Raw genomic sequence first — 128,278 nt, 5'->3', positions numbered from 1 at the left:
CAGCGGGTTTCCCAGAGTCCAGAGTCTCTCACGGTTTGTCTCCCTCTCTGATTTAGTCCCATACACTTTTCCTTCCCTTCTCCTGTGGTCTTCCACACTATTTCTTATGTTCCACACATGTGTGAAACCATATGATAATTGTGTTTCTCTGATTGACTTATTTCACTTAGCATAATCCCCTCCGGTTCCAACCATGTCCATGCAAATGGTGGGTATTCATCCTTTCTGATGGCTGAGTCATATTCCATTGTATATATGAACCACATCTTCTTTATCCATTCATCTGTTGAAGGACATCTGAGCTCCTTCCACAGTTTGGTTACTGTGGACATTGCTGCTATGAACATTGGGGAGCATTTCCCTCTTCTTTTCACCACATCTGTATCTTTGGGGTAAATACCCAGTAGTGCAATTTCTGAGTCATAGGGAAGCTCTATTTTTGATGTCTTGAGGAACCTCAATACTGTTTTCCAGAGTGGCTGCACTAGCTTGCATTCCCACCAACCATGTAAGAAGGTTCTTTCTCCACATCTTCAACAACATTTGCTGTTTCCTGCCTTGTTAATTTTTGCCATTCTAACTGAGATAAGATGGTATCTCTTTGTGGTTTTGATTTGTATTTCCCAGATGGCTAGTGATATTGAACATTTTTTCATGTGTCTGTTAGCCATTTCTATGTCTTCTTTAGAGAAGTGTCTGTTCATATCTTCTGCCTATTTCTTGACTGGATTATTTGTGTTTAGGGTGTTGAGTTTGAGAAGTTCTTTGTAGATCTTGGATACCAGCCCTTTATCTGTAATGTCATTCGCAAATATCTTCTCCCATTCCATGGGCTGCCTCTTAGTTTTGTTGACTGTTTCCTTTGCTGCACAGAAGCTTTTTATCTTGATGAAGTCCCAAAAGTTCATTTTTTCTTTTGTTTCTCTTGCCATTGGAGACGTGTCTTGAAAGAATTCTCTGTGGCCGATGTCAAAGAGGTTACTGCCTGTGTTCTCCTCTAGGATTTTGGTGGATTCCTGTCTCACATTGAGGTCTTTTCATGCACTTTGAGTTTACCTTTGTGTGTGGTGTAAGAGAATGGTCCAGTTTCATTCTTCTGTATGTAGCTGTCCAATTTTCCCAGCACCATCATTGAAGAGACTGTCTTTTTTCCATTGGATATTCTTTCCTGATTTGTTGAAGATTATTTGACCATAGAGTTGAGGCTTTCTGGGATCTCTATTCTGTTCCATTAATCTATGTCTGTTTTTGTGCCAATACCATACTGTCCTGATGATCACAGCTTTGTAATATTGTGAGGCCTCCAGCTTCGGTTTTCTTTTTCAACATTCCCCTGGTGAATCTGGGTCTTTTCTGGATTGTTTGTTCCAGGTCTGTGAAAAATGCTGATTTTAGGATTGTTTGTTCCAGGTCTGTGAAAAATGTTGATGGTATTTTGATATGGATTGCATTGAAAGTGTAGATTTCTCTGGGCAAGATAGACATTTAAACAATATTTATTCTCAGATAGATTGGATTTTAAACTAGAGACTATAGTTAGAGACGCAGAAGGGCACTATATTATTCTTAAAGGAAGTATTCAACAAGTGGATATGACAATTATAAATATATATGCCCCCAACAGGGGAGCAGCAAGATACACAAGCGAACTCTTAACCAGAATAAAGAGACATACAGATAAAAATGTATTAATAGTAGGGGACCTCAACACTCCACTATCAGAAATAGACAGAACACCCTGGCAAAAACTAAGCAAAGAATCAAAGGCTTTGAATGCCATACTCGACGAGTTGGACCTCATAGATATATATAGAACACTACACCCCAGAACCAAAGAATACTCATTCTATTCTAATGCCCATGAAACATTCTCAAGAATAGACCACGTTCTGGGACACAAAACAGGTCTCAACCGATACCAAAAGATTGAAATTATCCCCTGCATATTCTCAGACCACAATGCTGTGAAATTGGAAATCAACCACAAGGAAAAATTTGGAAGAAACTCAAACACTTGGAGACTAAGAACCATCCTGCTCAGGAATGACTCGATAAACTAGGAAATCAAAAATCAATTTAAACAATTTATGGAGGCCAACGAGAATGAAAACACAATGGTCCAAAACCTATGGGATACTGCAAAGGCAGTCCTAAGGGGGAAATACATAGCCATCCAAGCCTCACTCAAAAGAATAGAAAAATCTAAAATGCAGTTTTTATATTCTCACCTCAAGAAGCTGGAACAGCAACAGAGGGACAGGCCTAATCCACTCACGAGGAAGCAGTTGACCAAGATGAGAGCAGAAATCAATGAATTAGAAACCAGAAGTACAGTAGAGCAAATCAACAGGACTAGAAGCTGGTTCTTTGAGAGAATCAATAAAATTGACAGACCACTGGCAAGACTTATCCAAGAGAAAAGAGAAAGAACCCAAATTATTAAAATTATGAATGAAAAAGGAGAGGTCACCAATGAAATTGGAAGGATTATTAGAAACTATTATCAACAGCTATATGCCAAAAAAACTAAGCAATCTGGAAGAGGTGGAGGCCTTCCTGGAAACCTATAAACTACCAAGACTGAAACAGGAAGAAATTGATTTCTTAAACAGGCCAATTAATTATGAGGAGATTGAGTCAGTGATAACCTTCCAAATAACAAAACTCCAGGCCCGGATGGTTTTCCTGGGGAATTCTACCAAACATTCAAAGAAGAAATAATACCTATTCTCCTAAACCTATTTCAAAAAATAAAAACAGAAGGAAAGCTACCAAACTCATTCTATGAGGCCTATATTACCTTGATCCCCTAACCAGGCAAAGACCCCATCAAAAAGGAAAATTACAGACCGATTTCCCGATGAATATGGATGCCAAAATCCTCAACAAGATCCTTGCTAATAGAATCCAACAGTACATTAAAAGGATTATCCATCATGACCAAGTGGGATTCATACCTGGAATGCAAGCATGGTTCAACATTCGCAAATCAATCAGTGCGATACATCATATTAACAAGAAAAGACTCAGGAACCATATGATCCTCTCAATTGATGCAGAAAAAGCATTTGACAAAATACAGCACCCTTTCCTGATTAAAACCCTTCAGAGTGTAGGGATAGAGGGTACATTTCTCAGTCTCATAAAAGCCATCTATGAAAAGCCTACAGCAAATATTATTTTCAATGGGGAAAAGCTGGAAGCCTTTCCCTTAAGATCAGGAACACGACAAGGATGCCCACTCTCGCCATTATTATTCAACATAGTACTAGAAGTCCTTGCAGCAGCAATCGGACAACAAAAAGGGATAAAAGATATCGAAATTGGCAGAGAAGTCAAACTGTCTCTCTTCACAGATGACATGATACTCTATATGGAAAACCCAAAAGAATCCACTCCCAAACTATTAGAAGTTATAGAGCAATTCAGTAATGTGGCGGGATACAAAATCAATGCTCAGAAATCAGTTGCATTTCTATACACGAATAATGAGACTGAAGAAAGAGAAATTAGGGAATCCATCCCATTTACAATAGCACCAAAAACCATACGTTACCTTGGAATTAACTTAACCTGAGACGTAAAGGGCCTATATTCTAGAAACTATAAATCACTCTTGAAAGACATTGAGGAAGACATAAAAAGATGGAAAAATATTCCATGCTCATGGATCGGAAGAATTAACATAGTTAAAATATCCATGCTACCCAGAGCAATCTACACTTTCAATGCTATCCCGATCAAAATACCAAGGACATTTTTCAAAGAACTGGAACAAATAGTCCTTAAATTTGTATGGAAACAGAAAAGGCCCCGAATATCCAAGGAACTGTTGAAAAAGAAAAACAAAGCTGGGGGCATCATGTTGCCAGATTTTGAGCTGTACTACAAAGCTGTGATCACAAAGACAGCATGGTACTGGCACAAAAACAGACACAGAGACCAATGGAACAGAATAGAGAACCCAGGTTTTGGACTGATGTGTTTCCATTTTCATTGGTTTGCATGAATGGTTTAAGCTCTTCTTTAATTTCCTGGTTGACACATTCATTCTCTAACAGGATGCTCTTTAACGTCTAAATGTTTGGGTTCCTTCCAAATTTTTTCTTGTGGTTGAGTTCCAATTTCAAAGCACTGTGGTCTGAAAATATGCAGGGAATAATCTCAGTCTTTTGGTATCGGTTGTGACCTGATTAGTGATCCAGTATGTGATCTATTCTGCAGAAAATTCTATGTGCAGTCGAGAAGAATAAGTATTCTGTTGTTTTAGGATGGAATGTTCTGTATATATCTATGAAGTCCATCTGGTCCAATGTGTCATTTGAAGTTCTTGTTTCTTTGTTGATCTTCTCCTTAGATGACCTATCTATTGCTGTGAGTGGAGTGTTGAAGTCTCCTACTATTAATGTATTATTATCAATATGTTTCTTTATTTTGGTTATTAATTGGTTTATACAATTGGCTGCTCCCATGTTGGGAGCATAGATATTTACAATTGTTAGCTCTTCTTGTTGTATAGACCCTTTAAGTATAATATAGTGTCCCTCTACATCTCTTATTATGGTCTTTGTTTTAAAATCTAATTGGTCTGATATGACGATCACTACCCCAGCTTTCTCTTGAGGTCCATTAGTGTGGTAGATGGTTCTCCATCCCCTCACTTTCTATCTTGAGATGTCTTTAGGTTAAAAATGAGTCTCTTGTAGTCAGCATATGGATGGGTCCTGCTTTTTTATCTGATCTTCAACCCTGTTTCTTTTGATGGGAGCATTCAGCCCATTTACAATTAGAATAACTATTGAAAGATATGAATTTAGTGCCAATGTATTGCCTACAATGTCCTTGTTTCTATAGATTGTCTCTGTTAATTTCTGATCTATATTACTCTTAGGGTCTTTATTTGTTTATAGAAGCCACCTTAAAATTTCTTGTAGGCTGGCTTGGTGGTCACATAGTCTTTCAGTTTCTGCTTGTCCCGGAAGCTCTTTATCTCTACATCCATTCTGAATGACAGCCTTGCTGGATAACATATTCTTGGCTGCATGTTCTTCTCATTTAGTTCCCTGAATATGTGTTGCCAGCTTTTCTGGGTTGTCAGGTCTCTGTGGATAGGTCTGATGTTATTCTGATGTTCCTCCTTGCATAGGTAAGAAATCTCTTACCCCTAGCTGCTCTACGGATAGCTTCCTTGTCTCTGAAATTTGCAAGCTTCACTATTATATGTTGCTATGAACATTGGGGTGCATATGGCCCTTCACTTCACTACGTCTGTATCCTTGGGGTAAATACCCAGTAGTGGAATGGCTGGGTCATAGGGCAGCTCAATTTTTAACTTTTTAAGGGAACTCCACACTGTTTTCCAGAGTGGCTGTACCAACTTGCATTCCCACCAACAATGTAGGAGGGGTCCCCTTTCTCCACATCCTCTCCAGCAATTGTTGTTTCTTGCCTTGTCAATTTTTGCCATTCTAACTGGCATAAGGTGGTATCTCAGTGTGGTTTTGATTTGAATTTCTCCAATGGCTAATGATTTTGAACATTTTTTCATGTGTCTGTCATTGGAAAAGTGTATGTTCATATCTTCTGCCCATTTTATGATTTATTTATTTATTTATTTATTTATTTATTTATTTATTGTGTATTGAGTTTGAGAAATTCTTTGTGGATCCTGGATATCAGTCCTTTAACTGTAGCGTCATTTACAAATATATTCTTCCATTCTGTGGGCTGCCTCTTAGTTTTTTTGACTATTTCCTTGGCTGTGCAGAAGATTTTTATCTTCACGAAGTCCCACAAGTTCATTTTTTTCTTTTGTTTCTCTTGCCTTTGGAGATGTGTCATGAAAAAGTTACTGTGGCCTATGTCGTAGAGGTTGCTGCCTATGTTCTCCTCTAGGATTTTGATGGATTCCTGTCTCACATCGAGGTCTTTCATCCATTTGGAGTTCATCTTTGTGTATGGTGTGAGAGAGTGAGAGTCAAGTTTCATTCTTTTGCATGTGGCTGTCCAATTTTCCCAGCACCATTTATTGAAGAGACTGTCTTTTTTCCACTGGATGTTTTTTCCTGCTTTATGAAAGCTGAGTTGCCCAAAGAGCCGAGGGTCCATTTCTGGGTTCTCTATTCTGTTCCATTGGTCTATGTGTCTGTTTTTGTGCCAGTACCATGCTGTCTTTGTGATCACAGCTTTGTAGTACAGCTCGAAATCTGGAATTGTAATACCCCCAGCTTTGTTTTTCCTTTTCAACAATTTCTGGGCGATTTGGGGCCTTTTCTGGTTCCACACAAATTTAAGGGCTATTTGTTCTAGTTCTTTGAAAAATGTCATTGGTATTTTGATCGGGATAGCATTGAAAGTGTAGATTGCTCTGGGTAGCATGGACATTTTAACTATGTTAATTCTTCTGATCCCTGAGCATGGAATATTTTTCCATCTTTTTGTGTCTTGTTCAATGTCTTTCAAGAGCAATTTGTAGTTTGTAGAATATAGATCCTTTACGTCATGGTTAAGTTAATTCCGAGATAACGTATGATTTTTGGTGCTATTGTAAAAGGAATGGATTCCCTAATTTCTCTTTCTTCAGTCTCATTATTCATGTATAGAAATGCAACTGATTTCTGAGCATTGATTTTGTATCCCGCCACATTACTGAATTGCTCTATAACTTCTAATAGTTTGGGAGTGGATTCTTTTGGGTTTTCCATATAGAGTATCATGTCATCTGTGAAGAGAGACAGTTTGACTTCTCTGCCAATTTCGATACCTTTTATCCCTTTTTGTTGTCCGATTGCTGCTGCAAGGACTTCTAGTACTATGTTGAATAATAATGGCAAGAGTGGGCATCCTTGTCGTGTTCCTGATCTTAAGGGAAAGGCTTCCAGCTTTTCCCCATTGAGAATGATATTTGCTGTAGGCTTTTCATAGATGGCTTTTATGAAATTGAGGAATGTACCCTCTATCCCTACACTCTGAAAGGTTTTAATCAGGAAAGGATGCTGTATTTTGACAAATGCTTTTTCTGCATCTATTAAGAGGATCATGTGGTTCTTGACTCTTTTCTTGTTGATAGAATCTATCACATTGATAGATTTGAGAATGTTGAACCAACCTTGCGTCCCAGGCATGAATCCCACTTGGTCATGATGGATAATCCTTTTAATGTACTGTTGGATCCTATTAGCTAGGATCTTCTTGAGAATTTTAGCATCCATATTCATCAGGGATATCGGTCTGTAATTCTCCTTTTTGATGGGGTCTTTGCCTGGTTTGGGGATCAAGGTAATATTGGCCTGATAGAATGAGTTTGGTAGCTTTCCTTCTGTTTCTATTTTTTGAAACAGCTTTAGAAGAATATGTAGTATTTCGTCTTTGAATGTTTGGTTGAATTCCCCAGGGAATTCATCAGGCCCTAGCGTTTTGTTTTTTGGAAGGTTTTTAATCACTGTTTCAATCTCTTCATAATTAATTGTCCTGTTTAAAAAATCAATTTCTTCCTGAATCAGTCTTGGTAGTTTATAGGTTTCCAGGAAGGCCTCCTTCTCTTCCAGATTGCTTAATTTATTGGCATAAAGCTGTTGATAAAAGTTTCTAATGATCCTTCCTATTTCATTGGTGTTGGTTGTGACCTCTCCCTTTTCATTCATGATTTTATTAATTTGGGTCCTTTCTCTATTCTTTTGGATAAGTCTTGCCAGTGGTTTGTCGATTTCATTTACTTTTTGAAAGAACCAACTTCTAGTTCTGTTGATCTGCTCTACTGTGCTCCTGGTTTCTAATTCATTGATCTCTGCTCTAATCTTGATCAACTGCTTTCTCATGCATGGATTAGGCCTGTTCTTCTGTTGCTGTTCCAGCTTCTTGAGGTGAGAATATAAAAACTGCATTTTAGATTTTTGTATTCTTTTGAGTGAGGTTTGGATGGCTATGTATTTCCCCCTTAGGACTGCCTTTGCAGTATCCCATAGGTTTTGGACCATTGTGTTTTCATTCTCGTTGGTCTCCATAAATTGTTTAACTTGATTTTTGATTTCCTGGTTTATCGAGTCATTCCTGAGCAGGATGGTTCTTAGTTTCCAAGTGTTTGAGTTTCATCCAAATTTTTCCTTGTGATTGAATTCCAATTTCAAAGCATTGTGGTCTGAGCATACGCAGGGAATAATTTCATTCTTTTGGTATTGGTTGAGACCTGTTTTGTGATCCAGAACATGATCTATTCTGGAGAATGTTTCATGTGCATTGGAATAGAATGAGTATTCTGTTGTTCTGGGGCTTAGTGTTCTATAAATATCTATGAGGTCCATCTCATCTAGTATGGCATTCAAAGATTTTGTTTCTTTGTTGAATTTCTGCTTAGGTGATCTATCTATTGCTAATAGTGGAGTGTTGAGGTCCCCTACTATTAATGTATTTTTATCTACATGCCTCTTTATTCTGGTTAAGAGTTGGCTTATGTATCTTGCTGCTCCCCTGTTGGGGGCATAGATATTAATTGTCATATCCACTTGTTGGATATATCCTTTAAGAATAATATAGTGCCCTTCTGTACCTCTAACTATAGCCTTTAGTTTAAAATCTAATCTGTCTGATATGAGAATTGCTACCCCAGCTTTCTTTTGAGGTTCATTGGCATGAAAGATGGTATTCCATCCCTTTACTTTCAGTTTGAATGTATCTTTAGGTTCAAAATGAGTCTCTTGTAGACAGGAAATGGATGGGACATGTCTTTTTATCCAATCTGCAACCCTGTGGTATTTTATGGGAGCATTTAGGCCATTCACATTGAGAGTGATTATTGAGAGATATGATTTTAATGATGTCATTTTGCCTGTAACGTCTTTGTTTCTATAGATTGTGACTTTCTGTTCTGTATCACTCTTGGGGCCTTTTTACTTTTATATAACCCCCCTTAATATCTCCCATAGGGCTGGTTTCATGGTTACGAATTTGGTCAGTGACTGGCAATTCTGGATTGCCAATTTCTTATCTCTCCATCAATTCTGAATGACAGCCTTACTGGATAAAGGATCCTTGGGTGCATGTTTTTCTCTGAAAGAGCTTTACAATGCCCCCCCCCCAACCCTTTCTCTCATTCCAGGTCTGTGTAGACAGGTCTGACGTAATTCTGATACCTTTGCCTTGGTACGTGAGAAATTTCTTTGCCCTGGCCTCTTTCAATACTGTATCCTTGGATCTATATTTGCAAATTGCACTATGACGTGATGTGGCATAGGTTTTTCATAGTTGAGCTTGGGAGGGGTCCTCTCTGCCTCTTGGACACGAATGCTTGTTTCCTTTGCTAGATTAGGGAAGTTTTCAGCTACAATTTGTTCAATTATCTCTTCTAGACCTCTGTTTTTCTCCACCCCCTCGGGGATGCCGATGATTCTGACATCGGAGCGTGTCATTGAGCCAGTAATCTCCCATAACCTACATTCTTGAGATTGGATTTTTTTGAGCCATATTTCTGTTTTAGCTTTCTCTTCTACCATCCCATCCTCCAATTCGCTGATTTTTTTCTTCTGCCTCATTTACCCTGCCGTCAGAGCATCTAGTTTTGACTGTATTTGATTCATAGCATTTTAAATTTATGCCAGATTCACTCTCATTTCCGCCCTTAGAGATTTCAAGTCTACACATCATCTTGACCATTGTTACTCTGAACTCCATTTCTAATAGTTTGGTTATATCCATATACCTCTGTTCTGTGGCAGAGGCCACAGACTCATTGCCTTTTCTTTGCTGGGGGGGATTTCTCTTTCTCGTCATTCTGATGAGGAGAGGTTGTGGGGTTGTCCAGAGCCCAAATTATTGACCAGGACCCAGGCAGTGTGCACTTGTTTTATAGGGACCTTAGGGATGTGGGTTTCTTGATTTTTCAGCCTGCCTTCTGTGGGAGGGGCCTGATGTGGTGATACTCAGGCAACCCTGTTTGGGTAGAGTCTCCGTGTCCTCTGCGAGGGGGGATGGGGATGGGCACACTGTGAGCCGGTATTTCCAGGTTTTTTTTCTTTGGTGGCTTTCCCTGGCGGTTTCTGTGCCTCTTCTGAGAGTCAGAGCAGCAGTGGCAAATCCCAGCCTCTGTCTCAGAACAGAGAGATCGCAGTCCGCTCTCCACTGAGCTCTTCTGGCCACTTTAACTCTGTTTCTGTTGGTGCTGCTAGACCTTACAGCGTCCCGGGATGTGCGCTCCACAGCCGGCATCCCAGCCCTCACTTCCTGGGCCGGCATGTCTGTCTTGTGTTTCTAACACCACCAGCTGCCAGCTGCCCCTGTGCGCTCCGGAGCTCTGTTTCAGTTTGGTTCGCGTGCACTCCGGAGCTCTGGTTTTCAAACTGGTCGCGCGCATTCCCAGGTTCACGGTCTCAGTCTGCTCTCTCGCGGGTGCCGGTCCGTGAGTCAGCCCGTTCCCCAGTGCAGGTGACTACCGCTTCCCAGCGCCCGAACGCGGAGGCTCCCTCCTCCTTCCATTTATCTTCCGATATCTGCGCGGATTCACAGCTCCCTGCTTCTTACCTCAATACTCACTGCTGGAGATGTTCATTTGTAGAGATCCAGTTGTATCTTCCTGCATCTCAGGCTGATTCCGTGGGTGTTCAGGATGGTCTGGTACCTATCCAGCTTGACCCAGGGGACCAGCTGAAAAAGGGGACCCCTACTTCTCCTCCATCTTAACTCCTCCCCCCTCTTCCCCTACTTTCTGATATTTTGGCTGCTCTAAAATATATATATATATATATATATATATTATATATATATAATATATATATATTATATATATATAATATATATATTATAATATAATATATATGTAATATAATATAATATAAACATATTGTGTATAATATATGTAATATAATATAAATATATTATATATAATATGTATAATAGAATATATATAGTATATATAATATAATAGAGTTTTATTAACTTTTACATTAAGTTTTATCAAGTATTATGGCCAGAAGAACATTCATCTATCACTGCAGCAGTCAGAATAAACTGTGTCAACAAACAACCCTGCAGTTTGTGATGACAAAGGTCACTTTCTTGCACCTGCCACAGATCCACTGAAGTCACTTGGTGCTCCGAGCAAGCAGAGCAGCACCCTCTCATACGCTGCTGGTCACCACCTCAAACTGGAGAAAGGGTCTCCGTCCAGACACTAATTGATCTGGCCCAGAAGTGACACATTCATGTCCCCTCACACCTCATTGGCCAGAATTAGTCACATGGCTTCATCCCCTCAAAAGAAGGCCAGGAAGTGCAGTTTTCCATGTGTCTGAAAGGCAAGGAGATCTGGATATGGGCAAAGAGTGCTGATGCTTCCCCCTAGTCTCTCTTAATTAGTTCCTTATGATACATTTTCAGAAATAGGATTACTGATTCAAACAAAAGGCCCCTTGCCTTTGCGTTAGTTGTACTTATTACCTGCCAGAGTGCATTGCCCAAAACTTGTTATGCAATTAAGAGACAGTGGTGATATCAAGCAATGATGTTCCTCATCTGAATGAGAATATATCTAGTGATTCAGCATTAACAATGAGTAGGGGATGGCCTTCTCTTACACGCTGAGCTTCATCCTAACTTAGTCAGGCATCACCGTGATCTCTCCCCTGCAAAATAAAATATTTCTCTCTCCAGTGATGCATTCCCATGGTTGCACTGCATTTTGCACCCCACTTTTCCCAGCCCTTCCCTTTTTTCATTTTATTTAAATTCAATTACCCAACATATAGTACATCATTAGTTTCAGACGTACTGTTAGTGATTCATCAGTTGCTTATAACACCCAGTGCTCATCACGTCATGTGCTCTCCTTAATGCTCATCACCCAGTTACCCCATGCCTCCACATACCGCCCTTTCCACAACCCTCAGTTTGTTTCCCAGAGTCAAGAGTCTCTTCTGGTTTTTCTCCCTCTCTGATTTCTTCCCATTCAGTTTCCCTCCCTTCCCCTATGATTCTCTGCACTATTTCTTATATTCTACATGTGAGTGGAACCATATAATTGTCTTTCTCTGATTGACTTATTTCACTCAGCATACTGCCCTGCAGTTTCATCCATGTCGATGTAAATGGTAAGTATTCATACTTTCTGATGGCTGAGTAATATTCCATTGTATATACGAACCACATCTTCTTTATCCATTCATCTGTTGAAGGACATCTCAGTTCTTTCTATAATTTGGGTAATGTGGACATTGGTGCTATGAACACTGGGGTGCAGGTACCCCTCGGAACAATATGTTTCTATCCTTTGGATAAATACCAAGTAGTGCAATTGCTGGGTCATGGGGTAGCTCTATTTTTAACTTCTTGAGGAACCTCCATACTGTTTTCCAGAGTCAGACCTTTCCTATGAACACTCTGAAAGGGCTGTAGATACCTGCTTTCCCAGAACCTCCTCTCATTTTCCCTGGGCTTTTGCCCTGAGTCTTCCTCCAAAACAGTGCACCCCAAGGTTACCAATAACCTTCTTGTTGACAAATCCAGGGGTCAGTCTTCAGTTCTCATTCTACACAGCATTTGAAACCATTGATTAGTGGCTCCCTCCACCTTAAAGGCCCTTTCTGAGCTTGGTGTCCAGGACATCACTCACTCAGTTCTCCTCTTACCTCATTGGTCACTCCTTCTCATTCACCTTTGCTGGCTCCTCCCTGACTCCCCATTCTCAAAAGACTGGTAATGCCCAAGGGCATGTCCTTAGTCTGCACCCCTCTTCTATCTATACATAACCCTAGCTGAGCTAATCCAGGGTCATGTCCTATTTAAGGATCTTCGATGGCAATGACACCCCAATCTACCTCTTCAGCCAGGACCTCTCCCCTTAATTCCACCTGTGTAATCTGTCTCCTTGGCATCTCTATGTGGATGCTTAATAGGCATGTCAAATTTCACACATCCAAAACCAACGCACTCAACCTTTCTTCCCAACTTGCTCCTATGTCCTTTCCATCTCACTAAATGGCACTTACAGACTTCAGTTGTGCAAGCCAAACATCTGGAGATTATTCTCAAGTCTTTTCTTTCTCTCACACCCCTATACCCAATTCATCAGCAAATCTTATTAGTTCTACTTTCAAACAATGTCCAGAAAAATCAATCCCCATCACTTCCACCAATACTACCTCCTCCTCTCACCTAAATTAGAGGAACAGCCTTCTAATGCATGCTTCTATGCATGTCCCTTATAGTCTAATTTCCACACTTAAACATTGATTCAGATACTACATTTCTTTAAAACGATCTCTATGAGTTAGCTTTGGCTGCATAAAAAACCACCCCAAAACTGCATGGCTGGAAACAACACTTATTTATCTCATGATTCTCTGGGCCAGTAATTCAGATTGAATCCAGTCAAGTGGCCCATATGTTGGTCTTCTCTGGGACTTATGAGTATATCTGCAGTCACCTGCTGACCATCTAGGTGGCTGTGCCTCTTGTCACCAGCAGTGTTGAGCCACATGTTTCTTAACCTCCACCAGACTGGCTCAAGCTTGTTCACATGTGGTTCCAAGCACAGAGGGAGTGAAAGCTTCATGTCTTCTTGAGGCCAAGGCTTGGACCTGGCACAACATCATATCTGTCACATCTTACTGGTCAAAGAAAGTCACAAGGCCGAGCAAATTCAAGAGATGGAGAAATAAATTTCATTTCTTGATAGAAACAGTGTCACACATTGAATGGTGTCCTACCTCATTCCTATTCCCTTCAGATCTCTGCTCAAATCTCCTTATCAGAAGGCTCTTTCCTGAGCACCCTATAAAAATAGTACCTCTCTCATTCTACTCTTGCCCAATTCCCTCAATGCTGTATTTTTCTCCAAATATTATCACTACATGGTATATACTAGACTTATTTACTTGTTGGTTTCCTGTTTTTTGCCTACTAGAATTTACGAAGGCAGAAACTTCCTCTTGGCAAATGTCCAGCACGTTGTAGGTGCTCGAAATATATTTGCAGAATAAAGAAATGGATAAGTGTCTGAATCAGCTATCGATTCAATGTAATGATAATAATAATGGTAAGAGAATCAGCTGGCATTGAGCACTCATATCGTACACAAACACATGCTGAACACTTCAGGTTCATCGTCTTCTAACTCTCTGTTATCCTGGGAAGTAAAAACTGTGAAGATTCCACTCTACAGATGTGAAAAACTAAGGATCAGAGAGGTTATACACTTATCCAAAGTCACAGAGTTATTAAGTGACAGACTGAATATTTGAATACAGGTTCATGAAAATGACCTTTCATTGTCAATGAAGGTGATTCTATTTTCCTTTAAACCATCCTTGTATTCCTAGGATACACATTTGGTCATAATGAATTATTTTCATATATATGAAATATATATATATATATATATAAATTTCATTTATGAGCGTATCATTGCAGATTTTTACTATCTTGCCATTTGTGTGTTTGTTCCATTCATTTGGTTTTATGCTGTCTTTGTCAAGTTTGGATACTAGCAGCATGATAGTTCTGTAGATTGAATTAGAAAAAGTTCATCTTTTACTATGCACTGGAACATATGTATGAAAATTATCTATTTTTTTAGCAGTTAAAGAAAAAAAAATTTCCTGGTCTGAGCTGAGAGCCTTTGTTGGGGTTAGTGATTAATGCTGCCCCCTGGCACCACTTCTGGGCACATCAAGACTGAACTTCCTGCTCCTTTGGTTGGGTGGGTCTCTGTGGCTAGCCTGGGCCAGTTGGTTAGAAGCAGAAGTGATATGTCATTTCCAGTGAAGAGCACCTAGGTGCTGATACAGACTCTCCAGGGTGCCTTTCCCTCTGCCATGCAGATGTTATTATCTTCGAAGAAGGAGCCCCTGACAATGTGTGATGGACACGTAGGATAAGTAAGAAACAAGCTCATTAAGTTGTTAAGCTAGCCAATCCTGAATGATACAGAGGTAACTCCTTCGTGACTCTTCCATGTTTTTCCAAAAGTAAACAAATCTGGCCATGTTCTTTACTACTTCTTGAAAGAATTGTAGTGATGTATTTTTTTCCTACAAGATAACCCATTGCAGTGAGAATTTAGATAGATCAGCATACAGCTTTATTCATTTGGTCAATAAATATTTATCAAGCACATTTTATACATGAAGCCTGTCCTAAGCACTGGGAATAGTGAAGTAAACAGCTGTGCATTCTTCCCTCATTTTTTATAGTAGGCACTCAACATTTGTTCAATGAACAAAAAAAGCCTTAATACAAACTTAACCTTGAAATTGATCTAATCTACTCCATGAATCATATGGAAACTAATATTTATCTTCTCCTCACTGAGTGTTAGGCAATTTTCAAAACACTGTGACATTTTATGGACGAGGGGATTAAAGCATGGAGGAAGTTTAGTAACTCATCCAAGGCCAAGATGAGACACCTTTATCAAGTCATTCATTTCTAGGTACTTACCAAATGCCTACTATGTACCGAGACTGTGTTTCTAAGTGAATTAGTCTCATGAATGTATTCTGGGCAAGACTGCTTACTGTATGGAAGGAAGGATTTCAATTTGATGGTCTTTGTAGAGTAATGTGTATCCTCATGTCTTTAATATATTGTTAAACTCCTTTACCCATTTGAAATGCAATTTATAAGGGCACTTCACTCCTTGGCCCAGCTCAGAGGACTCCATGACAACGGGGTTGTGGTTACAGTGCCCTCCAGGGATTCGATACCCAATGTGCCTTACATATTCCCTTGGGAGAAGCAGTGTTTTCGAAGGATTACTGATGGATGTGCAACCCAACCATGTACCTAAGTGTGTACTCACATACCCAGTGGTTCTCTGGAATATTCTTTGCTCCTACACTCTCCTCTGCCTGTGTCTCCTTGAGTACACAAACCATCTCTTCTTTGGGGTTTGCCCAAGATGAGCAGTTCACAGGAAAACACAGGGAATAGTGAGGAATTGTTGAGCTTGGAGGGAGAAGGGAAAGGAGTTTCCACCACACACTCCCACATGTCCCCCAAAGACCATTTGCCTCAGCCCCAAGGAGTCACCTTCCCCACCTTCTGTGGGGCCTATGTCCTCCCTACACATATTTCAAAGTACTCTTCCATGTATTACATAGAGCAAGCCTGTGGTCGTCTTCTGATACTGAACATCCCCACCAGCCCCTTTTTATATCAGAACATTTCTTCTGAAGAAATGCAAGGCTCTGCCTGAAATCACTTCTGTTGAATTCTATTTCCTCTGGCTCATCATGTTTAGATCAAGTCAGATCAACAGAGAGTTATAACTGGGCTTCAGAGTCCATCCTCCTCCCCACCACACTCCACTGGAGTTGGAGGAGTATGTAGTGTTCCAACCATGCCACCATGTTGGTCGCTTGGGCTGCCAGTGAGTTGACATGTGCTCAGCCTACCTTGGGGAAGGTCATAAGATACAGCAGTCTGCAGCTTAACACCCTACTATAAAATAGTATAAGGCAGTGGTCAGCACATGATAAAATGTTTTTTGGTTTTTGTTTTGTTTTGTTTTGTTTTTAGGAGGACTCACAAAATGGGTTTCTTTCTGTACTCCAGAAAAACTAGTTGGTTTCTTCTTCTGTGAGTTAGATCACAAGTCTGCTTCCCTCACACTCTTGTCAGCTAGAAAGCTCTGAGCTAAATTGTGGTCCAACTTTAAAATGGCATAAAATTTCACAGCATGCAGTTTTGATACCAACCGCACTCCAGATTTTATCCTTCTGCTGCGTTCCTTTTTGCCCCGATTCACTCACGCATTTTTTATTTTATTTCTAAAATGCCTTTAACTCTTCTGTTAACACAAAGAAAGATAAATGCATTAAAAATCACAAAAAAGACAACAAGTTTATTTCCCCATGTACCAGTCACCTTGGTTGATACGCACCTCCATGATGTTGGGGATTCAGGTGTCTGCCACTATGTGCCGCTCATCCCTCTCCACAGGTGTTGCCATACCTGCACGGTTGGAAAATGCCCACCATCCTGTCTTCTGGGTCTGCTTCCAGCCAGCCCAAGGGGAGGAAAAGAGGGAGAGCAACATCATGACCCCCCCCCCTTTAAAGGGCATGTCTCTGGAGTGACAGGTATCACTTCCATCCACATTCTGTCTGCAAGCTTAGTTCCATGGCCATCACCTAACTGCAAAGGAGGTTGGGAATTCTGTCTTTCTTCAGGTCGGCCATGTGCCCATGTAAAATTTGGGGTTCTATAATTCAAGAAAGAAGGGGATAAAGGAAATGGGTAAACTAATAATCTCACCCTTGTTACTGTGAGATAATAGAAAATGCATGTTGCTTGATGTGAGAAACAGCCCCCACATGTGGTCAGAAGTGAAGTGTTCTATGTAAAAGTAAAGGAGTCACAACAGGAAAGAAATAGATAGAAGGGGAAAGCAGGGTGGTTTTTCTTACTTACCTTACAGTTTCAGGAGAATTCTTGAAGAGAGGGGAAGCTAGAAAGGTGGGAGCCCAGCCCTGCACATCTAAACCAGAGGTCTCAAGTGGAGCTGTAGGGAGGCACCCTGGCTGAAACCAAGCTCTGTGTGTGTGTCCGAAGAGGGAAGAAAAAGGTTTCTTGGGTCTGTGCTCCATGTGTTGCCTGCTCTTCTTCTGGGAAGGCTGTTTGCAGGGAAGCCAGATGAGCAAAGGCTGGGCCAGGATGCTCCTAGCACAGCCAGGGAAACTGCAGGGGGACGAGGCGAACTTCAGATGCTGTGGAGCCCAGAGGGGCAATGACAGGTGGGCTGGGAGGGTTGAAATGCCAAGCAGAGAATGCCATGCGGGGTAAACTGAGGCAATAGCAGGTAAGTGGAGGTGTAATGTTTGGGATCTAGGGGGTGGGAGCGCAGAAGGGAGGGCCCCAGAGTCCTGCAGGGTGAGAGGAGAAAGAGCAAAGTGGAGGGATGGGATGCTGGGGCCAAGGGGAATCCAGAGAGAGGCACAGAAGACATGATCGAGGGAAAGATGGGACCCCTGTCCCCCAGCTCTGAAAAGCCAGCCTGGAGCAACACAATGCTAGGAAGACAGAGCTGGGTCGCAGTGGGAGGCTTCTGCTGCCCATCTTGCTTCCTCTGCTCTGCATTTCCCAGGAGTCACCCCACAAATGTCTCACCTGCCTTGCTTCATTCTAGCTCATGCACACCCATGTTTCAGAGCTGCACCTCCCCCAAGGGCACCTTTCTTGGGCAATGCACGCGAGTGCCTGGACCTGCAAAGCCACCCAGGAGCACTCAAAGATGGAACAGAGAGACCCGGGGTTGCTGCTGGCCAGAACCTTTATTCACTCTGGGGCCATTTCCTTACCCGGCCAAAGGCCACTATGATTGGACAGGGGCAGGATGTTCTGGTGGGGTCAGGGGTGTGGGCAGGAGGCTTCCACCAGCGCCTCCTGTGGAAGTGCTGTGTGCTCAGGAGCAGGTGAAAGGGCGGGGCCTCTGGGGGAACAGCCTTGGCCTCCCCCTGAGAAGGTGGGCCCAGTTCAGGCCCAGTGGTGAAGGGCGAGGACACATCATGGAGAGGGGGCTTTCTCGCAGGAGACCTGTCTTCAGTACTCGAGCACTTCAGTACTCGAAAGTAACGGTTTTCACCCGCAGGTACTCGTTCAGGGCTGCCTCTCCTGTAAGACAGTAAGTGCCATGGGGAAAAGTCACCCCCAGTGGCTCCTAGAGTGGGCCCCACACTGTTGTGAGCGCTGCAGCCCTTTTATCTCACAGATCCCTGCAGCAACTATGTGGGGTCAGCCCAGGCTCAGCCCCAGGTACAGAAGAGAAACCAAGGCCATGGCAGGTCTGGCATCAGCTGTGTGGGGGAGGGGGTGAGGATTCCACTGCAGGCATCAGAATACAGATTACAGACTAACGGGGAGAAACTTCCCTGCTCTGACGACCTCCTCTGGAGGGACGGCAGCCCCATCACCCTGAGGGCAGCCAACAGGCTCTCTGGTGCCCTCCTACTACCCAGAAGTGCCAGCCTATCGCCTGTCCCCTTGCTGCCCCCCAGGTCATGCTGCTACTGGGAAAGGGAGTCACAGGCACCCAGAATTTGGCTGTGTTCTGCAGCTGGTGTATGTGGGGCCTGCGGTTGCCTGACATCTCCCCCACCCACTAAAGTTGCCTCCAGGAGCCAGGCTTCACCAGCCAGGGCCTGCTGAGGTCTCTGGGCCAAACCGTAATGGGTTACTGGGGATGCCTGGTTTATGTGCACGGGACACAGGATGAGGTGGCAGTAGGGAGGGTGAGCTGGAAGAGCTCAGGGGCAGGGCCATGAGTGACAGAGATCCATCAGAGCCTGGGGACTTAGCACCCACAGCCTCCTGGATAACAGTGGCCCTTGTAGGGGCGCCTGGGTGGCTCAGTCATTAAGGGCGTGATCCCCCCCCTGGGATCGAGTCCCGCATCGGGCTCCCTGCTCAGCAAGAAGCCTGCTTCTCCCTCTCCCACTCCCCCACTTGTGTTCCCTCTCTGTCAAATAAATAAATAAAATCTTAAAAAAAAAAACCTGAACAGTGGCCCTTGTAGATTCCTGTGGAGGAACCAAGAAGGGGAGGCAGGAAAATGTGGCAGACAGGGACAAAGGGAGCAGGACTGTCCAACATTGTGTACGTGCATGTATGTGTGAGTGTGAGTCCCACCTCTGTGTACGCAGTGTACAGTGTTAGGCTTTGGGGGGTGTTGTTGGGGCTCCTTTCACAAGCAGCCTTGGGGTTTTCTGCAGGGTATGAAGGATGGAGCCCGGGGGAGAAAATGAAATAGCAACCTCCCTGTGGTCAAGCCTCAGCTCAAACCTCCCTGAGGATCCTGAGCTGGGTTCAGGATGGAGGCTCTAAGAGACAGCTGCTCTCCGAGGCCCTGCCCTCTCCCCACACCCACACTGCTGGGCATCAGAGCTGGGATCCCCAAATGGAGCCAGTCTTCAACTGCTGGGTTCCATAGTGGCAGGATGGGGAGAGCAGTGTTCATACTAAATCATGCAACAGCCCAGGGAAAGAGGAGTGCCGGACCAGACCTCCACTACCCCTGGCAGGCCAGGGGGGCTTGTGCTTGGCTACCTGCCTGGGTGACATTGTCTCTGCACTGGGGTCTCACACTGACTCACTGGCCTCCACACTCGGCCTCCAAAGTTTCCCCTCTTTGTGTGGATGAAGCTCTGACTGTGGCCCCCAGGGCCCAGCCCTCTGGCCCCCTGCCTGCCTCCCCAGCCTCCTCCCTTCCAGACTTCCCCATCCCTGCACTCAGGCCTCTCTCTGCAGCTCCAAGACCAAAGCTGGTTCTCTCAGGGCCTGCTGTCCTCTGTGCCAGGAACACGTAGCCTCAGGTCTTTATACCGCCTCTTCCAGCCACCCGCACCTCAGCGGAGGCACCACCTCCTTGGAAAGGCCCACCCTGATGCCCACTAAAACTACCCTCCCGGTCTTCCTGGCCAGATCACTCTGTCTTGTCTGCTTCCTGCACTCCTTACTTCCTAGCAGGATCTTGCTTACTGCCTTAATTAGCCCCTGTCCCCTCCCGGTAAGAAGTGAGCACTGGTAGCCATCTTGTCAATGCTATACCCCAAGCCCCCAGAACAGGGCCTGGTACCAGGGGGCCTTAACAGACATTCGGGATTAGGTTACCAAGATCTTTGCCAAAGCCGGACTGCTTGAACCCTCCAAAGGGAGCGGCCACGTCAGTCTTGTTGTACGTGTTGACAAACACGGTGCCCGCCTCCAGCTTGTCGCTGACATACAGGGCCTTGTTGATGTCCCTGGTGAAGATGCCAGAGGCCAGGCCAAACTCCGTGGCATTGGCCCGAGACAGCACAGTGTCTACGTCGCTGCAGGGAAAACCCAGGAAGAACTATGTGAGGAGGGTCATGTGGCCACCCTGGGCATGAGACACAGAAAGACCAGTACCCCTTCCTCCAAGGGGCGTGCCCAGCCCAATCCAAGCGCCCCACCACATAGGACCCTCTGAGCAAACGTGCCAGGCCTGCAGCAAGTGCAGAGGAGATAGAGCAGCCAAGCAAAGAGGAAAGAATGACAGGAGGCAGAGCAGAGTTGGATCCTTCCCATTATCGTGGGTGAGCCCCTCACTGTGTAGACAGGGGGATGGGGATCCAGGGAGGGGGGCAGGCTGGGGACCCACCACACATGGAAAGGCACTCCTTGGGCAGCTACACTGGGGGCATCCACAGACATCGTAGGCTTGAAGACTGAGCATAATGTTTGGTAGATGGGAGAAAAGTATCTCACTCTAATACAATCAGCATGTAAAGAAAATTTTGATAATTTTTTGACAGTTGGAAGTATAGTGTATCGAGGATGAGATGCCATTCTGTAATCTGCTCAAAGGTGCTACTCTGAAAAATAATAGTCAGGAAAAGAGCCTGTGGTAGAGCAATTACGGCCAGTCCAGTTCCTCTCCCTTTAAGCCAGGTCTGGCCTCAATGACTCACTGGATCAATAGGACAGGTGGAAGTGAGGTTCTGGGCTTTCTGAGGCCCCCTGCTGGTTCTCGAGGAGGCTTGCATCTTCCACCTGGCCTCCCTGAGGGACCTGGGTGCCGGGAAGCAGCTGCCCCAGCATGGCACAAAGCAGAGGCAGCCAGCCCCATGGAACGCTGACCAAATTGAAGACTCACAAGTGAATTCAGTAACTTGCTATTCTAAGCCGCTGAGGTTTGGGGTGGTTTATTATGCAGCATTGGATAAGAACAGAACCCAGCATGCTGTGAGAGGCATCAGAGAGACAAGGAAGACACTCTCAGTGGGACCCAGCCTTGCCAGTCCCCAGGGGCTCTCCTAACTTCAGTAGTTGAGAAGGACTCAGCAGGAAGCTAGGCGGCATCCACAGCCCCCACCCCATCTGCATTCCCCTTCTGCACTCCCCTCCACAAAGTTCAAGAGAAGACCCCAGTAAGGCATGGAAGAGGGTCAGGCTCTCAAGAGACATAAGCAGAACTCCCTACCCATCAGCAAACCGAGAGATGATCATGACGGGCCCAAAGGACTCCTCCTTGGCTATGGACATGTGGTCCTCCACGTCCGTGAAAATGGTCGGCTCGAAGAAGAAACCTACGGGGGAGACGGAGGTCCACGGTCTGTAGGTGGGCGGTCCTGTCCCCTGCCAGGCCTGGGCCCCACCGGCCACCATGCACACACCCTGCAGTCTGTGACACCTCTGTGGTGGATGCAGCAGGCAGAGGGTGGCTCTCCTGCCCCAGGCATTGGAGTTCACAGGATCCTCACAACCCTTTCAACTAAATGCTGCTGAGGGAGATGGGCATCTCAGTGTTGGTGTGTGAGAGAGTAGAGATTCTTTACCTCGTGCAGCCCCGCAGATGGCTCTTCATCAGTTCCTATGGAGTAGGTTGAGCGGGGGAGGGGGGGAGCCCTGGACACGGGTTCTGATGGACAGGACCTCCCGGGACTGCCTCCCTGCTTCCCGGCCCCTCGGTGCAGGGGTTGATGCCCCAGGCACGGGGGTGAGTGCCCTCAGCCAGGCTGTGGCCTCCTCTTCTCCTGTCACCACATGCCCACCACCTCCTCCCATCCAGACTGCTGCCCGTACAGGCCCTGGTTGTAGGTGGAACCACCTCTGACAGCAGAAATATTTCTTCTATTTCTCCTCTAGACACAGAACCTGGGGACCTGAGACCCTACTGGCCTGAGATGTAATTTAGCCTGACTAAGGGAAAATTGAGAGACTTGAAATTTTCTCTTTCCAGTTTTTAGGGAAAAAAAATTAACTTTAGAAAGAACTTAATAAAATGTTCCATACTTTTCATACATTTATAAACTATATTTTAACATTAATCACAGTTTTTAAAAGCTACGTTAGGTATGAACACATGTTGACTCATTTGGTACGGCCTGTGTTCTCTCAGTGTGCAAACAAGCGGCTGCCCACCAGGTGCTGGACGCTCTGCGCTGGCCGGGCGCTGGCCCTTTCCTGTCCTTTCTGTATTCTTCTCTGTCCTTCTGGGCCCCGCAAGGGGGACCGCATGCCCAAGTCCCCCATCCTCTGACGTCCAGTTGGGTTTGGACCTCACAGATCTGCCCCTCGCTGGCGTTCAGGAATTTTGCCCCCTCCTCTTGGTCCTCAGGCCGGGGTGATAGTGGTGATGGCAGCCCCCTGGTGTCCTGGTTTCTGGGTGCTGCACCCCCTAACTGTTCTGCAAACCGTGCCTTCACTTCAATCTCTCCCCTCAGACCCTGGACGCTGGCCCCATGGAGCCCCTAGTCTACTGAGGGCAAGGAAGGGGGTGCCTGTCACTGGCTATAAAGCTGTCACTGTATGAGGTGCCAGGGGGCATCTTTGACACAGGAGCACCTGTGGTCTGGGCCTGGATGTTATTTGAGCTGGTTGATGAATTTGCCAGATGAGGAAATGGGGAGGTGTTTGCTAATCAAACGAGCAGCAGAAGCCCAAAGAGCGGGAAAACGTGAGACGTACTCAGAGAGAGTAAAATGTGGCTGGAGCATGGGTCATGGGCAAGCAGTTAGTAACCGACCACAGAAGACCCTGGGTATGAAGTGAGGAGCTTGAGTTGGCTGCTGCAGGAGGATGGGTCACCGCAGAAGCTGCTTCCACGTTGGGGGAGACATAATCAGACTTCTAGCAGCTACCATGAGTAAAGGGTTAGCATGGAACAAGAGGTTCCTCGGAAAGCAGACACGATGGTGCAGGCAACACAGGCTGCAGAGTCGGCAGTATGGCAGCAGGGATGCAGGGGAGGAAGAAAGATTTTTAATTTAAGGGAATGTGGCAATTAATTTAAAGTAGGGGGTCAAGAAAAGAGGAGTCGAGAATTCACTGTTTCCTTCCCTCCTTCCTTCCATCAAATTAACTCAGGTTTGGGGTGAGTCTCAGTGCTGGCGTGAAGGACCTAATGGTGTAGAAGACAGACATGGTGCCTGTCCGCATGTGGTAGGCAGTCTGACAAGGAAGCAGCTCAAACAGTCCACGCCGCACCCCTGCCCTCTGGCTCCAGTGACTTGACCAGATGGAAGATTCTAGAGAGGCAAGTGTATGTCTGGGTCAGGGTACTGTGATGATTGATGGGTTTGGTACCCGTTCAGTCTGAAGGGCCTGGCGACATGCAGGTGGAGGTGTCTAGGTGGCCAGGATTTCTGGAGGAGGAGGAGCCTGGAGACAGATACTGGGGAGGGTGTGAGCCACTGCAGGGGTGAGATCCTCCAGGGAAAGGGTCTGCCACGAGAAGTGCCCCAAGCTCAGGAGAGACTTGGGGATATACCTCCATTTAAGGCACAGGTGGAGAGGGAGGTTCAGTGAAAAGTGACCACTGAGAAGTAATGCCAAAGACAGAAAACCATGAAAGCCAGTGCCACGGAATCCACGGGAGGAAAGAAATTCAAGGATGCGGGATGTTTATGGCAAATCAAAGCCCTCTGTGATATGCATTAAGCCAGCACGGACCGGATTTCAGCTCTGCTGTCTTCACCTTGCCAGCACCACACCTGGTCCGGCAGGGGTCCAAAGAGCCAAGGCCACCGCAGTCAACGTCCCAGCTGAGCCCTGAGGCCTGGGAGCCTAACCGTGGCCTTCACCTTCCTCCAGTTAGAGTGGGGCAGGAGATCAGAGGCTGTGCTGCCTGCCCTCCAGTTCCCCCCAGGGGGCCGGGAGTGCTCTGACTGACCTGGCCGAGGGACTTGTCTCCCACCACAGACCAGCGTGGCCCCTTCGTCCACGCCACGCTGGCAGTATTCCACCAGCTTCCGCAGGTGGGCTTCGTGGTTTTGCGGCCCGTGGTTGGTGTCCCGGTCTAGCGGGTTGCCGATCTTCATCTTTCTCACCTCTTCTACCTGTGGAGAGGTCCTCCCAGTCAGGTCCTGCTAGGTACCGTGGTTTCAGAGACGATACTCCCAACTTGACCTGCCTAACATGTTGGCATGTTTGGTGACCAGCCACTGGGCCCTGAAGAAAGTCCACACGCCCTCAGGACATTCTCTATTCTGGTTCCAAACTTGCCTTCCAGGCTGAAACTCCAAATGTATCCTAATTGCAAGGAGACCCAAGCCTAACATCAGACAGGCTGAGAAAACAGAGGTGTCCAGGGCGGGGTGAGGGCCAGACATGGGCCAGCAAGGAATGTGTCCCTACAGTGGTCCTGTACCCAACTTCATAGGCTGAGAAGCTAAGAGAATGCTTGTCTGGGGCCTCCAGAATATGGAAAGGGGGTGGGGCAGGGAAACATGTCCTGCTGCAATGCCCTGCTGACAAGAGGAACAGACTCTAAGTGGAGTGGAGGAGCCTTGGCTTTGAGTCCGCCCACTCCTGCTCCCACTTTTTCCCGCTTCAGACCCCAGCTTCAAGGCCCCCTCCTCTGGGAAGCCTTCCCTGTTGCCTCAGCCAACCTAAAAGTAGGTCTAGGCTTTGCTCCCTGGAGACATGGGTTTGGGTCTCCACGAAAGATGTGCTACATGGTACCTGATGGATTCTGGGGTTGGATGGAGAGAGTCCCTGAATATGGGATGTTGTGCTATGGAAAAGAACTCAGGCGGCATAACCAGTGGGAAGTAGACATCAGACTTTCTGGCTGCAGTTCACCCTTTGCATTTTTGTCACCTCTCTCCAGGCTTCTTCTTCGGTTTCTTAAGACCAAACAAGGTCATCTCAACCCTCACTGTAGCTGCATCAAGGTCAGGCCTGACTGGCTGCCTCTTCCTCTGAGGCCAGGGCTACTTCACCCCTCCATTCAGGCTCTACACGCCCCACCCAGGCCTAATCAGAAGACACTCAAGCCCCCAAGGACCACCCCCTGCCCTCTCACCAAGGACGCCTTAGTTCTTCTGTGCTGAAGGGAGTCCCCATCCCCTGCTTTGCTCCCTTTCCCTGCTCCCACCTGGCCACCAACTACCCCACCCCCAACTCCATCCCTAGGATGCCAAGAGCAATACTACTGAGTACCCTGGATGTGCCTCTCATTTCCCGTATTTGGGAGCTGAAACTATCCCAACAGCTTTGCTGAGATTCTAACCCCTGCCCTCACTCTGTGGGTGTTTGACGACTCCCTTGCAGACTCCTGGAGGCGATGGGGGCTTGCCCAGCTATGTTCCCCGCAACTACATCAGTCAGTGAGCTGCCTCCTCATGGGCCCTCCATCATGACTCCCCATCCGTGCCCCAGGTTCAGCTAGTCCTGTGCTGGGCCTGTTGCAGTGAAGGACTCACTCAGCCAGGCTGCCCAGCTCCCAAACTATAGTGGGTTATGTATTGTATTCATTTCTCACCGGGATAGGGTTGGTTTCCCACCCCTTGAATCCGGGCTGGCCTGTGACTTACTTTGGCAGGGAGAATGTGGCAGAAGCAAACTTTAGGGGTCCCAAGAGGCCTCTACAGTCCTATTCTCATTCTTAGACATCCTGCCATTGGCCCTGCATGTGTCCAAGCACACGCTGCAGGATGAGGGACCACGAGCCATCCCAATTCAGCCACTGAGTGCTCCCACTGACAGCAGATGCACGAGCAAGCTCTGGTGAACCTGGGCTGGTGCCCACAGTGCCAACCCACAGGACTGTGACTGCATGAATGGCTGTTATCCCAAGCCACTAAGTTTTGGGAGCAGCTTGTTACATGGCAAAAGCTGTTACACTCCCTTCTAGAAATCCTGTTTCTTTCCTCACTGCCTTTCATATTTTTACCCATTATCCAAGACTCTCTCCAGAACTCCTTCCTAACAGCTGCCTCGCCTTGTCCCAGTCCTGCTCTCTCTTTTTTCCTGGCTTCCTGAATACAGATTTTTTAAATAAAGATTTTATTTATTTATTTGACAGAGAGAGACAGCCAGCGAGAGAGGGAACACAAGCAGGGGGAGTGGGAGAGGAAGAAGCAGGCTCATAGCGGAGGAGCCTGATGTGGGGCTCGATCCCGGAACACCAGGATCATGCCCTGAGCTGAAGGCAGACGCTTAACGACTGACCCACCCAGGTGCCCCCTAAATACAGTTTTTTAACCCTGCACGTAGGGGCTGTGTACCAGCATCCTGTCTCATATCCGCTGGGATCAGACTCTGCTCTCCAGGATGTGGGGAAAGGCTCTGGGCTGAAGCTGAGCCAACCAGAACTCCATAGGCCCTGCAATCACTGAATGGACCAGGGATGGACCTGGGACCCACTCACACCAACCAGCATCCTCCCCCCACAGCCTTTTCCAACAAAGTCAGCAGGGACAGAGTGATTTCCCCTCTGGTTCTATGTTGTAAGAATGTAGGAGATGCTGTGAGTGCCACACCCCATCCTCTTTACCTCTGAGTACCCACCTTGCAGTGGCTGGTGGCTGCTGGTCCCAGGGAGACCTCCTCTAGCCCACGGACACTCACAGCCAACAACGGATGACAGGGGACAAAAGCCTGGCCCCTTGACCCCAGGGGTACACCTAGGAGGTATCATTCGTGCTCCAGAGCTCCTATCTGTGGGTCAGACTAGGGCTGGATGTCACTTGAGACCATGTCCTGTCTCTGTTCTCTCCTGATCCCTTCCACCTCCCTGGCTTCACCTGACAGCTTGCCCATAATGAGCCACGTGCACCTGAATTCCTGGCTTAGGCTTCACTGCTGGGGAGCTGTCCTAGGACACGCCCTTTTTGGTTATGTCAGTTTGAGCTGCAGGGTCACTATTTCTTGCTGAAATAATAAAAACACGTGAAAAAGGATACAGCTTTGTCTGAGGGTTTCCTGACTCAGATGGACAGTGCCCGACTCCACCTGGCCCAGCCCTGCCTCCCTGCCCTCTACCCCCTGCAGCACAGGTGGCTGTCCTAGTGAAGACTCTGCAGCAAAACTTACCACCTTCTGTACAAACTGGTCATGGATTGAGTCCTCTACAAAAAGCCGTCCCGCTGCAATGCAGTTTTCCCCTTTGTTGAAGAAGACGGAGCTCATCCCCTTTGGAGAATGGAAAAGGATGCTGGCTTTTACAACCACTCCCAGGTTGCCAGCCCCCCACATCCCATCAGGCCCAGGTTCCCCCTCTTATAGGGAAGGGGAGGAATATGTGTGTCCTGACCTCCAATGGTGGGCCAGGCCCAGCCAGCAATGGACATGCAGGCTCTACTAATTCTTCAGTCACCTCAAGAGGAGAGATGAGTCCCATTCCCTGTGGGACACCTGTGTCCACATTACAGAGGGTGGAGGACAAGAGGGAGTGGAATGGAGTGAAGTGAAGTGAACCTGAAGACCCTGTATGCAGGTGTGCTCCCTGGGGTGACGCAGGAGGGGTCAGAGTCCACACTGGCGCTGAGCCTGGAGAGTCTGTTAGGTTGAAGCAGGCAGCAGATGGCAGGCAAAGGCAGGCAGGCGGCCTCCTGTCTTGGGAGGGACAGGGTGCCAGCCCAGGCCTGAGAGAACTCCTGGCAGGAGTCCAGAATAATTGTCCTCGGAGGCTCAAGGGAGCCTGCATTTTGGACCTGGAAGCCCTCTGTGGGGGGCCAGGGGAGGAGGGAGAGCTTGGCTCCCCTGGAAGCTGGGATTGCACTGCCCAGTGACATGGCCTGGGCCTCTGGCCCTGCAGCAATGACCTTGGCACTGGGGCCAAGACCCTTGGGCTGATGGACTTGCCACCCTCAGTTTCCCTATCTGAGGCTGCACTCCCTTTCACGTCCATGTGGTGCGTCACATCGTCCTCCAGGGCACAGAGAGATAGATGGAATGGGGCATATTTGGACACCTGGTTGAACTGGCTTGCTCCCACAGGTGTGGAGAGGGGGACCGAAGCATAACAATGACAATGATAATACGAACATAAGAACCACTGACACAAAGCACCTGCCACATCTTCTTAGCCCTTCAGACTTAATAGTTTGTAGAATCCCTGTAACAACCACAGGAATATTCTCTTTATGACACAGGTGAGAACACGAGGCCCGGAAATGCTGAGAAACTTGCCTGAGGCTGCCCAGTGAGTCAGTGGTGGACCTGGGCCAGTGGACATGGCAGAAAGGAAGAGTCGTCATGCTGGTTTCAGAACAGATGGAACCGTGGCTTACATTGCCCATTCTGTGGAGCTGATCTCAGCAATTCTGACAGTTATGAAACCTCTTGGGAAGTTTGTTTTCGGGAAGGCATATGTCATTCCTTGTCCCCCAGGCCCCCTCCTGCCAGTCTAGGCCAAATGTGTGAGTTTGTAGAATCAGAGATGGGTGCCCCACCTCCACCCCCCAAGGCAGGCCCTCACCATCTGCACAGCCTTGCTGAGGTCACAGTCAGCAAAGATGATGAGGGGCGACTTCCCTCCCAACTCCAGGGACACCTTCTTCAGGTTACTCAGGGCGCAGCTGAAAGGGACAGAGGTTGGTAGGGCTGGGTCCCTGGGAGACTGAGACGCAGGGGCTCCAGGTGGAGGGGCTAAGGGAAGCTCCAAAGCATGCTTTACTCAAAGGGCAAGCAGGGGGTCAGAAGGAGCTTCTCCCCACTCCCATACTCGTCAGCTCTTCCCACCTCCCTCCCCTTGCCACATTGCTGCCCTCCTCCTCTTCCACACCCGGGCCCACACCCACCCACCACAGGGCCCTTGCTCTTACAGCCCCCTCTGGATCACTCCGCCCTCAGATATCCTCAAAGCTTGTCCCTCACTTCCTTCTGGCCTCTGCTCCGTCCATTTGTTGGGGTACCTGCCCCAACCGTTCCCTACAAAACGAACGCTCCTGTGCTCCATGCCTGCGGTGCTTTGCTGCACGTTGTATTTGTGTCCAACCCTGACCATCAACATAAGCCCCACCAGGGCAGGCAGGCATTTGTCTGGTCATGCAGCTGCGTTTGGTAAATATCCAATGAATAAACCAAACACGAACCATTCCCCAGCTGGGACAGCTCAGTGCCACAGGGACTCTGGCACCTCAGATTTTTAGTGACAGGTGCAAACAGAGAGAAGCTAGGGATCCTGCATGCTGCATCGACGGGCACAAAATGGACTTACTGATACCGTCCTCTCAGGGGACACTAAAGGACTGGGCCAGTGACAACCACCAGACATGGCACAGGATGGGAGTGGGGGGGCCTCCTCCCTCAGGACTGACTCAGGAAGAGGACTTCCATCTCAGGCACCAGCCACAGGGGTCTTGGAGAGCCCCCAGAAGATGGCAGTCCCAGAGCCACAGGATGCCTATCCAAGCCTTCCTGCCCTGGAGACCTCAGACCTGACAATTACTGAGCCCTCTCTCTGGCCTTAGCACACATGTGCTCACATATGACTATTGCCTATACAGCAAAGGGGAGACTAGCTAGCTTTTGAATAAGGACAGGTAAATAAACTGCTATGACTATTTGCAGCTACCCCTCCCACTCCCTCATCTGTCCATCTGCTCTCTGTCCATCAGTTTTGTACCACCGCCAGGCTCCCTCTCTTCAATGTTGAGGCATGCTCTCCTGCATTCAAAATGTATCAGAACAGCTCCACCTGCCCTCTCACAGGCTGTGACATCAGCCTCTACTGGCCCTAAAGACACACTCCACCAGCCACATTGGCTGTGGCTCCTGACCCAGAAGAGGATCTCATGTAAAGCTGCTGTGATTAAGCATGGTGCCACTCAAGGGACGGGACAGAGTCCAGGATGCACCCTGGCTTACAGAGTGGGTGTGGGGCCAAGGGGTGAGAATCCCATCTTGTGGGGCACACAGGGGCCCGTGGAGAGCAGGGTCAGAGGCTGCAGAAGAGTCCAGGGAGAAAGAACACTGCTCTGCACTGGGGGCTACAATGAGATGTTGTTTTAACACAAGAGAAGCCTTTCTCCCTGTGGAATTGTCATGTCATAGCTGGGTGGCCCCAGGAGGTCTCACACATGAGTCTTACAACAGAGACAGAGGAGGGTGGTCACATGACTTCAGAGAAAGGCGTCAGTATGCCCAACAGAAGCCCCAGCCCCTCTCTATTTGTACCTTTCACCCAAGTACAGATGCCTGAAACCCACCCCCAGAATTCAGCCACAGTGGGGTGGGGCTCAGGCATCCCATGGTTGTCTTGCGGAAGCCAGGGGTACAATGTGCTGTGTTGTGTTCCAGCCCTCTCCAAGCTCATCAGCTACATAGACCAGAACCACGGAGCACGCAAACTCCCCTCGCTGAACTGATGGGGAAACTGAGGCTTGGGAGGGTCAGGGCTTGGGCCCAGTCCTATCATGAATTACTGACAGAGCCAGGAACACAACCCCAGCTGCTTGAGGCAGGTCCAAGGAATAAGAGATGAGAGGATGTTCTAGAACAGGGCTGTCCAGTAGACTAGAACAAACACCTCAAATACCAGCCATATATGTAATGGCAATTCTTTAGTAGCCACTAAAAAACTAAATTAAATTTTAGTTTTAAGGGAAAACCAAAAAGAAACCAATGAAATTAATTCTAATATATTTTATTTAACCCAATTAATAAAAAATATCATTTCAACTTGCAATCAATGTAAGAAGTTATTAACGAGCCAACTTCTGTACTAAGTTTTCAAAATCCAGGGGACCTTTTACACTTGAAGCACATCTCAATTCAGAGCAGCTTTGTCCCACTTGTGCTCGTGGCCCCAAATTGCACTGAGTCTTCAGCAGCCCCCTGGTCTGAGTGTGCTCTGCAGAGCAGCCGCACCAGCCTCACCAAGGGCTTGTCAGAAACCCAGACACAGAGTCAGAACCTGCATCAAGCTCACACACAGCACTGTCCACATCCCAACACTGTGACCAGGGGTGCCCTCACCCACCTACCTCTTCATGATGTGTTTTCCCACCTCTGTAGAACCCGTGAACCCAATTTTTCGCACATCAGGATGGTCTGAGAGTCTCTGGCCAACCAGCGAGCCTGTAGGTGAGAGTGGGCAAGGGGGTCAGGGTGGCTGCCAGGTGCTGAGGGGGAGGTATAAGCTCTCTGACCCTCCACACACACATCTCAAGGCCAGAGCTCTGTGCACCCCAAGTGCTTAGTGCCCACAGTGCCTGGGGCTCACTGGGCCTTGTTGCCTGCCACCGGCAGAATTGTGTCCCCTCAAAATTCATTATGTTGAAGTCCTAACCCCCAGTACCTCAGATCTGACTGTATTTGGAGACAGGGTCTTTAAAGGGGGAATGGGATAGGCTGGTGATGGGTAGTAAGGAGGGCACGTATTGCATGGTGCACTGGGTGTTATACGCAAGTAATGAATCATAGAACTTTACATCAAAAACTAGCAATGTACTGTATGGTGACTAACATAATATAATAAAAATACTATTAAAAAATAATAAATAAAATAAAATCTAAAAAAAATAAAAAAATAAAGAGGTGATTAAGTTAAAATGAGGCAAACTTCTCCTTCCTTCAACACACACTGTCGCCTCAGCTGATCTCACCCTGGCTCACCTCTTCAAATGCCATCTTCATACACATCATCCTCTAAATCTGTCTGTGATCTGGATCCATTTGTGATTCCTCTGACGGCTCAGCACCTCCACTTGGATGTCAAACAGCCTCTCAAATTCAACAAATTTGAAACCAAACTCTTAATCTTTCCCCAGACGTGCTCCTCCTCCAGGTTCTCCATTTCAGTAAACAACCTCTCCTTGCAACCAGTTGTTGAAGCTAAGAACCTGGGAGTCGGTCCTGACATTTCCCTTCCCCACCTTGTCAACTGCCCAGTCCTGGGCTCCTCCACCCACCCAGTCCCTCCATTTCTGCTTCTCCCCTGCCTCCAAGCTCATAAAACTTCATGTGCCCAGGTGCACCTGTGAAGATTCTGGTTTAGTAGGTTTGGAGTGAGATACTTGCATCCTCTCTATATAGTTAAAGTTCTATACATGGTTAAAGCTCTAAATATAGTTAAAGCTCTCTAAGTGATTTTTTAAAGATTTACTCACTCATTTAGAGAGAGAGAAAGAGAAAGCATGGGTGTGATAAGGGGCAGAGGGAGAGAATCTTCAAGCTGACTCCCCACTGAGCACAGAGCCCAACACAGGGCTCCATCTCACAACACATGAGATCATGACCTGAGCCAAAACTAAGAGGCAGACACTTAACCAACTGAGCCACCCAGACACCACAGCTCTCTTAAGTGATTTTGATACTAATTCCATTCCACCATTCTTGTTAAAAAGAAAATAACTGTTTGGGAAAGAAATATTTGCAAAAGATATACCTGATAAAGGACTGTTATCCAAAATATACAAAGAGATCAACGATAAGAAAATAAGCAATACAATTTAAAATGGGCAAAATATCTGTACACACACCTCATCAAAGAAGATATACGGATGGCAAATGAATATACGTGAAGATGCTCTACATATATCATTAGAGATCGCAAATCAAAACAACCATGACACACTTACTAAAATGTCCCAAATCCAAAACTCTGACAACACCAAATGCTGGAGAGGATATGGAGCAACAGGAATTCTCATTCATGGTTGGAGGGAATGCAAAATGGTACAACCGCTTTGGAAGACAGTTTGGCCATTTCTTACAAAAGTAAACATAACCTTACCATAAGATCCATCCATCACACTCCTTGGTATTTACCAAATGAGTCAAAAACTTGTCTACATAAAACACATAGATGTTATTAGCAGCTTTATTCATAGCAGCCAAAACATGGAATCAACTGAGATGTCCTTCAGTAGGTGAACAGATAAATAAATTGTGGTACATCCAGACAATGGAATATTATTCAGCATTAAAAAGAAATGAGCTATCAAGCCATAAAAAGATGTGGAAGAACCTTAAATGCATATTACTAAGTGAAAGAAGCCAATCTGAAAAGACTATATACCATAAGAGCCCAACTATATGACATTCTGGAAAAGGCAAAACTATGGAGACAGTAAAAGATTGGTGGCTGCCAGGGATTGGAGGGAGGGAGGGAGGGATGAGTAGGTGGAGTACAGGGAAATTTTAGGGCAGTGACACTATTCTATAATACCACAATGGTGGAGGCATGTCATTATACATTTGTCATAGAATGTACAACACCAAGAGTGAATCTTAATGAAAACTATGGACTTGGAGTGATAATGATGTGTCAGTGTAAGTTTGTCAATTGTAACAAACCTACCACTCTGGCATAGGATGTTGATAGCAAGGGAGGCTGTGTGCATATGGGGACATGGGGTATATGGGAACTCTCTACACTTTCTGCTCAATCTTTCTGTGAACCTTAAACTGCTCTGAAAAATAAAGTGTATTTAATAATAATAATAATAATAATAATAATATCACTGTTTTAGGCTATCAAAGAAATATATATAAGAAGGTATCATATATCGGATTACAAAGAAATTCTCCATTTTAAAGGTTTTGTTTTTAAGTAATCTCTACACCCAATATGGGGCTAGAACTCACAATCCTGAGACCAAGAGTTGCATGGTTCACTGAATGACCTGGCCAGGTGCCCCCAAAATTCTCCATTTAAGAAAGCAGAATGTTTACAAGCTATTATGGGTTAGATTCAGTCCTCCCCCCATTCATATGTTGATACCCTAACCCCCAGTACCTCAGAATGTGACTTTATCTGCTACCTGGTTTGTGGTATTTTGTCATGGCAGCACTAGCAAACTAATACACACCCATATTCTCTAATCATGACATAATAAAACTAAAAATTTAAGAACAGAATTTTAGAAAAAAAAACTTGGAAAATTTTTTAGCCTTTTTACTTACTGGGTCAGAGAAGATATCAAAACTACAGTTTCATGTTATTTAAGAATAATAAAAATAAAGGAGACAAGATGGCAGAGGAGTAGGGGACCCCATTTCAACCAGTCTCCTGAATTTAGCTGGATAGCTACCAAACCATTCTGAACACCCATAAAACCAGTCTGAGATGAAAGAATATATATCTGGATCTCTACAAGCAGAAAAGCACTGCTTTTTGCAAGGTAGGAAGTGTAAAGTTGTGAATCTGCAGGGAGATATCAGAAGATAAACAGAAGGGGGAAGGGAGCCTCCATAAGTTGGCACCAGGAAAGTGATATAACACCAGAGCGCAAGATTAGAACCCTTAGAAATTTGCTCTAGAGAGCGACATCCCTCTCTGAAAGGGGGTCTGGAAATGAAAAGGCAGAATTCTAGGTAGAGCATCATGGGTCAGGATATGAGAAGACTCAGAGCCAAAGGGGCTTCCTGGACAAACAGAGTACCTGAGCGGTGGAGCCAGGAAGCATCTTATGGTCAGCGAGACCAGGAAGGGTCCCTCAGCTCGGATCACCATAAACTGCAAGCTGGGTCAATTGAGAATCGCTCTTCTCTTGGGCAGCCTGAAAACATCAGGAGCCTGTGCCCACAAACAGGCAAAAACTCGCAGAGTGATAGAAGCCAGAAAAGGGCTTTAGAGTAGCGCTCAAACAGGATCCAGGAGCTGTGGGGGGGGGGCACACACATGAGCCTGCAGTGCTTGAGGTTTTGGAAGCATAAAGGGCAGGGATGCCCCTGGCCCCAGGATGACCTATGAGAGAATCACTGTAGGTGTGCACCACAGGAGGCTGCGGTTTTCAGCAGCATACAGACACAGAAACTTTGTCCTAGGTTTAGTGAAGAGAGCAGACTGTGATTTCTCTGCTCTGGGCCAGAGATTTGGCTGTGGCCATTTTTGCTCTGACACTTGGAAGGGACACAGAAAGCTGCCGGGGGAACAAAAGCACAGAAGACCGGTTTCCACGGAGCCCATCCCCCCAGCAAGGGGCAAGGCAACTCTGCCCAAGCAGGGTTGCCTAAGAAACAGCACAGCAGGACCCTCCCCCAGAAGAAAGGCTAGAGGAACAAGAAGACGACAACCCTATGGACCCCATAAGACTGTAAAATCCCAACACCAGGAGAAAATAGTATGGTGAGCTCCAGGTGTTGTCTCATGGCTTGTTTATTTTTCATACTAAACTCTCTTTTTCTTCTTTTTTTCTTTCTCTTATGCTTCTCTGTTTTTTCTTGTTTCCTTTTTCTCATTTCAACTAGATGTTTATTATATCAACTTATAATTCATAGTAGCTTTCTAACTTGTATTTTTTCACACCTACTTTGTTTTATAGACATATGCTTGTCATTTTTTCACTATTCAATTCTACCCTTTTATATATACTAGTTTTACTTTCATTGTAATTTTAAGAAGACACACAGACCAAAATACACCCAGGAACAACTGAAACACCCTGCTTTGTCCACACGCAGAGATTATAGCACCCCTTCCTCTCACCACCCCTTTAAAAAAATTTTTTTTTTAATCTTATAAATTTTATTCTTGTGTTGCTGCAACATGGACGGCACTGCAGGAGATAATGCTAAGTGAAATAAGTCAAGCAGAGAAAGACAATTATCTAATGGTTTCTCTCATCTATGGAACATAAGAACTAGGAAGATCTGTAGGAAAGGAAAGGGATAAAGAAAGGGGGGGGGTAATCAGAAGGGGGAATGAAGCATGAGAGACTATGGACTCTGGGAAACAAACTGAGGGCTTCAGAGGTTGGGCGGTGGGGGAATGGGATAGGCTGGTGATGGGTAGTAAGGAGGGCACGTATTGCATGGTGTACTGGGTGTTATACGCAACTAATAAATCATTGAACTTTACATCAAAAACCAGGGATGTACTGTATGGTGACTACATAATATAATAAAAAATATTATAAAAAACAAAAAGCAATTCATGTAATAGCTCACCAGATGCTCTAAGCCTAGACAAATTCTCTCAAACTTTCAAGGGCAGATAATTCCCAAGTTACTTAATTTATTCCAGAGCACATATATACATACAAAGATGGAAAACATTTGGAGAAGCATTTGAAAGCTAGAACACTTCCAGGTGTGTGTCTCTCCCACCATGGAAGAGGGTCATCTCCCCACCAGGCTGGCCACCCCCACTGGATCATTGTGCCCCCGGTTGCTCTGCCCGACTAACTTAAATCATGCAGCAAGCCCTATTCTGACCAAGTATATCTCCAGCTGCCTGGAGCCCTGGCTCCCCCAGATGCCCATGTCCACATCCCTTACCAGATCCCAGGAGGATGTTGACCACACCCTTGGGAATGCCAGCCTTCAAAGTCAACTCTGCAAACTTCAAGGCTGTGAGTGGGGTCACCTGAAGAGGCAGGAAAGAAGACTGGGTCAAGAGGGATTGGGAAGTGGGGTTCTGCCTTCCTCTTCCAGCATCCTAGGCAGCAAGCAGGGAGAAGCAGTCATGGCAGGAAGACCTTCCAGAGGAAGCCCCATCATAGCGGGTACTGCCAACCCAGCCAGCTTCCCCACAGCTCCAGTGGAAAGCTGGGAGTGAGGCCAGCTACCTCACATACTTTCTAGTGCCTTCTCCTGGCAGGCTCCAGCCATGTGGCCCGGCCTGGCCCCCTCCTGAATGTTCATACCTCCTTCATTCAGGGAGTGGGGAGTCCCGGGACTGCCTGGAAGTACCTCAGTGGCGGGCAGTGGTCTGTGCAAGATTCTCACTGCTCGAGGCCGTTCCTTTCCCCTTGACTTGCCAGCAGCCATTCCTCTTCGGGCCCAGGTAATTTTCCTTGTAAAGGTTGGATTGTGCCCCACCCACCATCAGGCCTCAGAGCCGCCACACCTGTGGGGTGCCGGCCCTGGGAGGGCACAGGCCTGTGAGCGGCTCTTCCAGGGAGAAGGGCCTGGATGTGTACACAGCACCCCAGTGTTAACGGGGTCACCTCAGAGGGTTGTTGTGGTGCTCCATAAGCAAATATATGCGATTTTTTAGTCTAATTTGTTACGTATTAAATTTAGTCTAATTTGTTACGTATTAAATTTAGTCTAATTTGTTACGTATTAAAATGCCTTAGGAGTGCCTGACTCAGGGCGAGTACTGTAAATGTCAACTATTGTTATTGTTGGTTTTAATTTACAATACTTTTGGAGCCAAACTGCCCCAAAGCACCAGGGGAGCAAGAGACCTCCTGGGCACTGTCCGGAGCCACATGACTGAGCACCTTGCCTGCAGTTCCTAACAGCCCTGGGGGCACGCAGGGGAGGGGCTGCTCCTGCCACGATTCAGAGGAAGAAGCTGAGGCTCATGTGGGCCGTGTCCTCATCCCAGGGGGACCCTGCTCAGGCCCTTCCAGCCTGTTTGAGTGACCCTGAGGTCCTGCCTCTGTAGCTTCTCTATGAGGGACTGGGCTTCAGCCTCAGAACATGAGGCCTGCAATTAATTATGAAGAAATTGAGTCAGTGATAAACAACCTTCCAAATAACAAAACTCCAGGCCCGGACGGTTTTCCTGGGGAATTCTACCAAACATTCAAAGAAGAAATAATACCTATTCTCCTAAAGCTTTTTCAAAAAATAGAAACAGAAGGAAAGCTACCAAACTCATTCTATGAGGCCAATATTACATTGATCCCCAAACCAGGCAAAGACCCCCTCAAAAAGGAGAATTACAGACCGATTTCCCTAATGAATATGGACGCCAAAATCCTCAACAAGATACTTGCTAATAGAATCCAACAGTTCATTAAAAGGATTATCCACCACGATCAAGTGGGATTCATACCTGGGATGCAAGCGTGGTTCAATATTCGCAAATCAATCAGCGTGATACATCATATCAACAAGAAAAGACTCAAGAACCATATGATCCTCTCAATCGATGCCGAAAAAGCATTTGACAAAATACAGCATCCTTTCCTGATTAAAACCCTTCAGAGTGTAGGAATAGAAGGTACATTTCTCAATCTCATAAAAGCCATCTATGAAAAGCCTACTGCAAATATTATTCTCAATGGGGAAAAGCTGGAAGCCTTTCCCTTAAGATCAGGAACACGACAAGGATGCCCACTCTCGCCACTATTATTCAACATAGTACTAGAAGTCCTTGCAACAGCAATCAGACAACAAAAAGGGATCAAAGGTATTCAAATCGGCAAAGAAGAAGTCAAAATGTCTCTCTTCGCAGACGACATGATACTCTATATGGAAAACCCAAAAGAAGCCACTCCCAAACTATTAGAAGTTATAGAGCAATTCAGTAACGTGGCGGGATACAAAATCAATGCTCAGAAATCAGTTGCATTTCTGTACACGAATAACGAGAACGAAGAAAGAGAAATCAGGGAATCCATCCCATTTACAATAGCACCAAAAACCATACGTTACCTTGGAATTAACTTAACCAGAGATGTAAAGGACCTTTATTCTAGAAACTATAAATCACTCTTAAAAGACATTGAGGAAGACATAAAAAGATGGAAAGATATTCCATGCTCATGGATCGGAAGAATTAACATAGTTAAAATGTCCATGCTACCCAGAGCAATCTACACTTTCAATGCTATCCCGATCAAAATACCGAGAACGTTTTTCAAAGAACTGGAACAAATAGTCCTTAAATTTGTATGGAACCAGAAAAGACCCCGAATCTCCAAGGAACTGTTGAAAAGGAAAAACAAAGCTGGGGGCATCACAATGCCGGATTTCGAGCTGTACTACAAAGCTGTGATCACAAAGACAGCATGGTACTGGCACAAAAACAGACACATAGACCAATGGAACAGAATAGAGAGCCCAGAAATGGACCCTCAGCTCTTTGGGCAACTAATATTTGATAAAGCAGGAAAAAACATCCGGTGGGAAAAAGACAGTCTCTTCAATAAATGGTGCTGGGAAAATTGGACAGCTACGTGCAAAAGAATGAAACTTGACCACTATCTCACACCATACACAAAAATAAACTCCAAATGGATGAAAGACCTCGATGTGAGACAGGAATCCATCAAAATTCTAGAGGAGAACATAGGCAGCAACCTCTACGACATCAGCCTAAGCAACCTTTTTCATGACACATCCCCAAAGGCAAAAGAAACAAAAGATAAAATGAATTTATGGGACTTCATCAAGATTAAAAGTTTCTGCACATCCAAGGAAACAGTCAGAAAAACTAAGAGGCAGCCCACGGAATGGGAGAATATATTTGCAAATGACACTACAGATAAAGGACTGGTATCCAAGATCTACAAAGAACTTCTCAAACTCAATACACGAGAAACAAATAAACAAATCAAAAAATGGGCAGAAGATATGAACAGACACTTTTCCAATGAAGACATACAAATGGCTAACAGACACATGAAAAAATGTTCAAAATCATTAGCCATCAAGGAAATTCAAATCAAAACCACACTGAGATACCACCTTACGCCAGTTAGAATGGCAAAAATAGACAAGGCAAGAAACAACAATTGTTGGAGAGGATGTGGAGAAAGGGGATCCCTCCTACATTGTTGGTGGGAATGCAAGTTGGTACAGCCACTCTGGAAAACCGTGTGGAGGTCCCTTAAAAAGTTAAAAATTGAGCTACCCTATGATCCAGCCATTGCACTACTGGGTGTTTACCCCAAAGATACAGACGTAGTGAAGAGAAGGGCCATATGCACCCCAATGTTCATAGCAGCAATGTCCACAATAGCTAAATCGTGGAAGGAGCCGAGATGCCCTTCAACAGATGACTGGATTAAGAAGTTGTGGTCCATATATACAATGGAATATTACTCAGCAATCAGAAAGAATGAGTTCTCAACATTTGCTACAACATGGACGGCACTGGAGGAGATAATGCTTAGTGAAATAAGTCAAGCAGAGAAAGACAACTATCATATGATTTCTCTCATCTATGGAACATAAGAACTAGAATGATCAGTAGGGGAAGAAAGGGATAAAGAAAGGGGGGGTAATCAGAAGGGGGAATGAAACATGAGAGACTATGGACTATGAGAAACAAACTGAGGGCTACAGAGGGGAGGGGGGTGGGGGAATGGGATAGACCGGTGATGGGTAGTAAGGAGGGCACATATTGCATGGTGCACTGGGTATTATACACAACTAATGAATCATCGAGCCTTACATCGAAAACCGGGGATGTACTGTATGGTGACTAACATAATATAATAAAAAATCATTATTAATAAAAAAAAAAAAAAAAAAAAAAAAAAAAAAAAAAAAAAAAAAGAACATGAGGCCTGGACGAGGGTTACCAAACAGGGTTTCTGCTCCCCCAAACCCTGAGTGCTGGCGTCTGTGGAGAAATCCCTGACTGCTCACCAAGCAGCTGCAGGGACAGGGTTGGCTAACCTGACTCAGCCACCCTACGCCGAAAGAACAGACTCTGCCTACAGCCCACACTGGCCTCTGCCACTGTGAACAGGGCCCACAGAAGGCCAGGCCGCATTAGCAGTACCCCTCCTCCCTTGAGGAGAAACCAGTCCCGGGTGGGCAAAGGGGCCAAGAGGCCACCTGTCTCCTTTATAGGGTGCTTGCCAATACCCTTTATAGCCCACAGGCCCTGCCCAGAACACACCCACACCCACCTGGGCAGGCTTGATCACCACTGTGTTCCCAGCAGCCAGGCAGGCAGCCGTCTTCCAGGACAGCATCATCAGGGGGTAGTTCCAGGGGATGATGATGCCACAGACCCTGCCAGACCAAAGAATGGGACCCTGTCTCTCCACATAGCCTGGGGCCCAGACACCTGCCAACGGGGTCCTCTCTGCCCAGCCTGACACCCACTCCACTCCACTCCACTCCACTCCACTCCACTCCGGGCTTCCTGATACGGAGCCAAATGTCCCTTCAGAGTTAGCTTATGCCTGCCTTTCCAGTCCCTCATGGGGCAGTATGTTCAATCTGGGAGTAGCTCCTCTTCCCAGCAGGGCATGATGGCAGGGAAGTTTCTGATGGGAACTGTGAGACCTGCCTAGGGACAGTTGAGTAGGGTGTGACACCAGGCAATGGGGAAGGTGACAGCAGGCAGGGCCTGGGAGAAGGCCAAAGACTACATGGGCAGTCTGAGAGGGTACGGGAGAGGGCTGGGATCACATAATGGGCTGGGAGGAAGTGGGTGAGGGTCTTCCTAGGCATGAGGCCAGGGGTCAGTCCCATGGAGAGAAGGAAACAATCAGCCTGGGAGGCCCAATAAGGCTGGCCAGCTTTGCATTAAGAGATGGTACCGTACCCAGTGTCCGTGCACCCCTCAGCCCCAGAGAAAGCCTGTGCTGAGCAGTGTCTCCATCAAGGGGAGGCCGCCACAGTCCTGGGGCCTAATGATGACACGTGTTGTCCAGCAGGCACGCGGCCCTGCTTTTCCCTGACTCCTGTGAAATGCAGCGCACTGTCTTCCTCAGTGTCAGACAGTCACTGAGCACGTCCGCACAGCGCTCTGCACGGGCTACATGACTTGTTTCCTCCATCTCATATTCTTGATCACAATCACCATCGGAGTGTTTCCCAAGCAGATGACATCTTAGCTAAACCCAGGCAGGGGGAAGAGTGTGGATAGGCTGAGGGCAGGACAAACTGGGGGCCGGCACACCTCCCGGGAGCAACGGGGCGCACTGTGGGGTTAGGAGAGCCGCTCCCACCCTCCGTGCACCCAGCAGGATGAGGCAGTGGAGGCGGCACAGCGAGTGTTCCCAGGGAAGGGGGTGAGGTCATAGCGCTGTGAGCGCTTCCAAGAAAAAAAGATGTCAGGGAAGTCCCACTGTCATGGCTGATCTGTACTCCCCAAAATTCACATGTTAAAACCCTAAGTCCAGAACATCCTTATCTGGAATTAGGGTTGCTCCAGATGTAATTAGTTAAGATGAGGTCTTACTGGAATAGGGTGGGTGCCTAACTCAAAACGACTGATGCCTTTATAAAAACAGGGCCATGTGAAGAGACAGACACGCAGAAGGAAGACACCATGTGAACCTGAGGGCAGAGGTCGAGAAACACCAAAGATTGCCGGTAAACCCCCTGAAGCTAGGCAGATTCTCCCTCACACCCTCAGAAGAAACCAACCCTCTGACACCTGAATCTGGAACTTCCAGCCCCAGAATGCCGAAACAGTAAACGCGTGCTGTTTGAGCCTCCTGGTTTCGGTACTTTGCTACGACGGCCCTAGCAGACTCCCACACCTGCCAATATAGGGAAAACCTCCCCGCTCCCCCAACTCCCTGGGAGGTTCAGCATCAGTGTCGTCCTCAGTCTGACGGGACGGACTGCCTGAGAGGCGTCTGGAAGATCACTGACCTTACAGACCCGTGTGACTGGCAGCCAGTGTTCATCTGGGCCCTGGGCCCCCCACCCAGCCCTCTCATAGCCTGACGCGGGAGGAAGGGGCTCCAAGCTCTCTGGCCCTGCAGGGCTCGGCTCCACACTCTGACACCTTGGCTGGGTAGTTCTTTGTTGTAGGGGGCTGTCCTGGAGCACTCCTTCCATCTCGTGTCCTCTGGGGGAAAGGCTGGGTGGGCATCCCTGCCCTGGAGTCCGTGCCGTCCCCCCCAGCCTCGCCCCTCTCTGTGGGCTACAGGAGCCCTGGAGTCCGTGCCGTCCCCCCCAGCCTCGCCCCTCTCTGTGGGCTACAGGAGCCCTGGAGTCCGTGCCGTCCCCCCCCAGCCTCGCCCCTCTCTGTGGGCTACAGGACGGGGTTTACCTGCACCCACAGCCCGCTCTCCAGACAGGGGCCTCTCTCACCAGCAGGCCGTCCTTCAGGACCTGGTGTGTTCATCTGTGCTCATTTCTGTTGATCCAAATGACATTTGAACCCATTCTCCTTCTGAAACCCTCCCACACTCTGCTCTGCGGGAAGCCGAGTGCCTCTGACCACCATCCATGGGGCTGTCAGGTCCCTGCTGGTGGGTCACAGCGTCCCCACACCGTAAGGGGCACAGAGCAGGTGGGGGTGCCTGCTGGGTGCTGATCACATTGGGCCTCTGACCCATTTTAGGTGATTTTAGAGGACATTCCTCAGTGTGCTTTCCTCATGCACGTTTCTCTTGGAGCTGTTCCCTGGGGTCCCCCTAGCTCTGCCCCATGCCTTCACACAGCTGCACACCAGGCCCTGGTAAGGATGCCACAGAGCTCAGCAGGGGCTGTGCCCGGTTCTGCTGTCAGGGCTCCAGCATAGCTGCTCTGAGCACTCTCGGGCCAGTCTCCTGGTGCACCTGTGTCAGTGAGCCGCCACAGCTGTGCCTTGTGGCGGGGGTGCATTTGGGGACTGAACAGTCACTGCCAAGCTGCCTTTCACAGGGTGGACCCCCGCCACCACCCCAAGGCAGTGTGAGGGGGCATCTCTCTCCCTAGGCCGTTGGGCCATCTGATGGTGAGGTGAGGCCCCTCACTGCTGGGTGTAAATCATTTCCCCAGTCCCTAGTCTGTTCTGTGTGCAGTGGACACTTGTCTTTCTCCTGTGCAGCACCGGTCCCTATCCTTGCCGATTTCTCTATTACTTTTTCCTGTTCCTTGATGCCGTGTAGTTCTTTGTTTTTATGCACATCAGCATTATACTCTTTTCAGATAAAATTTTCAGGTGTATCCTCTACGAGCCTGACTGCTACAGGGTTATCGAGGGGGATTAAGTAAAATTATACTTATAAAGTCATTAAAACGGTGCGTGGCACAGAGCAGGCACCTTGGAAGTGAAAGCTGTTTTATTTGCTAGAATGTAGGTCCCCTGAGGATAGGCATTCTCATCAGTTCTGATCACTACCGTATCTCCAGCACTTGAACTGTCTGGCATGTAGTAATTGGTGAATAAATAGACGTTGGATAGATATGTAGAAAGGGGATGAGCGCCCACACAACGTACCATATGAAAAGCATGTCTGGTGAATCTTAGCTCTGTGCTGTGACTCACCCAATAGGCTCCTTCCTGGTCAAGGTCAGGTTGCGGTTCGGTCTGGCGTGGTTGATAGGGATGGTGGAGCCCTAGAAGAAGCACAGAGTGGGGGGTCACTGGGAGGGGCTCCATTGTTTCCTCACCTATTTCCGCTGGGCAGCCAGACTGTGCCTGGAGCTCAGAATAGAACAGCCTTGTCTGTGTCCTGAAGCTTCCATGAACCAGACAGGTAACAGACCAAAAGCTTCCAGATTATGCCCCTTCCAGGGGCATCTGAGGACTCCATATACAGATGGAGTGGGCAGCCAACAGGTGCAAGGTGCCTGCTACACTGAGCCTGGCAGAGTCCTCAGATGGGAAGCTAGTCCTGGTACAGGTAAGACCTCTGGCTTTGACACTGGGGCAGAGAAGGGGGGAGTGGGGGGCCAAGTTGCCTATGGAGGCCGTGCTAGCCCAGGAGGCCCCAGGTGGGGGCCAGCTCCAGCCAGCAGTAACACAGCAGCCGGAGGAGCAGAAGGTGGGCCTTCTATCACACCTACATCCCTCAGCCCCATGGAGAGGACAGAAGGCGTGAAGCCCAGATCTGGTAGAGATCCCATAAACCCCTCGGTGATGGGTGTCCCATCACTGCCTATGGTGGACAAATCTCTGAAAATGGCTCCCATGGTCACACTCTGATCCCTGGGATCTGGGAGATGGTGAGCTACTCCTTCTGCAAAGATGCGGAATGGCACAGTTGACCTTAGGAAAGGGACATGATGCAGGTGTTCTCAGCATCACCTCAGAAACCCCCACAAACGCAAAGTTTTCTCCAGTTCATGGCAGAGGGATGCCAAGCCTGAGGACAGCAAGGGGATGGAGGGCTGGGGCAAGGGCCATACCAAGGCCTGCAGTAGCTGAGAGCAGCCCTGGCTAGCAGCCAGCAAGGACCTGGGCTTCAGTCCTGCATCAATAGGAACTGAACTCTGCCAACACCTGAATGGGCCTGCACACAGGGTGTCTCCAGAGCCTCCAGATAAAGCCCAGCCTGGCCACACGCTGACACTGTCCTTGTGAAACTCTGGCATGGAACCCAGCCCAGCCTGCCTGTACTTCCCATCTGCAGAAATGTGAGCTGATAAATGGGGTTGTTTTAAGCCAATAAGCTGTGGTTGCTTGTTATGCAGTGTGCAGGCTGAAATACTGCCCTGAGTTTCCTGCTGGGCCCAGCCTGCCTGTATGAACTCACTTGGTGGTAGGAGCCTCAGCCTCACCTGAATTTTGTCACACCAGCCAGCAAAGTAGCGGAAGGTCTGGATGGACATGCCCACATGGGTCTTCAGTGCCAGCGTGTAGACAGCACCTGCATCCAGAGCCTCGATGGTGGCCAGCTCCTCCTGATGCTGTTCCATGAGGTCTGCCAACCTGGCCAGGGGTGGGGGGGGCGGTGGGGAGAGGAGAGAGATGGGCTCAGGCCTGGAACAGCCTTGCCTGTTCTTTCAAGGCCCTTCTTCAATGACTCACGGCCTCTGCCACACTCCAATGTGCTGACTTCCATTTCCCCATCTGTGAGATGGGGCAGTAAGGTTTCCTTTGCTGGATGAGTGTGAGAATGGTGCCCTTCTGTCCCTCTCTCCTCTCTTTTCCTTTCTTCCTTCCTAAAATATTGATGGATTAACTACTTGATAATGATGCTTACAAATGATCCCGCAAAACAGTCCCTCTGCCTCTGTAATAAGGAGGTCACCATTCCAAAAGGCTACCCTCTCTGTCGCTGGACAGCCTTGACCAGGGGAGAGCATGTCTGGCTTCAGGCACCAGCTGATCCGGTGGAGTGCACCCCCAAGGATGGCATCTGCAGAGGGTGGGGGCGGTGAGGGGAGAGATTCAAGGGGAGGTGCATGTACACAGCCCTCCTTAAGCGTGAGCGCTCTGAGAGCCAGTTGCCCTCCCATGCTTCTGGTGGGTATGCTGCTATGGGCAGCCTGGGAATTAGGACTCTGCCTCCTTCCCTGAATAAGGGAGCTCAGGGAACAGGGTGTCCCCGAGGCAGGATGGACAGGGGAAGATGGGGACCACAGACCTAGAGCAGCTCTCAGTCTTGCACACACGGGAGCTCTGGCCCAGAAACAGCTCTGGGACCAAAGCCTGCAGAGCTGCTCCTCTCTGCACACAGCCATGGCAGTCTTAACCCCCAAGTACATATTCACACTCTCTGGGAAGCCAACCCTCATCCCACATCAATCACATCTCCCTGCAGTGTCCTCCTGGCACCCTCCATCTTTCTTCAAACCTTGCCTGGCTATTATAGATACCCACTTAGACAAGTATTCCAGTACTGTCTGCCTCTCCCTGAGGGCTGGGACAGTATTTGGTCTCCCACCCCCTCCTACACCCACGGGCACACAGTCAGCATGCAGCACAAGGTTGGTGAGTGAAACTGGACCAAACAGACCCAAGCAAGGAAGTGGCAGAGCCACACCATTACCAGAGGCAGTGACATACCTAGGTGATTCTCTAGTTAAGGATAACAAAGGTGTACATCACTTTTTGAGAACTATTTTAGACCAAATAAGGAAAACACCATGTTGCAGCATTTCAAGGACTAGGGTTTCATCAACTAGAAAAACAGATGTGCCAAAGGTATAAATCCATATGATGAATAAGCCAAAGATGGCCTCTGTGTGTTGGCCCTCAGGTTGTTCACAACTTCGTCATAGAGTGAGACCTGTCAGCTCAGAAGCTTGCTGGAGACACGTTTATGTATCCGATTATTTTAAAAATAGTCCAAACAAGCAGACTTTCAGCCATTTAGAGCCTTGTTGCTTTGCATCCTCCAGGAACCTCACTCGACGGCCGTCACCATTGGTGAGATGGGCCGTGCAGTTGTAACTGCTGTCCTTCCCATCCCTCTGACCCCAAGACTCCTGTTCTGCTACTGAGCAACACTGCCAGGACACTGGAGCCCCCTCCCTGATCCCCTGACCCCAAGAGTTCCCTTGCACCCCTCCCATTCTGAGTAGGGACCCTCCACTACAACCTCTGGAGGGTCTCCCACTGTGGGGGCACCACCCCATGAAGCCTGTTGCGTGTTACTACTTCTCATGGTCTCATCAGCCCCAAATCCCTCCAACTCTGCCAGACAATGTCACATGCACGTGATGTGGCCGTGTCCTAAATCCCTAAAGTAACTATCACCCGAGCACACCATTTGAGAGGCTCTTCAAGGAGAGCTGAGTGGGACTGTGCTACTGTCAACTTTGTTAAGCTGCAGTTCTGCCTCCTCCGAAGGTCCTGTCCCCAGAAAGTGCAAATGGGGAAAGCAGGGGAAGCAAACTCCATCGACCCACAGGTCTGCAGGATGGACATGAGGAAGGGGAAGTGTGGGGTGCCAGGCAGGTTTGGCCTGGCTCCCCCTGATTCCCTAACAGCAGCATGGGCCACTATCACATTCTTGGCTGTGGACTTAAGGAAGTGTCTGAAGGTGACAGCTTCTCACAGACTCCCACCAGCTCTTGGTGGTCCCGCTCTGGCAGCTGGGGACATTGGCTCTCCAGGTTCCTCAGAGGCTCCTTCTTGTCCCTCAGTGGTTCTTGGGGCCTGTCTAGTGACCTTCTCTAACACTCCTTTCTGGATCTTTCTTCCCAACTTATCCCTACAATGCATTCTGTATTCCATAATATCTATCCATGGTGGTCCTATTTTCCTCATTGAACGAGGGGCTACTCCCTCCTGGACCAGCAATGGGCACACCTACACCATGGGGACTGGAAGACTTCATGAGGCAGGGACTGGGTTATTAGGAACTCTGAGGCCTGGCCTTGAGATGTGTGTCCAAGCAGTCCAGGTCTCTACTTAGAGCTGAGAAGGGACCAACCCTTCACTGTGGCGTCCCCAGCAGTGTTATTATGGAACATGCCACTAGATGGCAGCAGAGCAAAGAAAAAAACTCTCCTGGGCCAGCACACTCTACCGCAGGAGTCCCTGCTTCAGGGCCAGAAGGCTCTGCATCATAAGCCTGGGCTTGCACGTTTCAGTTTTGCCTCATCTGGGGGCTCTAGGAAGCCAATGGCTTCCCAAATTGATGGGCTCTTCAAGGGGTCTTGAAGCTAATTTGAGTTACGGCAGGCTGGGTGCACCCCGGCCTGCCCCCAAACCTCCCATCTCTATTCCATTTTGAAGCCATACAGGCCCCCCTCTCTGGTTCGCTGTGCTGGGGGCTGTCCTGGTGTGTTTGGCCTCTGGAATAGAAAAACATGGCATTCTGACTGCAAGGCCAAGACGGGCCTCTCTCCCACCAGATGACAAGCACATTTGGACCACATCGTGACCAGGCTGTATGCCTGACAGCTTCCCCAGCCTTTTCAGCACTGCTGAGGTCCTCCACCCAGCAGCCCCCTTTTGGAAACATCACCCCACTTCCTTGGGGGTGGTTGCTCCCCCCTCGCTGGGACCACTTGGTTCTAGGGGAGCAGTATCTCTCCTTCAGGTCTCATTCCCACCCCCTTCTCCTAGGATGGAGCAACCCCAAGTCCTTCCCCAAGATTTCTGATGGAACTAAGGGGAGGAAGTCCCTTCTGCCCTGGTTTACAAAAGGGGGGGGTGTGAGATTCCCGCAGTCAGGGTCAAGCTGAGCAAAGACCAGCAGACAGAACAGGCCCCATCCTTCCTTTGCTGGCTTCTGCATAAAATAGCCCTGATTCCCCCTCTGGTCCAGGCCACTCCAGGTAAATGCTGTACCTGTCTGCGTCTGCCCAGGACCATCTGTTAGTTTTGCCAGCTTGCTGCTCTGATCTGATTAGCACCTTCACGTTTGTACCTTCTCATCTTCTATCACACTGTCCCCTCCACCGAGGACACCTTTCCCTTCAAGGCTACTTGTGTCTGGCAAAATCCCTCCTGCCTCTCAAGCCACTTCCTCTGAGAAGCCTTTTCTGAGCCTCAGGCCTTGCCTGCACAAACGTGTCCAGGACCCCACCTCCTCCTGGCAGGACCAAGCTGAGGGGTGTGTGTGGGACTCTCACCTGTACAGGAGCCGGCCCCGGTCCCGTGCACTGATCTTCCCCCACAATCCGTTCTCAAAGGCATCCTTAGCGGCAGCCACTGCCTTGTCAACATCGCTGACTTGGGCCAGGGACACCTGGCAGATGACCTGTGGTGGAGCAGAGCTGTAAGGCCCTCCCTGGACTCCGTGTACACAGAAGCCCCACAGCACCCACTCCCCTGGCCACCTGGGAGGGCTCAGAGGGGATGGCTGGCTAACAGGAGGGCCTGGAAGGGTGTGCACAATGAGGAAAGGCAAAGGCCTTCAGAGAGACCTACTGTGTTTCTATATATCAGGATCCTTCTTTTCACGTGCTGCTGAGCCCAAACGGGGCAACAGACTCAGGCTGCATCTACAAGGCTGAGGATCAGCTTAGTGTTTTCAAGCCGAGAATAGAAGCCCATTAATTTAGTGAGTCCCAGGTGGAAGGTTTATTTAAGTGAAATACTCTAGACAGACAGGGGCGGAACCATTCCTGTCCCCCGTCCTTGCTCTGTGTCCTGACAGTACCCACATGCACCACAGGGCAGGCCCCCACACTTCCTGCCACCTAGGCTCGGCCAAAGGGAAAGCCAGGAGGAGACAGAAGTAGGAGGGGCAAGACCAGCACCTTGCTGGTTACCACAGATAGGGTGAACCCTCCCTGCCCAAGGGCCCAGCACCCAGGCAGCCTTGTTCACACAACCTCCCTTCTGGGATTCTTAAAACACACCTCGAGGTGGTGACAGTTTCCAATTTCTGCCTGAGGGCACTGCATCCCCTTGTGTGTGTCCTCACACCCTGTCTACCCTTTTGTCCACCACTTTCTTTAAACTCCCTTCCAAAGACCCATTTTGGGTGTGCAATCTGTTCTGTAGGCCCTAAGGGATGCTATAGGGTGGGGCAGAATGGAAAAGTGTCAGTATGCACCTGTAGGAGTTAAGTGTTGTTTCAGGTAGGTGTGTGCACAAGAGAATACAATATGTGTACTGGGTCATGACATAAGAGGGTCACAGTCAAGACAGTCTGATAAACATAGGATTCAAGGAAGAATTCCCCAAGGGTGGGGTGTACGCATATTCAAGAAGGTAGGGGCCAGGCTAGGGTTATTGTTGAAGTGTGGAGGAGGGAATGGCTTCATTTCCTCTTTGGGGCATGGGGGGCTGGTTTAACTCTGTCCCATTCTCTGAAGCATGCTCCAGACTTTTAGAGTCCTCCTGACTCCCTGCCATTTCTCCCTTCTGGGCCATTCCTGTAGGGAGGACTGGAAAATGACTGCAACCCTTTTGCATCCAAGCTCTGGCCCCTGTGGGCCAGAATCCCCAGATGCCGGGGTGGGGGGAGTAGATGGGAGAAAAGGCCATGGGGTAAGTAGGGAGGAGAGAGGGTAGGAGGCGGTGATAGGCTTGCACTCACACTTCCATCCGTCGGGTTGATGGTCTCATAGGTCTTCGCACCCTCGGCATCCACAAACATGCCCCCAATGAAGAGCTGGTAGGGCATTCGGAGGGTCAGCTTGTTCACTGTCTTTTCCACCTGGGAAGGGAGTTTTTGCAGGTGTTAGTTGCAGTGTAGATTCTTCACAAGGTGCATCAGAGACAGATACAAACCCACAGAGAGACACAGGAAACACTCACAGACAGATGGTAACCACTTGTGCACACCACACACACACACACGCACAGTGCCACCGGGGCCAGGGCTCGACGCCCCTCAGCCTTCTCAGGTCTCTTGCAGAATCTGGTCCCACTGCCTTCCTTGGCCCAGAGAGCTATTATGTGCACAGTGGTGGCAGCTGAGTGATGAGAAGAGATGGCACAGAATCTGAGGCCAGACTTCTTGGGCTACACACCAGTCCTGCCATTCATTCGCTGTGTGCCCTCGGACTGGCTGCCTGGCCTCCACACACAGGAAGCGCCAGCTGGTAGACAGGCACTTGAGAGTCACCAGACATGACACCAGCTCCACTGCTCACTTCCCCAGAGACCTGAAGTTTCACACTGAATGGCATCTTCTGGAATGTCATTCCTCTCCTGAAATTTGTTCATCAGTCATCTGTCCACAGTCCCAAGGCCAACCTGGTGTTCATCCTGGCTACCTGGCCACTTTCTTCATCTTTTGTTCCAAACAAACTATCCCAATGCTAAGTCCTATGGGAGCTGGTAGCCTACCAAGACACCTCAGGACAATTTTTCAAGAGTTTGTTTTAAAAATAAATCTGAGGGGTGCCTGGGTGGCTCAGTCAGTTAAGTGTCTGCCTTCAGCTCAGGTCATGATCCTGGGGTCCTGGGACTGAGCCCTGCATCAGGCTCCCTGCTCAGTGGAGAGTTTGCTTCTCCCTCTCCCTCTGCTATTCTCCCTGCTCATTCTCTCTCAAACAAATAAATAAAATTATATATATATATATATATATATATATATATATATATATATATATATATATGGGCAATTACATCATTACACTTCCATATATACAAATTGAATGTACAGGATCACTTGTTTTGCTTTTTAGGAAAATATTCCCAATTCCCCATTCTCTTTCTCTCTCTCTCTCTTTCTCACCTCTACTTCCCTCTCTCCCTCTCTTTCTCTCCCTTTTTTGTCAGTTCGACAAAAGGAATTTAATGCAGGCAATTGGTTGCACAGGTGATGAAAGAGCTGAGAGGCCATGAGTCAACCCAGAGATTGACCCAGAGATTGTCAACAGCAGGAAGTCCCAGCCATTACTAAACTAGGACAGGGAAGTGGTGGTACCAGAACTAGGGTCTGGAGTCTCCTAGGGGAACTAGATTCCTGGCAGGGTGATCTGGCAGGGGCTGGAGCCATGGCAGAGATGAGGCCACTACTGGGAAGAACCACCAAAGGAGGAGGGTGAGAAACACACTGTACACTGTAAAAGTCTCTTCTTTCTCTCCCTTTAATTATGATATCGTGTCTTTCTTTCTTTCTTTTTTTTTTAAGATTTTATTCATTTATTTGACAGAGAGAGAGACAGCCAGTGAGAGAGGGAACACAAGCAGGGGAGTGGGAGAGGAAGAAGCAGGCTCCCAGCAGGGGAGCCTGATGTGGGGCTCGATCCCAGGACCCCGAGATCACGCCCTGAGCCGAAGGCAGACGCTTAATGACTGAGCCACCCAGGCGCCCCGATGTAGTGTCTTTCTTCATCTCTTATTACAGTCTTTGGTTTAAAATCAACCAAGTTGTTTGTTTGATATGACAGTTAGAGTTTGTCTCGTATAAGGACTGCTACTCCCGCTTTCTTTTAATTTCCATTAGCATGATCAGTGGTTCTCCAACCCTCACTTTCAATCTGGTGGTTTCTTTGGGTTTTAAATGAGTCTCTTGTAAGCAGCATATTGATGGGTCTTATTTTTTTTATGCATTTCTTTTCCATTCCTTTTAGATTTTTATTTATTTATTTGTCAGAGAGACACAGAGAGAGAGAGCATGAGCAAGCACGAGCAGGGGGAGAAGAAGGCAGAGGGAGAAGCAGGCTCCCCGCTAAGCAAGGAGCCCATCGTGAGACTTGATCCCAGAACCCTGGGATCATGACCTGAGCCAAAGGTAGATGCTTAACCAACAGGCATCCCAGTCTCTTCTTAATACCCTAGTCTCAGGACCCCTGGGTTGTTTAAGCATCCAACTCTTGATTTTGGCTCAGGTCATGATCTCACAGTTGTGAGACTGAGCCCTGTGTCTGGCTCCATGCTGGGTGTGGACCGTGCTTAAGATTCTCTCTCTCCCTCTCCTTCTGCCCCTCCCCACCCCGCTCATGTTCAATCTCTCTCTCAAAAAAATTTTTTTTAAATAAAAAAATACATCCTAGTTTCATGTCTTCGGGGTGAGAATTTGTTCTGTAGATAACAATTTCCTCTGTTGTATTTGCCTAACTGCGCTGGCATCCTCAGGGTATCCAGGGTTACCAGGGAGAGCTTGGGACACTGAAAATGGGCTCTTAGATGCCCTGGCTTCCTCATGTCCAGGTTTCCCCCATGTGTCATCGTGGGCGCACAGATGTCAGTGTCTGAGGGATCTACAGGGCCAAGCCCATGTGGGGGCCTGAACTCACATAGTCAATGATGCACTCGCTGTCTTTGTCGTCCCCTCGTAGCTTTCTCACTAATAGTTGGACGAAGTCCCCGAAGGTGGTCGCCATGTAGACATCCTCATTTTCTAATTCTAGTCCATCACACAGCTCCTTCACTTCCTCAACCAGTCTGTAGAAAAGAAGATGGGACAGTGGGATCATGCGAAGAGGTTTGGCAGAACTGCATCATTGTAGTGGCAGAGGTTATGGGGCCAGTTTCCCAGAACGGACCTTCATCTCAACATCCAAAGTGTGAGTGTTAGTTTAAAACTAGGGTTCAGAAGGCCCCGGTTACAAGTTCTGGCTCCAGCACTTACTAATTTGTGACCTTGGGCAAGTGAAAAACTCCTCTACACCTTAGTTTCTTTGCTGCAAAACTGAAATAGTAATAGCTCCCCCACCAGTTTCTGATGAGTAAATGACACAATCCACATGTTGGTAACAATAATCAATATGCGGTTAATAACGTTCTTTGAAAGACATTGTTAAAAGAATGAAAACACAAACCACGCATTGGGGGAAATATTTCCAAATAACATACCTGATAAAGGACTTGTATTCAGAATATATAAAGAACTCTCAAATGTCAATACTAAAAAAAAAATCCAAATAAAAATGGGCAAAAGATTGAACAGATGTTTCACCAAAGAAGAAATAAAGATGGCAAAAACATATGAAAATATGTTCAACATTGGGAAAATGAAAATTAAAATGACAATGGAATATGTCTACACACGTACCAGAATATCTAAAATTAAAGTCTGACCTCAGGGGGAGGAGTTAAGATGGCAGAGGAGTAGGGGACCCTAAGTTTGTCTTGTCCCATCGATATAGCTAGATAGTTATCAAATCATTCTGAACATCTGTGAAAGCAATCAGAGATCTGAGAAAAGAAATGCTGCAACTTTACAAGTAGAAAAGTAACCACTTTTTGGAAGGTAGGAGGTGCGGAGACTTGAACTGGGGTGATATATCTGAGGGTACAGTGGAGGGGAGGGAGCCTGCTTAAGGAGGCTACCGCAAAGTGGTGTAACTAGCAGAGAGCAAAGTCAGAGCTAGAATTCTGCTACCATGGGGTATGTCCCTGACTTAAAGATGCTCAGGTGGTGAAACAGGCAGAATCCCAGGTGGGACAGGACGTTCTCAGGATCCCCAGGGTCAGAAGAAGAATGGGGGTGCCTGTGTGTGGCAGAGTTCCCAGGCACAAGAGTGGGGAAGCCAGCTGAAAACCGTGACTCAAGGCGCTGGCTTTCTGCTCTGTGTTGCCATGAACTGTGAAACGCTGCATGGTCATGTGACCATTTTCCTGTCAGGGGTCCAGCAAAGGCAGAAGCATGGTGAGACCCCTGTCCATCCCTTGGGAGGAACAGCATGGGTCTGTGCTGCAGGGGTCCATAAAACTTGGAGTTTTGAAATTTAGTCGTGTGCCCAAGATAAAATGCTCAGTCACAGGCCTGGTAAACACAGAGTTTGGGCTGAAACCAGGGAGAGGAGTGATTGACTGCTTTTCTGTAAGGGCTCACTGAAGGGTGGGGGGTGTGAACTTTCAGCTTCTTTCTTACTTTGGGATCTAGCTTCTTTTAACAAGCACACCAAAACACACCCAGGATCCAGTTTGTTGTTTCGTTTTTTGTTTGTTTTTGTTTAGTTCTGTTTTTTTGTTTTGTTTTTTCTTTTGTCGTTATTTCTCTTTTTCTTCTTTTCTTTTCTAAACCAGATATCAACACAGAGAAATTAACCCCAACGGAGGTAGTACTTATTGCCAGGGATTTAATCAATATGAATATAAGTAAGATGTCTGAACTACAATTTAAAACAATGATTGTAAAGATACTAGCTGTGCTTGAAAAAAATCAAAGAAGACACTGGAGAATCCCTTACTGTAGTGATAAAGGAATTAAAATCTACTCAGGCCAAAATTAAAAATGCTATTACTGAGATGCAGTCCTAAATGGAGGCTATAAAAAGGAGGATGAATGAATCAAAAGAGAGAATCAGTGATATAGAAGGTAAAATGATGGAAAATAAGGAAGCTGAAAAGAAGAAAGAAAACTATTAGATCATGAAGGGAGACTTAGAGAACTCAGTGATTCCATAAAGCAAAATAATATCCAAATAATAAGGGTCCCAGAAGAGGAGAGGCGGGAGAAAGGGGCAGAAGGTTTATTTGAGCAAATTGTACCAGAGAACTTCCCTAATCTGGGGAAGAAAACAGGCATTCAAGTCCAGGAGGCACAGAGAACCCCCCCCTCAAAAGTCAATAAAAATAGGTCAACATCCCAACATATAATAGTGAAACTTCCAAATTCCAGAGATAAAGAGAAAATCCTGAAAGCAGCTCAGGGCAAGAAGTCCTTAACCTACAAGGATAGACACACAGGCCAGTAGCAGACCTGTCCACCGAAACCTGGCAGGCCAGAAAGGACTGGCATGATGTATTCAATGTGCTAAATGGGAAAAATATGCAGCCAAGAATACTTTATCCATCAAGGCTGTCATTCAGGATAGAAAGAGAGATAAGGAGTTTCCAAGACAAACAAAACCTAAAGGCATCTGTGAACACAAAACCAGTCCTGCAAGAAGCATTAAAGGGGATCCTTTGAATGAAGACAGAGCCCAAAAGCAATTAAGACCAGAAAGGAAAAGAGACAATCTATGGAACAGCAGCTTTACAGGTAATACAACGGCACTAATTTAATATCTTTCAACAATTACTCTGAACGTAAATGGACTCAATACTCCAGTGAAAAGACATAGCATATCAGAATGGATAAAAAAAAATAAGACCCATCAATATGCTGCTTACAAGAGACTCATTTAAAACCCAAAGAAGCCACCAGATTGAAAGTGAGGGGGTGGAGAACCACTGATCATGCTAATGGAAATTAAAAGAAAGCTGGAGTAGCAGTCCTTATACCAGACAAACTCTAACTGTCATATCAAACAAACAACTTGGTTGATTTTATTTTTATTTTATTTTTTTAAAGATTTTATTTTATTTATTTATGTGACACACAGCCAGTGAGAGAGGGAACACAAGCAGGGGGAGTGGGAGGGGAAGAAGCAGGCTCCCAGCGGAGGAGCCTGATGTGGGACTCGATCCCGGAACGCCGGGATCACGCCCTGAGCCAAAGGCAGACGCTTAACGACTGCACTACCCAGGTGCCCCAAGGTTGATTTTAAACCAAAGACTGTAATAAGAGATGAAGAAAGACACTATATCATAATTGAAGGGTCTATGCAATGAGAAGATCTAACAACTGTAAATATTTATGCCCCTAATGTATGAGCAACCAAATATATAAACCAATTAATAACAGAATTAAGAAGCTCATTGATAATAATACAATAATAGTAGGAGACTTCAATACCCCACTCACAGCAATGGACAGATCATCTAAGCAGAAGTACAACAAGGAAAGCAAGGGCTTTGATTGACACAACGGACCAGATGGACCTAACAGATATAGGTAGAGCATGTCATCCTAAAGCAGCAGAATACACATTCTGGAACATTCTCCAGAAGAGATCACATACTGGGTCACAAATCAGGCCTCAACTGGTGAAAAAAGACTGAGATCATACCATGCATATTTTCAAACCACATATAATGCTATAATGTGAAGTCAACCATAAGAAAAAGTTGGGAAGGACCACAATACATGGAGGTTACAGAACATCCTACTGAAAAATGAATGGGTCAACCAGGAAATTAAAGAAGAATTTTTTTAAAATTCATGGAAACAAATGAAAATGAAAACAAGGAACACTTGAGATGCAGCAAAGGTGGTCCTAAAAAAGAAGTATATACCAATACAGACCTTCCTCAAGAAGCAAGAAAAGCCTCAAATATAAAACCTAACCTTAGACCTATGGAGCTGGAGAAAGAACAGCCAAAAAAGCCTAAATCCAGCAGGAGAAGAGAAATAGTAAAGATTAGAGCAGAAATCAAGAGAACAGTAGAACAGATCAATGAAACTAAGAGGCGGTCCTTTGAAATAATTAATAAGATTGGTAAACCTATAGCCAGACTTATCAAAAAGAAAAGAGAAAGGACCCAAATAAAATCATGAACAAGAGGACAGATCACAACCAAAACTAAAGAAATACAAACAAACATAAGATAATATTATGAGCAATTATATGTCAACAAATTAGGCAATCTGGAAGAAACGGATAAATTCAAAGAAACTAACAACACTGAAAAAGGAAGAAATAGCAAACCTGAACAGACCCATAAATGGCACAGAAAGTGAATCAGTAATCAAAAATCTCCCAACAAAAAAGAGTTCCAGGGCCAGATGGCTTCCCAGGGGAATTCTTTTTTTTTTTTTTTTTTTAGTAATTTTTAATTATGTTATGTTAGTCACCATACAGTACATCCTTAGTTTTTGACATAGTGTTCCATGATTCATTGTTTGCATATAACACCCAGTGCTCCATGCAATATGTGCTCTCCTTAATACCCATCACCAGCCTATCCCAATCCCCCACCCCCTCCCCTCTAAAGCCCTCAGTTTGTTTCCCAGAATCCATAGTCTATCGTAGTTCATTCCCCCTTCTGTTTACCCCCCCTTCATTCTTCCTTTCCTTCTCCTACTGATCTCCCTGCTATTTCTTATGTTCCATAAATGAGTGAAACCATATGATAATTGTCTTTCTCTGTTTGACTTATTTCACTTAGCATAATCTCCGGTCCCGTCCATGTTGCTGCAAATATTGGGTAATCATTCTTTCTGATGGCTGAGTAATATTCCATTGTATGTATGGACCACATCTTCTTAATCCATTCGTCTGTTGAAGGGAATCTCGGCTCCTTCAACAATTTAGCTATTGCGGACAATGCTGCTATGAAAATTGGGGTTCATATGGCCCTTCTCTTCACCACATCTGTAAATACCCACTGGTGCAATGGTAAATACCCACTGGTAAATACCCAGTAGTGCAATGGCTGGATCATAGGGTAGCTCTATTTTTAACTTTTTAAGGGACCTCCACGCTGTTTTCCAAAGTGGCTGTACCAACTTGCATTTCCACCAACAATGTAGGAGGGATTCCCTTTCTCCACATCCTCTCCAACATTTGTTGTTTCCTGTCTTGTCAATTTTTGCCATTCTAACTGGCATAAGGTGGTATCTCAAGGAGGTTTTGATTTGAATTTCCCTGATGGCTAATAATTTGAACATTTTTTCATGTGTCTGTTAGCCATTTTCTATGTCTTCATTGGAAAAGTGTCTGTTCATATCTTCTGCCCATTTTTTGATTTATTTGTTTCTCATGTATTGAGTTTGAGAAGTTCTTTGTAGATCTTGGATACCAGTCTTTTAACTGTAGTGTCATTTGCAAATATCTTTTCCCATTCCGTGGGCTGCCTCTTAGGTTTTTGACTGTTTCCTTGGCTGTGCAGAAGCTTTTTATCTTGGTGAAGACCCACAAGATCATTTTATCTTTTGTTTCTCTTGCCTTTGGAGATGTGTCATGAAAACGGTTGCTTTGGCCGATGTTGTAGAGGTTGCTGCCTATGCTCTCCTCTAGGATTTTGATGGATTCCTGTCTCACATCAAGGTCTTTCATCCATTTGGAGTTTATCTTTGTGTATGGTGTGAGAGAGTGGTCAAGTTTCATTCTTTTGTATGTAGCTGTCCAATTTTCCCAGCACCATTTACTGAAGAGACTGTCTTTTTTCCACTGGATGTTTTTTTCCTGTTTTATCAAAGATTAGTTGCCCAAAGAGCCAGGGGTCCATTTCTGGGTTCTTTATCCTGTTCCATTGGTCTATGTGTCTGTTTTTGTGCCAGTACCATGCTGTCTTTGTGATCACAGCTTTGTAGTATAGCCTGAAATCCGGCAACGTGATGCCCCCAGCTTTGTTTTTCCTTTTCAACAATTCCTTGGCGATTCGGGGCCTTTTCTGGTTCCACACAAATTTAAGGGCTGTTTGTTCCAGTTCTTTGAAAAATGTCATTGGTATTTTGATCGGGATAGCATTGAAAGTGTAGATAGCTCTGGGTAGCATGGACATTTTAACTATATTTATTGTTCTGATCCATGAGCATGGAATATTTTTCCATCTTTTTGTGTCTTCTTCAATGTCTTTCAAGAGTGATTTGTAGTGTCTAGAATACAGACCCTTTACGTCTCTGGTTAAGTAAATTCCGAGATATCATATGATTTTTGGTGCTACTGTAAATGGAATGGATTCCCTAATTTCTGTTTCTTCAGTCTCCCTGTTCGTGTATAGCAATGCAACTGATTTCTGAGCATTGATTTTGTATCCCGCCACATTACTGAATTGCTCTATAACTTCTAGTAGTTTGGGAGTGGATTCTTTTGGGTTTTCCATATAGAGTCTCATGTCATCTGCAAAGAGAGACAATTTGACTTCTTCTTTGCCGATTTGGATACCTTTTATCCCTTTTTGTTGTCTGATTGCTGTTGCAAGGACTTCTAGTACTATGTTGAATAATAATTACATGAGTGGGCATCCTTGTCGTGTTCCTGATCTTAAGGGAAAGGCTTCCAGCTTTTCCTCATTGAGAATGATATTTGCTGTAAGCTTTTCATAGATGGTTTTTATGATTTGAGGAATGTACCCTTTATCCCTAAACTCTGAAGGATTTTAATCAGGAAAGGATGCTGTATTTTGTCAAGTGCTTTATCTGCATCAATGGAGAGGACCATGTGGTTCTTGACTCTTTTCTTGTTGATGTGATCTATCACACCGATCGATTTGCAAATGTTGAACCACACTTGCATCCCAGGGATGAATCCCACTTGGTCATGATGGATAATCCTTTTAATGTACTGTTGTGTCCTATTGGATAGGCTCTTGTTGAGAATTTGGCGTCCATATTCATCAGGGATATCAGTCTGTAATTCTCCTTTTTGATGGGGGTCTTTGCCTGGTTTGGGGATCAAGGTGATACTGGCCTCATACAATGAGTTTGGTAGTTTTCCTTCTGTTTCTATTTTTTGAAACAGCTTCAGCAGGATAGGTATTATTTCTTCCTTGAGTGTTTGGTAGAATTCCCCGGGAATCCGTCAGGCCCTGGACTCTTGTTTTTGGGAGGTTTTTGATCACTGCCTCAATCTCTTTGTAATTATTTGGTCTGTTTAAATAATCAATTTCTTCCTGTTTCAGTCTTGGTAGTTTATAGGTTTCCAGGAAGGCATCCATTTCTTCCAGGTTGTTTAATTTATTGGCATAAAGCTGTTGATAAAAGTTTCTAATGATCCCTCCTATTTCATTGGTGTTGGTCGTGATCTCTCCCCTTTCATTCATAATTTTATTAATTTGGGACCTTTCTCTATTCTTTCGAATAAGTCTGGCCAGTGGCTTATCGATCTTATTTATTTTTTCAAAGAACTAGCTTCTACTTCAGTTGATCTGCTCTGCTGTGCTTCTGGCTTCTAATTCATTGATCTCTGCTCTAATCTTGATCAACTGCCTTCTCGTGCATGGTTTAGGCCTGTTCTTCTGTTCCAGCTCCAGCTTCTTGAGGTGAGAATATAAAAACTGCATTTTAGATTGTTCTATTCTTTTGAGTGAGGCTTGGATGGCTATGTATTTTCCCCTTAGGACTGCCTTTGCAGTGTCCCATAGGTTTTGGACTGAGGTGTTTTCATCCTCATTGGCCTCCAAAAGTTGCTTAATCTCATTTTTAATTTCCTGGTTTACCCAATCATTCTTGAGCAGGATGGTTCTTAGTTTCCAAGTGTTTGAGTTTCTTCCAAATTTTTCCTTGTGATTGAGTTCCAGTTTCAAAGCATTGTGGTCTGAGAATATGCAGGGAACAATCTCAGACTTTTGGTAACAGTTGAGACCTGTTTTGTGAACCATTATATGGTCTATTCTGGAGAAAGTTCCATGTGCATTTGAAAAGAATGAGTATTCTGTTGTTATGGGGTGTAGTGTTCTGTATATATCTATGAGGTCCATCTGGTCCAGTATATCATTCAAAGCTCTTGTTTCTTTGTTGATTTTCTGCTTAGGTGATCTGTCTATTGCTGATAGTGGAGTGTTGAGGTCCCGTACTATTAACATATTATTATCTATATGTCTTTTTATTTTGGTTAAGAGTTGGATTGTGTATCTAGCTGCTCCCCTGTGGGGGGCATAGATATTTATAATTGTCATATCCACTTGTGAGATACATCCTTTCAGAATAATATAGTGTTGCAGATTGGATAAAAAGACGTGACCCATCCATTTACTGTCTACAAGAGACTCATTTTGAACCTAAAGATACATCCAGACTGAAAGTGAAGGGATGGAGAACCATTTTTCATGCCAATGGACCTCAAAAGAAAGCTGGGGAGGCAATTCTCATATCAGACAGATTAGATTTTAAACTAAAAACTGTAGTTAGAGATCCCAGGGGAATTCTATCAAGCTTTAAATAAGAGTTAGTACCTATTCTTGTGAAACTGTTTCAAAAAAATAGAAATGGAAGGAAAACTTCCAAACTCATTCTATGAGTCCGGCATTATTTTGATCCCAAAATCAGAAAAAGACCCCATCAAAAAGGAGAATTATAGACTAATATCCCTGATGAACATGGATGCAAAATTCTCACCAACATCCTAGCCAATTGGATCCAACAGTGCATTAAAAGGATTATTCACCATGACCAAGTGGGATTTATCCTGGGCTACAAGGGTGGTTTGACATTCACAAATCAATCAGTGTGATACATCACATTAATAAAAGAAAGGACAAGGATCATATGATCCTCTCCATCGATTCAGAAAAAGCATCTGACATAAAATGCAGCATGTTTTCTTAATTAAAACTCTGCACAGTGCAGGGATAGCGGGAACATACCTCAGTATCATAAAAGCCATCTATGAAAAGCCCACAGCGACTACCATTCTCAATGGGGAAAACCTGAGAGCTTTTCTACTAAGGTCAGGAACATGACAGGGATGCCCACTCTCACCACTACTGTTCAACATAGTACCAGAAGTCTTACCCTCAGCAATCAGACAACAAAAAGAAATAAAAGTCATTCAAATTGGCAAAGAAGAAGTCAAATTCCCTCTCCTCACAGATGACATGACACTTTATGTGGAAAACCCAAAAGACTCCACCCCAAAATTAGAACTCATACAGCAATTCAGCAACATGGCAGGATATAAAATCAATACACAGAAATCAGTTGCATTTCTTTACACTAACAATGAGACAGAAGAAAGAGAAATTAAGGAATGGATCCCATTTACAATAGCACCAAAAACCATAAGATACCTAGGAATAAACCTAACCAGAGGTAAAGGGTCTGTACTCTGAAAACTGTAGAACACTTATGAAAGAAATTGAGGAAGACACAAAGAGATGGAAAAATATTCCATGCTCATAGACTGGAAGAATAAATATTGTTAAAAGGTTTATGCTACCCAGAGCAATCTACACATTCAATGCAATCCCTACCAAAACGCCATCATCATTTTTCACAGACCTGGACCAAATAATCCTAAAATTCGTATGGAACTGGAAAAGACCCTAAAAAGCTGGAGGAATGTTGAAAAAGAAAGCCAAAGCTGGTGGCATCACAATGCTAGACTTCAAGCTGTATTACAAAGCTGTAATCATCAAGAGAGTATGGTACTGGCACAAAAAACAGTCACATAGATCAATGGAACAGAATAGAGAACCCAGAAAGGGACCCTCAACTCTATGGTCAACTAATCTTTGACAAGGCAGGAAAGAATATCCAATGAAAAAAAGACAGTCTCTTCAATAAATGGTGCTGGGAAAATTGGACAGCCATATGCAGAAGAATGAAACTAGACTACTTTCTTTCACCATAAACAAAAATAAACTCAAAATGGATGAAATATTTAAATTTGAGACAGGAATCCATCAAAATGCTAAAGGAGGGGCATCTGGGTGGTTCACTCAGTTGAGGGTCTGCCTTCAGCTCAGGTCATGATCCCAGGATCCTGTGACTGAGCCCCGCATTGGGCTCCCTACTCCTGCAGAGCCTGCTTCTCCCTCTCCTCCCCACTCGTTCTCTCTCTTTCTCTCTCTCTCTCACACACACACACACATTCTCTCAAATAAATAAATAAACAAACAAATAAATAAATAAATAAATAAAATCTTTTAAAAAAATCCTAGAGAAGAACACAGGCAGCAATCTTTTGACCTCAGCCACAGCAACTTCTTGCTAGACATGTCTCTAAATGCAAGCAAAACAAAAGCAAAAATGAACTATTGGGAGTTCAGAATAAAAAGCTTTTGCACAGCAAAGGAAACAGTCAACAAAACTAAAAGGCAACCTACAGAATGAAGAAGATATTTGCAAATGACATATCAGATAAAGAGCTAGTATCCAGGGCACCTGGGTGGATCAGTCTGTTGATTAAGTGTCTGCCTTTGGCTCAGGTCATGATCCCAGGGTCCTGGGATCAAGCCCCGTCAGGCTCTCTGCTCAGCAGTGAGTCTGCTTCCTGTTCTCCCTCTGCCCCTTCCCCTGCTTGGGTTCTCGAGTGCTCACTCTCTCTCTCATGAGTAAATAAAATATTCATTTTTTAAAAGGGCTAGTATCCAGAATATATAAAGAACTTTTCAAACTCAGCACCCAAAAAAACCAAAAAATCCAGTCTAGAAATGGGCAGAAGACACGACAGACATTTCTCCAAAGAAGACATACAAATGGTCAACAGACACATGAAAAAATGCTCAACATCATTCAGCATCAGGGAAATACAGTCAAAAACCACAATGAGATACCACCTCACGCAGGTCAGAACAGCTAAAATTAAAAGTCAGGAAACAACAGATGTTGGTGAAGATGCAGAGAAAGGGAAACGCAAACTGTTGGTGTGAATGCAAACTGGTGCAGCCATCATGGAAAACAGTATGGATGTTCCTCAGAAAGTTAAAAATAGAACTACTCTATGACCCAGTAATTGCACTACTAGGTATTTTTCCAAAGGATACAAGCATAGTGATTTGAAGCAGCATATGCACCCTAATGTTTTTAGCAGCAATGTCCACACTTGCCAAAATATGGAAACAGCCCAGATGTCTACTGATAGATGAGTGGATAATGAAGATACAGTGTGTGTGTGGGTAACACACACACACACACACACACACACACACACACTGTAATATTACTCAGCCATCAAAAAGAATGAAATCTTGCCATTAGCAAGGTTGTGGATGGAACTAGAGGGTATTATGCTAAGCGAAATAAGTCAGTCAGAGAAAGACAAATACCATGTGATTTCACTCATATGTGGATTTTTAAAATTTAAATTCCATCAATTAACATATAGTGTATTATTAGTTTCAGAGGTAGAGTTCAGTGATTCGTCAGTCTTATATAATACCCAGTGCTCACTGTATCACTTGTCCTCCTTAATGTCTATCACCCAATTACCCCATCCCCCATCCCCTTCCTTCCCTTATGATCCTGTTTTGTTTCTTAAATCATATGTGGAATTTAAGAAACAAAACAAATGAACATATGGGAAGGACAGAAAATAGTAAAATAAGATAAAAACAGAGGGAGACAAACCATAAGAGACTCTTAACTCTAGGAAACAAACTGAGGATTGGTGGAGGGGAGATGGGTGAGGAGATGCAATAACTGGTGATGGGCATTAAGGAGGGCACTTGATGTAATGAGCACTGGGTCTTATATGCAACTGATGAATCACCAAATTCTATCCCTGAAACTAATAATACAATATATGTTAACTAAACTGAATTGAAATATAAATGTAAAAAAAATTAAATTAAACTAAATTAAATTAAACTAAAGTCTGACCATACCAATTATTAGTAGAGATGTAGAGCAACTGAACTCTCAAACAGTGCTGGTAGGATTGTTTAAAATGGTACTTTGGAAACCATTTTGGATAGCAGTTGGCAGTTTCTTAAAAATTAAACATATACTTCCCATTTCACTCTTAGGTATTTACTCAAGATAAATAAAAACCTACAAATAGGTAGAAATGGTAGAGCTGAAGCTCCAAAGATCCATCCCTCCACCTAGACAACTATTGAACTGGCAGAATTGTCCGAATCAAATATTCTGGAACTCTACAGTCTAGTCAAACACTTGCAACATCCAGGAAAGAACATGATGAAGAGGCTGTAGACATCAATAACGTCAACCTTTCATGACGTATTGCTCCCCATCCTTGTGGGAGGAGGCAGTGGGGAAGCTGGCCTTTTTCCTGGGGCAGGTTTCTGGAGCCAGGTTGGGCAATAAGGACCTTGTCTTCTGTGTATCTATATTGCGCGCTCTGAGTGTTGATGCTCGTTTTGATCACTGAGGGGCCAGCACAAAGGCTGACAGGTCAGTTTTTAACCCCCACAGACTGAGGCAGCTTCCAGGGGATTTAAAGAGACAGTACTTTTCCCCTCTTTTGGGACTCAGACAGTTAAAAAAATCCTTGTCTGGCCACTGGCTGACCACAGAGATAACAGAACAGAAACTTTAATTTCTATATACAACAATGAATATACACTTTGCAAAAAAAGAAAAAAAAAAGTTTGGAAAAGTCACAAATGGATGGCTCCAACCCTCCACAAGCAAGATTTAGCAATCACTGAGGAGTAAGACAATTGCATTTGCAGAATTACCAAAACATAACACTCAAAATGTCCAGTTTTGAATAAAAAATGTAAAACATACAAAGAAACAGGCAAAAATCCTTATTTTACAGGAAAAATAAAAGAATTTTGAAGAAATCATTCTCTAGGAAGACTAGATATTAGAATTATCCATCAAAGATGTTAAGTCAACTGTCTTAAATATGTACAATGATTTAAAGGAAACCATGGACAACGAACTAAAGGAAATCAGGAAAATGATGTATGAAAAAATGAGAATATCAATAAAGACAGAAATTTTAAAAAGAAACCAAAGAAATTCTCAAATTGACAAGTACAATAACTAAAATAAAAAGCTCCCAAGAGAGGTTCAACATCAGACTTGAGCAAGCAGAAGAAAGGTTTGGTGAACTTGAAATTATCCACTATGAAGAAAAGAGGAAAAAAAAGAATGAATAAAAATGAACAGAGTCTGAGGGACATCATCAAACTTATCAACATTCTCATTTTAGGAGTTCCAAAGAGGAAGAGACATAGAAAGGGGCAGAAAAAATATTTGAAGAAATAATATCCCAAAAGTAGCACAACCAAGAAGCTCAATGAATTCCAAAGAGGATAAACTCAAAGAGATTTACACAAGACACATTACAGTCAACTTGTTGAAACCAAAAGACAAAGAAGGGATTTGGAAAGCAGTAAGAGAGAACTAACCATCACATACAAAGGATCCTCCATAAAATTAAAAGCTGGTTTCCCTTCAAAAGCCATGAAGGCCAGAAAGCAGTGAGATGGCATATTTAAAGTCTTGAAAGAAAAAGTGTTACCTATGAATTCTATATCTGCCAAAACTATCAAGAATGAAGGAGAAATTAAGACATTTCAGGATACACAAAAGCTGAGGGAGTTAGTTCCTAGTAGACTTGCCATACAAGAGACACTAAAGAGAATTTTTCTGGTTGGATCAGTAGGTTAAGCATCTGTCATCGGCTCAGGTCATGATCCCAGGGTCCTGGGATCTAGTCCCAGATGGGGCTCCCTGCTCAAAGGAGAGTCTGCTTCTCCCTCTCCCTCTGCTGCTCTCTCTCTCTTTCTGTCAAATAAATAAATAAAATCTTTAAAAAAAAAGGAAGAACACTAAAGAATAACACAAAGCCATAAGGAAAAAAAAAACACACTGGTAAAGGTAACCACATGGCTAAATATGAAAAACAGTGTTACTGTCCTTTGGTAGGGCTTGCAACTTCTCTATTCTTCCTACATAATACCCAATTGCAGAAAACAATAATTTTAAACCAATATTAATGGCTATACAATGTATAAAGATGGAATCTGTGACAATAATAGTTGGGAGAAGAACAGCGATGTATAGGATTAGAGTATATGCTATTGAAAACTAAGTTAGTAGTATTCAAACTACATTGTTAGAAGTTAAATATGTTGGGGCATCGGGGTGGCTCAGTCGGTTAAGCATCTACCTTCAGCTCAGGTCGTGATCCCAGGGTGGGTCTCCCTGCTCAGAGGGGAGCCTGCTTCTCCCTCTTCTTCTGCCCCTCCACCCTACTTGTGCTGTCTCTTGCTCTGCTCTCTCTCTCTCTTAAATAAATAAATAAAATCTTTTAAAATACAAGTTAAATATGTTAACTGCAATCGCTAAGTTAATTAAGAAATAATTAAAAGGGTGGGAAACAAAGTGGTACACTACCCCCCCCCCATGAAGGGGCAATAATAGAGAAACTGAGGAACAAAAAGCATAAAAGACCTACTGAAAACAAATAGATAAATAGTAGAAGTAAATCCTTTTCTTTATCAATAACCTGATTAAATGATAATGGATTAAACTCCCCTATTAAAAACATAGATTGGAAGATTGGATAAAAAAAGTCCATCCACATGCTACAAGAGATTCACTTAGATATAAGAATGCACACCAAAAAATTGAAAACAAAAGGATGGAAAAGGTATCCCATGCAAAGGGTAACCAAAAGAGAGCTGGGTTGCTATATTGTCAGGAAAAAAAAAAGATCTTAAATCAAACAAGTTTATGAGAAACAAAGACCATTAATAAAAGGCTTAACACAGCAAGAGGATATAATAATTATAGAGAGGGAGGGAAAAGATGGCGGAGGAGTGGGGGTCCCCTTTCCAGCTGGTCCCCTGTGTCGAGCTGGATATGTACCAGACCATCCTGAACACCCATGGAATCAGCCTGAGACTCAGGAAGATACATCTGGATATCTACAAATGAACATCTCCAGCTCTGAGTATTGAGGTACCAAGCGGGGAACCGTGAATCTGCGCACAGATATCAGAAGATAAACGGGAGGGGGGTAGCCGCTGCACTGGAGCGCCGGGAAGCAGTAGCCACCTGCACTGGGGAGCGGACTGGACTCACAGACCGGCACCCGTGAGAGAGCAGACTGAGACCATGAGCCTGGAACACGCATGACCAGACCAAAAACCGGAGCTCTGGAGTGCTCACTGGAACTAGACTGAAACCGGGAGCTCGGGAGCACTCGCGCAAACAGACCGAGAACTGGAGCACGGGAGTGCTCACTGGAACCGGACTAAATCTGGGAGCTCAGGAGCAGGTGCGCGTCCAGACTGACAACCGGAGCTCCTGAGCACACACTCGAACTAGACTGAAACCGAGAATGGGGAGTTAAGATGGCGGAGGAGTAGGAGACACCGTTTTCAGCCGGTCCCCCGAGTCGAGCTGGATAGGTACCAGACCAGCCTAAACAACCACGGAACCAGCCTGAGACGCAGGAAGACGCATCTGGATCTCTACAAATGAACATCTCCAGCGCTGAGTATTGAGGTACGAAGCGGGGAGCCATGAAACTGTGCACAGATATCGGAAGATAAACGGAAGGGGGAGGGAGCCGCCGCGTTTGGGCACCGGGAAGCGGTAGCCACTTGCACAGGAGAGCGGGCGGGGCTCGCGGACGGCACCCGCAAAACAGCAGACTGAGACCGTGAGCCGGGTGCGCGCCACCAGGCATCTCCTGGAACACCGGAATCCCGGTGCGCTCACTGGATCCAGACTGAGACCGGGAGATCCGGGAGCGGGCGCGGGGCGGCTGGCGGCTGGCGGCATTAGAAACACAAAGGACAGAGACGCGCCGGCCCTGGAAGTGAGGGCTGGGACGCCGGGTGTGGGGCGCACATCCCGGGACGCTGCAGGGTTGAGCAGCACCAACAGAAACAGAGTTAAAGTGGCCAGAACATTAGTAGAGAACGGGCCGCAATCCTTCTGTTCCGTGACAGAGGCTGAAATTCGGCCACTGCTGCTCTGACTCTCAGAAGAGGCACAGCAAACCGCCAGGGAAAGCCGCCAGAGAACAAAAGCCTGGAAATACCGGCTCAGGGAGTGCCCATCCCCATCCCCCCTCGCAGGGGACACGGAGACTCTACCCAAACAGGGTTGCCTCAGTATCGGCGCGGCAGGCCCCTCCCCCAGAACACAGAAGGCAGGCTGAAAAATCAAGAAGCCCACAACCCGAGGCGCCTGGGTGGTGCAGTCATTGAGCGCCTGCCTTCAGCTTAGGGCGTGATCCCGGCGTTCCGGAAAGGAGTCCCTCATCGGGCTCCTCCGCTGGGAGCCTGCTTCTTCCTCTCCCACTCCCCTGCTTCTGTTCCCTCTCTCGCTGGTTGGCTGCCACATAAATAAATAAATAAAATCTTTAAAGAAGAAGCCCACATCCCTAAGATCCCTATAAAACAAGGGGCACGGCCTGGGACCCAGTCAATAATTTGGGCTCTGGAAACCCCGCAACCTCTCCTCATCAGAATGACAAGAAGGAGAAGTCCCCCAGCAAAGAAAAGACAGTGAGTCTGTGGCCTCTGCCACAGAAATAATGGATATGGATGTAACCAAAATATCAGAAATGGAATTCAGAGTAACGATGGTCAAAATGATGAGTAGAATTGAAAAAACTATTAACGAAAAGGTTACTGAGAATATAGAATCCCTAAGGACAGAAATGAGAGCGAATCTGACAGAAATTAAAAATTCTATGAGCCAAATGCAGGCAAAACTAGAGGCTCTGACGGCCAGGGTCACCGAAGCAGAGGAACGGGTTAGTGAATTGGAGGATGGGTTAATAGAGGAAAAAATGAAAATAGAAGATGGTCTTAAAAAAATCCACGCCCACAAATGTAGGTTACGGGAGATTACTGACTCAATGAAACGATCCAATGTTAGAATCATCGGCATCCCCGAGGAGGTGGAGAAAAACAGAGGTCTAGAAGAGATATTTGAACAAATTGTAGCTGAAAACTTCCCTAATCTAGCAAGGGAAACAAACATTCGTGTCCAAGAGGCAGAGAGGACCCCTCCCAAGCTCAACCATGACAAACCTACGCCACGTCACGTCATAGTGCAATTCGCAAATATTAGATGCAAGGATACAGTATTGAAAGCGGCCAGGGCAAAGAAATTTCTCACGTACCAAGGCAAAAGCATCAGAATTACGTCAGACCTATCTACACAGACCTGGAATGAGAGAAAGGGTTGGGGGAGCATATTTAAAGCTCTTTCAGAGAAAAACATGCAGCCAAGGATCCTTTATCCAGCAAGGCTGTCATTCAGAATTGATGGAGAAATAAAGACATTTCAGAATCGCCAGTCACTAACCAATTTTGTAACCACGAAACCAGCCTTACAGGAGATATTACGGGGGGTTCTATAGACTGAAACCGAGAGCTTGGAAGCACGTGCACGACCTCACTAAAAACTGGAGCTCCGGATTGCTCATTGGAACTGGACTGATACCGGGAGCTTGAAAGTGCACACACGACCGGACTGAAGACCAGCACTCCGGAGTGCGCGCGAACCACACTGAAACAGAGAGCTCGGGAGCGCGCGCAGGAACCGGCGGCTGGCAGTGTTACAAACACAAAGGATAGAGACGTGCAGGCCCTGGGTGTAAGGGCTGGGACACCAGCTGTGGGGTGCACAACTCGGGACGCTGCAAGGATTTTGGCAGCACTGAAAGAAACAGAGTTAAAGAGGCCAAGAGAGCTCAGTGGAGAGCGGACTGTGATCTCTCTGTTCTGAGACAGAGGCTAGGTTTTGGCCACTGCTGCTCTGACTCTCAGAAGAGTCACAGAAAACTACCAGGGAAAGCCGCCAGAGAACAAAAGCCCGGAAATACCAGCTCACATTGTGCCCATCCACATCCCCCCTCAGAGGGGACAAGGAGACTCTACCCAAACAGGGTTGCCTGAGTATCAGCGTGGCAGGCCCCACCCCCAAAAGGCAGTCTGAAAATCAAGAAGCCCACATCCCTAAGGTCCCTATAAAATAAGTGCAAACTGCCTGGGCCTGGTCAATAATTTGGGCTCTGGGCAACCCCGCAACCTCTCCTCATCAGGACGACAAGAAGGAGAAATCACCCCCAGCAAAGGAAAGATAATGAGTCCGTGGCCTCTGCCACAGAACTGATGGATATGGATATAACCAAATTGTCAGAAATGGAGTTCAGAGTAACAATGGTCAAGATGATGTGTAGACTTGAAAAAAATATTAACGAAAATATTAATGAGAATATAGAATCTCTAAGGGAAGAAATGAGAGAGAATCTGACAGAAATTACAAATTCTAAGAGCCAAATGCAGTCAAAACTAGAGGCTCTGATGGCCAGGGTGAATGAGGCAGAAGAACGTATCAGTGAATTGGAGGATGGGTTAGTAGAAGAGAAAGCTAAAATAGAATCTGGGTTCAAAAAAATCCATTCTCAAGAATGTAGGTTACGGGAGATTACTGACTCAATGAAACGTTCAAATGTCAGAATCATCGGCAACCCCAAGGGGGTGGAAAAAAACAGAGGTCTAGAAGAGATAATTGAACAAATTGTAGCTGAAAAATTCCCTAATCTAGGAAGGGAAACAAGCATTCGTGTCCAATAGGCAGAGAGGACCCATCCCAAGCTCAACCACGACAAACATATGCCATGTCACATCATACTGCAACTTGCAAATATTAGATCCAAGGATACAGTATTGAAAGCAGCCATCGCAAAGAAATTTCTCACGTACCAAGGCAAAGGTATCAGAATTACATCAGACCTGTCTACACAGACCTGGAATGAGAGAAAGGGTTGAGGGGGGGGCATTTTTAAAGCTCCTGCAGAGAAAAACATGCAGCCAAGGATCCTTTATCCAGCAAGGCTGTCATTCAGAATTGATGGAGAGATAAAGACCTTCCAGAATCGCCAGTCATTGACCAATTTCATAACCATGAAACCACCCTGCAGGAGATATTAAGGGGGATTCTATAAAAGTAAAAAGGCCCCAAGAGTAATACAGAACAGAAAGTCACAATCTATAGAAACAAAACTTTACTGGCAACATGGCATCATTAAAATCATATCTCTCAGTTCTTAGCGCCAATGTAAATGGTTTGAATGCTCCCATAAACGCCACAGGGTTGCAGATTGGATAAAAAGAAATGACCCATCCATTTGCTATCTACAAGAGACTCATTTCGAACCCAAAGATGCATTCAGACTGAGAGTAAGGGGATGGAGTACCATCTTTCACGCCAATGGACCTCAAAAGAAACCTGGGGTAGCAATTCTCATATCAGACAGATTGGATTTTAAACTAAAGACTGTAGTTAGAGACACAGAAGGGCACTATATTATTCTTAAAGGATGTATCCAACAAGTGGATATGACAATTATAAATATCTATGCCCCCCACAGGGGAGCAGCAAGATACACAAGCCAACTCTTAACCAGAATAAAGAGACATAGAGATAAAAATACGTTAATAGTAGGGGACCTCAACACTCCACTATCAGCAATAGACAGATCACCTAAGCAGAAAATCAACAAAAAACAAGAGCTTTGAATGTCATACTAGACGAGTTGGACCTCATAGATATATATAGAGCACTATACCCCAGAACAACAGAATACTCATTCTTTTCAAATGCACATGGAACTTTCTCCAGAATAGACCATATAATGGTTCACAAAACAGGTCTCAACTGTTACCAAAAGTCTGAGATTGTTCCCTGCATATTCTCAGACTACAATGCTTTGAAACTGGAACTCAATCACAAGGAAAAATTTGGAAGAAACTCAAACACTTGGAAACTAAGAACCATCCTGCTCAAGAATGATTGGGTAAACCAGGAAATTAAAAATGAGATTTAGCAACTTTTAGAGGCCAATGAGAATGAAAACACCTCAGTCCAAAACCTATGGGACACTGCAAAGGGAGTCCTAAGGGGAAAATACATAGCCATCCAAGCCTCACTCAAAAAATAGAACAATCTAAAATGCAGTTTTTATATTCTCACCTCAAGAAGCTGGAACAGCAACAGAGTGAGAGGCCTAACCCATGCACGAGAAAGCTGTTGATCAAGATTAGAGCAGAGATCAATGAATTAGAAACCAGAAGCACAGTAGAGCAGATGAACTGAACTAGAAGCTGGTTCTCTGAAAGAATAAATATGATCGGTAAGCCACTGGCCAGACTTATTCAAAAGAATAGAGAAAGGACCCAAATTAATAAAATTAAGAATGAAAGGGGAGAGGTAACAAACAACACCAATGAAATAGGAAGGATCATTAGAAACTTTTACCAAAGCTTTATGCCAATAAATTAAACAACCTGGAAGAAATGGATGCCTTCCTGGAAACCTATAAACTACCAAGACTGAAACAGGAAGAAATTGATTTTTTTAAACAGGCCAATTAATTATGAAGAGATTGAAACAGTGATCAAAAACTTCCCAAAAACAAGATTCTAGGGCCTGACTGATTCCCTGGGGAATTCAACCAAATATTCAAAGAAGAAATAATACCTATTCTCCTGAAGCTGTTTCAAAAAATAGAAACAGAAGGAAAAATACCAAACTCATTCTATGAGGCCAGTATCACCTTGATACCCAAACCTGGCAAAGACCCTATCAAAAAGGAGAATTACAGACTGATATCTCTGATGAATATGGATGACAAAATTCTCAACAAGATTCTAGCTAATAGAATCCAACAGTAAAATAAAAGGATTATCCATCATGACCAAGTGGGATTCATACCTGGGATGCAAGCGTGGTTCAACATTCGCAAATCGATCAGTGTGATAGATCACATCAACAAGAAAAGAGTCAAGAACCATATGACCCTCTCCATTGATGCAGAAAAAGCCTTTGACAAAATACAGCATCCTTTCCTGATTAAAACACTCCAGAGTGTAGGGATAGAGGGCACATTCCTCAATTTCATAAAAGCCATCTATGAAAAGCCTACAGCAAATATCATTCTCAATGGGGGAATCCTGGAAGCCTTTCCCTTAAGATCAGGAACACGACAAGGATGCCCACTCTCGCCACTATTACTCAACACAGTACTAGAAGTCCTTGCAACAGCAATCAGACAACAAAAAGGGATAAAAGGTATCCAAATCGGCAAAGAAGAAGTCACACTGTCTCTCTTCGCAGATGACATGATGCTCTATATGGAAAACCCAAAAGAATCCACTCCCAAACTATTAGAAGTTATAGAGCAATTCAGTAACGTGGCGGGATACAAAATCAATGCTCAGAAATCAGTTGCATTTCTTTTTTTTTTTTTACATTTTTTATTTATTTATGTGACAGAGAGACAGCCAGTGAGAGAGGGAACACAGCAGGGGAGTGGGGGAGGAAGAAGCAGGCTCCCAGCGGAGGAGCCTGATGTGGGACTCGATCCCGGAACGGCAGGATCACGCACTGAGCCGAAGGCAGCCGCCTAACGACTGTGCTACCCAGGCGCCCATGAGTTGCATTTCTATACATGAAGAACGAGACTGAAGAAAGAGAAATTAGGGAATCCATTCCATTTACAATAGCACCAAAAACCATACGTTATCTCGGAATTAACTTAACCAGAGACATAAAGGATCTATATTCTAGAAACTATAAATCGCTCTTGGAAGACATTGAAGAAGACACAAAAAGATGGAAAAATATTCTATGCTCAGGGATCGGAAGAATTAACATAGTTAAAATGTCCATGCTACCCAGAGCAATCTACACTTTCAATGCCATCCTGATCAAAATACCAATGACATTTTTCAAAGAACTGGAACAAACAGCCCTTACATTTGTGTGGAACCAGAAAAGGCCCTGAATAGCCAAGGAACTGCTGAAAAGGAAAAACAAAGCTGGGGGCATCACAATGCCAGATTTCAAGCTATACTACAAAGCTGTGATCACAAAGACAGCATGGTACTGGCACAAAAACAGACACATAGACCAATGGAACAGAATAGAGAACCCAGAAGTGGACCCCTGGCTCTTTGGGCAACTAATATTTGATAAAGCAGGAAAACACATCCGGTGGGAAAAAGACACTCTTCAATAAATGGTGCTGGGAAAATTGGACAGCTCCATGCAAAAGAATGAAACTTGACCACTCTCTCACACCATACACAAAGATAAACTCCAAATGGATGAAAGACTTCGATGTGAGACAGGAATCCATCAAAATCCTGGAGGAGAACATAGGCAGCAACCTCTATGACATCGGCCACAGCAACCTTTTTCATGACACATCTCCAAAGGCAAGAGAAACAAAACAAAACAAAACAATTAACTTGTGGGCGTTCATCAAGATAAAAAGCCTCTGCGCAGCCAAAGAAACAGTAAAAAAAACTAAGAGGCAGCCCACAGAATGGGAGAATATATTTCCAAATGATGCTACAAATAAAAGACTGGTATCCAAGATCTACAAAGAACTTCTCAAACTCAGTACATGAGAAACAAATAATCAAATCATAAAATGGCAGAAGATATGAACAGACAATTTTCCAATGAAGACATACAAATGGGTAACAGACACATGAAAAAGTGTTCAAAATCATTAGCCATCAGGGAAATTCAAATCAAAACCACACTGAGATACCACCTTACGCCAGTTAGAATGGCAAAATTGACAAGGCATGAAACAACAATTGTTGGAGAGGCGGAGAAATGCGATCCCTCTTACCTTGTTGGTGGGAATGCAAGTTGGTACAGCCACTTTGGAAAACAGTGTGGAGGTCCCTTAAAAAGTTAAAAATTGTGTACCCTTTGATCCAGCCATTGCACTACTGGGTATTTACCACAAAGATACAGACGGGGTGAAGAGAAGGGCCATATGCACCCCAATGTTCATAGCAGCATTGTCCACAACAGCGAAATCGTGGATGGAGCTGAGATGTTCTTCAACAGATGACTGGATTAAGAAGATGTGGTCCATATATACAAGGGAATATTACTCAGTTATCAGAAAGAACGATTTCTCAACATTTGCTGCAACATGGACGGGAGTGGAGGAGATAATGCTAAGCGAAATAAGTCAAGCAGAGAAAGACAATTATCATATGGTTTCACTCATTTATGGAACATAAGAACTAGGAAGATCGGTAGGAGAAGAAAGGGAAAAATGAAGGGGGGGTAATCAGAAGGGGGAATGAACCATGAGAGTCTTTGGACTCTGGGAAACAAACTGAGGGCTTCATGAGGGGGATGGGGGAATGGGATAGGTTCGTGATGGGTATTAAAGAGGCCAATACTGCATGGTGCACTGGGTGTTATATGCAAGTAATGAATCACGGAACTTTACATCAAAAACTAGGGATGTACTGTATGGTGACTAACATAATATAATAAAAAATTATTTTATAAAATACAATTATAAATTTTGAGGCACCAACAACACAGGCCCTTTAAAATATATAGCAAAAATTCTATAGTAATAGCTGGAGACTAAAATACCCACACTCAATAATGGTTAGAACAACCAGAGAGAAGGTAAAGAAACAGAGTAATTTAAGAACACTGTAATCCAACTGTATATATACAGAACAGACATATATAGAACACCTAAGAATAGCAAAATTCACATTCTTCTCAAGTGCACATGGAATATTCTCCACAATAAACCATTTGTTAGGCTACACAATAAGTCTTAGTAAATTTTAAAAGATTGAAATCTTATAGAACATCTTTCTCTGATCACAATGGAATACAACTAGTAATGAATAGTGGAAGAAAAGTTGGAAAATTCACAAAAATATGGAAGTTAAATGGCACACTTTTAAACAACCAATGGGCAAGAAAAGAAATCACAAGGGAAATTAAAATACCTTTAGTCAAAGAAAAACAAAAACACACCAAAACTTATGCTGCAACAAAAGTAGAGCTGAGAGGGAAATTTATAACTGTAAATGCATACATTAAAAAGAAGATCTCAAGTCAATATCTTAATTGTACACCTTAAGGAATTTTTAAAAAGAGCAACCTAAACCCAAAGCCAGCAGATGGTAGGAAATAAAAAAGATTAGAGCAGAAGTAAATAAAATAAAGAATAAAAGAACAATCAGGAAAATCAATGCAACCAAAATCAGTTCCTTGAAAAAAAATCAACAAAATTGACAAATCTGACTGACGAAGAAAAAGAAAAACAGAAACAACCTTAAGTTACTAGAATCAGAAATGAAAGCGATTATACCAATTTTACAGAAATAAAAAGGATCAGAAGAGAACACTGTGATAATTTATACACCAACAAATTTGATTATCTAGATGAAAAGAACAAATTGCTAGAAAACATGCAATCTACATAAAGTAACTCATGAGGAAATAGATCTGAATAGACCCATAACCATTAAAGAGATTGAATCAACAATCTCGAAACCTACCAACAAAGAAAAGCTCAAGGTTTCACAGGTGAATTCTACCAAAAAATAAAGAAGAGTTGGCACCAATCCTTCTCAAAATCATCCCCCCCTCAAAAAAGAAACTCTTCCCATTAATTCTATGAGGACAGAAATATCCTGATACCAAAGTCAGAAAAAGTCACTTCAAGAAAAAGAAAACTTTAAGCCAATATTCCTGATCAATATAAATGCAAAACTCCTCTCGAAAATAATAGTAAGACAAATTCACTGTCACCAAGTGGAATTCTCAATTGCAGTGGTGGTTTATCTTACGGTCAAGGGGGCAAGGTTTCAGTTATATAGGATGAATAAGTTCTAGGGATCTAAGGTACATCAAGTTGACTTTAGTTAATAATACCGCACTGTATAGTAGCAATTTGGTAAATGAATAGGTCTCAGATGCTCTCACTGCCAAAAAATAAAAGTAACTATATGAGTATGTTAATTAGCTTGACAGTAATAATCATTTCACTATGTATATCAAAGCATATTGTCACACACCTTAAATATTTACATTTTTATTAAATAAAGGAAAACAATAAAATTGCCTCTAAGCTATGAATCAAGAAAAAGGAGTGAAGGAGGAAGAAAAGACTTATTTGCTCATTTAAGAAGCACAGCTGGGTTATATGCCAACTGCCTCCTTGCATGGTCACAGCATATTATCCCCAGGCTTTTGGTTTAAAGCAGAGATCAGTTAGTGACAGCCATTTTGTAAATAAAGTTTTATTGGAACACACACACATACAAAGATTTCACATCAAAGGAACAAAACCTGATATATTATAATTTTTAAAAACCTGACATATTATTGGAACTAATAAGCAAATTCAACAATGTTGCAGGGTACAAAACAACATGGGAAAATCCATTGCATTTCTTTTTTTTTTTTTTAAAGATTTTATTTATTTATTCGACAGAGAGAGACAGCCAGCGAGAGAGGGAACACAAGCAGGGGGAGTGGGAGAGGAAGAAGCAGGCTCATAGCGGAAGAGCCTGATGTGGGACTCGATCCCGGAACGCCGGGATCACGCCCTGAGCTGAAGGCAGACGATTAACCGCTGTGCCACCCAGGCGCCCAATCCATTGCATTTCTACACACTAGCAATGAACACTACAAAACAGAAATTTAGGAAACAATTCCATTTACAACAGCTTCAAGAGGAATAAAATGGCAATAAAGTAACCAAGGAGGGAACAGAATTGTACACTGAGAACTAGAAAGAATTGCTGAAAGAAATTTTAAAAGGCTTGAATAAAATGAAAAAACATCTATTTTCATGAATTAGAAGATTTAATACCGTTCAGATGAAATACTACCCAAAGTGATCTACAGTTTCAATGACACCTCTATTAAAATCCCAACATTTTTGTTTGTTTGTTTTGTTTTTATATACCCAGGTCCACTGATCCACCAAGAGAGCTCACAGGACTCCTGTAGTCATACTCCTGGCTAAGATTTATTACAGGGAAAAGATACAAGGGAAAAGTAGCAAAATAAGACATATGTTCAGAGACAGGAGGAAGCCAGATACAAGCTGCCAAGGGTTCTCTCCCAGTGGAGTCACACAGGACATGCTTATTTCTTACAGCAATACATTGTGTCTACCAGAGACTCAGCACCTAAGGTTCTTCCTTAGGGCTGGCTGGTCACGTGGACACCCTTTGCCTTGCACGTATCTAGAGGACTCCCCAAAGCAAAGTAAGTGCTCAGCATAAGCCACATTGTTTGCATGATCTAGAGACAATTGATTGGAAGCCTTCCAGATTTTGGTCCAGCATGTAAAGAGTTTGGAGGTCATCACTCCCATTCTCACAAGAAGAAAAAAGCTGAACAAAGTGAAAATTAAAACTCTTCTTAGATCCACATGGAAATTGAGATCACGAAGCAAAGTGCTGCTCCCCACGCTGGAGAGGCAGATACAGAGAATCACAGCTTTCTTGAGCAGAAACACACAAGTAGAAGTTGCTGACAGCAACACTTAAACTGAATTGAAGAATTGCTGGAGGCACAATGTGAATGAATTGAGAAATAAAATAATTAAGAACTAAATAAAACTAAATTGAAAACTGGTTGAGAATTAAAAACTCCTGGGGGTCTGGTCTTATGGAGGAGACCTCAGGCTTTTGTGTTTTACCTCTAGGAGTCCCCTTAGGTTCTCAGGGGAAATGCTGAAGGAAAATCCCCTAGTACTTCTAGCAGGAAGAGGGGAAAGTAGCCATTTTGAAATACCCTCATAACATTCTGATCTTAACAAGGTCTGCCCTTAAAAGAAACTATTTTATTAGAGGTTAGCCAATCTGAGGGAGGGGAAATAACCAACTCTGGCCCCCCTACCTTTCCTGCAACACCAAAGTGGAGAAGGGACTGAAAGACACTTGTGAAGGTCATAGCCCAGGGTACAGGCTCACTAAAAGACGGAGTCCTAATCACAGAACTATTGAATGCCTCCCTTCCCCCCATTCCTTAACACTAATTCAATAGGGCTCCGTATAATAATAGGTGATGACAGTTAAAAGAACTGGAGACCTCAGATAATCTTTAGTTAGTCTCTAGGAAAATCCAAAGACAACAGAGGACACAAAATCAAAGACTCTAGAAGTTTTATTCCTTGACACCTATAGCTATTATATAGCCCAACCCCTAACCAGCTAAACATAAAACCTCACACTAAAAGCCTATCTACTCTGGTTCCCATTACTCAATACATTATGTCTGGCTTTCAACAAAAAATTACAAGGCATACTGAAAGCTAAAAACATTAGTCAGAAGGGACTAAGCAAGCATCAGACCCAGACTCAGATAAGGCAGATATTTTGGAATTATCATAATGGGGAATTTAAAATAAATATAATCAATATAAGGGCTCTGATGGGAAAAGTGGACAACATGCAAAAAAGGAGTGGTAATGTAAGCAGAGAGATGGAAACTGTAAGAAAGAATTAAAAGGCAATGCTAGAAATAAGAAAGCACAGTAACAAATGAGGAATGCCTTTAAGAGGCTGATCAGTAGACTGGATACAAGGAAGAAAAGAATCAGTAAGTTTGAAGATAGGTCAATAGGAACTTCCAAAACTGAAATGCAAAAAGAAAAAGGGATGAAAAGGAATAGAATATTCAAGAACTGTGGGACAATTAGAAAAGGAATAACATAAATGTAATTGTAATAATGAAAGGAAAAGAGAGAAAGAAGAAATATTTGAAGTAATAACAGCTGTGAATTTTCCAAAATTAAAGACAGACACTACACCACAGATACAGGAGTCTCAAAGAACACTAAGTAGTATTAAAAAAAAACACGTAAGGGAGTAGGGGACCCCTTTTTCAGCCAGGCCCCTGAGTCGAGCTGGATAGGTACCAGACCAGCCTGAACATCCACGGAATCAGCCTGAGATGCAGGAAGATACATCTGGATCTCTACAAATGAACATCTCCAGTGCTGAATATTGAGGTACGAAGTGGGGAGCCGTGAAACTGCGCACAGATATTGAGAGATAAATGGAAGAGGGAGGAAGCCGCAGAGTTCGGGCGCCGGGAAGCGGTAGCCACCTGCACGGGGGAGCGGGTGGACTCGCAGACCGACACCTGCGAGGGAGCAGACTGAGACCGTGAGCCAGGGAACATGCGCCACCAGACTGAAATGGAGCTCCGGTGTGCTCACTGGAATCAGACTGAGACCGGGAGCTCTGGGAGCACTCGGGGGAGGCTGGCAGCTGGCGGCTGGCGGTATTAGGAACACAAAGGACAGAGACGCGCTGGCCCTGGAAGTGAGGGCTGGGACGCCGGGTGTGGGGCGCACATCCCGGGACGCTGCAGGGTTGAGCAGCACCAACAGAAACAGAGTTAAAGTGGCCAGTACAACAGTGGAGAATGGTCTGCGATCCCTCTGTTCTGAGACGGAGGCTGAGATTCGGCCACTGCTGCTCTGACTCACAGAAGAGGCACAGCAAATTGCCAGGGAAAGCCGCCAGAGAACAAAAGCCTGGAAAGACTGGCTCACAGTGTGCCCATCCCCATCCCCCCTCGCAGGGGACAAGGAGACACTACCCAAACAGGGTTGCCTGAGTTTCAGCGCAGCAGGCCCCTCCCCCAGAAGGCAGCCTGAAAAATCAAGAAGCCCACATCCCTAAGATCCCTATAAAACAAGGGCACATGGCCTGGGTCCTGGTCAATAATTTAGGCTCTGGACAACCCTGCAACCTCTCCTCATCAGAATGATGAGAAGGAGAAACCCCCCCAGCAAAGAAAAGACAATGAGCCTGTGGCGTCTGCCACAGAACTAATGGATATGGATATAACCAAATTATCAGAAATGGAATTCAGAGTAACAATGGTCAAGATGATGTGTAAACTTGAAAAAAGTATTAATGAAAATGTTAATGAGAATATAGAATCTCTAAGGGTGGAAATGAGAGCGAATCTGGCAGAAATTAAAAACTCTATGAGCCAAATGCAGGCAAAACTAGAGGCTCTGATGGCCAGGGTGAACGAGGCAGAAAACGTATCAGCGAATTGGAGGATGTGTTAGTAGAAGAAAAAGCTAAAATAGAATCTAGACTCAAAATAATCCACGCTCAGGAATGTAGGTTAGGGGAGATTACTGACTCAATGAAACATTCCAATGTCAGAATCATCGGCATCCCCAAGGGGGTGGAGAAAAACAGAGCTCTAGAAGAGATATTTGAACAAATTGTAGCTGAAAACTTCCCTAATCTAAGAAGGGAAACAAACATCCATGTCCAAGAGGCAGAGAGGACCCCTCCCAAGCTCAACCATGACAAACCTACACCACGTCACGTCATAGTGCATTTCAGAAATATTAGATCCAAGGATACAGTATTGAAAGCAGCCAGGGCAAAGAAATTTCTCACGTACCAAGGCAAAGGTATCAGAATTACGTCAGACCTGTCTACACAGACCTGGAATGAGAGAAAGGGTGGGGGGACATTTTTAAAGCTCTCTCAGAGAAAAATATGCAGCCAAGGATCCTTTATCCAGCAAGGCTGTCATTCAGAATAGGTGGAGAAATAAAGACCTTCCAGAATCACCAGTCATTGACCAATTTCGTAACCATGAAACCAGCCCTGCAGGAGATATTAAGGGGGGTTCTATAAAAGTAAAGAGGCCCCAAGAGTGATACAGAACAGAAAGTCACAATCCATAAAAACAAAGACTTTACTGGCAACATGGCATCATTAAAAACATATCTCTCAATAATCATTCTCAATGTAAATGGCCTAAATGCTCCCATATCTGACACAGGTTTTCATATTGGATAAAAAGACATGACCCATCCATTTGCTGTCTATAAGAGACTCATTTTGAACCAAAAGATACATTCAGACTGAAAGTAAGGGATGGAATGCCATCTTTCACGCCAATGGACCTCAAAAGAAACCTGGGGTAGCAATTCTCATATCAGACAGATTGGATTTTAAACTAAAGACTATCGTGAGAGACACAGAAGGGCACTATATTATTCTTAAAGGATGTATCCAACAAGTGGATATGACAATTATAAATATCTATGCCCCCCACAGGGGAGCAGCAAGATACACAAGCCAACTCTTAACCAGAATAAAGAGACATATAGATAAAAATACACTAATAGTAGGAGACCTCAACACTCCACTATCAGCAATAGACAGATCACCTAAGCAAGAAATCAGCAAAGAAACAAGAGCTTTGAATGCCATACTCGACGAGTTGGACCTCATAGATATATATAGAACACTACACCCCAGAACCAAAGAATACTCATTCTATTCTAATGCCCATGGAACATTCTCAAGAATAGACCATGTTCTGGGTCACGAAACAGGTCTCAACCGATACCAAAAGAATGAAATTATGCCCTGCATATTCTCAGACCACAACACTCTGAAATTGGAACTCAACCACAAGGAAAAATTTGGAAGAAACTCAAACACTTGGAGACTAAGAACCATCCTGCTCAGGAATGACTCGATAAACCAGGAAATCAAAAATCAATTTAAACAATTTATGGAAACCAACAAGAATGAAAACATAATGGTCCAAAACCTATGGGATACTGCAAAGGCAGTCCTAAGCGGGAAATACATAGCCATCCAAGCCTCACTCAAAAGAATAGAAAAATCTAAAATACAGTTTTTATATTCTCACCTCAAGAAGCTAGAACAGCAACAGAGGGACAGGCCTAATCCACGCACGAGGAAGCAGTTGACCAAGATTAGAGCAGAAATCAATGAATAAGAAACCAGGAGTACAGTAGAGCGGATCAACAGAACTAGAAGCTGGTTCTTTGAGGGAATCAATAAAATTGACAGACCACTGGCAAGACTTATCCAAAAGAATAGAGAAAGGACCCAAATTAATAAAATTATGAATGAAAAAGGAGGGGTCACAACCAACACCAATGAAATTGGAAGGATTATTAGAAACTTTTATCAACAGCTATATGCGAATGAATTAAGCAATCTGGAAGAGATGGAGGCCTTCCTGGAAACCTATGAACTACCAAGACTGAAACAGAAAGGAACTGATTTTTTAAACAGGCCGATTAATTATGAAGAGATTGAGACAGTGTTAAACAACCTTCCAAATAACAAAACTCCAGGCTGGGACGGTTTTCCTGGGGAATTCAACCAAACATTCAAAAAAGAAATAATACCTATTCTCCTAAACCTATTTCAAAAAATAGAAACAGAAGGAAAGCTACCAAACTCATCCTATGAGGCCAATATTACCTTGATCCCCAAACCAGGCAAAGACCCCATCAAAAAGGAGAATTACAGACCAATTTCCCTAATGAATATGGACGCCAAAATCCTCAACAAGATCCTGGCTAATAGAATCCAACAGTACATTAAAAGGATTATCCATCATGACCAAGTGGGATTCATCCCTGGGATGCAAGGGTGGTTCAACATTAGCAAATCGATCAGCGTGATACATCATATCAACAGGAAAGGACTCAGGAACCATATGATCCTCTCAATCGATGCAGAAAAAGCATTTGACAAAATACAGCATCCTTTCCTGATTAAAACCCTTCAGAGTGTAGGGATAGAGGGTACATTCCTCAATCTCATAAAAACCATATATGAAAAGCCTACAGCAAATTCATTCTCAATGGGGAAAAGCTGGAAGCCTTTCCCTTAACATCAGGAACATGACAAGGATGTCCACTCCCACCGTTATTATTCAACATAGTACTAGAAGTCCTTGCAACAGCAATCAGACGACAAAAAGGGATCAAAGGTATCCAAATTGGCAAAGAAGAAGTCAAACTGTCTCTCTTTGCAGATGACATGATACTCTATGTGGAAAACCCAAAAGAATCCACGTCCAAACTATTAGAATTTATAGTGTAATTCAGTAATGTGGCGGGATACAAAATCAATGCTCAGAAATCAGTTGCATTTCTATACACGAACAGTTGAGACTGAGGAAAGAGAAATTAGGGAATCCATCTCATTTACAATAGCACCAAAAACCATACGTTACCTTGGAATTAACTTAACCAGAGACGTAAAGGAGCTATATTCTAGAAACTATAAATCACTCTTGAAAGACATTGAAGAAGACACAAAAAGATGGAAAATTATTCCATGCTCATAGATCGGAAGAATTGCCATAGTTAAAATGTCCATGCTACCCAGAGCAATCTACACTTTCAATGCTATCTGGCAGAAAATCTATCAAAATACTGATGACATTTTTCAAAGAACTGGAACAAATAGTCCTTAAATTTGTATGGAACCAGAAAAGGCCCCCAATCACCAAGGAATTGTTGAAAAGAAAAAACAAAGCTGGGGGCATCACAATGCCAGATTTCGAGCTGTACTACAAAGCTGTGATCACAAAGACAGCATGGTACTGGCACAAAAACAGACACATAGACCAATGGAACAGCATAGAGAACCCAGAAATGGACCCTCGGCTCTTTGGGCAACTAATCTGATAAAGCAGGAAAAAACATCCAGTGGAAAAAAAGACAGTCTCTTCTATAAATGGTGCTGGGAAAATTGGACAGCTACATGCAAAAGAATGAAACTTGACCACTCTCTCACACCATACACAAAGATAAACTCCAAATGGATGAAAGACCTCGATGTGAGACAGGAATCCATCAAAATCCTAGAGGAGAACATAGGCAGCAACCTCTACGACATTGGCCAAAGCAACATTTTTCATGACACATCTCCAAAGGAAAGAGAAATAAAAGAAAAAATGAACTTGTGGGACTTCCTCAACATAAAAAGCTTCTGCACAGCAAAGGAAACAGTCAACAAAAGTAAGAGGCAGCCCACAGAATGGGAGAATATATTTGCAAATGATGCTACAGATAAAGGACTGGTATCTAAGATCTACAAAGAACTCAAACTCAATACGTGAGAAACAAATAAACAAATCATAAAATGGGCAGAAGATATGAACAGACACTTTTCCAATGAGGACATACAAATGGCTAACAGACACATGAAAAAATGTTCAAAATCATTAGCCATCAGGGAAATTCACATCAAAACCACACTAAGATACTACCTTACACCAGTTAGAATGGCAAAAATTGACAAGGCAAGAAACAACAATTGCTGGAGAGGATGTGGAGAAAGGGGATCCCTCCTACATTGTTGGTGGGAATGCAAGTTGGTACAGCCACTCTGGAAAACAGTGTGGAGGTCCCTTGAAAAGTTAAAAATTGAGCTACCCTATGACCCAGCCATTGCACTACTGGGTATTTACCCCAAAGATACAGACGTAGTGAAGAGAAGGGCCATATGCACCCCAATGTTCATAGCAGCATTGTCCACAATAGCTAAATCGTGGAAGGAGCCGAGATGCCCTTCAACAGATGACTGGATTAAGAAGTTGTGGTCCATATATACTATGGAATATTACTCAGCTATCAAAAAGAACGAGTTCTCAACATTTGCTGCAACATGGACAACACTGGAGGAGATAATGCTATGTGAAATAAGTCAAGCAGAGAAAGACAATTATCATATGGTTTCTCTCATCTATGGAACATAAGAACTAGGAAGATCGGTAGGGGAAGAAAGGGATAAAGAAAGGGGGGTAATCAGAAGGGGGAAGGAAGCATGAGAGACTATGGACTCTGAGAAACAAACTGAGGGATACAGAGGGGAGAGGGGATGGGGGAATGGGATAGGCTTTTGATGGGTAGTAAGGAGGGCACGTATTGCATGGTGCACTGGGTGTTATACGCAACTAATGAATCATCGAACTTTCCATTGGAAACTGTGGATGTACTGTATGGTGACTAACATAATATAATAAAAAAACGTTAAAATAAAAAAAGAAAAGAAATAATAACCAGTAAATACAAACAGTGAGAGAAACCAACATATATATACAATATGAGTAAGAATGATAGTTGTTTTAACCTTTTAGAGGCAATTTGGCAACATAGGTCAAAGCATGTATACCATTTGACCTGTCAATGCCATTTCTATGAATATATCCCAAGAACCTAACTAGAGATGAATCCGAAGATTTTTACATTAAAAATATGCCCTTTACGAATACCTTAAACACAATTACATGTCTAACATTTAGAGATTGGCTAAATAAATTGTGGTGCATCCTTAAAAAAAAACCTACATAAACACATCATAGTCAAACTGCAGAAAATCACAGATAAAGAGAAAATCTTGTAAGAAATCAGAGGAAAAAAATGCCTTACTTATAGAACAATGTAATATTGGACTTCTCTTTCAGAAACCATGCAAGCAAGAAGAGAGCGGAATGAACTATCTAAAGTATCAAAAGAATAAGTCAACATAGAATTCTGTATCTTGCAAAATTATTCTTCAAAGTGAAAGAAAAATAAAGACTTCCTCAGAAAAAGAAAAATTGAGGAAATTTGTTGACATTTCTTGCTTTGTCTTGGAGACCCCTGACACCCTCATGTTTATAGACATAGATATACTATTGATGGGGGGGCAGATAGAAAGGTATAGATACATAGATATATGTAAGTATAGATAGATGACAGATGATAGATTAGATAGGTAGATGATAGATAGATAGATGATAGATAGATGATAGATAGATGATAGATAGACTATAGATATATTTCTGCTCTGTCAGCTGGGAGGGCCAAGAAGCAATGAAACACAGGTAGAAATGAGCACACCTAGCACCCACATCTTGGTTTCTAATACCATTTTCCAATAAAAGGAAGCAAGGATCCTGGGAGAAATCCCTGATTCTAGGGCTGTGGCAGGGACTGCACAAGAATGTCTTGTAGTGCCACCAAGTAAGGAGGGCTTATAAAAGGGTGGTGGCATATCAAATGTGTACAAGGTCCCACTGAAAGAGCTTTTGTTTTTCAGTAGACGAAGCTTACACAGTCTGAGCAACAAAACCAATAAATTACTATTGGATGTAATCCAAAGTGAGATAAATATCCATGACTTCATACTGATATAAATGACCAAATGAATAAATAAATAGGAGAAAAAAAGACAACTCTCCATGCAGAAGAATTTCAAATAATTTAGGTAGACACTCTGCTCTCAGGAGGTGGAGCATAACTCCGCAGTGTGGGCTGCACAGAATGACTTCCTTCCAAAGAATACAGTATAGGAATGGAGGGCAAGAAGGGAAGAGATGCTTCACACTGGAGAATATTATCTCAGCCAGGTAATCAAGGTCAACATCAAGAGTGATACGTCATGTTGATAGCATGCTGGATATGATGTGATGAGACTTTATCTCTGTACTTCTCTAAACACATAACCCCATTCTAATTATGAAGGAAAACATCAGATAAATCCCAACTAAGAGATAGACTACAAGATACCTGACCACACTCCTAAAAAATGTTAACATCATCAAAATCAAAGCAAGTCTGAGAAAACTTTAGAAAGACCTAATGACTAAGCGTAACGTGCTATCCCAATGGGGTACTGGAACAGAAAAAGGACATTACACAGAAAAATAAGAAAATCTGAATAAAGTAGATCAGTTTTAATTGAAAATAATGTAGCAATATAGGATTACTGATTGTGACAAATGTACCATACTAATGTAGAGTGTTAATAATAAGATGATTGGATGTGAGAATATGGGAATGCTCTGTACTATCTTCACAAGGTTTTTGGAAATCTTAAACTATTATAAAATAAAAGTTTATTAAAAACAATAGTTCTCTACCAGTTTGTGTGGAGAGTAAATGTGACAATTCATATAATAATAACAAATGTAATTTTATTTTTATTTTAATTAATTAATTAATTTTACTGGCTGCTTGGAGTTTATTTTCCACTTGGTGCAAGGAACATGGTTACAGAGTGTCAGGAAGACTTGGACAGTAAGAGTGGGGTTCTCTCAACTTCCTTTTTCGTGTTTTGCTGTTTTGCTAGAAAAGAATTGAACTGCTTCTTCTTACTTCAGCCTGCCTAGTCTAAGGGGAGGGGGGGAAGGGGCTCTGATGAGTCTAGCACCTCCTGAAGTCTGGTGGCTGGGGGTGACCACCCAGGATTGGGGCCCAGCATTGGCATTGCCAGGCTGGCCACCAGGCTGCTTCCTCATGGCTTCCAGGTGACCAAGTCACAGGTGACCATGCCACTGGATGCCTGAGGAGATTCCAGGCGTTCTGGGGACTCCAACACTATAGCCATGAATGGGAGAGTGGACTTCCCAAAAAAGAAGCTTGCCCACCAGTGACCTGGGTCAGCCTCGGGAAGACCAGGGTGGTGAGGGTAGCCTTCCCCAGGATATTCAGCACTTCTGCAAGAGCTATTACTGGAAGTGGAACCCAGGCAGTACAGGCCACCCTGAACACACCTGATCTCATCTGATCTTGGAAGCTAAGTAGGGTTGGGCCTAGTTAGTACTTGGATGGGAGACAAGTGTAATTTTAATTGTCTATTTGCTTTGTTTTCCCCAAAGCACTTACAGTCTAGGAATTATATCTATTTTGTCCCCTGCTATAACCCTAACTCCAGCACACTGACTTTCTAATAGTAAGTGCCCTAGTGCCCTATAAATATTTGTTGATGACACAAGTGAATGCGTGGCTTCACATTTTGTGCTCCTGGTTCGCATAAATTCTGAGCCACATCCTCCATCCTCCACTTCTAGCAGGAATTTTGTTTTTCTGAGTTCCCCTTTGGAACAGAGGGGCTTTACACCCCCGATTTTTCCATCCAGTGTGTTCCCATCCCTCCCAGCTTTACTGCATTCCCAAAAGGGATTAGTTGCCATATAATACACATATGTAGCAGTGTTGAGTAGCAGAGTGTCAAGGACAGAGCCAAGAAGACACGAGCAAGTCTTGCACAGAAGCTGGCAACTAGTCATTACTCTACGTGCTTTTGGTAGTATTATTCATTCAGTGGTAGATATTTAATTCTTAATTGTCCATCTTGGGCACAAGACAGCCAAGGTATTTTTTTATAGGCTTATTGCAGTCCAGCTTTCTCAGTGAGATGTATGTTTTCCCTTTACCTCACCATAGCCCCTTTCTCATTCTCTTTTATCTTGTATCCTGGGAGGCTGGATTTTGTGGACTAGATTAAAGTTGTGTACACTATAAAGTCATTTGCCTTTGGACTTCTGGTTTTATGGCCAATAGGAGATACTGGTAGGAGACTGAAGGATAAGAAGAAAGAGGTTGGGGTATTTACCCTCTTGCTCCCTCACTGCTGATTTATAAGTTGGTAAAGCTGTGTTTCCATTCCAATGTTCACAGCTCCTATCATGCAGTCCTCTCTAAAAGCTCCAAGTCCCCAGGTTCCAGTTCCTTCTTCTTTCCTCTTCAGACCCAGCTTCCCAGCTCTTGAGAGTCCCAAGATAACTTGACATTCTTTGTTGGTCCTCCCTGCTCCTCCCCTCATGTGTAGACCCCTCATTAAACTCCCTTTAGTTTTCCAGCTAGATTGTGCCATCTGCCCTGGGGGACCTTGACTAATACATAGGGTTTCTGACATCTCCTAAGCTGCCTGCCTAGAGACCCTGCTCAAAGAAGAAATAGGGAAGATCTTAAGTTTGTTGCTTCTGTTCTTAACAATGTATTTTGGAAGCATGCCAAAGAATTCCACAAGCTCCTTGGTCTATAAATTGAATCGTCTACATTAATTTCTCCTTTTCATTCTTTTTCTTTTCCTCCATCTCTTCTTTCACCTCCTCCTGTTTTTTCTTATTATTTTTGGATTGGGATATCTGCCAGTATTCCAGACCAAAATCACAAGACAAGTTGGCCAGTTCAGGAGAATGAGCTTTGTCTGGCTCATGAGCTGGGTCTCTGTCCCCATCAAGGGGACACTTGTGTGGATGGAAAAGATGGAAGCAGAATAGAAGGTGAAGAACCAGCTTTCTTAATGCTTTTGGAGTAACATCAATAAGATGGCAGAATAGAAAGCTTCAACCCCTTCTTCCTCCCAAAGAAACACCAATTCAATAATACATGGACCAATCCCCTTTATGAGATATCTAGAAACCAGCTTAAAATCTCCTGCACCCCCGACAAGTGTAAAACCAGCTGCATTGAAGCCAGCAGGAAAATTTGTGGCACCCTCTTGCCATGGTCTCTGCTCCTTGGCACATCACTATGTGACTGGGAGGAAATTCCAAGCTCTCAGCTTCTTCCAGGGGAGGGAAAGACAAGAATGGACTGCATGCCCAATGTTCTGATCTTTCAGGAGGGCTGCCAAATGGACTGGCTTCTGTCTCACCAGTATCAGAGTACTGATGGGACCTGGCATATCCCAGACACCTGAGAGTCATGGAGAACAAAGCATCTGGGTGATGTGCCACTGCTCCAGAGGATCCACGGTACCGGAGCCAAAGGCCAATATAGTTCAGCAGCCTCTCCCTCTCCCTCAAGAGGGAAGAGAAGAGTGGGAACATGGAATATGCATTCAATATTCCAACTTTGGGGGGGTTACTCAATGGACTGGTCTCTGTCTATCCCAGCTTACGTACTGATGGGACTCAAAATACTCTAGATGCCTGAGGCTGCTGAGAACAACAGAAGAGCTGGGCATCATACTGCTTCAGAGGACTTGTGATACGACAGATGGACACCAGAGGGAGCAAAAGACTATCCTGGAAAAAAAAAAAATTCAGCAAATTCTTCTAATTAGGAATCTACATGTACAAGTCCAAGGAAGACACATCCACAGAAAAAGTTTGAGAAGCCTCCAAAATCTCTTGCCAGCCTTATTCGTGAAGGTCTTTTCCTGTACAAAGTCAGTCTAAAGACTTGGAGGGGTGGTTATTTTTTCAAATGCACAAACATGAACCCAAAGTTACAAGAAATCTGAAGAAATTACCCCATCAAAGAAACAAAAGTCCAGAAATTGACCTTGAAGAAACAGAGATATATGGATTATCTGATAATGCCTTCAGAGTAAAAATCACAAAGGTGCTCAACAAATTTAGGAAGATGTTGCATGAATAAAATGAGAATTTCAGCAAGGAGATAGAAAATATGAGAAAGAACCAAGCAGAGATTTGGGGGCTGAAGAATGCAATAAATAGAGTAAATGATTCACCACAGGGGTAGTTTCGGCAATACACTTGATCAAGCAGAAGAAAGAATCAGTGAACTTGAAGTCAGGTTATTTGAAATGATCAAGTCTATGGAGCAAAAAGAAAAATTATTAAAAGGGGAGAAGAAAGACTAAGGGATTTATGGCAGACCATCAGTGAAAAAAACATACATTACGAAAGTTTCAGAAGAAGGAGAGAAAGGAGCAGAGAGCTTATTTAAAGAAATAATGGCCAGAAATGTCCCAAAACTAGGGAAGGAATCAGACAACCAGATTTAAGTCCAAATAATTACCAAATAGGAAACTAAATGAAGTCCACACCAAGACATTATAATCATATCATTGAAAGTCAAATACAAAGAGAAAATTTAGAAAGCAGAAATAAAAAAGCAACTTGTCTCATACAAGGGAACCTCCATAAGAGTATGAGTAGATTTCTAGCAAAAACATTACAAGACAGAAAGGAATGGGATAATATATTAAAAGTACTGAAAGAAAAAAACCCTGCCAACTAAAAATACTAAAGCCATAAAAACTATCCTTTAAAAATGAAGAGTTACTTTCCTAAGAAAACAAAAGCTGAGGAAGTTCATCACCAAGACACCTTCCTTACAAGAAATGCTAAAAGGAGTCCTTCAAATTGAAATTAAAAGATGCTAAACAGCAATACGAAAGCATATAAAGATAAAAGCTCACTGGTAAAGGTAAATATATAGACAAATACAGAACACTGTAATATTGTAACAGTACACAAACAACTTTTAATTCTGGTATAGAAATTAAAAGACAAAGTAATTTTTAAAAACTATAAGTGTAAAATATGTTAATGGACCTATAATATAAAAAGATGTACATTATAACATCAATAACATAAAGTGTGAGAGGGAGAGGTAAAATTGTGGAGTTTTTGTATAAATTAAACTTCAGTTGTTATCAGCTTAAAATTGATTGTTTTATGTAAACCCATGGTGACCACAAAGAAAATACTTATGGAAGATACACAAAAAAAAAAAAAAAATGAGAAAGAAATCACAGTATGCAACTACAAAAAAAAAATCAATAAAACATAGCAAGAGGGGAAAAAAAGAGACAGAAGAGCTATAAGACAGAAATCAATTTTTTAAAATGGAGACCTTAGTCCTTCTCTATCAATAATTACTTTAAGTGAAAATGGATTAAATTCCCCAATCAAAAGATAGAGCAGCTGAATGGGTTTAAAAAAAAGTAAAACAAGATACAACTATGTGCTGTCTAGAAGAGACCCACTTTATGTTTAAGGACACACACAGGCTGAAAGTGAAAAAATGGAAAAGATGTTCTATGAAATGGTAACCAAAGGAGAGCAGAGGTGACTATACTTATATTAGACAAAATAGATTTTAAGTCAGAAACTCTCACAAGAGAAAAAGAGGGACATTATATAATGATAAAAGGGCCAATTTACCAGGGAGATATAACTATTATAAATACATATGAACTCAACATCAGACTACCTAAATGTATGAAGCAAACATTAACAGAATTGAAGGGAGAAACAGAAACTCAAAAATTGTAGGAGATTTCAATACCCTACTTCAATAATGCAAAGAACATCCAGACAGAAGACCATTAAGCAAACATTAGACTTAAACAACACTATAGACCAAATGGACCTAACACACATAACAGAATAGTTCACCCAACAGCAGCAGAATACACATCCTTCCCAAAAGCATATGAAACGTTCTCCAGGACAGATCACATGTTAGGTCACTAAGCAAATGTTAACAAATTTAAGAAGACTGAAATCATACCAAATATCTTTTCTGACCAGAATGGTATGAAACTAGAAATAACTGGAGGAAGATTGAAAAATTCACAAAAATATGGATATTAAACTACACACCTCTGAATAACGAATAGGTCAAGAAGAAATCAAAAGAGAAATTTAGAATGTCTTGAAACAAACAAAAATGGAAACGCAAACACCAAATCTTATAGGACACAGCAAAAGCAGTTCTTAGAGAAAAGTTTATGGTGATAAATGTCAACATTAAGGGGAAAAAAAAAACAAATAAACAACCAAACTTTACACCTCAAGGAACTAGAAAAAGAAGAATAGGTGAAACTCAAAGTTAGTAGAAGAAAGGAAATAACAAAGATCAGACCAGAAATAAATAAAATAGAGGCCAAAACAACAACAACAAGACAACAATAGAAATGATCAGCAAAACTAAGAGCTGGCTTTTAAAAAAGATAGACAAAATTGACAAATCTTTAGCTGGGCTAACTAAGGAAAAAAGAGAGCAGAATCAAACTCAGAAATGAAAGAGGAGACATTATCAATGATACCACACAAACACAAAGGTTGTAAGAGATTACCATGAACAACTATACATCAACAAATTGTATAACCTGTAAGAAATGGATAGAAACATAACCTAGAAACATAACCTACAAGTCTGAATCATGAAAAAACAGAAAGTCTGGGGTGTCTGAGTGGCTCAGTTGGTTAAGTGTCTGCCTTCAGCTCAGGTCATGATCCCAGGGTCCTGGGATTTAGTCCCAAACTGGGCTTCCTGCCCTGCAGGGAGTCTGCTTCTCCCTCTGCCCCTCCTCTAAGTAATTCTCTCAATCTCTTTCTCTCTCTCTCTCTCTCTCTCAAATAAATAAATAAAATCTTTTTTAAAAGAAATAGAAAACCTGAACAGACCAATAATAAGAAGAGTGAATCAGTAATCAAAAACTTCACAACAAAAAAAAGCCCAGGACCAGATGGTTTCCCTGGTGAATTCTACAAAACATTTAAGGGAGAACTAATGCCAATACCTCTCAAACTCTCCCCCCTCCCCGCCAAAAAAAAAAAAAAAAACTGAAAAGGAGGGAACATTCCCAAACTCATTTTATGAGGCTAGAATTGCTGATACCTAAGCCAGATAAGGACACTCTGAGAAAACTACGAGCCAATATCCCTGGTGAATATAAATGCAAAAATTATTTTTTAAAATTTGGGAAACCAAACTTAACAGCACATTAAGGATCATACAAACCAAGTAGGATTCATCCCTGGGATGCAAGGATGGTTTAACACATTCAAATCAATAAAAGTGATACACCACATTAGTAGCATGAAAGATAAAAATCACATGATTGTCTCAATAGGTGCAGGAAAAGCATTTGACAAGATTCAACACCTTTTCATAATAAAAACACTCAACAAACTTAGGAATAGAAGAAAATTACCTTGTACCTTAACATTATAAAGCCCAGATGTGAAAAGCCCATAGCTAACATCATAATGGTGAAATACTAAAAGCTTTCCCTTGGAAGAAAGGCAAGAATGCCCATTCTAGCCACTTTCATTCAACATAGTAATGGAAATCCTACCCAGATCAATTAGATGGGAGGAAGAAAGGAAAAAAAAAAGAATAAGAATCATCAGAAATAGAAAGTAAGAAGTAAAATGATCTCTGTTTGCCAGTGGCATGATCTTCTATGTAGAAAGCCCTACAAATTCTACGAAAATACTGTTAGAACTAGTGAACTAATTTGGTAAAGTTTCAGGAAACAAAATCAACATACAAGAATCAGTTGCATTTCCATACACTAAAAATGAGCAATCTAAAAGGGAAATTAAGAAAATAATCCTATTTATATAACATCAAAAAGAATAAAATACTTAGGAAAAACTCAATCAAGGAAATGAAACACCTGTATACTGAAAACTATAAAATATAGCTGAAAGAAATTGAGGAAGACACAAATAAATGGAAAGACATCCCAAGTTCATGGATTTGAATATTGTTAAAATAATCATACCAACCAAAGCTAATTACAGATTCAATGAAATATTTATCAAAATCCCAATCCTATTTTTCATAGAAATGGAAAAAAAACAATTCTAAAATTCATATGGAACCACAAAGGACTCTGAATAGCCAAAATAATCTTGAAAAGAAGAACAAATCTCTTTTTCTAATTTTTCTGAGGCCTCATACTTTCTAATTTGAAAATACATTACAAAGCTACAGTAATCAAAGCAATGCAGTACTGATATAAAGACAGACATATAGACCCATGGAACAGAACAGAAAGTCCAGAGATAAACTCTTGTATAGATGTGTGCATCTATCAGCAAGGGTGACCTTGCTCATCTTCAGCAAGGGTGCTGCTAATATACAATGGGAAAATTTCTTTAACAAATGGTGTTTGGGAAACTGGATAGCCACATGCAAAAGACTAAAATTGGACCCTTGTCTCATCCTATATTTAAAAATCAACTCAAAATGGATTAAAGACTTAATCAAAGACCTGAAATTACAAAACCCCTAGAAGAAAACATAGGGAAATTTTTCATAAAATTGGTTTTAGTGATGATTTCCTGATATTACATTGAAATCCTGGCAACAAAAGCAAGAACAGACCAGTAGAACCACATTAAATAAAAACCTTCTGCACAGCAAAGGAACAATCAATAGAGAGAGAAGGCAATGTATAGGATGGAAGAAAGTGTTTGCAAACAATATATCTGAGGGGTTGATATCCAAAATATGTAAGGGATTCCTACAATTCAACAGCAAGACCCCCCAAATAACCCAATTTAAAATGGGTGAAAGACTTAGACATTTTTCTAAAGACACATACAAATGACCAACAGGTATATGAAAAGATCCTCAATATCACCAATCATTAAGGACACAAAAGTCAAAACCACAATGAGACATCACCTCACAACTATGAGAATGGTCCTTTTTTAAGTTCTAAAAGAGAAACTGGAACCCTTGTGCACTGTTTGTAGGAATGTAAAATGGTGCCGTGGAGGAGAGCAGTGTTGTTATTGCTGAAAACATTAAAAACAGAACTACCAAGGCCACCTGGCTGGCTCAGTTGGAGGAGCATATGACTCTTGATCTCAGGTTTGTGAGTTCAAACCCCACACTGGGTGTAAAGATTACTTAAATAAATAAATAATTTAAAAAATTTAAACTACCATAAGATCCAGCAATCCCACTCTTGGGTATTTATCCGAAAGAATTGAAATCAGGACCTCAAGGAGATAGTTGCACTCCCACATTCATTATTCACAAGAGCCAAAGGCAGAAACAACCTAAATGTCCAGCAACGGATGAACAGATAAAGAAAATGTGGTGTAAATATACAATGGAATATTATTCGTCCTTAAGAAAGAAGGAAGTCCTGTCACATACTACAACACGCTTAAACCTCATTATGCTGTGAAATAAGCCAGTCAGAGAAGGACAAATACTAAATGATTCCACTCATATAAAGTATCTCAAATAATCGAACTCAGAAGCAGAGAGTAGAATGATGGTTGCCAGAGGCCGGGGAGGGAGGGAGAAATAGGCAGTTGCTGTTCAATCGGTACAAAATTTCAGTCCTGAAAGATGAAAAAGTTCTGGATATCTATTGTACACCATTGTGCTTCTAGTTAACAATACTGGAATGTACACTTAAAAATCTGTTAAGAAGGTAAAGCTCATGGGGCGCCTGGGTGGCACAGCGGTTAAGCGCCTGCCTTCGGCTCAGGGCGTGATCCCGGCGTTCTGGGCTCGAGCCCCACATCAGGCTCCTCCGCTATGAGCCTGCTTCTTCCTCTCCCACTCCCCCTGCTTGTGTTCCCTCTCTCACTGACTGTCTCTATCTCTGTCAAATAAATAAATAAAATCTTTAAAAAAAAAAAAAAAAAAAAGAAGGTAAAGCTCATATGTTTTTACCATAATAGAAACAAAAGGATATATGCTCTTAAGTATTCACAAAACAAAAAAAGAATCAGTTTTATCTGCATCCTCCAGTCGACCTCAGCTCAGAAGCTCTAGGCAGCTCTGGCTTGTCCTCAGAACATCATTTTCTCAGGTGTCTGAAATTCTACTTCTGAGCATTATTTAAAAACAAAAAACAGGGGCGCCTGGGTGGCACAGCGGTTAAGCGTCTGCCTTCGGCTCAGGGCGTGATCCCGGCGTTATGGGATCAAGCCCCACATCAGGCTCCTCCGCTATGAGCCTGCTTCTTCCTCTCCCACTCCCCCTGCTTGTTTCCCTCTCTCACTGGCTGTCTCTATCTCTGTCCAATAAATAAATAAAATCTTTAAAAACAAAACAAAAACGAAACAAAACAAAAACAAAAACCTTGATTTTATTCTTCATACTGGCCACATATATAAATCAGAAGGAGATATAAGAGACCCGCAGCGTCCAAGGTTTCCAAGCACACACGCACACTTCAGCCATTTTATATGTGTGGTAGGTTGCAAAAGTAGCTACAATGCTCCACCCCTTCCATAGCCCAGCCTTTACAGCACCTGCCATTAGGAGGTGGTGTCCATTTCCTTACTCCTTGAAGCTGGGCCAAACCCACGACTTGCTTTAGCCAATAAATGCAGCAGATATGATGTGTTCACTTGGACCCTCTGCGTCCTAGGACCCTCTCACCATCATATGAACAAGACTGCATTGGCCGTCTGAAGGGGCCATCCTAGACCAAACAGTCCCCATCTGACCTGGTAGCTGACTGCAAACACTTAAGTGAACCCAGCTGACATTTGTCTGGCCCAGATCAACTGAGCCCAGCCCAAACTGTTGACTCACAGAACCATAAGCTTAAAAAATGGTGGAGTATTAAGCCACTGTGATTTGAGGTGCTTTGTAACACAGCAAAAACTAACTGATACAACACATATCCCCAGTTCTCATGATCATAGTTGCTGTTCTGAATCCACTTTTAAGATCCTCCCCAGAATCTCCTCCAGGTGTACAGCATGGAACTCCTCCTCAAACTACTGTTTACATGAAGCTTTTTATTATACTAACATTAAAATAAAGGAGAGAGGCCATTAAAATAAAATACCATTAAATATAAAGTCATCAGGATGACTTGGCATTACTCAGTTCAGCCTCAGGTGGACTTTTCAATTTGGTCAGACAGCATCTGCATTCTTGGCTCACCCCAGAGCATAAATGTTAGCCTCCTCCTTGCTTTTTTCCCCCCAAAGTTCTTGGAAACATGTAAGTCTTCTCTTGCATTCATGGGGGGACTAGATTCCACACATCCTAGTTAACCCTGGATCTCTTTCCCTCATCAGTGCACTCCTCTGATTGGCACTGCCCACTCTACAGCTCTACTGAAGGAACCCAAATGCAGAGCTCAGTTGAGTGTTTCTCTGACATTCTTCTGCACACCATATCAATAGCACACACTTTCTTAATTTCACACATGAATTTTTCTCTACTTAAGTGAGCTCCACAGAATTTCCTTTGCACCTTCCTGAAGCACAAGAAACCTCTCCCTATATGTGGTTCACATCTTTGCTTCTGCCTTCACAACACCCACTTCCCCTGCTTCTGGGAACAGCACTGACACTTTCCAAGGGAACAACTTTCTCCTCTCTTTCCAGAGATGTGGGTTGATGTAGTCCTCTCAACCCTTGGCTCCAGAGGTGGGCATGTGACCCAGCTCTGGCCGATCAGAGCATGCCTTCTCCTGGCCAGCAACTGATTCTTACTGGGGTACATGACTCCATCTGAACCAGTAAAATTCAAGTCTAGGACTTATGTGGAAACTGCCAGAGTTGGAGAGGAAGGAGTTAAGATGGCAGAGGAGTAGGGGTCCCCTTTTTCAGCTGGTTCCTGACTTGAACTGGATAGGTACCAGACCACCCCAAAAACCCATGGAATCAGCCTGAGACGTAGGAAGACACATCTGGATCTCTACAAATGAACATTTCCAGCTCTGAGTATTGAATTACAAAGTGGGGAGCCATGAATCCGTGCACAGATATCAGAAGATAAATGGAAGGGGGAGGGAGCCACCGCGCACCGGTGCCAGGAAGCAGTAGCCACTTGCACTGGGGCATGGGCCGGACTCGCGGACCAGTACCTGTGAGAGAGCAGACTGAGACCGTGAGCCTGGGAACGCGCGTGCAACCAGACTGAAAACCGGCGTTCCTGAGCACCCCCGAACCATACTGAAACAGGGAGCACAGGAGCGCGCGCGGGGGTGGCTGGCAGTGTTAGAAACACAAAAGACAGAGACATGCCGACCCTGGAAGTGAGAGCTGGGATGCCAGATATGGGGTACACAACCCGGAACTCTGCAGGGTTTTTAGCAGCACCAACAGAAACAGAGTTAAAGAGGCCAGGAGAGCTCAGTGGAGAGCAGACTGTGATCTCTCTGTTCTGAGACAGAGGCTGAGATTCGGCCACTGCTGCTCTCTCAGAAGAGCCACAGAAAACCGTCAGGGAAAGCTGCCAGAGAACAAAAGCCCGGAAATACCGGCTCACATTGTGCCAATTCCCATCCGCCTCACAGGGGACAGGGACTTTACCCAAAGAGGGTTGCCTGAGTATCAGCGTGGCAGGCCCCTCCCCCAGAAGGCAGCCTGAAAAATCAAAAAGTCCACATCCCTAAGATCCCTATAAAACAAGAGCATGCTGCCTGGGTCCTGGTCGATAATGTGGGCTCTGGACAACCCCGCAACCTCTCCTCATCAGAATGACAAGACGGAGAAATCCCCCCCAGCAAAGAAAAGACAATGAGTCTGTGGCCTCTGCTACAGCACTGATAGATATGGATGTAACCAAATTATCAGATGGAATTCAGAGTAACAATGGTCAAGATGATGTGTAGACTTGAAAAAATACTAATGAAAATATTAACAAGAATATAGAATCTCTAAGGGTGGAAATGAGAACGAATCTGGCAGAAATTAAACATTCTAAGAGCCAAATGCAGTCAAAACTAGAGACTCTGATGGCCAAGGTGAATAAGGCAGAAGAACGTATCAGCGAATTGGAGGATGGGTTAGTAGAAGAGAAAACTAAAATAGAATCTGGGCTCAAAAATATCCGTGCTTAGGGATGTAGGTTACGGGAGATTACTGACTCAATGAAACGTTCCAATGTCAGAATCATCGGCATCGCCAAGGGGGTGGAGAAAAACAGAGGTTTAGAAGAGATATTTGAACAAATTGTAGCTGAAAAATTCCCTAATCTAGGAAGGGAAACAAGCATTTATGTCCAAGAGGCAGAGAGGACCCCTCCCAAGCTCAACCATAACAAACCTACGCCACATCACATCATACTGAAATTCGCAAATAATAGATCCAAGGATACAGTATTGAAAGAGGCCAGGGCAAAGAAATTTCTCACGTACCAAGGCAAAGGTATCAGAATTACGTCAGACCTGTCTACACAGACCTGGATTGAGAGAAAGGGTTGGGGGGGCATTTTTAAAGCTCTTTCAGAGAAAAACATACAGCCAAGGATCCTTTATCCAGCAAGGCTGTCATTCAGAATTGATGGAGAGATAAGGACCTTCCAGAATCGCCAGTCATTGACCAATTTCGTAACCACGAAACCAGCCCTACAGGAGATATTAAGGGGGTTCTATAAAAGTAAAAAGGCCCCAAGAGTGATACAGAACAGAAAGTCACAGTCAATAGAAACAAAGACTTTACAGGCAACATGGCATCATTAAAATCAAAACTCTCAATAATCAGTCTCAATGTAAATGGCCTAAGTGCTCCCATAAAGCACCACAGGGTTGCAGATTGGATAAAAATACATGACCCATCCATTTGCTGTCTATAAGAGACTCATTTTGAACCAAAACATACATTCAGACTGAAAGTAATGGGATGGAATACCATCTTTCATGCCAATGGACCTCAAAAGAAAGCTGGGGTAGCAATTCTCATATCAGATAGATTGGATTTTAAACTAAAGACTATCGTGAGAGACACAGAAGGGCACTATATTATTCTTAAAGGATGTATCCAACAAGTGGATATGACAATTATAAATATCTATGCCCCCAACAGGGGAGCAGCAAGATACACAAGCCAACTCTTAACCACAATGAAGAGACATATAGATAAAATACACTAATAGTAGGAGACCTCAACACTCCACTATCAGCAATAGACAGATCACCTAAGCAAGAAATCAGCAAAGAAACAAGAGCTTTGAATGCCATACTCGACGAGTTGGACCTCATAGATATATATAGAACACTACACCCCAGAACCAAAGAATACTCATTCTATTCTAATGCCCATGGAACATTCTCAAGAATAGACCATGTTCTGGGTCAAAAAACAGGTCTCAACCGATACCAAAAGACTGAAATTATTCCCTGCATATTCTCAGACCACAACGCTCTGAAATTGGAACTCAACCACAAGGAAAAATTTGGAAGAAACTCAAACACTTGGAGACTAAGAACCATCCTGCTCAGGAATGACTCGATAAACCAGGAAATCAAAAATCAATTTAAACAATTTATGGAGACTAACGAGAATGAAAATACAATGGTCCAAAACCTATGGGATACTGCAAAGGCAGTCCTAAGCGGGAAATACATAGCCATCCAAGCCTCACTCAAAAGAATAGAAAACTCTAAAATACGGTTTTTATATTCTCCCCTCAAGAACCTGGAACAGCAACAGAGGGACAGGCCTAATCCACACAAGAGGAACAGTTGGCCAAGATTAGAGCAGAAATCAATGAATTAGAAACCAGGAGTACAGTAGAGCAGATCAACAGAACTAGAAGCTGGTTCTTTGAGGGAATCAATAAAATTGACAGACCACTGGCAAGACTTACCCAAGAGAATAGAGAAAGGACCCAAATTAATAAAATTATGAATGAAAAAGGGGAGGTCACAACCAACACCAATGAAATTGGAAGGATTATTAGAAATATTTATCAACAGCTTTATACCAATAAATTAAGCCATCTCAAAGAGATGGAGGCCTTCCTGGAAACCTATAAACTACCAAGACTGAAACAGGAAGAAATTGATTTCTTAAACAGGCCAATTAATTATGAAGAGATTGAAACAGTGATAAACAACATTCCAAAAAACAAAACTCCAGGCCTGGACGGTTTTCCTGGGGAATTCTACCAAACATTCAAAGAAGAAATAATACCTATTCTCCTGAAGCTATTTCAAAAAACAGAAACAGAAGGAAAACTACCAACCTCATTCTATGAGGCCAGTATCACCTTGATCCCCAAACCAGGCAAAGACCCCATCAAAAAGGAGAATTACAGACTGATATCCCTGATGAATATGGACACCAAAATTCTCAACAAGATCCTGGCTAATAGGATCCAACAGTACATTAAAAGGATTATCCATCATGACCAAGTGGGATTCATCCCTGGGATGCAAGGGTGGTTCAACATTTGCAAATCGATCAGTGTGATAGATCACATCAACAAGAAAAGAGTCACGAATCATATGATCCTCTCAATAGATGCAGAAAAAGCATTTGACAAAATACAGCATCCTTTCCTGATTAAAACACTTCAGAGTGTAGGGATAGAGGGTACATTTCTCAATTTCATAAAAGCCATCTATGAAAAGCCTACAGCAAACATCACTCTCTTCTAGAAAATATAAATCACTCTTGAAAGACATTGACAAAAAGATGGAAAATTATTCCATGCTCATGGATCAGAAGAATTAACATAGTTAAAATGTCCATGCTACCCAGAGCAATCTACACTTTCAATGCCATCCTGATCAAAATACCAATGACATTTTTCAAAGAACTGGAACAAACAGCCCTTAAATTTGCGTGGAACCAGAAAAGGCCCCGAATCGCCAAGGAATTGTTGAAAAGGAAAAACAAAGCTGGGGGCATCACAATGCCGGATTTCAAGCTGTACTACAAAGCTGTGATCACAAAGACAGCATGGTACTGGCACAAAAACAGACACATAGACCAATGGAACAGCATAGAGAACCCAGAAATGGACCCTCGGCTCTTTGGGCAACTAATCTTTGATTAAGCAGGAAAAAACATACGGTGGAAAAAAGACAGCCTCTTCCAATAAATGGTGCTGGGAAAACTGGGCAGCTACATGCAAAAGAATGAAACTTGACCACTCTCTCACACCATACACAAAGATAAACTCCAAATGGATGAAAGACCTCGATGTGAGACAGGAATCCATCAAGATCCTAGAGGAGAACATAGGCAGCAACCTCTACGACATTGGCCAAAGCAACTTTTTCATGACACATCTCCAAAGGCAAGAGAAACAAAAGAGAAAATGAACTTGTGGGACTTCCTCAACATAAAAAGCTTCTGCACAGCCAAGGAAACAGTCAAAAAAACTAAGAGGCAGCCCACGGAATGGGAGAAGATATTTGCAAATGACACTACAGAAAAAAGACTGGTATCCAAGATCCACAAAAAACTTCTCAAACTCAATACACGAGAAACAAATAATCAAATCAAAAAATGGGCAGAAGATATGAACAGACACTTTTCCAATGAAGATGTACAAATGGCTAACAGACACATGAAAAAATCATTAGCCATCAGGGAAATTCACATCAAAACCACAGTGAGATACCACCTTACACCAGTTAGAATGGCAAAAATTGACAAGGCAGGAAACAACAATTGTTGGAGAGGATGTGGAGAAAGGGGGTCCCTCCTACATTGTTGGTGGGAATGCAAGTTGATACAGCCACTCTGGAAAACAGTGTGGAGGTCCCTTAAAAAGTTAAAAGTTGAGCTACCCTATGACCCAGCAATTGCACTACTGGGTATTTACCACAAAGATACAGACGTAGTGAAGAGAAGGGCCATATGCACCCCAATGTTCATAGCAGCATTGTCCACAATAGCTAAATTGTGGAAGGAGCCGAGATGCCCTTCAACTGATGACTGGATTAAGAAGATGTGGTCCATATATACAATGGAATATTACTCAGCCATCAAAAAGAACGATTTCTCAACATTTGCTGCAACATGGACGGGAGTGGAGGAGATAATGCTAAGCGAAATAAGTCAAGCAGAGAAAGACAATTATATGGTTTCACTCATTTATGGAACATAAGAACTAGGAAGATCGGTAGGAGAAGAAAGGGAAGAAGAAAGGGGGGTAATCAGAAGGGGGAATGAAGCATGAGAGACTATGGACTCTGGGAAACAAACTGAGGGCTTCGGGGGTGGGGAAATGGGATAGGCCGGTGATGGGTAGTAAGGAGGGCACGTATTGCATGGTGCACTGGGTGTTATACGCAAGTAATGAATCATGGAACTTTACATCAGAAACCAGGGATGTACTGTATGGTGACTAACATAATATAATAAAAAAATATTATTATTAAATAAAAAAGAGACTGCCAGAGAAGAACCACCTTTTGACTGGAAATGCTGATAACACAAGAAATTAGAACAGAGCTACTGTGCAGACATCTTGTCACTACAAAGAGAAATCCTGCCCCAAAATGAAGAAGTGGCCATGTTAATGACATAATTTGAGTCTTTGGAATAAACAGCCATGCCTAAAGAAAGCTACCATGGTCCTTTTGACTGTTGGTTCTTTTCTGTTGAAACCAGACTGAACTAAGCCATGGTTGCTTGCAAGCAAAGATGTTCTACTACACCCCACATCCTTCCCTTTATACGAATTGGAATTTACCACTGCTAAATGGAAAGCAGGACGATTCATCTGAAGTTGAAGAATGGGTAACCTAGTCTACGGTGATCCCTAGCTGCCCATTCTTTTTCCCCACAAACCTTGGCTTTCACTGGGGATGCTGGAGCTTGTGGCAGTTTTAAAATGGAGCTGCACATTGTTGATCCTCCTCCCATTGAGGGCTGGGTCTCTCGCCATTGAATCTGGGCAGGCTTATGACCACTGAGAACAATCAGGTCAGGGGCAGTGATGCCATGTGACCTTCCAGGCTTGGTCTGCATCTGCGTTGTTTGCTGGCACCAGCACACTCAGAGCCATAAGCCACCACCTACGATGCCACCAAATCCCAGAGCGGCCACTCGGGGGCTGCAACACATAGGTGCCTGGTCAGCGTTGCTACCTCAGCAGATGCCAGCCCTTCGGGCCCAACGGCCAGACACAGCAGTGAGAAGTCACCTTGGAGGAGCATACCCCTGCCCGGCTCTTCTAGATCCTGCCAGTCCACTGACCCACCACCATTTGACATGAATCCCCAAGGCCTACACACATGGGTCCTTTCTGGATCCCTGATCTGAATGATCATAGACATAACAAATGGTGGTTGTTTCCTGCCACTCAGTTTTAGTGTGGTTTGTGACACAGCCACAGACACCTGGGACTGGACCCCTCCACTCCTGGCCTTACCTCACAACATCCACTGAAGCAGCCCCTGATTTGAAGAAATCAGTGGAGTCTTCCACCTCCAGGACACTGGGGAGAATCCGTTTCCAGGCACTCTAAAAAACAGATGCAATGAGAAAGGGCTCCCAGGGGAGCTGGGAGCAGGCACCTTCAAGGTGAGAACAGACCCTGATATACATTCGGACCACCTATTGCCAGGCTGGGCTCTCTGTCCACTCCAAGGTGCTGCTGTTCTCAGGAGCCTGATGTTAATGGAGTGACTGCCTCCTTGGGAAGTAGAAGCCCAAGGAGCTCAGCTACTCTCCTCCTGCCCACCTCACCTTGACCCCAACTTCTTTGGGATCCCTATACCAGTTCAGGGGCAGCAGGAAGACCAGACGTATGGAGCTCAGGGTGTGGCTGTGGACCAGCTAGTCCCAAGCCCACTTCACACCCAGCCTCACCTGGGTGCTGTCACCCAAGTGAGGTCCTCAGAGTGACACTGGTGTTGCAGCGTGGAAGGGAAAGCAAAGTGCGGGGGTGGTTCTGAGGGTAAAAATGAGGCACACTGATGGGGCTCAGGAGGCCTGGGTCTTGTCCTCACTGATAGCTGGTTCTGTGCCCCTCTGTCCCGGGGTCTGCAGAGGGCAGCAGTGCCTAGGAGCCAGCCCCATGGATGAGCATGGACAGGGCAGTGCCAGTGGGCAACACATCCAGAATTCTAAGACCATCCAGTGGATCAGGATGGGGCGGCTGTTCTCTGGCTGGGTTCCCAGTTGGGCTTCTCAGGACAGGAGAAGATGCCTCACACTTTGTCTGAACTTCAGGCCTGGCTGGTCACTGGCCCAGATGGAGGTGGACAGATCCAGTTAGGACCAGCCCCCTGGCACCCTTAACCCAACCTCTCCTTGGCTCTCTCTTTCAGTCTTGGGAAGGTGTTGTGATTTGCCTTTCCCATCCTCAGTGTGACCATCAGCAGCCATGCTGGGCCACTCCCTATCCCTACTTGACTACTGCCTGCCCTCGGGCCTCCGCCTGGGCCTTTGCCCAGCAGTGATGCCCTTCTCTGAACCCCAGCTCATGTTTAAAACCTGGGCATCCTCTAGGGCAACTGCTGTGTCACTTCTTCCCTGAAATCTTCACTGACTGCTCTGCTGGCAGGGTTACCCTCTTCAGACTCCAGCGGCCTGGGGCCATGGGTCACCTGTTGGTGTATGGGAATACCACCCTCTGCTGCCTACTGATGCATTGACCCTTGTCAGATGCGTAGGAATGTCTGAGAGGCAGTGCACCCCAAAGCCATACTGCCTTGTTCAGACCCCAGCTTGGCTCCTGACAAGCCATGGAGATGCAGACAGCCTCTCAGCGCCTATTTCTTCATCTGTGCAAGGGGCTGATAACTGCTGTGGGGCATGTCTTGCTTGAGGCAGGCAGAGCATTTGGTGTACAGAAGGAGCTCAGCAAATGCGGCGTTTGTGCCACCTGCAGTGTTCTGCACAGCCTTGGCTCGGGAGGGTGTGAGGCTGGGCTTGTTTCCCGTAGCCTGCCCCAGTCTACAGTGTGCACTTGGTGAGATCTGCTGAACGGAAAACAGAGCTGACCCCTGCTGTGGCCACCAGGATGGGCTCTCTCCATCAAGACCGGAGCCACAACTGCCCCACACTGGCCTCTCCTCCCCGGCCATCTCCTCTTCACCCCAGTTGCCTCCACACCAAGCATTCTGAAAGGGCCAGCCCAGCTGTGACCAACAGGTATCCTCATAACAATGCTAAGGATGACAGAGGCCATGTGGCAAGCAGCACAGCAGCGGAGGCCAGGATTCCAGACCCACCAGCTGGGCTGCAAGCCCAGGCCTGCACGCATCTGCTGTGACCCGGCCTCAGGCCTCAGCTCCTGGGCTGGGAAATGAAGGTAAGAATAGCTCCCACTTCATGGAGTTGTTACAGTAATTAAACACACTACCATTCCTGAAGTGTTTAGAACATGACACGGGTACACACTCCGCAAGAATGTGCCTCTTCTGATGACCATTAGGTTCCCTGCCAACAATTACTGAGGTCCTCGTAGGTGCTGCTGAATGGACCCTCTCCATATATGTTCTCTCCTCTACCACGCACAGCACCCACGGGCGTGGGGTTTGTTCTTCTCAGTGCACAGATGAAAGACACAGTTGCAGCAGCTTTTGACTCAGGTTTAACACACAACCTTAGTCCATCCTGAGTGCCACTCAGCTGGAAGCTCTAGAGAAGGTCAGCTGGCCCTGGAACCCCAGCAGGCACAGGGCTGGGGCCAGAGCAGTGGCTCCAAGATAGTTTTGAATGAATAGGCTTTTTTTTTCCTCCTTTTTCTTTAACAGACATTCAGAATGTTCAGCTTTCTACTGAGGAAGTGCTGAGTGCCCTCTGGAGCAGCACCAGCTCCTCGTGTCCCTCCCTTCCTGAGTCCTGTCCCCTGCACTTGTCATCAACACCCACAGTCACCACTGTGGCTGCCAACTGGTCCGCCATCACCCACCACAGCCCTCCCTCCCCCAGAACTCTCTCCACTCAGCTCTCAGGGCAAACCTCCCCTCCTCCTGCCCAAGGGAGCCTGCCTTGATTATCCATTCTAAAGTCATCCTCCAGCCTCCAAGGACCTTGTTTCCATCACCCTGTTGTTTCGCTCATGGCACTTCTCTTTGTCTGAAATTATCTTGTTCGTGTTTGGCTGTTCGTTGGCTCTTTTCCCCCATGGAAAGGGACGCGTCATGACAACAGGGACATTGCTTATTATATTCCTAGTGTCTGACTTAGCACCTGGCATTTGATAGGAGCTCATATGTATTTCCTAAATAAGTCACTGAGTACATGACTGAATGAGTGAATGAGTGAAAATTCATCTAATGCCTTCCATTCAATAAAGCTAAGTGCCATCAATACCATGCCTCCCAAGAAGACAGAGATGAGTGGGGGGAGCAAGAAGGACCAGGAACAACTCTGGAAGGTGACCACTGATTTGACTTGTGGTGGAAGGGACTGAGTCTTAGGGAGGGAAGTGCTCTCTGGCATCATGCAGGGCAGCTGGATTAGAGTCCAAGTCTGCCTGACTATGATGCCCGTGCTGGTCACAGTGCAAGAGACTCCCTCTTAGGGAGCTTTTCTGGAAGGTTACAGTGCACACATTCTCATCAAAGGACCATGGACTTGGCATCTACCTGCCTTTGTCATCTATTCCAGGGGCTTCTTGCTTCATTTGTCCACCATGGACAAGGACTCCTTAGGAAAGTCAGATCCAGCCAGCCAAATCCCAGTGCCCCAGTGACAGAGGAAGAGAGCAAGGGGACATCAGAAAGCCCCAAGACAGGATAGAACCAGCATTGTGCCTGGGGTCAGCACATATATCCACAGAGAGTATACACACCCAACTCCGGGGAGTGTGAGTCAAAAAACACATGTGCAATGCACACCCTGCCCAACCAGACACAATTCATGAAGGGGTCTCTTACCCTCACAGCCTCTGCCATGACCAGCTCTTCCTCAGTCAGCTCAAGGGCATTGCTGTCTGCTCCCTTGAAGAAGTGGGAGGCTGGGATCATCTTGCCATCCTCCAGCTGGATGTTCTTCACCAGCAGCTGCAAAAAGAAGGCTTCACAGCACCTGAGGTTGCCCTCCTCTCAGGGAGAAGAGCGATTCCACATGGAGCACTGTGTTGGGCACGCCACACACTTCATCTCCAACCCCCAACACGAGAAAGGGCACAAGATTAATGAGGAAGAGAGATGTTCAGAGTGGGCATGCTGGTTATTCTAAGGACACAGAGGGAATGGTAGAGCTCACTTCTCCCGATCACCTACCCCCTACAAAGCTCTATCGCCTGATAGACCAGCTCCCAGAAGCCCCATGGAAACATCTGGTGAAGGTCATCAGATGTCCTATGGGGCCTAGAGGTGGGAAGAGCAGCAGACGAGGACATCTGTGTTTGACAAGAGTGGTTTATAAGAATGGCAACTCTATATACACCCTAACATAACTGGAGTCAGATTCCCTGCCTGATCTCCACCCTTTCGCCTTTTGGAGATATTCTGGAGCCTTCTGTGGGCTAGAGCCCAGCCAGACCCAGACAGAGGTTCCTGAAAGATGCTTTAACCAAGGGTCTCTGCCAAGGCTGCTTCCTTTGCTTTACTTTCCCTGTGGACATCATGGAAGGTGCAGTTGGTGTCCCTATCTTCCAGCTGCTGCATGGGTGGGCCATTAGCAGCCTACATCTGCATCTTCCTCCTACATGGCTGTTGCTGGATAAACACAGCCACACACAGAGAGGCCCAGAGGCTATGCCTCATTGCCAATCCCCTTTCCCAGGGGCAGCAGACACTGAAGACTGTGAGCATGCAGGGGCATAATCAGCAGAGGCAATTCACACTGCAGAGCCCGGGATGAGAAAAAGGCTGGAAGACTCCAGAACCCTTATATCTTTGCTTAGCATTGTCTTCTGCCTCGGCCTAGCCCTAGGTTGTATGGGATTTTCCAAGAGCACTCCTCGATAAATCATATGCACTAGAACTCCCGTCTCAGATGTTGCTTCTAGGGAACTTGACCCAAGACAGATAGCATCTTTCAACAGCATGTATCAGGCATGAATACCTAAAACACCCGATCACTGTAAATCACAGACACTGATGGCAGCCTTGGGTCCTCCAATGGCAGGGCACAGAAGGATGGGCACTGAGAGTAAGTTCACACCAATCTCCAGCAAAGCTACTCCACACTCCATCTGGCCTACACGCACCGATGCAGCCAATGGTTCAACATCCACAGGGTTTGTTGAAATCCCCAAAGTGCTTGGAGACCCCTGCCTGTACTCCTTCTTCTCTGCCCCAGTATCTTAAGGTTCAGACCTGCCCAACCATTGCACAGAGTAAGTATTAGTGGCCAAGAGGTGGGCCTCGGAGCCAGAATCTTAGGACTTGAATCCCAGCTGTGCCACAAACTAACTTGGTGATGTTAGGAGGGTTATTTACACCTCTTTGCTTCAGTTTTCTCTTCTATAAAATGAGTATAATACATATATCATACAGTTGTTGGGAAAATCAAATTTACTAGATATAAATCGTTTTAAAGTAGCGCCCAGGCACACAGAAGGCGCTCAGAGTTGCAGAGTCTGCTAACATGAGTCAGGGCATGCAGTGTGCCCAGCATGGCTCCAAGGGTTCTTCACTGTGACGTCCCTGTTCAGAAAGAAAGAAACTGAGGCACAGTGATTCCGTGACCACATCCAGTGGCACCTGGACACTCTGCTGGACTAAAATGAGGCTCCAAGTTCAGAGCCCCCCGGACAGGGCCTCTCCCTGATTCCAGTACCCTCACAGGGCACCCAGATCTGGCTGAGGAGCCTGGTCAGGAACAGCAAGGAAGGGGCCAGCCTTCCTAGAATAGGGAAGTACAAGCATAGAGTTTTCCGGAATCCTGGAGCCTGCAGTTTCACTTTCCCCCGTTTTCTCCAGAGCAGCCTGGGGTCTAACTGCCAGGTCTGAGTCCCTGGAGCCTACAGTACAGACATGTGACTGACAGCAGCACCATTACCATTCTGTCATCATTCCCGAAAAGGATGAGTCCCGCTTTGGTGACTACCCCCGGACGATGGGCCCCCAGGATGGGCAAATCTTCTCCCTCAGGCACCAATCCCTCAGTGTTTAGCGTTGAGTTGAAGAATGTCAGCTTCTGTTGAGGACAGGAAAACCAGAAGATGGTGGGTGAAAGAGGCTCCCACTGCTGGCAGCCCAGGCAAGTCTGAGCAGGGCTAAGGGGATGAAGGAGGGGACAAGGGCAGCCACAACATAAGAACTGCAACCCCAAGGACTCTGCCTCCAGGGACACAAACAAGACCTGGAGGAGCCTAGGAGGCCTCACAGAGCCCTCAAGCCCTGGACGCTCCTTAGACCCTATGTATTGGCCCTTGGCCTCAGACCTCAGGTGGACAGACAACCAGGAGAAAATCCATTCAAGGCATCACAGAGTGCCCTGGGGACGCCACCAAGCACTGGTCACTTTGCAAAGAATCTTGTGGTGATGAGGGCAGGAGAGAGACTCCTGGACAGAGTCTGGGCAGCTGGGCAGCAGTCAGGGGTTTGTTTGTCTGAGGCTTTGTGGAGGACAGGACTGCCCTCTGTGGGGAGCAGATGAAGGTCTTCGCTCACAGTCCTGCCGACAAGTCCCAAGGCCTCTTGAGAGCCTGTGAGCACCAGGGCTCACCATCTTTAGCATCTGAAGAATGCCCACTGCCCAATCCCTGGCCTGAGCATGCTGCCCCTTCCCATTGGGGCCAAGTCAAAGTCAGAGCTGGACTTGGGATCTCTGTGAGCCCAAGAGTGGGAGTCAAAATATTTCACAAGCTATACAGCTTGAGCTCAGGGTTGCTACAGGGACCTGGAAGCCTTGAGCTGTGCTGGACCTTTACCCTTCAGCCACTAGACGGTGGACAGGTCTCATGGTCGTGGGGGAGGGGCGGAGGTGACTGAGGGCACTTGGGTGGCGTTGGGGGTCAGGGCAGTGCTATTTGCCAGCCAGTTCAGACATATTTTGATAGTTTTACAGCCAGCAGGGCACACCAGTGCATCTAGCCCAATCCCAGCCATGCACAAACATACCTGCCCACAGGCCTCTGTCCAGGCACCCGGCACCTTGTCATTCCCTCGAATCCAGTTATGAATGGCCTCTGCTGGCTGCTCCCAGTTGATCTGTGGGGCAAAACATGTGTGCTCAACCAGTCTCTTCCCTACTCCTTGGTCATCCCCTGCCATTCTCCTACCTTCCCCCAACCCCCCACCTCCCAGCCACCTCCCATCCCACCTGTGCCCTGATGACCCTTGACTGGGCGGAGGCCTGGGGAGGCCTTTCCCTGGTACCCCAGTTGTGGGTGCTCTCTGACCCCAGCCTTCCACTAGTTGTGCAAACTTCAGGATGATTGGGGAAGATAGCACTCTGTTAAGATGGCCAAAGCCCTACACGACCTCCCTAGCACAGAGTACAGGCCCATTGCATCGCCCCTGACAGATTCTCCTCACCTGCAGGGCTCACATAGATCCCTATGCACCCCATAAGCCCTGAGCGCAGGTACAGCCCACAGGTCCCCCCCGATACTCCCAAGGCTGCAATAGCTCCAAGAAACTGAATTACCTCTCATACCCCATCTTAGAGACTTCCGGCCCTGTGGCTGAGTTTTTATACACCACCCCACCCCAGCTCTTCTTCCTGGGGACACTGCCTGCCCATTCTTCCCTAAGGGGCACAGAGAAGAACCCAGAACACACCCTGTTTCCTGTCTGTCCAGGTGCCATATGAGCTTTGCTCATGTGTCTCCTGCCTGGGCTGCTCTCTCTTCAGGCCTTAAGCAATTACAGCTTGGCAACTCAGCCTAAACCCCAGCTTCCCTGGGACACCCTCTGTACCCCAGCCCATGCACAGGCAAGCTTCAGGGTGGGCAGGGCCCTGCACTCACCTTGGCTGTTTCCTTCTTCTGAATGCCTTCATAGGTGGCTCCTTCCTCAGGCTGAGGGAGTCTGGGGGCTTTGCCCTCAGCGATCAGCCTCACAGCCTGCACCTGGGGAGACAAGGCCAGTGGGCACCCCCAGCATTACAACCCCTGGGTTCACCATGAGCCTGGACTCAGTCCCACACTGACCAGACTTGCCTGGCCCCACACCTGGCACACAACGGGCACCAAGGAGCCATCATCAGAACGAGTACAGTTAGTACAGTCACGATGAGCACAAAACCCTGCCCTCTCTACCACACACAATTGTAGACGATTATACAGAACGTCTTGTGCCTTCTGAGATCTTAGGAGACTATATACACTACAAAGCCCTGTAGACGGGTAACAAACACAAATTCCCATGTTTTTGTCTAAAACCGTCCCCATCTTTTAAGGAGAATGGATCCTGAGCCCCAGGATGTGTTTGGAAGTCTGAGATTAAGCAGCAAGCAGCTTCTCTGGTGAAGAAAGGGGAAGGTTGTGGAAGAAGGAATCAGGGAAGTGGAGAGGAGAGCAGGGAGCCTGGGCCCGTCCTGAAGGGGTCCTGGGGGGAGAGTCCCAGGCCGCCCAAACCAAGAAGTGATGGGCGTCAGGAATGTCTAAAGCAGGACTGTCCTGCAGAATGCTCTGCAATGGTGGACATGTTCTATGTCCGAACTGTCCAACACAATGGCCATCGGCCATGTGTAGTTCCTGTCCTGGGGACCTGAAAAGTAGCTAGTGGGACTAAGGAACTCAATTTTTAATTAAAATCCAATTTAATTAATTTAATAGCTGCATGTGACTAGCAGCTGCCATATTGGAAAGCGTAGCCCGAAAGGATGTTTTTAGTTGTTTCCTGTGGGCTGTGCCAGATAACCCATCAAATCTCCAGCAAATCTACTTTGTTCACTATTTCTGTGAGTAAGTGGATTCCATGGGAGAGAATACAAGAGGCATCTTGTTCGACACAACGTGAAAAATAGAAGGTGGCTGGCAAGAAGCAGAAGCAGAGAGAAGGGGACGGCTGACATACGGGCAGCAGCGAACACTCTTGGTCATTGCAATGCTTATTGCTACCTCCAAACGGGGAATGCTCTCCTCTTAGACCTGACCTCCTGTCTGATTCCTGCCTGTTGCTGGTATCAATGGGAAGTTTAAGTGTGACTGCCTTTGGCCAACCCTGGCTGGCCTCCTCTGGCTCCACCACCGATAGCCCCACAGACACATCAATCCCTATAGGGTCAGGCCTCACGGGACCTGCCTGCTGTGCCAACCACAATTGCATCTGACTTCAGTCCTTTTTGTCTGTCTTGCTTTGATGACAGAACCCTCTCTCGTGCAGACAACTCAGCTTGCATGACTACAGTTGGGCTTCTCTGATTTTTCATGCATGAATTCTGTGAGAAAAGGAGTTTTTGTTCCTTTGAAATCAAGAGGTATAAGCCTTGAGCCACCAGTGACTACCTTTCCTTCCACTTGAGGGCAGCCCACCTGAAAATGAAACTAATCAACAGAAAAGTACAATCAGTAGGAAGACAGAGATACAGAACCCTGTGACAGGGCTTATGCCCCTGGACTCAGCCATGCTTGACACCACCCTTGCTTTTTGTCTTCTGTATTAAATGGGCCAAAAGCTATTCCGTTTTTGGATAAAGCTTTTCGAATTGGGTTCTGTCAGTGGTAAGCAAGAGTCTCGCCTAACACAATACATCGTATGTCCTAATCCTGCCTCTTTGAGACCCTGAAATGAGAGCTCTCTCCCTCCAGAATTCTGGAACTAGGGAGCAGCCTGGAGGTGGAGGCAGGCTGGGCCTAGAAAGGGTGCCCAGACAGGGAGGTGGCATGGCCAGCTCCCAGCCCTTACCATTCCTTTGATGCCTTCAGGGAAGAGGAAGCGGTTGTACAGAGTGCTCACGGTGTCGTCCGGGAGGATCTCACACTCCTTCTGGAGCAGAAGGTCCCCAGTGTCCAGACCGTCATCTGCCCAGAAGATGGTAAACCCCCCTTTCTTGTCTCCATGAATGAGGGTCCTGGGGAGCACAAGTATGAAAGCCTGAGTCCAGGAGGAAGGACCAGGGAGAAGGGCAAATTGGGAGCAGCTCCTGTGGCCCCTGGTCACCCTCCAACAACCTCCTTCCTGTCCCACCCCGAGAGGACTGATACCTGCTCTGGTGAGACCTGGAAAGAGAAGGTATTTACTGACACCAACCACATACTAGGCGTTGTGGTAAAAACCCTATATGCCTGGTGTGACATAATACCCCAACAGGTGTCACAGGCATTATACGACCCTTTTACAGATAAGGAAGCTGAGGCCCAGAGAAGTGAAGAGATGTAACCAGAGGTCAGGGAGCCTGAATCCCAGTCTGACTACAAACCCACTCTTTTCCCAGCTCAGATGTCTCCCCTTGCTGACCACCCAACTAAACTGCACCACCCACCAGTCACATCATCCCATTTATTGTCTCCTGAGCGCTTATCATGTCAAACTATGTTGTTCAGGTGACCCTTTACTTCATCTCTGTTCCTTTCCAAGTGGGATGCTACTGTGTACTGGCAATGGGTGTGGGTTAAAGCATGCCTCTGGCCGCACGGCCTGGGCTGGTACCCTTGGGGGAGCACCTTAACCCGCTCTGTCCCGGTGACGCTGCGGCAGGATGGGAACACTGAAGTGCTCACTTCACAGTTTACTGCAGGAATGCAGAGCACTTGATGACGCCTGTCCCGGGTTCTCTCTGGCACTCTTGATTACTCATCACATCTCACCAGTCAGCTGTGTGGATGCCATCTGGCGTGCAAGACAGGCCCCTGCATGACGCCTGCTCTGTGGCCCCAGAGCAAAGCTCTGGGCTAGGGGAGGATGACTTCTGGGCAGATGGGGGTGTTTTTGTCCTGTCTCACCAGTTGATGGCTGAGGCCCCTCGGTGGCGGGGGAGCAGACTTGGGTGGTAGATGATGGAGCCATGGCGGGGGGCACTGATGACCTCCATGGGGATGAACTGGCTGCAGAAGGGCAGGACGTTGAGTTCAGCACCCAAAGCCTGGTATTTTGCCACCACATCAGGCAGAGCCTGTCCTTTTACCCGCCAGCGGGGGAACTTGAACACCGGCACTCCATCCTTCTCGGCTTCCAGGCCTGTGGGACAGCAGGTTGAGAAACCGGCCCCTCCCTGCATGCACCCACCCACAGCCACTGCTGCCTTCCCAGTAAAGTGACTCCTGCATCTTCTCTCCCAGCCTATCCCTCCTGTCCTTCCCCACTGCATAGCGGGGCTCCACTGGGCAGCACAGAAGGGCAGCACCAAGGGGATAGCACTGGCCAAGGGTGAAGTTGCAGGGGCTGCTCTGCATGAGCAGACTGCTTCTGACCTCCAAGACATCTAAGCTCCCCCTCGCCCAGACTCCTGTCTGGCCCCTGAAGACTGAGCTCTTCTCCTCAACCCCTCCCACAGCCTCGTCATGCTGTCCCCAAGTTACTGTCCTTCACCCTTCTACTGCTCTCTGGGATGGCAGCTAGGACGCTGCAAACTGCATTCCCGTTTCATCAGCTGCTCCCTGTCAAGCACTGCTGACAAAGGGTGCTGGAGGGAGACTAAGAGGCTGAGGAGAAGGGGAAAGAAGGCAAAGGAGCAGGGACTCGCTCCTTTCTATCAGGTTCCCGTCCTGAGAGTCCCCCACCCTGCTGCCTCACTTCTTCACCCTAGAAGCAGCACTGTCTTCCCAGAGTAGAAGCTGAATTAGTTTGCTGTTTTCCCAATATCTGCAGAATTAGCAGCAATGTACACCTTTCTCCCACTATGTCTGCTGTCCGAGGTCCGGGTCTCAGCTTGCAGACACCCCACCCCGCCCAGTTACCAGCACGTATAAGCAGCATGCTCAGTCCTCACGGGTCTGAATTACAGCCCCAAGCTTCCAAGTTTTAGGAGTTACAGTTTCCCTCCACCCCAGCCTGAGAGATGGCAGCTGCCATCTGCAGTCACTACCCTGACAGCGTGGAGTTCTCTTTTGCCTGCCCTCTTCAGCACCTAACAAACACATCCCTGTACTGGGTTCTCTGTTAAAACACCCAGCATGATGACTGGCCTCTGATTGGACCTGAGCTGCCCTCTAGCCCCCTCTGCCTCTGCACTGCATTCAGGGGTATTGAGGGAGGGTGAGAGCAAAGCGAGCAGACTGGACTGTGCTTGCAAAAGCTGTTCACACTGTGATCAGAGGAATACTTCTGCAAGACATCCAAGGTCAGGGTCAAGTCCCAGCTAAGCTCTGTCTGGGTCTAGGCTCAGAGACTAGTATTTGTGGTCACTTCGTGGCTGAGGGCAGGGCTCAGGCTACGGTGAGGTCAGGCTATGTCACGGGACACACTGGCGTCAAGTCTGAGACTGAGGGCTGGTTAGCATCACAGTAGTGCTGGAGTTGGGTCCAGGCGTCAGCTGTGCTTCTCAGTCTAGGTAGATTAATTATTCCTATGAGCCAAGCCCCTGTGCTTGGCCAGCCCCACAAGGCTCCTTTCTCAATCTGGCCTTCCGTTTTTAAGCCCTGCTCTAAATCCTGCATCCGTCTGGCCTGAGAAGGACCTGAGTGTCCCTGGGAGGGTCTGTTCATTTGAGCAGAGGATGCTTGCATCCTGAAGTGCTGCTGAGGCTCCCAGCCTAGAGGCTAATGACCCTTAAACTGTGCTCCTCCTAGAGCCAGATGCATCAGCATCACCTGGGAACTTGTTAGAAATGCAAATTCTCAGACTCAACCACATCCTTTTGAATAGAAACTCCCAGGGAAAGGCTCAGCACTTTGCATAGCAGGCACTCCCACTGATAGGGATATCCTGCACATTCACATTTGGAAATACTGACCTGCGGTGTCTCCCGCAGGGTGGCAGCCCTTTCGGAGCCTGGTGCTGGGGTCAGAGAAGCCTGGAATGGTCAGACAGCAGGACCCCGGGGGCGGGGGGCAGACTGGGCTTCTCCCTGGCCCTTCTCCAGGACGCAAACCCCACCTCATGATCAGCTGGGGAAGGGGTCTCTATTTTGTTCCAGAAAAGCTGGGCAGCTGGTGGCACCTGAACAGGATTCAAGGTGGACCATGGAGGGCTGCCTCCAGCCAAGGCTGCCCATGACCACCACAAGATTTCCGCTCCTACCTACTGCCCTCTGCTACCTGCCTGCCTGGGCACCCCCTTTCCCTGGTCCTGGGTCACCCACTCACCCAGGGGATCCGCCTTCCCATCCTTGTCTGGGACGGTGAACACGCCCACGAGCTCGTGGCCCTCCTTCCTGAGGTGGCGGTAGACTTCCTGGCCGAACAAGCTCTGCCCAATCACTGCGATCTTCATGGCAGAAGGGGTGGGTCAGAAGGATCTGAGGATGGAGTAAGACCGGAGTGTCAGACAGGGCTCACTGGCCTTAGGGAGCCAGCCCTAGTCCAGGTGGACGGCTGCACAGCACCTTGCCCCCCCGCCCACCTCAACCACTTGGGGTCACCTCTGGGGCTCCCTGAGCATCAGGCCTCCTCAGAGAGCCGCTACTGTGAAAGGACGGGAGGAGAAGGTTTTGCAAGGGAGGAATTTTAGATGCCACAGTGGGTGATTCGAACGGAGATTATAGAATTGGGATTCCTCCTTGAAACCCTCCAAACTGGCATGGAACACTGGCAGTCAAGTCCTCTGAGGTGTATTTGAGCATATTTCTGTAACTAACCAGTGCTATGACCTGGTTACATCAAGCCTCCGTTTTCTCAGATGCTAAGTGCCTCAAACGGCTTTCAGCCTGCAGTCAGGCGTATATCCCTGAGCTAGAAAGCAGCAAGGGCGTCTGGGCCTGAGGGCCTGCTTACCTGGGCCTCACAGAAAGGAATGCCTGGGTGGATGGGCCCTGAGGACTGAAGGTGGGATCAGGGGGAATGAAATGGGGTGCCACTGGGCTGGCCAAGTAGAAGGAAGATATGTGAAATAATGAGTAATTACGTCGTGCAAATGTCTCTAAAATTTGGTTGTTCATCACCATCCTCATATCTGTAACACCTGTTGTGCACTTGATATATTTCTTTAAATCATCCATTTGTAAAAATATACATGTCCTTTGGAAAATTTTATTGAAGTATTAACATGCTTCATACATACAGAAAAGTGCAAAATTACAGGTATGTAGTTCAATGAATTTCACAAACTAAGCACAGCCCTGTAATTAGCACTCAGAGAAAGAAACACCCAGTGCTCCATGCAATACGTGCCCTCCTTAATACCCATCACCGGCCTATTCCAGTCCCCCATCCCCCTCCCCTCTAAAGCCCTCAGTTTGTTTCCCAGCATCCATAGTCTCTCGTGGTTCATTCCCCCTTCTGTTTACCCCCGCTTCATTCTTCCCTTCCTTCTCCTACCAATCTTCCTGGTATTTCTTATGTTCCATAAATGAGTGAAACCATATGATAATTGTCTTTCTCTGCTTGACTTATTTCACTTAGCATAATCTCCTCCAGTCCCGTCCATGTTGCTGCAAAAGTTGTGTAATCATTCTTTCTGATTGCTGAGTAATATTCCATTGTATATATGGACCACATCTTCTTAATCCAGTCATCTGTCGAAGGGCATCTTGGCTCCTTCCACAATTTAGCTATAGTGGACAATGCTGCTATGAACATTGGGGTGCATATGGCCCTTCTCTTCACTATGTCTGTATCTTTGGGGTAAATACCCAGCAGTGCAATTGCTGGATCATAGGGTAGCTCAATTTTTAACTCTTTAAGGGACCTCCACACTGTTTTCCAGAGTGGCTGTACCAACTTGCATTCCCACCAACAATGTAGGAGGGATCCCCTTTCTCCACATACTCTCCAGCAATTGTTGTTTCTTGCCTTGTCAATTTTTGCCATTCTAACTGGCGTAAGGTGGTATCTCAGTGTGATTTTGATTTGAATTTCCCTGATGGCTAATGATTTTGAACATTTTTTCATGTGTCTGTTAGCCATTTGTATGTCTTCATTGGAAAAGTGTCTGTTCATATCTTCTGCCCATTTTTTGACTTGATTATTTGTTTCTCGTGTATTGAGATTGAGAAGTTCTTTGTAGATCTTGAATACTAGTTTTTTATCTGTAGTGTCATTTGCAAGTATCTTCTCCTATTCCATGGGCTGCCTCTTAGTTTTTTTGACTGTTTCCTTGGCTGTGCAGAAGCTTTTTATCTTGATGAAGTCCCACAAGTTCATTTTTTCTTTTTTTTTTTATGTTTTTTCATTATATTATATTAGTCACCATACAGTACATCCCTGGTTTCTGATGTAAAGTTCGATGATTCATTAGTTGCGTATAACACCCAGTGCACCATTCAGTATGTACCCTCCTTACTACCCATCACCAGCTTATCCCATTCCCCAACCCCCCTCCCCTCTGAAGCCCTCAGTTTGTTTCTCAGAGTCCATAATCTCTCATGTTTCATTCCCCCTTCTGATTACCCCCCCTTTCTTTATCCCTTTCTTCCCCTACCGATCATCCTAGTTCTTATGTTCCATAGATGAGAGAAATCATATGATAGTTGTCTTTCTCTGCTTGACTTATTTCACTTAGCATTATCTCCTCCAGTGCCGTCCATGTTGTAGCAAATGTTGAGAACTCGTTCTTTCTGATAGCTGAGTAATATTCCATCGTATATATGGACCACAACTTCTTAATCCAGTCATCTGTTGACGGGCATCTCGGCTCCTTCCATGATTTAGCTATTGTGGACATTGCTGCTATGAACATTGGGGTGCATATGGCCCTTCTCTTCACTACATCTGTATCTTTGGGGTAAATACCCAGTAGTGCAATGGCTGGATCATAGGGTAGCTCAATTTTTAACTTTTTAAGGGACCTCCACACTGTTTTCCAGAGTGCTGTACCAACTTGCATTCCCACCAACAATGTAGGAGGGATCCCCTTTCTCCACATCCTCTCCAACAATTGTTGTTTCTTGCCTCGTCTATTTTTGCCATTCTAACTGGCGTAAGGTGGTATCTCAGTGTGGTTTTGATTTGAATTTCCTTGATGGCTAATGATTTTGAACATTTTTTCATGTGTCTGTTAGCCATTTGTATGTCTTCATTGGAAAAGTGTCTGTTCATATCTTCTGCCCATTTTTTGATTTGTTTATTTGTTTCTCGTGTATTGAGTTTGAGAAGTTCTTTGTAGATCTTGGATACCAGTCCTTTATCTGTAGGGTCATTTGCAAATATATTCTCCCATTCCGTGGGCTGCCTCTTAGTTTTTCTGACTGTTTCCTTGGCTGTGCAGAAGCTTTTTATCTTGATGAAGTCCCACAAGTTCATTTTTTCTTTTTTTTTAATGTTTTTTCATTATATTATATTATATTAGTCACCATACAGTACATCCCTGGTTTTTGATGTAAAGTTCGATGATTCATTAGTTGTGTATAACACCCAGTGCACCATTCAGTATGTACCCTCCTTACTACCCATCACCAGCTTATCCCATTCCCCAACCCCCCTCCCCTCTGAAGCCCTCAGTTTGTTTCTCAGAGTCCATAGTCTCTCATGCTTCATTCTCCCTTCTGATCCCCCCCTTTCAAGATAAAAAGCTTCTGCACAGCAAAGCAGACAGTTAACAAAACTAAAAGACAACATATGGAATGGGAGAAGATATTTGCAACTGACATATCAGATAAAGGGCTGGTATCCAAGATCTATGAAGAACTTATCAAACTCAACACCCAAAAAACAAATAATCCAGTCAATCACCTCAGCCCCCATGCTCCTCCACTGCCCCAAATGTATTAGTGACACCTTGCGTTAGCATTGGTGTGGCATATTGTTACTCTTGATGCATGGATATTGATACAATATTCTTAATTAAAGTCCACAGTTCACATCACTCTTCGTGTTATATACTCAATGGGTTTTGACAAGTGCAGAAGGACAGAGGAGGAGCATGGGGGCTGAGGGAGTGTGTGGGAACCCTTTGTACTCTATTCTGTAAACTTAAATTGTTCTAAAAACTAATTTAAACAAACAAACAGATCAAGGTCTAGAGTTCACATCTTACTTCAAAATGCAGTTCAACTGGGTTAAAATAAATATTTTAAAAATTAAATATAGGAAGAAATCATCAAAGTATGAGAAAAAACTGGTGAGTATTGGGCTTTAGAAACTTGACTGTAAAGGAAAAATATAAAGGAAGCATGTGATAAATTTTCATGCAGGAAGGTTTTGCTTGTATCTGAAGCAATTTGCCAAAAGAATGAAAGCCCACCACAAATAGATGAATAAAGTGTTGAAATTATAATTAATCAAATAAATGCATAATAAAAGAATGGACTTGTTTTTCTCCTATAAATTGGAAGTCACCAGGCATAACAAAACTCTATCTCTTTACTCACTCTCCTTTGTCCTCGAGATTCATTCTTTGACTCCATGAGACAAGAACCTCTCTCCTGCTTCACCAGGCATAAATATCTGATGTTGTCTAGGTTTATGGGAAAATGAACACTGCCCTGCGCACTAATGGGATAACACATTGCTGCAAATTCTCTAGAGGAAAATTGGGCAATAAATACCAAAATCCTAGAAATGGTTCTTTTCTTCTGACTCAGCATTTTCAGTTCTAAATGATGTTTGGGTGAGCAGATAAGGGCATGAATACTGTAAAATTATGGTACATTCACCCCGTGTAAGCCATGCAGCCAGTGTGGGCAACACACTTTGTTTCGCCACCAGGAATATGTAGGCCAGAACACCCCCACCAGATAACAAACCACTGTGATTGTTAAGAGTGCTGTGTGTGTATGCTAGTGTGCTTTCAGCACAAGAACCTTGGAGATTCCTACAGAAATGTTAAAAGTCACTGGGTAGAGTGTTCTGGGCTTGGGGGATTTTCGATGACAGTAATTATCTTTTTTTACAAGAATGCTCTGGCTTTTTCTCTACGGAGCATGTATTACCTGTGGGAAAGTAAAGCAGCACAAAAAAGACCCCTTTGGAAGCAGGGAGGCAGAGTCAGGGTAGTCACCGGGGTGGCTGTCGTCACAGTCCAAGGAAGCTGAGTGTGGCAGGGACAGGTGCTCTGGGAGGGGCCTCAGCCAGGCTTGACCTTTGGCAGGAAGGATCTGGAACGTAAGGGGGCGGAGTCAGGAAAGGGCTGTAGAGCTGCTGCCTGCTGCTGGGCAGCCTGCAAGCCTCTACCTCCTTACTGAGCTGGCACCTAGCGCCCTTGCCCCCGGCAGTGTGTGGGCACACTCTAGGGCTGCCCTGGTGGCAGCAGGACCATCAGGGCTTCCCAGGCCTCCTACCCCAATCACCCAGCTCAGACCTGGCTCCCCAGTGAAATTTCCTTAGCTCATTGGCTCATTGACAAGTCCTTGAAACAGGCAGAGTGACATTCCCCTAGGGACTTCACTGCCTGGACGTTGACACTTTGCTAAGGGCAAAAGGCAATCTTAGCCTGACTCCCAGGACACTGTAAGTCTACTTTAACACATAAAAATTCCTTTGGAAACTTCCTTTATCTCTACCCCCACCAAGATACATGTAGGCAATCATCCCCCACGTATTATGACCCACAGATATGTATCTGAAGGGTCTCATTAAGGACAGGCCGGGCTAGGTAAGGAGATGTAGGTAGGGGCTACTGGATTAGGCTCACAGAAATTCCAAAAATGCAGAGATGAAATAAAACCAGAGATAAGGGAACAAACGAGATGACTCTGCCCTAGGTGTCAGAGGTAGGGTCTTGTTATAAGTCACCTGTGACCAACAAAGAATTACCAGGCCCTATAAAGGCAGTAAGTCATTAAAGGTGTAATCACTAGTCCTTATTCAATGGTGCTATCAGTAGAGATAGCAGACAGAGAGTCTTCAATAAAAAACGAACCCTAAAAGCCCTCAGTGGCATCCCTGTTGGGACCCCTCGCACGCCCGAGAGTTTTTTCTGTATCCTTGCTTAACAAAACTCTCTTTACTCACTCTCCTTTGTCCTCGAGATTCATTCTTTGACTCCATGAGACAAGAACCTCTCTCCTGCTTCACCAGGACCCAGCTCTCAGACCCTGCCCAAGCTGGGCAGCACTATGCCGGAGCACAGCTCTGGGCCACCTGTTCTCAAGCTGTGGTCTTGGGACCCGCAGAAGAATGCAGCTCTAGGAAGGAGTAGAGGCTCAGCCAAACTGCAGGGCACAGCCACAAGGCATCCCATTCCACCAGCTGCCTCGGGCGCAGAGGGGTGGGGGGAGGTGGGGGAGAGCAAACCTGACTCCTGTTCTGCAATCAGTCTGCTCCATTAGGCACCTGGCAGGGAGGGTACTGTGTCTCTCCCACAGCGGGGTCCCTGGGGTGTCCTGTTTCATCTGCAGTCTTTCCCACTATTCTGTGCACAGGTGCTGCCCATGGTGCAGGCTGCCTAGACCACCTGAGCCTGCAGACCTGTGATCAGCCTTAAGGAATCACTTTCATCTCTTAAGGCTCAATTTCCTTGTCTCCAAAAGAGACGTCACAGGATTGTCTCCCAACATTGTCCTGAACGTTCATACTCTTAGGAGAGACAGCAGCCCACATTCACAGGGGGTCTCCTAGGTCCAAAGTGCATAATCTCATGTCATTCTGAAGCAACATTAGCAGAGACGGTACTATTAGTATTTATCTCTCCACCCCAATTTTAGCCAAAGAAAGTAAGAGTCAGAGTTTGAGAAACTTGCCCAAGGTCACTGAGAAGCAAGGGAGTGGGGAGAAAATAGTCACCTGAAGCCGAAGTTCACCACCCTTAACTCAGCGTCTGAGCGAACTTGTGAAATTCTGTCTTCATCTGCACCGAAGGGATATTCCGGCCTCTTCTAGGGAGTTAACAAATGAGGGACCTGCACAGGTGCGGGGGAAGTGGTGGTTGGTCTCTAAATAGCGCGACCCCAAGAACCCTGTTGGGGTCAAGCTGGGGCCCGGAAGTCAATGCTCCTGTGCACTAGGGACTGTGGTGGGGGGAGCTCTCCAATCACAAAAGGCCCATGTGCCCGGCCCCCAGATTCGGCCAATCAGGGAGGATCCTTTCCACTCCCGAGAATGGGGTGAGGGACTTAGCCCAGGAGACAGAGCGCCCCTCCGCCACGGACCAGCCCTGTCACCTTCGGCTTGTCCCTTTCTCTCTCCTATCCTCAGTTTTCTCCGCTGTAAACCAGGCGGATTACGCCCGCCCCACAGGGCTGCGCGGGTGAAGGGCCCAGCCCACCCGACCCGGCTGGATCCTCGGCGAGCCCAAACCCCACATCTTGGTTCTCTAGCCTGAGGACCCCTGGCTAGGCTGGAGACTCGGCTGCCCCAGGGGAAATCCCGGACCCGGGCGCCAGGCCCTGCGTCCCCGCAGAGAAGCTCGTGCGTCCACCAGGAGCGCCCCGTGGGGGGCCTGAGCACCGAACCCCTGGAATCGCGAGTTGAGACAGCCTCCTTCCCTCGGAGGGTCGGGGCTCGGGGGGAACTCACCAAGCGCGTAGGGAGGCACAGGAGTCGCGGGCCAGATGGCACCTCCGAGAGCCTCAGTCGGGGGACAGGGGCTGGCCGAGGCCGGCCCAGGGCGGCGGAGAGTTGGGACCGCCCCCGCCAGTCCCAGAGCCTGGGCCAAGGCCAGAGCCTCAGGAGGGAGGGGCCCCTGGCAGAGGCGAGAGGGGCGGGGGCGCGGGGCGGGCAGAATGTCACCCTGGGTAGGGGTGGGGAGGGCTCTCACTGGCTGTGTGAGTGTGGCCTGGGCGTGTCACTCACCCTCTCTGGGCTTGCTTGCATTTACAGGCGAGAGGACTTGCTATGGACACTTCAGAACTCACAGGGCTTTGAAAAGGCCCAAGTGTCAGGTGGTTAGGGATACTTGCAAGGCTGAGTTGGTGGGAGGAAACTCACCAACGCTGATAATTTTACTCACTCACTCACTCATTCAAGAATAAGGTGCCAAGTTCCTGCCGTGTACAATGGACAGGGGCAGAGCCAAACAAGATCCTTGCCCTCTGAGAACTTGCAGCCACCTGCAAGAGACTGTAACTGTTTGTCCTTGTAAATAATGGGGTTTCTGCCTGCCCAGTGTCCTTCCTGCCCGGTACAGCCCCAGGCCTCCCTCTACAGAATTCCTCTTCTCTTTGCTTCCTTCCACCTAGTCTGGGTGCCACTGGTGCCTCCCCTGTCTCAGGCAGGGTTATCTGTCCCACTCTGAGCCAAAGTCCAGAAAAAAAGATTACAGAGGAAGATAAATCTGCACCTTGTCTTCTGACTGCGAGTTTATGTCCAGTGGCTCCTGCACCAGCCACGAAGAATGCCCTTCCTGCCACACCTACTGCAGGACTCTGCTACGCCTTTCCTAGCCTCACTTCTTTTGAGGTTCTCTCTACCTGAGCTCCAGCCACCTGGACCTCTACACAGCGCCTGAACAGTCGAGTGTGCTCTGGCCTCAGGGCCTTTACACTGGCCTCTGCCAGAATGTTCCTCTCTCAAATACTACAGAGGCACGCCCCCTTTTGCCTTTACCTCTTACCTGATACATCCAATATCTGGTGCCTTAGAGAAGCTTTTCCAAGTCACACATTCTAAAGAAGTCTCTCAGCCAGTCCCCATCCCTTCACTCTGTTTTATTTCCTTCACAGCAGTTACCGCATATCTGACATTTTTTTAGTTCATTATTTGGTTATTAATCTGTCTCTCTTGCTGCTACAACTCTTTGAGGACAGGAAACTTATAGGATGTGTTCACTGTTGTCAGGGGCCTGGACTGGGAAAGTAGCACGAGCAGAGCTTTGAGCCTAGAATAGAGATGGCAGAATGATAGGTGAAAGGAAATCCTGAAAAAAATGGTTTAGAGATTGGACACCCTTAAAAGTGTCAGGAAGTCAGAGAAGAACCCATACCCTCAGCATTGCATAGAGCTGGAGAGGAGGGAAATTTATGCAGGAAGTTTATGCAGTCACATGGAAAATAGAAAATGTGCCAGAGGAACTGGATGGTCTGGCTAAGATTCCCAGGCAGAATGTTGAAGGTGCCTCCTGGCTTCTTATCGCTGCTTATACTAAAATGTAAGAGAAGAGAAATAAGCCAGAAGATAGACTATTAAATAAAAAGGAATGAGAATTTGCTGATTTTGAAATTCCCAGCCTCTCCAGATGTCAAATGATGCTAAAATTAACAAATGGTTTCCAGGCAAAGATGTAATGCGGGGCCATGCCAGGAAAAGACAATCACAAGATAAAGCCAAGGGGGTGGCTATAAAATCCTTTGTTAAGTCCTCGAAGGGATAAAAAGCGGTACTTCGGAGTACCTGGTGAAGCAGTAGGACTTCCAAGAAACTTGAAGTTGCCATTTAGCAGAAGCCCAGGGGA

General features: G+C 45.2%; 1 protein-coding gene across 1 annotated transcript; it reads right to left on the bottom strand.

Annotated features, from left to right (window-relative positions):
- Positions 1-18,241: 18,241 nt before the first annotated feature.
- Positions 18,242-126,675, bottom strand: ALDH1L1 (aldehyde dehydrogenase 1 family member L1). The gene is made up of 25 exons (XM_026501517.4): positions 126,406-126,675; positions 125,674-125,789; positions 123,882-124,046; positions 119,161-119,312; positions 116,860-117,094; positions 115,823-115,988; positions 113,941-114,042; positions 113,090-113,179; positions 112,026-112,163; positions 109,952-110,077; positions 106,492-106,583; positions 53,581-53,728; positions 50,928-51,047; positions 49,513-49,640; positions 45,763-45,913; positions 44,528-44,598; positions 41,220-41,325; positions 36,901-36,988; positions 31,662-31,755; positions 29,153-29,252; positions 27,766-27,864; positions 24,620-24,785; positions 21,929-22,034; positions 20,596-20,795; positions 18,242-18,600 (listed from the first exon to the last, which is right to left on the bottom strand). The coding sequence occupies exons 4-25, from the start codon at positions 119,285-119,287 to the stop codon at positions 18,545-18,547; spliced, it is 2,709 nt and encodes a 902-aa protein (XP_026357302.2). The 5' UTR covers positions 119,288-119,312; positions 123,882-124,046; positions 125,674-125,789; positions 126,406-126,675; the 3' UTR covers positions 18,242-18,544.
- Between the last annotated feature and the right edge of the window lie 1,603 nt (positions 126,676-128,278).

This window comes from Ursus arctos, unplaced genomic scaffold (genome assembly GCF_023065955.2).
Source record: "Ursus arctos isolate Adak ecotype North America unplaced genomic scaffold, UrsArc2.0 scaffold_14, whole genome shotgun sequence".
Classification (NCBI taxonomy): domain Eukaryota; kingdom Metazoa; phylum Chordata; class Mammalia; order Carnivora; family Ursidae; genus Ursus; species Ursus arctos.
The sequence above is the reverse complement of the archived record's forward strand: the minus strand, read 5'-3'. Positions and strand labels throughout refer to the sequence as shown.

What these genes read in the sequence shown, in the direction of transcription:
- ALDH1L1 (XM_026501517.4), bottom strand. Translation starts at nt 119,287, where the DNA reads ATGAAGATCGCAGTGATTGGGCAGAGCTTGTTCGGCCAGGAAGTCTAC. An exon ending in CAACATCCTCCTGGGATCTG is followed by an intron (nt 31,756 to 36,900) that starts GTAAGGGATGTG and finishes TCTCACCTACAG; the next exon opens with GCTCGCTGGTTGGCCAGAGA. An exon ending in ACCAGTTTGTACAGAAGGTG is followed by an intron (nt 24,786 to 27,765) that starts GTAAGTTTTGCT and finishes ACCTCTCCACAG; the next exon opens with GTAGAAGAGGTGAGAAAGAT.